Consider the following 134,429-nt stretch of genomic DNA (forward strand, 5'->3'; position numbering starts at 1 on the left):
GGAGATGCTCAAGGGTAGAACACCTACAGTATGGCAAGTGTTACTGGCATACCTCTTGGCTCCTCCTGCATCTGGCGAAACAATGGTACAGTTTTTCCATTCAGGGATGTTCTCTTTGATCCATTTCAGCACAGCTGGCTCTGCATATAAATTATCCACAGGAATATCAAAGAACCCCTGGAAAGAGAGACATATGGACCGGGGTTACAGGAGCTGAACATGTACAACATAAGGCTCCTATCTCTCATTATACTCTGTTGACAATATAAACCAGGCTACTGAAGTCACGTTTCTAATGCAGGTACACATATCACCCAAAGGACAGATTAATGGCAGGATACTGAATAGGGTGCACTTCTGTTTAGGTCTGCTTTTGTGCTACTCACCTGTATCTGTGAGGCGTGCAAGTCCATGGTAATAATATGGTCGGCGCCCGATACTGACAGCATGTTGGCCACCAACTTGGCAGAGATGGGAGCGCGGCTCTGCAATGAAAATAGATCTCTTCAGTCACATGGAATAAGTGAACTGGCAAGCATGGCTTGTTTCTAAAAATAACACTCAACTGAGAGCTTAGCCATTCAGTAAAATGATGGCAGTTCAATATTACAATCTTTTAGATGCTAGACCTCAAATTAGTTATCGATACTCTCAATGCATAAAATATCACCGGTATGTACAGCTAAACACAGGAAGTATTCTGTTCAGGCAAATAAGTTATAAATAAATGTTTGGCCCAACTGCATTATGGCTTTTAATAAAGGAAAAACACTAACTGCAATATAACAAACTCATGAAAATCCTGGATGATTTTTGGTCTTGCATGACAAGAGTAAATAAACATTGTGATTTGGTAGTTAAAAACATTCCATTCATGCAATATCATTAAAATGTTGGCATGAGATTAAATAACAGGCAAACAGCAACAAGCCAAGAACATAAGAAATGGGAAGTGCAGTTGATTCAGCAAAGCACACAGAACAAGAACAAGGAAAAACAAAAAAGGAAAAGCAAAACTGCCTTGTCAAGCGGTTACTGATGGGCATGGCTGCAGGCTTCTTGTCATGATGCTGGATGGCAAATGGCATGACAGAAGTAATTAGACAGATATCCCTCACCCCCACCTTGTCCTTCTTGTCTTGCCGGGCATACGGAAAGCAGGGGATCACGGCCGAGACCCTGGAGGCAGAGGCAATCTTGCAGGCGTTGATCATGATCAGCAGCTCCATCAAATTGTCATTGATCTCCCCACAGCCACTCTGCACGATGTAGACATCCTCCCCACGAACGCTCTCTCCTATCTCCACACTGCCAGAGGAGAGAGGCGACAAGACAAACGGCACTTAGAGCCATGGGGTGAACACACCGTGGCAGGAAAAGATGAGACAGAGCAAACAATGGCGTGTGATCTTAAACATGGGGTAGGGTTGGGGAAAAGAGCATCATGCTGAGCCTCAATATTATAATTGCAGTTCACTAAAATGGACTGAGGTGGCTTTCTTAGCATTCTGTGCAACAAAGCCACTTCAGTGGCCATGCGTGGACTACAAGTTCCTAACAACACTGCGCGGCAATTTCACCATGACACCACGTTTCTAATTAAATAACGTTACATATGGCTAGGCTACAGCATTTGCGCAGCGTTACCTCTAAATATAAGCGTCTATACAAGTAGCAACAACTGCATACAACTCACCATGTTTCTTGGTTGCTAAATTTCTTCGTAACGACCTTCCCTAGCTCGAGACCCAGGCGGTCTGCTATTTTCTGCGACAGGTCCGGATGTGAGCTACCGCTGAATATTTTGATATTCGGCATTTTGTTGCGTCGTTCAGTCCGAGCAGGCAGCGGGCAGCTGTCGAGTCAGAGGGAGCGACGGGTCCAAGACAAACAACTGGGAATTGGTAAACAGTGGATGAGCAACTCTTATCGAGCAGTAGACTGTTCCCTACCTATCCACCATTATGTCCCACACATCACGCGTGTGGCTCTTCCTCTCGGAGTGGCGCGCACGCTTTCCTTTTACGTTCTGCCGCGATGACGTCATTCCGGGCAGAGGAGCCAAGAACAGGGGCACGTGACCGTGCGAGCGAGATACATCCATGGATCCATAGTCTTCTTCACCTTTGTAAGCTTACCTAAACGTGCTAATGCAATTTATTAGCGCAAAGTGAGTTAACGCCAAAACATTGTTGTGCAGATAAACCAAGTTTTAACGGCCCCGTGTCCTGGAGTTGTACTTGTTATTGCCACAAATTGGTAGTATATTTTCTAAATTGTTTCATAACAAACACGGTTATTGGCGTTAAGGTAACGTGAGTGTTTGTAAACCGCGGAAGTGTCTTCTCTAAGCCTCAATAAAACTCACAGCAGACATTTTGACATGTTTATATTTAATGGCATTAACTATGGCAGCATCCCACTTCGGTCCTGGTATTGTGCATACTGGCTCACTAGAAATGCTTCCTAGGAAACTCAATGGAACTGAGCCATCGTTAATGTTATCAGTTTCACGTGTGCATTTCCTCCAAACTGTGAAAAATGTCTATAGATTGTGAATCTGTTGGAAATACGGACTTCTATATTCACCACCTTTACTGATACATGGAAGGCACTGCAGTGAATATGTAGACCAATGTGCCACATGTGTTGGATAGAGTTCTATTTAGTCTGTCTAGATTCAGAGGTAACACAACATTCCCCTTGTGTTGTCATTAAAGCTAAATCTAACTGTCATTTTGGCAGTGATCTCTGGCGTGTGCCTAGCTGGCACTTCCTTTTAAGACCTCAGCGACAACATGGGACTTCAACAAATGTGCTTCACCAAAATGCAGAAGTGGTAAGTAGGCCTACACACACTTTCACAGCATTCTGACCTTTTAAAGTAGGAAAATCACAGGTGGTTCTAATAACGTCAATGGCTGTGGTCAATTCAAATGTCCCAGTAGGCCTAATATGCCAAGGAAGTGTGACAGTGAGCCAGCCAAGACACCAAGACCTCTTACTGTGACATTTCACACTCACTACAGTTAATTAACTATTAGCAGTGGCATATTACTGTGTTTAGTTTTGACTGGTGTGTAAAGTGTGAGATCTCTAACATCCACAGACAGCTGTATATGTAGTGGATTATCTTTCTCGTTTCCAGTTTACTAAATATTAAAACTTTTTATTGCCATTTTATGGCAAAGGAGCGCAAGAGAGTCTGGTGGCTGGCTCAGCCTCAATCTGCTTTTCAAATGCTTAGGAATAACATGAATAATATTTTTTTTGTGTGAACCTATCTAAAATGTCAACGACGCAAAACCATTTTACTGTCAATGGTTGGTGTTGTTTCAAGGTTTGCACTGTTCAGTCAACATCAGTTTTTGCCAGAGGCAAATGAATGATACAGCGAAAGCAGCAAGAACCTGCTGGCAGCCACAATAGAGATGTTTTCGGTCTATTTATCTTTCACTGGACGTCATTTGCTCGAAGTCATTCTAATGGACACCTTGTCACTACTGAAAGTTTACTGCATGCAATGTCATTTCCAAATTCTATGAAAGAGTTTATATTATATACTTTATTGCTCGTAAAACATGAGTTAACTTTGTACACAGACAGAAGACCACAGTGACGACAAGATCATTGACAGTAAATAAAGACAGGAATGAATAGGTGCACATAAAGAAACAATGGATCAAGCCATGGCAGGCTCATTGTGTGAATGAAACACAGACAAATCCACATAATTTAGCAAAGCAACTGAACAATGACAACCACAGAAAATGTTTATCAGAATGTTAAAATATTCAAGAGCTGATGAGAGAACATTGTCTGATATTTTTGTTTATAAAAATAAACATGTCCCATGCTTTATACTCGATATATACTCATTAAAATATATGTTTTGCTATTAGTCTCTATGTTACATTACTACTATAAATAATTACCTTACAGACATGTTTTATCTTTTCCTTTTTTACAAAAGAGTGAATAGTTTGGATAAATCTTAATGGTACAGGTAATGTTTTAAAAGTGTCATATTCTCTCAAATATGTTATCTTATTATTTACATTTGTGTAGAATAATACATTTCCATACTGAATATCATTTGCAAAACACTAACATTTATTTTTTGCCTGTTTTTTCCACTTTAGAGATGGAAAATTATCCATACAAACAGTATCATCACCTTCAATGATCAAAGTATTTGCCCCTGAAAGTCTAATACGTAAATAAAAACATGCAGTACAGTGAAAGAGAAAACACTGCATATGCCTATGGAAAATGCTGCATCAACAGAAAAAGGACCAGCTGTTAAAAGAGAGTGCTTGTAAACAATACCAATGGGTTCTGAAACCAAGAAAAAAGTACAACAAAGCTGATATCCTGATTTCTGTCATACATTGAAGGTCAAACTCTCAGTGTAAAATGAAAAGTGTTACAGTATGGGGAACTATATTGATGAATAATCACATTATTCACAATAGTCACAGTCACATTTAAAAACAATCATCAAAGCTGAAAACAAAAGTTGTAAGTGGCTCAGATTTACAGCAGTAAAAAAGCCATAATTTGGCTAGAAATATTTGTTGCATTTAAATGACCCCACCCCCCATTGATTTATAGTTTTTGTTCAATATTGGACATTTGCAAGTTTGCACAGTGTGAAACTTAGCATCCTAAATTTGTTTCTTGCCACCAAACAGTTAAATACCTTTTCCCAGGCTGGATATTAACATCATAAATAGTGTTTTATAAATCTTTGCAGTTCATTGGACAACCACATTATATCCCAAAGGACTGACTAATACATTTTGTGCAAGAAACAGCAATATTGTGTTTCTTATCTTTAGTATTGTGACAGGCCAGTTGTCACGATTGATTTGGTTTAACAGTACTCTCTTTTAACAGTATGTCCAGTATACATGGTAGACCAGTACATATAATGTCTCTCTGACTAATTTCAAGGAATAACAAGAGGATGAGACACAAAGAAGATTTCAGACAGGAAACAGATGTGTTAGTTTTATTAAAATACATAGAAAACTACTTTGTGTGTTTCTTATATTTTTGCTAGATTGCACAATGTATAACAGCACATAGAAAGCAAATTAGTTTATACTTTATCTGAAAACCTGAATTAAAAACTAAGGATCCTTGAAAACGGGTAAACTGTAGCTTTGGGGTGATGAATTATGTAAAACTGGTAATGTGGACTCAAGTGAGGTTTTCAGCAGCAGTGGGAATAAAAAACACTTAATCAAACATTAAAAGATACATTTCAACTTCAGAGCTAATTTCAGAGGTTGTGCAAAATTCTAGTGATACGTTTACCCACTTGCAAGTGGATGGCTATATTTAAAACTATAATTCAGGACAAGTGAGTTGCAAGTGAGCCATGGATCAGTGATGGTGTAAAAGACACCGTGCGTTATTTAGTACAGTGTGGGTATCCCTTCTCGACAGCTGAGTGAGGTAACGACTCATTACTGTACAGTGGATAAGACTGTGACTTGGGTCTCTGCTACATTGTCTGCCCAGAGCGGGTGTGTTTCATACCTGCACTGTTATAGTGAGAGAATGGGCCTCTGTCAGTCAATATAGTTTAAAATGTCATTGTCGTCTTTCAGCAGTTTTCATTTTCCAACACTGTCACTTACATTTTGACTCATGTATCACTACGCCAGACATTGTCACCATAGCCAACAGAGATCTCCATTTTGCATTACAACAGTTAATATTTTCAAAAAACAAACACATCACCATCTAACCAGCCAACGCTTTGGACTACGCAATTTACAGATGTCGCTACTTGACGAGCTCTCTGAAGTATTTTTGTCCAGAGTATACATTTATTTGATGATTTATTATAATCTTTATAGTTCTCTTAACTCAATACATTTCAAATATATTCTTCACTTTTTTTCTTCACAAAACTTTATATTATTTGCTAAGTAGACACAACCCAAATATACATCACATATAAAATATTATACTTCAATGACTTATGTATATTGTGAATATTGATATAAGGTGATTAGCCCTGTATCACCCAGTCTGTTATAGGGTTCTTAATCCATTGTGCATTAGTTTGGTGTATCTTTATATTTCAAAACAAGATCCACGAGGCTACCTCAGGGCCTGTAAACATGAGATGGAACAGCTGCATTGCAATTTTGGAGGATGAGTCATTGCATGTCTTTTAAAAATTGTAAACAATAAACAAATAATGAATTTGGGTAGAGGAGCCACCCACACCCTGCCAGATGTATTCTTACTGGGCAGGCAGAGTTTTGATGGGTCGAGTGAGTGAGCTCATGTTATTGGTGTTGGAGGAAACTTGAGGGCTCACTGATTTTGTCGGCAAGCTGCTTGAGTGCCCCATTGATTCTTCTGCTGCACGCAGAAGCAAAGTGTAGTTGATAGCTACTTCCTCAACTTTTCTCAACAGCTGCAGCCTTTGGGTTTCTGTACGAACCCCCCTGACCAATTTGATGAAGGTCTGAGTTAGTTCACACAACACTTGAAAGCTGGCTGTGACAACAGCAAGCATACGTGTTGGGCTTTTTTCAACACTTGCCACTCGTCGACAAGATGCTCTGAATTCTTTGAAGCGCACCGCCAGCTCCTGTTTGTACTCTGCAATCTGTGAGGGCTGAAGGCGAGCCTCGCCCTCAGCTTGTGGACTGTTAGCACACTGACGCAGAATAGCTAGCAACTCATTAGCGTCCAACTGGGCATTTAGGAAACCATCAGGCAAGCTGAAACTTTTATCCTGTAGAGCCTGTACCCGTGCAAGACTCCCCTCCATTGTCCCACAGGCTCTCAGGTCAATCTCTTGTGTCTGTGGCTCCTCCTCCTCCTCTTCCTCCTCCTCTTCCTCCCCACTGCAATCCTCTGCATCAAGAACCTGGAGTGTTTTGCTCACTACAGGAAAGGTATGCGAGTCCAGCTCCATGCCTGGAAGGACTTGAAGGGGTATGGAGTATGAGAGCTCATCCTTTTCACTGCTTTCATCTGCAGCCTCACACTTCCTGTAGCAGAAACAGAATGAGCAGCATTTATCCTTGTCATCACTGTCTTCACTGGGCATGGTCAGCAGCACTTCGCTAGTTCCTTCTTTACTTTCACGCAATAGCTCTTCTCCCTGAATGAAAAATACACCCTTTTTACCCTTCCCCTCTGCTTGGTGAGACTGAGTGTGGACCGGCTCTACTGGGGTGGGGAGCCTCAGCCCTGTGGCCCTCACTCTCTCCATCTCCTTCTCTAGACTCTTGGCTTTGGGTCTCACCTCAGCATACACAGGTGTGCTAGTGCTGTTATCCAGCTCTCCAATGCTGTATCGCCTCTGGAGCTTCTTATATTGTGGACCTCCCATGCAATCGGTTTGAGAAGTACAGGTGGGCAAGCAGGAACCCTGCTCTCCCCTAGGCTCTCTTGACTCAAGACTGGTAGAGCGTATTCGTGTGGTCTTGATCTCCAAGGTCTGAGGTCTCCTTGAAGCACCTTGGATGTGAGGTGCTTTGGAGACTGCTGGAGGGGTTTTAGAGATGGGTCTCTCTCTGCCTCTGTGTTGTGTCTCTGTTGTGGATCCAACCGGTGTGTCAGGTAGTCGCATGCCCCTACACATTCGCTTACAGTCACAGCTGCGTCGCTGCTCTCTGGATATACCTGGAGCTTTTAGGACAGGGCTGGTGCGGAGCTGGCAGGCACAAGGAGTGCCTGAGGGCACAGGTGACGATCCCTGGGGCAAAAATTCTCCCTGGGATGACTTGGGTTTCAGCAGCTCCTCTAAGAACTCTAGTTCATACTGGCGGACTTTCTGCAACTGAGCTCTTCGTTCATCTGTTTCTCGTCGCATTCGTGCCGGGAACGTAGCTGAAAGAAGGTTTTTAAAGCTCAAGAAAGGAGCACTGCGCTGGGACTTCCCCTTACCACTGCATTGCATCTTCGAGTCTCTGGCAGGGAGAGTGGATACCTTATCTACAGAGGGGCTAGGTGTTGTCAGATCATCTAAAATAGGTAATGATTTTATGGGGCATTTCTGTGACTCAGGGTGGGATTTACCTGGGGCACTCTCAGTCTTGTTTTCAGCTGCCTCTTTTCTCTCTGCTTTTACAGGTAAACAAGGAGAGTACTTGGTTTGTATTTGAGGGCTGGGTTTTGCCAAACTAGGATCTGCTCCTACTCTCACTGCATTTTCCTTGCTGTTAGCAAGCTGAAGGCCTTTGGCCCGAAGACGCTCGTCATCTGTGGGGGAGGAGGATTGAAATGCCACTATCTTCTGAACCTGTGGGTCTTTTAGTCTTAGTTGAGGCCCAGGCTCCTGTTGCATTGGGCATGTGCAGAAAAGGTCGTCAACTGGCAAAAGTTCTGTAGAGCGTGAAGGCTTCATGGTCTCACTAGAGGCAGTCTTGGCATCTTGGCACATATTAGTGGGAGAAATCTTGGCAGAAGCAATTCTGTCAACAGGTTGGAGGATAGGTAAGGCTGTGTTGCTTGGGTCTGTATTAAGAGGTGCTGTTGCCTTCCCCTTTATACCCTCCGAAAGATTTTGGCTCAGGGTCTCCCCAGAAGAATTTGATAACTTCTGATCTTTACTGACTTGAGCTGTCAGTGAAGAACCAGACACTTTAAATTTATCAGGCGATTTAGAAGGGCGATCAGGGGTGTTTGCTTTGGTGGACTCAGGGTTTGCTTTCATCTCTGCTTTCTGTTCCGTCTGAGTCTCTTGATTGCCCCCCGGCTCTGTCACAACACTGAGTACTGCAGAGTCTTGACTGGGACTGACTTTAAAGGGAACCGTCTTGCTGAGAATTACTTGCTTGGTTGGACAGCCAGCACGAATCTGCCCCACAGAGAAGGCCCCAGTCCCTATGGTCTTTGCAGTGCAGCCAGGGATAGCCAGGGGAAAGTCACGGCGGCAGAGTATACGTTCTTTGTTGATATGATGAGCCAGCAGGTAGGCCTGGTTCTGGTTCTGCTTCATAGCCGACACCATCTCCGAAACATCAGTCAATTCAGAAGAGTTGGTCTCATGGCCTGAGTCCAATGATGACTCGGGTGTAATGGCAGCTAAGACAATCAGCCCTGAGGATGAAGGCAAACAGCACACTGTTAGGATAATCAAGACACAACAAATATTAATAACGCAAAAATATTGGAAGTTTATATTTGTATTTACTCTAGTCAGTCAGGTATCAAAACATTTTCAGTTGAGTGGATTCATCTTGATTACAAGACAGCAAAAATAGTTTTGGAAAAGTTTGGATTTGTTCCCAAAATCAGTGCTTTGGGGTCAGATATATAACCCCCTTCCAGACAGATCTATGCACCAGTGGGCTTGCCTCACCCCACCTGAAAGAACATCTGTTTTTTCATGCAGATGCACATGATAAATGTGCCAAGACTAGCAAATGTTGTTACTCTATATTCATGAAATTTATCAGCAATTTTTAATTTCTAAAAAGTTTTATTTTTGATAATGGGGGCTTGTTTTTTAACATGTTTTTGCGACACACATTATGTGATTATCAGCTATTGTTGTTGTTGCTTCCATTGTATTTTCAGCTTGACTGTAATATAATTCTAGTTTGGGATATTGGTCAAGTTGTTCAGCAACCTCAGGTTGTCTTGAACCTTCTAACTTAATTTCAGTTTTTTCCAGTTATTGTACATGCTTTGCTACGACAAAAATTAAGAGATTACAGGATTGTCTTGCCATTTCACAAGATAATGAAAAGATGGTGTACTGCAAAGGTATTGTGTAATATTGCTTGATAAAAAAAGTAACACTTTGGAACACTATTAGATCAATACTACTGTTAATACTGTGTGTGAGATGTTGGCCGTGGCATGACTGAGGCTTTTGACCTGCAGTCTGTGTTGGCTGTTGAGGGTGATGGGGGTAGTCCTCAGAGGCTGCCAAAGCCTCTAGTGCCTGTAAGGTGGACACCAGAGCATCATCAAGCTCCTGGGCATGATCTCGGACTGTTCTCGTGGCCACGTTGTCAATTAGGGTCACAGGCACATCTTCCTTGGCTTGGGCCAGCTTCCCAGAGGTGACCGCAGGGCTGGCACTGGTTCGAGCCTTCCTCAGTCTCTTTGAGTCATCCTCATCTGAACTGTTGTCCCTGAAGCCAGGTGGTGGGGCAGCAATAGCAGGTAGTGGTGGTTGCAGTTTCTCTCCACCACCATCTGCCTCATCCTCCTCTTCATTCCCTGGGGGCGGTAGGGCTATGAGGTCAACAGCGCCTCCATCTCGGGAGGCACAAGCACTGGAGCAGTGTTTCCCAGAGCTCCCACTACTGTTCACTGCTGTTGTCAGACCCTCTGCCTTATGCCTGGCTTTGCAGGAGTCACAAAAGTATCGTGAGGTTTTCTGGGATTGACACATTGTTTGGGCTCGGATTCTGAATCCTGCATTCTCCACTGCTGGGCTCTCTAAAACCCCTGCTATTTCCTCTGTACTCTGCTGGGTCGGGTCTGACTTAGTGCGGGGTCGCCCAGGGGGCTCATGTGAAATAAAGTTTTCATTGATGTCGAGTTCAGCTTCAGCGTGTGTTTGGAGCTCTTGAAATTGTTGTTGTTCTCGAAGGTGGACATGACACAGGCCCAGATGCTGAGGCTCTGCCGGAACTAGGGCCCTTGAAGACCCTGACTCCCTGTGTGAGCTTTCCCTCTCGTCCCCTCGCCGCCCTCCACTTGGCAAGCTGGTTGCCCCAGAACGTGGGTGAGCATGGTGGGAGCTTCTGTAATCTGAGGATAGAATTGTCAGAGCAGTGGAAAGTTTGAGGTGGTAAAAACTAGGGGTATAGAGAAGATCCAGATGGGAAAGCAGAGGTGACAGCTGGTGGTCACATGGGGTTTATTTGTTATTTCAGAGATGGATGTTGATAGTTGAAGTTTGTTTGAGGTTGGAGGGTTAGATTCTGGTGGAATGTGATGGTATGATGATCCTTCTTTTATGTGGACTACAGCAGATGGCAGAAGATATGTTCATGTCTGATGAGTATATATTATATATATGTATATGAAACTAATTACTTGTAAAATTCCATAAGGTCAATCTTTCTTGGGAAAAGAAATATGGAGAATCCCATTCCAATGAGTCAAGATTGAGATGAGAGGAGAGACAGCAGAGGGCGCCATGGGATGGTAGTTCCAGGATAACCTGGTTACTACAGGTAATGATTTCAGCCAATGAAGAAGCAGATCAATGTCCATGTAGACTGAACATAAATGAAGATTACCAAATATTGCCAGACATGCAGTTTTCTAACATGATGCTGAAAGAAAGACAATTATACAACTCTAAATGGGTGACATGAATGTTTCATCATCAGCTTTTAAGTAAACAATAATGTTTTCGGTAATTTATTGATGTATATCGCTTATTCAGAACATGTGTTCAAAGTCACTACAAGTCAAAAAGTCTTCTAACATACCTGCCTTGGTCAGCTGAGACTGACCAGGGGTCCGGAAGTAGATGGTCCGTTTAGGGTCTACAAACAGCTTGTAGTAGCCAGAGATGAGGCATGCAAAGTTACTGGCATCAGGCCATTCCATGAGTAGGACAAGGGGCTGCAAGGGGTGGGAGGGAGGGGAATTAGGAGACTATTTAGGGGACAGGCAATGAGCATTGCCTGCTCATTTTGTAATGACCTGATGAAATAAAATGTATAAAACTGTTGAACAATTTTGAACCACAAAAGAGATAGCATGGAAAATAAATACTTTCCCTACTGCAACATGGTGTCTTGTCATTATCATATGTACTTATAGTGTGCATCTTTAGGGCTGTAATACCTTGGCCTCATGGATTGTCACCTCCACACGAGCCACTCCCTGGCTTTCTCGGTAGAGCTGGATCTTGACAACCCTACTGAACTCAGCCAGAACTGTTGTCAGGTTGTTTTTCAGGTCAATAACATGACTTATACCATGTCGAGGACCCACAAGCAGTGTTGTAGCTGATTGTTTCTCATCCTGTTGAAGAACACAAGAGGTTTAAAATTATTTGTCTATATTTAATACGGTATATTGGAACATCACATAATACCTTTTAAAAATCTGCTGTTTAGACAATTCCTTCAGATGTTGAACAAGTTTATTTATGCGACAACATGCACAGCTTCAAAGACACACAAGGAAATTGAATGGAGCAAAGAATTAAGCAAAAGAGGTGCATTTGTATTTCTGTAGACAAAGATTCAAACATGTATTACCAGTCCAACAGTGTGAAACAGTATGCCACCAAAAGGTGGGAGGTCGTTGAGTACGCGCATATACTGCAGCTTTCCTTGGAGAGGAGGGACCTGTCAATAGAATGATAAACAAGAAATGCTCATCTTTAAGAGAGGAAGCCTCCTCCAGCACATCCCACTGTCCTCCTGGGGGCACTGTTGAGCCACAGATGTGGATCATAAAGTCTTATGCAACAGTTACGTATATAGAGAAGAAGGACTTCCTAATAAAAAGGACTAGTTATGAAGCAAACATAGCCATATAATACAATTAATTAAAATCTCCCCTAAAGAAGCAGTGAAATGTTGAGATTTAAATGTTAATGGTAATCAATAGTATGGCAATATGGGCGAGAGGTCTGTATTTGCAATGCTTATAAATGTGGTATAATTTCAGTATATCCAAAGTAAGTAAAATTCTCCACAAAGAATTGCCTAGATATGTTTTAGATGGATGAACCTTGTTGCCTGACGGTGGTGGATGCTGATAGGTCTTCAGCAGCTGAGACAGGCTCTTGCACACATTCTTCTCCTTGACTGTTGGAAGCAAAGTGAGGGGAAGAAAAGGCTCTAGTCCCCACTCTTTTCTGTGATCAAGAGCAAAGAGAAAGATGGAAGAGTATACACAGAAGAGAAAAACAACAGTGGAGTGGTTAATCAGAGTCCAGGAAAGATGTCCCCACTGAGAACACAAAGGTTTTTCGTCCCACGGGAAGACACAGTGAGCCAAAAATACATCGCCTTTGACTACTAGCTCAACATGGCCACCCTAAGTCTATTACAGTGGATCTGTTCTGCTTCTGTGGTTGTGATGGCAAAAGCTAATTACTTGCTAGGTTGAGGTTTTGGAGAATAAATGAACAAATTGAGGGAGAGATGTAATTTCACAAAGCAATGGATTTCTTTGTCTCATAACGACCTAGGGAAAATGATCCTTGAGTAATTTCAGTTTTTAATACTATTGGGATTAATTATTAATCATTTAGACATTATTGAATGAACAAACTTCACTGTGGGATTCACTGATATGGTACACAGAATTATTAATGATGTAAAATGCAATACATCACTGTTAGTCTGTAATTTCTCATACGTTCATTTGAAGGCTAATTTAGTTTGTGGACTTACTCAACATGTTTCAGAGAGATCTTCTGATTAGGCCGCGCGGAGGACACAGTGATGTAGATATGGAGCGCAGCCAATCGTAATGTGATGTCAGATTTCCAGTCCATGCCAAAGCGTTCCTTGATGACATCATTGCGACTCTGTTAGGACATGTTAACATGTTGTTTTGTACAAAGATGACTGCAAACAACAATGTTAACTGGAATAATTCTGTAAGTCTTAGCATTAGTTTAATTGCCAGGGATAGCTTCCAAGTTCATAAAACTTGTTGGATATCTAAAGTTAACCTGAAGGCGTTTCTGGAGAGCCTGCAACAGACCCATTCTGCCCGCCTAACTCTGGCATATGCAACCTTTTTAACTGTAAAATCAGTCAAAGCCCTTGCTCTTCGAGGAGGCTGCTCTCCAACAATGTCATATGATTGAATGACATCCTTTTAAATCCTCCTTTAATCCAGTGCTTTACCTGTATATAGAGGTACTCAAAAGCAGCAGGGTCCCTTCTCAGCAGGTCTGCAGGGTCCTTGGGGAAGAAGCAGATGCGGAACAGACACTTCATCCCTTGGAAATAGGTTCTATGCACCACCTAAGGGAATACAACAATATCAGCTGAATAACCAAGTACATATTTGGCATTAGTCATACATAACAAAGTAGAATTTTTGGTTGGCGAACAGGGCACATCATTAGTACTGGCGGGACGCCTGTCATGCATTTCTGCGACAGCCAGACACTGCACAATGTATTGTAAATTTTTCAGCAGTTCTTGTGTCCACAATGCAGAGATAGAGTACATGCGCTAAACATGCATATTGTTGCTCTATATGAAGTGTACACCACACACTAAATTCATGTCAATCTCACACATGAGACTGACTTCCTTTTGCCGATAGGTGGCGTTTTGACCAGAGTCAATATTGGCATGCAGATGTCCTCTGGCCTGGACTGTTATGAAGATGAGAATTTTGGGGCAGATTAGACAATGTACAGTCAATTTGCAGCAACTTCCTGTTCCCAGTAGGTGGCGATATGACTGAGCCTATATTGGCATGTAAATTTCCTGAGGCCTGGACCCTTATCATGCCTAAGAAACGTGGGGCAGATTGGACAATGTACCTTCAATTTACAACAACTTCTTGGTGAATTGTGCAAAATGGCCGCCATGAAAGCATCATCAAGGTCTTAAGGCTTTTTATCCACATTTGAGCTGCTATATCAAAGTATATCAAAGGAGAGAATATCCTGTAGGTAAGAAGTAGAAAGTGCTACTTCCAAAGTATTCTGCACAGCCTACATTACATAACTTTTGACAATAATACCAATATCTGATGCCATTGTATTATCAGCGATGTCCGTCAAATTAAGTGTGTTAAGTTATATTTTGTTCAATTGCATTTTATAGTCAAATGCCTACTTTGATGTGTTTTGTCACACTTACATATTATTCAACATCTATTTATTCGTACAACCTACATCGACGATATATCATGTAGGAGGTAAGCGGATCAACACAAAAACATAATTGTGATTGGCCAAAAGTTAATAAAATACTTTTTTTTTGCCCTTGCTTGTATTGATTGATACATTGATTGTTTAATTAAGTGATTGCTCAATTAACAAATTATTGTGAGAGACTAATGTCTCTCAAAGTGAGGATTATATGGTGGTATCAATGTATGTCATGCATATAGTGTCATTATATGTTATAGCCACATGTCCCACCCACAAAACAAACACAGATCTCAAGGCTCCAAGGTCATTGAGACATTCCAGAATGTATCAACATGTTAGATAACATTTATTTGAGCCAATATGTCAACATAATAGGTCATATTTAGTTGATCCAAAAGGCGCATATAGCAGCATTCTTTCTATGCATATAAACTCTCCTTAAGTACATAGGTGGCGCTACGACCATGAGTCAATATTGGCCTGCAGATGTGTTTAAACGTGGACTCTTATCCAGCAAGTGAAATTTGGAGCAGATTGGACAATGTAGGCTCAAATTACAACAGCTTCCTGTTTCATGGCAAAATGTGTTTTTTTGCCGCCACACCATGGTTCTATGAAAACTGAGATTGTACTGACCAAATTTAAAATGGTGAATTTGGTGAAATCTGTAGGAGGAGTTTGTTAAACAGTGCCTTGTTACAGTGCCTGGAAATGGCAAAAACTGCCATAAATAGCACATTGATCTCAAAATGGCTGCCTTCATGTTGGGTTTACAGTTTACAACTTCCAGAGGTATTTTTGTATGTCCCAACATATTAAATACATTTTGTACATCTAGGTGAAACTTACTTCAGGGGCTGCTTAGTTAAAATATCGTAAGGGGCGCTATCAACCACACCCATGTGCGAGACCCATGCAATATCACATTTTTCACCACTTCAGATGTATGTGCTGACCAACAGAAGAGCAGTAGTGCCACACCATAGAAAATCCCTGTCCCATGAACATTTCATAATAGCTTAGGGTTGCTGTTAATGCTTTCATACTGTTGATCTTGCAAACACATCAACCAATTGAAACTGTTTTTTTACTCACAGTCTTACACACATTTTCCTGTTTTGGGTTTCTTACATGTGTCAGAGGCTGGTTCTCCTGCAACAGATGCAACCTCTGGTTCTGGTCCAGACCACCTGCCTCCAACACCAAGGCAAAGTGCTCAATGTAGCGCAGTGAGAGGCGGTCCTGCAGGGAGGAGATCACATCCTGGAAGAAGAGACATGGAAACCGATTAGAGATTTAAATATATTTCCACAGTAAGAATACATTCCATTACAAAAAAATATATATTTTTTATGTTTGAAGCCTATTTTCACCCTGAATTAACTCCATCTTTGTATAGGATAGTTTGTCAAATTGACATCCTTGTGGGTGTACAGGGCAAATGTCTGCTCCTTTGCAGATCAGTATCTGTGAATGATGTAAAGCTTTTCTCATCTCTTTTCAAAATATATAGAGAAATCTTTCTGAGCGGAAATTCCCGGTTTATCACAGTTTACCCTAGGCTATGCCTGAGGATAAGGTTTCCATGCCTCTTAATATATAGAGGCATGGACATTAAAAGGTAATCTATTGTAGTAATATGTTGCTGTAGTTTGTAAGTCTCAGTGTGGAGGCTCATTGAGAGCTGTAAAATATGAACACTAATGGTTTGCTCACCATAAACAGTTTAATTGTCATTCATTGTTGGTGTAATCTAAGCAATAGCTGTCTGAAAAATGGGAATAAGCAGTTTTAACAGTATTGACCTGTGCAGTTTGCATTAAATGAGGCCTGGGTAGGTCACAGAATGCTATAGATTGTAGCCTAAAACATTGCAGGAAAGCCTCTTTTAGTTGACAGACAGTCTAATGGGCATACAACTGTGCATCCTGTTGTGCCATTGATTTAATCTGTGGCATTGTTTTATTGATCTGGGTCTTCTTATTATGCTGAAATTCCATTTAATTAGGCTGACATGAGTAGCTTCCTCCATCTCCCCTTTTAAGTGCTGCAGTGTTTCTCCTTTTCTCCCTCGGTTTCCCTTCATGAGCAGAGGAGAGATTTGTGAAATCTAATAGTCTGTTTAATGAGTCTGCTCAGAGATGTCAGACTCATCTTAGAGGCTGAGAGATAAATGACCTCTGTCTGATTGGATTTATTTGTTGATTCATGGCTCTAATCACATCACTGAGATTATAAATTCCAAAAACTGCTATGGTGAAGTTTCACAAAATTAAACCGATTTTTCTATTTACTTTTTGAAAACAATTACTTATTAGATATAAACTTGAAAATGAGGACGCTTGACTTGATTTATGGTTTGTGTTCATTTATGTGTAACAGACTATGTGCCTGAGTTGTTGATTGATAATCAATCCACATGAAGCTCCAACACAATCATAATAATATGCTTTGATCAAAATTAATTGAAATTTCACATTTTGATCATGGAAAAGCCGTCAACAATGAACAATGGTATGCTCATGTTGGGTGTATTTCTAAAAGGCCAAATGTTAAACCTACGGTAGGACTAACTGATTTTTCTTTGCCAACTTGGGGCAGCCCATCAAGCTGTAAATATAACCACGGCATATTATCGCCTCATTAAGTTGTAACATTTCTTAATGACACTCATTAATTTGGGGTCACTCTCCGTTTAGCTTTGTTTTGGACTTTACCAGCGTCTGAGAAATTTTGCTCTTAAACTGCTAAATGTCCCGCTATGTTTACCAGCTAGTCGCTATCTCTGTCTGTCTAACTACAGTACCTGTCCAGCACCAAATCTTTTTTTTTTGGGTGGAAAAATGCAGGTACAGTGAACAAAAATAGGAAATTTCAAACTAAAATCCTCTAAAGAACTGACAGGAACTGCCAGAGTTGTCTGCTAATTGCCTGTGGGTTTGTCACAATGGGCGTTCATTACACATTAAACGTTATTTAGAACATTGTTAATATGAAAGTGGATTATAGCTGCTTTATGTAAAAATCACAATGTTGAAATTCAGTTGCCTTTCCCATGTGCACAGCTGTATTGAATACATACCCTAACAGTGGTACGGCTATCAAATGTAAAGGACTTAATCTGTCCATTCTCCAGGAACACCTTCAACACATTTGGTATGAGCAGCAAGGAGTCGTCCTTGAGCATTGTCTGAAAGAGATTGATGGAGAATACACCTTTGGGTTAGTAAAAAAACAAGGAATTAATTGTACAATACAACACAATCTGCTGTAATTGTAGTTCCCCGCTTTGCAAAACAAGTATTGAAAAATGAGGAGGTTCTTTAGGAGAAGTGTTAAGAAACAAATCTGCCTTATGGGAACAATGGAGAGATACTTGAAGGTGCACAACTCTGCCTTAGGATGCCCACCCCATGCATTGCATCAGGATCAAAGAAGGGCTTATTAAGTTTCTCCAGTCTACCTATTCAATATGTATGCCATGCAAAGTAAATTGGATGGTGGGATTGAAACCCTTCATGACAGAGTTTCGTGACGGGAGGCATAAGAGTGGCCCGATTCAAGGTTACTCAAAGTATTCGTTAGAAGAAAAGTTATGATATGCAGTTCAGTTCATTATTGCTAGGATGAGATGTGACGGGCATTCTCTCAATTTTTTTTTATCTAGCTGAGGGCCTTTTAAGAAAATGACTCAGTTCCCATTGTGTAGTTTCAAAGAACCACAGTTGTGATCAGAGGGAAGGGATGTATCTAAATGTGGTAAGATAGACCTAAGGGTTTTAATGTGACATTTAGGATACATAGCAATGATGCAGCCCAGATGAAATCCCCCCTAACTGACCCTTTGTGAAGTACCCTCGAAACACAGATCGGCCTACCGTAGCGTAGCATTGTCCAGCTCCGATTAGGGCGACTATCAGTCCCTGCTCCATAGACTCTCATGCAATTGTCTCAGATGCTTTGTGGATTTGGAGCTAGTCATGGTTAAATGTTGTGTAATAGTGATACTCATTACATTGAGAGTTTTGTTGGAAGGAGATATATGTTTCAGAAACGTAAAATTTTAGGTGAGTAAAACAAACTGTAAAGCTAATATTTGTTAGCACTTATATGCTACGCAAGCTATTGAAAGGTATACTTAATGTATACACATGCTACCTTTCCTTTTTAATGTCAGTGAATACCTACCCGGCTGTACAGCAACAGTGTTGTTCCTTTATTTATTCTTTATTGGTCTCAATCTCCAGGTGATGTGGTGGTTCTCTTTTATACTGTGATCTTTATCTTTTTAACCTGTTTTCACTGCTAAATCAGTTTGACATCCTGGATATATCCTTTACACGCATATTAAAGACCCTTCTGTCTGTTTCTCTCTGAAATCACTTTTTTTATTTTTCCGAAAACTAGATAATATCCATTCAGGGAGTGCAGTTAGTGATAGTGTGGGCTCCAAGGTAGCTCTGATAGTTTGACAAAGTAGTAGCAGGGGGAGGGGCTTAGGGAAGGGTCATTTCTGGACCAGAAATAAATCAAACTATCTGGCATGGAGGTCAAGTGTGTGGATGTGAAGGTGTGTGTTTCTATTTATGCCAGTTGACAAAAAGGTTGTGTGGCAGTGAGATAACAAAAAGGCGCATAACTTCTAAACTGATTCACGTACCATGGCCAAACTCATGAACCATTTGTTGTAGACTCTTTTGGGAGGCATTCAATGGTCTCAGTAGAGATTTCCTTTTTAATTTAGCCATGGGGGTCAAGTGTTTGTGAGGTTGTGTGTGAGATAATGCATTAGCACCTTGATGCATGTGAGTACGTGGATGCAGCCAAAGTGAAGTTGCGCTTGATTAACTGATGGTGGGATTTGTAAGAACAGTAGGCAGACATTACTCATGACACTAAATGGATTTGGATATACTGCAACAATATATCTCAGCATTTAGTTGAAATGTCTGCTGTGTCCACAACAGATGCCCTGCAGTCTGTTTTTGGAGAACTTAAATACTCAGAAGGCTCAACAAGCTGTTCTTTTGTGCACATTGGAAGCGACTAAAGCCTGCGTTATGAGTGAACAGCTCTTTCTTCATACTGCAGCATTAAAGCGACGGTGAACCAGTGAAAGTCTATCACTTCCCACAAAAGGTCTATCACTTCCCATTACAAGCCACTACCGTTGTTCTTGTTAGTGAGGGGGAGCTTTAGCCGTTTGTCGCATGTAGGGAAAGTGTTAGGAGAGGCAAATTATTGCTCAATGTCATAGCATCATCGCCTTCCCCCTTTCTTTTTCTCAACAAACAGCAGGCTGCCAACACTGATCGGGTCTTCAGATGATCAATAGCAGCCTGTGGCTCCTGATTAGAAATGTCTTGCCATGCATTGGGGGGTGGTGGCTGACCTTTGCCAATCATAACAGTTACCTCCTACAGTGTCTCTACATCAACAGTGCCCTATGCGTTCTTAAACTATGATCAATTGGATTTACAATTCTAAGAGAGTTCAGGGAGGTTGAGTAAGAGAAGAGGCCCAGCTCTCCTACAGTATTGCTCTAGCCATTAATGTAGCCGATGGCCTTTGCTGGTTTGTGGGAATACCTCTCACTTGAACTGAAGTCTTAATTTTTTGATGTCATAAAGTAAATCTCTGTGTTCCCATGACTAACGGGGTTGCCAGGCTAGAGTGGACGGTAAAATCAGCTGTAATTAAAAACAAGTTTGAGTTGTTGGCCTAACACTCTGCGTTGGCTTTACCCAAAGGTTATCAGAGACCATGTGGTCCAAGTGATGAGCAATCCTGTTTTCTATCTCCTCCATTTAGTTCAAGTAAATAGAAAATGGACTGATGGAATACCCTACCCTCCAACTTCTGATTCTTTATTGATTGTCCATTTCTTGTCATCTTCATGCTCCCACTTTATTTACAGTGTAACCTATTCTCCCCCCCATAGATGCTTGAAACCTTTGAGGTAACTATTTTATCTCTTACTAATATAATTCATAAAAACATATGAAAAAAAAAATGGGGTAAGAAAAGACAAGAGCATCCCTTTGTCAAAAATACAAATTACAAATGTACTACCTAGTAATTGATTTGTGTACAGTCTCTTATCTCATACATATGCCACAAAGCAGGTCTTAATTGAACAATATGAAATAGTTTAACCCCATCCACATAAAATATATCTGTTGCTTGTAGATTTGAATTAGTCGGGTAAGAAAATTGAAATATTATAAGCCCTGCCATGTGCAACCAGGACATTTACAGTCAAACAACCACAAACATTTCTAGGAGACGTTATAGCTGTTTTCAAAATGTGGGATTGCTTTTGAAAAGAGGTTCAGGTTGCACCTGTGACAATTCAAATCAGTCAGGAAAGCAATTTATTCAAGGCCAAACTGCTGGACCAATGGCGTAGAGAGAATACTTGAGGCCTTTGCAATTGCTAATCAAACAACTAAATGCACAGCCGGAGAGAAAGGGACAGTGTAACAGCATGTGTTTGCATGCACATGTGACAGAGCGACGCGACTTGTAGAACTTACTGAGTCTGGGTCGCTGATGGACACTTGCTCTGAAAAGCGCACTTTAGGCGGGTTGGTTCGCAGGCGGGCCTTTTTGGCTGCACTTATGAAGGCAGACTTAGGTGACTGAGGATAAGAAGAGAGAGAGAAACTCTTGAATCAGCTTGAATGAAGAGATGCAAATGTGTGTTGAAAGCTGGCTAATGCTGCTGCAATGCGACAACTGCAAACCTGCTTTCAATATAAAGCTCACCTGCTAAAAGTTGTAATATTTTTTTAGTTGTTGTGCTTAACACATTAAAGATGTTAGAACCAACACATATGCAAAATCCTGCAGAACTGCTACAAACCGCTACTCTAGGTTCCAAATAATTAAATAAAAAAAAAATCTGTTTTCATTTTCACATCAGTATTTCATCTTCTAAAAATATCCAGTTCAGTTAGTAGGCCAAATAAGTGCTATATTTCTATTTCTTTAATATGGATGGATGCACACACACATTTTATTTAATAAGATCTTGTGTATGTGCCTGCATGAAGCTGTTTTTAAAGGGATTTCCAGAAAAATAAGTTGCTCTAGTTGAAGGCATGGCCTTGAAGACTAATGTATGTGTGCACTGCATTAGTATGCACTGTTGGAACAGAATACGGTACAGTGTTTCTTTATGATTCAGAGAGACAGGAAAAGACTGAAGAGTAAGAGAAATCTGAAGGGAGAGGAAGATGAAAGAGAGTGAGTTTCCCATTATACTACCTGATGGGGCTGCAGCACAGTGAGAACTATAGTGTCTTTGCAGCGTCTATGGAAAGACAAAAGAGAGTGGAGTGGGATTAGATAACGTCACAGACAGCTTGGCATTTGGAGAGCTTCTCCGGTTTATATCTGCCATATCCTCACTGTCCTTCAGCTGCAAAAGGACTGTGTCATCCACAGGTTTGTGTTCATGTAACGCATCACCAGCAATAAGAAACAGTTTGCTCCTTTTTGATCCACCCTCTTCACCCATGTGCACTTTACTTCAACTTGCCCGTGTTGCTGGTTCCCTGGCCCGTACCCTCCTCCTCGCCCTCCCTCCCTCCCTCCTGGGACAGTAAAGGATGTTACCTTACAAGGTCTATGACTCTCTCTCGGGGCGCGTCGCTCACCGTCTCCTCGTTAATGGCCAAGATCTGGTCTCCAGGAAGAAGCTTGCCAAAGGAGGGGCCGTCTGCAGATGAGATTGGGCACAACTCATACAAAGTCATAAATATACAGTAAAAAGGAAAGTTTTAATTTGAGTCATCATACAATATTTTTTCTCACACACACACACACACACACACACACACACACACACACACACACACACACACACACACACACACACACACACTAACCAGCAGAGACGGAGCGTACAATGACAGGCCTCTGGCTGCCTGCAACGAAGCCGAAGCCTTGAGTCGGGTGGCGCTGGATGGTGACCTGTCGAGCTGAGGCAGCACTTAGGGTACCACTGTCCATACCATCTTGGCTCTCCTCTAACATTGCAAAGCTGCAGAGTACACACACACATTCATAAATAAAGAGAAATCAATATGGACATGCCTTTTTAATATGAGGAATAACATAAGATTAAAGATAAAACGTTATGTGAAAATTGCTGTGAATATTGTCTTTGTTCAGAGAAATAGTGTCAACGTCATGTGTAGCACAGTGTACCTGTCACATGCGTTCGTGTGTCCATCCTGGACCTTTGCCATCCCCTGAGAGGAGGGAGCAGCATGGGACAGGGTCGCACTGCAAAGGCCGCTATCTGTTTCGCAATCATTCACCTGCACAACAGACAGGAGGAGACAATCTCAGAAATAATATACCCTCTTTCTCCCCAGTATGTTACTCTTTTGAAGCATTTTCTGTATTGTCACCACAGCTTTCCTGACCACATCTTGGCAGCACAGAAAAATAAAATGATAGATGTGAAGGTGGAAAAAAATGTAACATTAAAGATTACAATCTTTGACATTGTCCAGTGTCAACAAGATGCATTTGGCTCCTCGCAAGGTCCTGCGTTGAAAATGCACAAGATGGAAGTAAATATGTATGTAATTGTGTTGCTAAAAGCATCTGACATTTGAGGCCTGCCTTTCTGAGAAACTGCAATTATCAAGGACCTATTGCATTCAGACATAGAGTATTTAAGACATTGAAGTCTCTGAAACTGCCAACCTCTCCTAGTGTGGACAAAGCTGCTTCTGTGAACCACACATGCTCTTTTACAGATGCCTGTGTGGGAGGCAGTGAGCGCAAGATTACTAAAAGACTGTGTGTTAGTGTGTATGTGACACGTGGGTTTCTGTTTGTTGCAGAAAAATGGATGGAAATGATTGTGTGATGGAAAGAGAGCCAGATAGTTGTGCTCACATCTGTGATCTAGGACTCTGATCATCGCTGACTAAAGATGAGCCACTGATTGTGATGTTAATGGTGCAGATGAGCTACAACAGAGACACGGATAAAGCCACGGCAGTAGTGTTGATTATTATGCAGGGATACACTGTGGAGAGCAAATATCTTTCTGAGTGCCACAGGCAGAGAACAAACTGCCAGTAACAGGAGGCTGAGTCACATTAGTCAATAGTTCAGATTCATATTCTTGTCACTTGCTGTTTCTGATAACAGTGGCTTATGGGGGAGCTCATTTACAATTCCAGCGATGCATTACTGATCTCTACCTTGTATCATGGTATCAGATGAGGGTTGATGCATCGCAGATAGGCTTCATATTGAGCTCAGTCCTTGACAAAAAATCTATTACATTATGTTTGCTTTGAATTTCAATTATGCTAATTGTTCAAAAAGATTCAATTTGAATACAGAATTCTGTATTAATTTTCAGCTGACTTACAAAAGATCATCTGTCTGTATCAAAGGTGCACAGCGCTGACAAACGACGCGTCACCAGCTGGTTTTGCCTCTAAAAAGGTTTAGATGTGTTTGATTGAGAATGATTATTTTCACCTTAAATTCTCCCAATGGTTCTGACAGTGCACACCCCTCCCCATTTGTTCTCCTTTTTTTCTGTCCCACTAATGTCTTTGTCTTTCCACCATCTGTCTCCCTCTCCAGTTACTGGAAGGACACCCATTCTGTTGGATCTTCAAGGAGGGGCCAGTGACTAGCGGTTCATCAGGTGTGTGTAATTATGAATGTCAGTAACTCCTCAGCATCTCTTCTCATGTGCAGAGTCGCCAAGATTTGACCTCATCAAGGAGACTTTATAAATGTCCTTGTTGTGAATAGACTGCACTTATACCGTGTCGGTTATTCATAGAGCCTTCGTGGTATTCTGAAAGTCATTGGATATTTTTGTACATATCAAGCTCAAATAGGGACACTGACATACAGCTGGAAATGATGAAGTACCACCATCATGATTGTTACACAAGCATACAAAACTGTTATTGAATCAGTAACAGAGGAATATGTCCTCTGTGTGTTTTTCTCCTGTGGCTTTGTGGAGGACGCACAAAATGTACAGCTTTTCTTCACTTCATTTGGAGATGAGTTTTGGCATCCAAAATAAGTGGTGAGGAAGAGCTGTACAGAAGGGACGGCGATGACGTTAGCCGGGGGGACACTGAGCTTACATGTCTGCAAAGATAAACAGCCATTCAGCAGAGGGGCAGACCTTTTACTGAGAGAGGACACCGAGGAATTCTGTCAAGAAATGATCCCCAAAGGCCTGCCCGTTGCTATAGTTACAGCTCTCGGTAGCTTGTTGAAGCTCGGTTGGACGGAGGGATGGTGGGTGGATGAGAATAGCGATGTGGCCGCTACTAGGGAGAGAGAGGACTAGACAGACGCTCTTCGATCACCCTGCAGCCACTGTGGCCAGATGCCAACATTTCCTTGGGAACCAGAGGTCAGGGCATCTGCTCCAGTGTCCCAGTCTGCAGCAGCAGCTCACCAGGCCTCAGGATCTGGGAAGAATAACCTTTTACTTATTATCCTCCCAGGCCTGCATTCTAACAGGGTTATCATTAGCTTGTATAGGGACACTGCATTTCATTCAGCAGCATTGCTGAATAGTTTCAGTTCCAGTGTGATCGGGTGTTCAGAAACAAGAGATGCAGGTTGATCCAGCGTTAAATTCGCTCAATCAACCAACCACTTAGTCAGTCTTTATACACTTATATAACTGGCTTCCAGTTTATTGGGTACATCTGCACTGCATACAATCCAATAAAATGTTTAAAAATATTAAGTTTATCATGTACTTAGAGAGCTGTTGATGCAACCCTTAGGTCATGCTGGAGGCTTTGGTTTGTGTTTATATAGAATTGCTAATATTTAAGAAACACAGAGAGATAATTATGATAAGCTTTATAAATACTTTTTATTCATTGGTTTTCACTGAATATAGCTAAAATGGTTTCCTGTATATAACTCCAATAAAGCAGTAAAAAGCAAGTTGTTGCTTTTTTAAGACAAAACCAGATTAGACAAGAATAAATTCCATAAATTATGGAATTAGTTAATAATTAGAAAACACCAGCTAAACAAATATCAAACTGAATTGCCCCATTCTTCTCTCTTTTTTCTCTTCTCTCTTCCTTCCCCTTTTTCTTTTTCTTTTGCTCTTTCTGTCTCTTACTTTTACTCTGTCTCTTTATTTCTCTCAACTTAACATTCATTATTTCCAGCTGACTTTTCCTAAGGCTTTGTCCATAGTGGCTGAAGTGGCTCTGCTACAGGCAGGAAACAGCTCCCAGATGACCTGGTACATATCAGACATGTACTTGGGATCAGAAGCATTTGTTTTATAAACCAATAAAAATATCTTCCAATTGATTCCAAGGAGGACGTTACAATAGAATAGGCAGACTGTCAAATTTAGTTAAGCCCATTCAAAAATATTTTCAATGTTTCTGGAATTGAATTGCATTTTTGTGAAGAGCGTAAACTGGATGGGCTCTGCAGGAAATTTGCGGTGAAAGACTCCAAATTAGTTTAGTCTGAGAGCAAAGATGAACAACCTCTTAGTCATTGTGAATACAAATAGTAAAGCCTGAGAGCTGCAGTCCTGTTCAGGAGAATTTGACATACCACTGAGAGCCCCTGAGGAGTGTAAATAAGTTGCCTCTCCTATAGCTGCCCTATGTTATACTACACTTACTGCCCCTGCTGCTACCCAACACATTCTGTAAACTGCACTTCAATTATTCTATGGGCTGCAAAATCAAAAGAGCGCCTTATTTCATTGTGTGTCTGTTGCAGATCATATCAACCACAGAAAATATTATCAATTAAAAATCATAGGAATCCTTTAATAAGAAAAGCCTCTAAAATACTTTTCCATGAGAGTTTTAAGATACATTTCCATAGAGGGTAGAGTTGGTTAACATTGTTAGTCCTTAATCATGGCTCATTTTTCACAATACTTAAACAACAACAAAAAAAGGTTTAACGTTAATGTCTTGCTTGGTGAATTAAGCTTTTGTAAATTGCTCCATCAGTTAGAGTAGATGGTAAAATAGCTATAAACGTTTCTTCTTCTTTCAGTCTCTCTTCATTGAGAAGAAAAGAGTATACTACTATTATTATTATTACTGTCATTTCTTTTTTTTTGGCATAATGTAGGATGTTGAGAAGAAAAGAGTGTAATAAACTGAGTAATGCAAGCAATTTGTTTCTCTTTTTTTAGTAAGTAAGTTAAGTTTAGACTATGAAGAGGGAAATGCACTTTTTTTCCCATTTAGGATCTTATGCTTGGTAATATAATGAGTTAAGCGAAGGGGAAGGGTCAAAGAAGGCTCACCTGATACAATTATCAGCCATGAATTTTTTTTTTTCTCAATGAAATGGTATCAGACTTTTAGTGACCGTAGTATCATGTTGTTACATGAAAAACAAAAAGCTACCCATGGGATGTGTTTTATTTTTTACTTTTTTTGTTTGTTTGAGGTTTGAGAATATAAAACTAAAATCAGAGAAAACAGCAATCACGTTAAAGAGGGCAAAACAGAAATTGGGATTATAGATGTTCGGAGAAAAGTACATTCCAAAGAATTTGACTACACATACTACTCAAATAATACATATTCAAGACTAGACTTTTTCTTTATGTATAAGTCAGAGTTAGAAAAGTAAAACAATGCTCTATTGGCAATAGATAGCAGATCATGCCATAATTTGAGGTGTGCCAAATATTAAATTTCAATAATAATTAATATTAATAAATATTTAGGGGTGACCTGTCAAGACCTAAGTAAATCAATACTAATACAATTTTCATTTTATAAATTAAATCAGATTTTTTTTTTAAATGGATAATGATCCTATCAGTAACAGGGAGAATTGAGATGAGATATTAAGTTGTTTTGATACTTGTCTTTTTCCCCCTTCTTTTTTTGGAACTACTGTAAGGGGTCACAATTCAATAAAAAAAGGGTATTCATTTTTTTAAATATATATACTGTATATATTTAATTAAATGCAATAATAGGGAATATTGCGTGAAAATATTAGGAATAGTGTAGCCTATTTAATGAACTTGTCAACAGACATATTTATATGGAGGACCTTGAGCTTTGATTCAACAACATTGATTTATGCATTTAGGATAAATGAATGTAACATTATTTATGCTCATGCAACATTATTCAGACTTAATTAGTTTAGCATATTCCCAATCGCAGGGGTTTGCGGCTTAGCCTTTTGGATGCTGCATCTTGAATGTAGATTCTTAATTATGGTTTAATAGGAATTAAAGAGTCCATTCCAGTGGCAATTAGCATAGCACTTCCACATGAATTATCTGGCTACTTACCCTGTTGATGCTTGAGGAATTTTCACTTATTTTACTGTTGCACTAATTGTAAAGCTCTCTGATTAACTGCGTCTGTTAAATGCCTGAATTATAAATTGTAATTTGAATCAGAGATGGAATCAACTGCAGAAACTTGGGAGTTGTGCAGAACTAATTGGAAATTGAAGAGTCATAAGTGACTGTATATTATTGGATCATTGCCATTGAGAAGCCAGACAATAGGTGAACGCTATCTCTGTGATTATTTATGACGCACAGACAGATGAACAGGCTGAGCTTATGTCCTCTAGCTGACTAAATAATTTATGAACATAAGAATGCATTACCAACAGCGCTGGCATTTTGTCAATTCAATCTAATATAGTTTTTTCCTTATGGGGATTTTGTGCTACCATAGTTGTTTACTGCTCTGTTGGTCAGTTCTGGTGGTGTTACCATAATACAAACTGCTCTGAGTGGACTTGTATTACTTTTGATCATGAAGCCATGTATGGCAGCAGTAATGTCAGTAATCTGTATAGGCTGGTTGTGGTCAACGGTACTCAGATAGCTTACAAAGTTTTATAGACATGTGGCTCTATCGATGGCAATGTCATTGTGTCGGTCAGTACACCGCAGAAATCTCTAGGTAGCTATTAGATGAACGTTTGACATTCATGGTCCCCAGACAATGAATCCTAATAGTGTTGGTGATCCCCTGACTTTACCTCTAGTATCATCATCTGTTCAAAATCAACCATTTTCCAATACTTTGATTTATGACCAAATGTCTGCAAAACTAATGGTGTTCCCATCAGCCACACACGCAACACACTCAACTATGATAGAAAACATACTTGCAAAGCGTCAGTGTGTTAGCATGCTAATGTTAGCATTTAGTTAAAACCACCTGCAGTGCCCCAGTACAGCTTCACAGAGCTGCTAGCATAGCTGTAGACTCTTTGACTTGTCTAAGGATATCTATATTTTTTTAAATGTGATTAGGAACTGCAATTAATGAGAGGAATGATATTTCCTCTGGTGCTTGAGCAGGGTCAATGCACTGACACCAGAATTGTCCAAATCAATTAATATTTTTCCCAATGTTCAAGCTACAAATATACTGTATGTATTTAGCTCCTGATTCAGACACATAAGAAGTCGATCACGCTAATAGGAGTGTTGAATAGCAGATGTGTATCAGTCAGTGACAAATTGACTTTCTTGCAGAGGAGGATGAGAGAAAACTGCAATACAAGCAACTTCTGAAAGCCTTAATCTTCCTGACAATACACATCTTAACCATAGCTGAAGATATTTTGGACCACAAACAGGAGAAAAGATAATGCAGCATAAAGATGGTAGATTTTTCAGTTTCAATTACTGCTATATCTAATTTTACATACATATGTATACAAAGTAATGTTGCAAAATGCACACTTATACTTCCCATTCATTCGCTGAGAAATCCTCTGTCAGTCTAGAGTACAGGCTGCCAACATTTTGTAGCAAATGTAGCAAATCCTTGAATCTGCAGAAATCCTTTTAGGATTATGAAAGAGGCGACACAATGATCTCCCCAGTGTACTGTGAAATGAGCCTTCCTGGACTAAGATACTCTGCCCGTCACATGTCTGGGCTCTAGGAAGCTGGAAACATTAAAGTCATTCTGGCAACATGGTCACCACTGTCTTCAATCTGTTTTCAATTGCTGTGATGAAACCTAAGGGAATTGTGACTTGTGGTGACAGACAGGCACTGAGAGAGCCAATCAAACAAAGCAATCGCCAATGAGTCCAATCCTTTCTGTCACTGCAGGCGGTCCCAGCCAATCCCACAGGAAAAATGCAGGACAACTAAACCAACTCATTCTGTGGGGAAAGTGAAGGTTGATATATGAAGGGCAGTCCTGAACTTCCTTGCCGATAAACGTCTCATTGTGTATTTTACAGAATCTACAGAATTGGATCAATCAATGTAGGCCTTTAGTCCTAAAATTGGAAGCATTTCACATTTTCGTCTTTTTGCAAATCCCTCCTCTTCTGTAGTTCACCATTATGCAGTTTTATTAAGTCTCTCAATCATCAAGTCACACACATGCATACACACAGACACGTTTTGTAATTCACATTGACAGTCACTCTTTCCTCAATGTATCTCACATCTAATCTTCTTTCCCCAATCTTTGTTTTCTCTCTTCCAGGTAGAATTCTCCAGCCAACCCCTCTTATCCCTGCTACCAGGTAAACAATAAAAACTCTCTCTCATCTCCGTAAGCCTCAATTGACATGCTGGCTGCCTGCTTGCTCCACACAATTGTCATTTCTGTCATATGAAATACAGATCCAGACAAAAAGATTTGTGCTGCTGCAGGACCCATTCCTCCGTCTGTCTCTGGCTGTGTTCAGCTGCTGGACTGCCTGCCAGCGTGGCTGCATCTTGTCCTCTCTTTACACAATTGACTTCCCTGCTAGAGCCAGATGGAATCCATTTAGCGAGCGCTTGTGACTTGTTTCTCACTTTAACTTTCTGAGCTTTGTTGCCCACCTATACTGTTTCTCTGTTAATCTCCCTGTTCCCCCCCTCTCTCTGTCACTGTCTGCCTATCCATCTGTCACCACCTGGTCTCTCTCCTCTAACAGCCAAAGCTGACTGCCTATTTGAAAATGGATTGTGGCTGTGGGTAAAAGCAACAGCTTGAGTGGTGATTGATATAGCAAAGAGAGGGAGAGCATCAGCTCTTCAGGGTGTAATTTATGTGGAAAATGTCCACTGAATTTTTCCAATTGACTGAGTTGTTGAGCTCTTTACCTGTCCTGTCTTGTCTTGTCAAACAATTAGCCACTTTCTTTATTTGCAATGTCCAATGCTGGGCCAGCAAGCTTAAAGGTTTGTAAAAGTTAATTAGGTTGTGAATTGGGGGGCGACTAGCTCACTAGGCTAAGAGGGTTGTTTGGGAACCAGAGGGGTACCGGAGGGTTGGCAGTTCAATCCTTGGCTGGGACATGTTCTGAGTCAAAGTGTCCTTGAGCAAGACACTGTCTCCCTAGCAGCTCCCCAGGCTGCCTGTCATGGGCAGCCCACTGCTCCCTGATACAGGGATGGTTCAAATGCAGAGAAAAATTTCCCCTCAATGGGATAAATATATAGTAATAAAAAAAAGAAATGAATTCATGGAGAAAGGTTGTTATGTTAGATGTGTGCTTTATGTTGTCTAGTCTCAGAAAAATAGGTGTTTACAGAATCATAGGTGTGTATGCATGGCCAAGCCTTCTTACAGTATGTGCTGTGTAGTTGCGCAATTGTGAGTATCTGAGTGTCTGAAAATTTTTATATTTGCTGCGATGCATGAATAGTTTTCATTTATAGTCAACATATTTAAATCAACATATTTGAACATGCCAGGTTGTGTTGCTAAAGGGGTATCTGAGCTCATCTGACAGGGCAGTGAATGTGACAAAACTGTTTGGGAGCCACTGTTCTATAGATCTGAAAAATAGGTTTGATTATATAAACTGGCAACAAGACACTGCTTCACCAGCACAATTTTCTTGGTTGGGTTCTTCAGAACTCCCACTCAACCATTGATTGTTCAAATGACCAAAGCGGACTATATTACCCATCCGGCCTGAAACCCCAGTCAAGACTGTCTGAGTCACTAAAAGAAAGCAATCAAAAGATGATGAACATCTTGTGAAAAGTTTATATACTAGCACTTTATTGTGTGTCTCTACAAGGTGTTATTGTCTTGGAGATGGTGAAAGGTTAAGAAGGATCTGAGAAAGTGAATACAATTTGAAGTCGATGTGTATTCTTTGCAATGGAGTTCACAACCTTGAGGAGGATACTGTCTCTCTCTCTCCTCTCTCTCTCCTCTCTCCTCTCTCCTCTCTCCTCTTTCTGAGTCACTCTGTTTTCATTAGCACCTCGACCAAGACAAATGAAGATGAATGATGGCGGACAGGCTTTATCATGCTATGTCCTACAGCGTTATCTGAACAGTATAGACAGTGTATCTACGAATGTTCCACATCAGTGATTTATTCACATGTACCAATAGAGAGTGCTTAAATATCTCTAGTCCTTTATTGTGACAAATGCCAGAGATCTTTAACTTTTGTCTTTATTTAGACTTGTTTTATTTTTACTTTTGATCTAAAGGGGTACGTATCTGCATGATTTCAGCTTCAGTTAGATCTACAAGCACGGAATGAACCCAAAAACTTTGTCGGACCAACTCTTGAGCTCACAAGTTTGTACCGTGTTATTCTCACTGCGGGGAAAAAAGTCTCCATCAGGCACATCTTGATATAAAAATATGTTGAAAATTGCAACATCTGCTTGGCCACATGTTTGAAATCTTCCTTGATTCCACTTGACCAAACTTGGCTGACCTGTTGGTCTTGAGCTTAGCTGCTCCTCTGACTCACTTCTACATTATTTATGTGATCATCTCACCACATGACCTTCACCACAACATGGAAATGAATAGGTCTTCAGACCAACTTAACCCCACAACCCCACAACCTCTCTGCTAAAGTGTAGCCATATGCTGGTGCCAGGTGCTCTGATGGGACCTAAGGTTACAGCTCCACCACCCTGCTGTTTGTCAGTTTGCTGTCTGAACCTCTTTTATTACTTTTCACCTGCTGTGTACCTACTCTTGTTTTAAAATAATTGTCATGTGATTCTGAAATGGCATACTTTGTTTTGTTGTGGGTCCTGTAGGGCTTAAAACAACTAGACTAGCTTATTCAACATGAGGTTTTGATGCTTTTCTTGTATGATAGTAAAGTGAATATATCTGTGCTTTTTTAGACGGATGTTTGGCTAAAACAAGTAAAAGGAAGTGTCACCTGAGCTCTTTGATACTCCATTCATGGTTTGCCATTTTGTAAACACTGTATCCAACAACATATTTGCAGATCATTTCTGTTTCATATTATTGTAAACTGAAAATTGTTGGGTTTTTGGACTGTTAGTGGGACAATAATAGGTCTCTTAGAGCTCTGGGAAATTGTGATGAGCAATTTTCACTATATTCATGACCAAACTGATGCAGATATACGTATCTGTCTCGTGGCCCGGACGGGGCCTAGAATGAGACCTCCTCCGGACCATGATGCAGATATGTCCCTTGGCCCGGACGGGGCCTCACTTTCATGAAATGGATAATTGATTGATTGTTTGTTTTGTTATTAATAGTGTAATTCGGTTTGTAATTGTTTAGCTTCTGTTTGTTATTAAATAACTTTTGATTTGATTTTAACTCGAAGCAGCTTATTTTTTGGCCCTGCTCTGCTGACAAAAGACGCAGCAGTAGGAGACATGCAGCCTCCCTTTGTCTGCGAGAGAGAGTTGAGACCCTTTAACAAAATGATTAATGCTATTCAAGAAAATAATTACAGATTAATAATAATCAAATAATTGCAGACTCCCACAGTATTAGTCCCTATAGATACACAATGGCAGTAAACCAGCTGTTGTTGATCTTAGGCACAGCCCCTAAGCCTAGTTATTGGGAGTGTTGAGTCCTGCCTCAAGTGATATGCTTTACATTCAGTCTACATTCAGAATCTAATTCAATTTGACCAAGCTGGTCCATTAACTTTGACAGTGGGGCCTCAAAATTCAGCATGGACCTTGTCGCAATGTGACAAAACTTTTTCTGACAGCGGGTTTCTCCTTCAGCCATAGTCAGTTAAAACACAGCTTTGCTGTAAAGACCTTGAGCCTGTTCCTGTTTGGTAGAGTTCAATAGCCCGGCTTTCTTTCTGGCATACAGACGAACAGACAGACAGATATGGAGAGAAGGGACAGCGAGGTTAGCCAAACAGATGTTCAGCTCTGACGGTAAATGCAGGTCACTGAGCAGACTCTTCGTTGATAAAAGGCGGATGAGGTTAAGTAATGCAGCTCATCCATGTAATAGCTTGTTACCACTTTCCCTCACTTCCTCCAGGCCATAAAGAAAATATCTATAGAGAGCAAAGGGCAGACTTTAATGCTGTCCAGAGACGGCGGCACCCCTGTAGAGAAAATTAATATTAAGGCAAACATGACAGTGCTGTCTGATGAAATCCAAAACGGTGTCTTGTTATTATTCCTCTGCATTGCCTTCATAATGACACAATATTCAGTCACCGTCACTGCTCCCAAATACGCCATTTACTTACTTTAATTTGACTGTGAAACGTTACATAATGCCGTAATCGCTGTCCACTATGAGCTGCATCTAAATTCCAGCAGGGAGAATAGGATTTTAAACTGAGGGAGGGGGAAGCAAGCCAATTGTAGAGCTAAACATCTCTATAGCATTGAGGTTGGGCGAATACCACAGAGGCAATCTTCTTAACTCTCCATTTGGGTCCACTTTACCCATCCATGAAACAGCACACCCGTTGGTCTGCTGCAGGTAAAATATACATACAGTATAAATGAGAACCATTTTCCAGTCACCCTGTGGGATATGCTGAGTCAGATGTTTACTTGTTTGCCCAATGATTATGGATTAAACTGAAATGAAAAGGAGTATGTATGTATATATTAACCTGTTATAGATCTTAACACCAACACTTCTCTTTGTGTGTGTGTGTGTGTGTGTGTGTGTGTGTGTGTGTGTGCGTATACGTGATTGTGTTTGCTTACTTTTGAAATACAGTGCAGTGGAGGTGAAAAATAGAGCAGCAATAGAGAACTAGTTTAAAACACATAACAACGAACACAAACCCATTTTTCCTTAAAGGAAAATTATAAGGGATAAAAAACAATCTAAATGGACCACATGGAACACATTTATGAAAGTGACCATGTCACCGTGGTTTCTTAAGGGTTAAGCCACAGGGCAGTAAAACAGAAATATGTAAAATGAAATATAGAGCAGAGGAATAAGCAATGAGGAATATTTCATAAGTGAAATGGCAGAACAGGAAAAAAAAAAATCAGCCGTCATAGTTGAATAATCCTCCTTAGATAGCAAGGAGATGCAGTTTCCCTGGCTGGTTATTTTGAATCTATGTTCAGGCTGGGGAGGTTCCACTTGACTACATTTGATTCATCAGTCAGGAGCTGAAAGGAGAAAGTCAGGACTGCGTAGCAATATTCTCTCCCCAAAGTCTCCCAACCAGCCTGTGCTCTGATGGGATTCTGCACTGTTCAGATTGTGTGCCTATATTCAACTTTCATTCCTGATCTATTTCTTTCTATTTACCTGACCTAACCTTTCAATTTGTATAGATACTGTAAATAAGACAGATGTTTTAAGTGTTGGCAGTGTGGCCGAAATACCACCAAAGGCTAATACAACTGACCTTTACTAAATTAATTCCAGCTTGCTCCATATTTTTTGTGCAAAAGGTTTTATAAATGAGACCATTAGCTAACAGTTGGTTATAGATTTCACTTACATAGTGAAAATGACATGATTAGCCACTCAGGTCCAGCAGCCGGTTACACCAGCCAGCTGCCCACAGCTGAAAACGGAGAGGCAGAGTGTCTGTGACAGCAGCAGTGTGGCTCTGTCTCTCTGCTGTCACCCTTCAGTGAAGCACACAGCTCTCAGCAGCTCGCCTGACAGCGGAACGACATAGAGTGACTCTCATTCTCTTCGAAATACAGCATGGCTGCCTCCCCCTCCTCCTCCTATTGCTGCCACCGAAGAGATATCACCCTAACGCCCCTCCCAACACCACCCTTGTGTGACTACCAACAAACCGCCCTCCCCACTTTCTATATTTGTGCTTCTGACTAACATTCAGCTCTGCATTTCACACATTGTAAACAAATATTCTGACTCGGGACACATTTCCACAAACTCTCTGTCTGTAATATTAATTCATGCACTGTGCTGAACTGCACAGCAAATGATGTCAATGTTCCTCCTTAGTATATTTAACAGCAACATAAGGAGCTGAAGAGGGAATATTAATAAGCTTCTCTGTAATAACAGTTAGTACCACAGCTCTGCCAATATCTTTTGTTCACATGTAATAATGAAGGACAGAAGGTGTTCAAACACTTCATCAACCATAATGTCCAGCCCGACCTCTCTGCTCTGCCCCACTATCACATTACTCACTGAGGTGCTCTTCTTTCTTTGTCAAAACTGCTTTTCCCCTTCAGCTTTCGGCAAGGAGAGTGCTTGTGTTTATTACATGATGAGGTGTTTCCTCTCATTGTGAAGCTTATACATCAAAGTAAACTGTAATATTTAGTCCTTTAGCATAGCGGGTTGGTTTTGTTTGTCAGAGCGGCTCAGGTTCAGACCAAGGCGAGCGGTTGATTTGTAACCCAGCCTCCCTGCTGTCTGGTTCAGGCTGGTCTGAGCTTCAGCTCCTATTCTTTCCCTCCGTCTCTCTCCTTTACCGCTGTATTGTACAGTGCTGCTATGTTTTAGTGGGTGTGCAGAGAATACCAAGTGGCAGTTTCATCAGGGTGTGTAATTATCTGGCCTGCTGGGCAGCCATGCCCCTGCTGCCTGCCTGCTTGGGTTCAGCCAGGCCACACTCTTCCCATGCCTCCGCTTGGACCAAAGTCCACCACTGTGCAGCAATTGTGTAGCATGTGTTCTCTTTGAGGTTTTCTGATGTGTTGCTACAGTCTGTCCAAAACCACATCTTTCTTAAACAAAGTCACAAACTCAAATGTCATATTTCATGCCTCCGTGCCGGCAAAAGCTCTAGCCTGCTGAGCCACCGGCTTGCTCTGCAGATGTTAATGATGACGACAATATCTCATTGGCGTCTGGTACATCAGCATCCCGTTGAAGTCCACCAGCGAGTTATGACCACTACAGCTGTGTATCAACCCCCCATCCCTAACTTCTAGGGAGTCAGTCAGGATCAGTGTTGTTGGGTCAATGTTCTATAACGGCTGGGCGTGTAGCCATCGGGCTCCTCCAACTGTACCCATAGAATCCAGTAGAGGGCACAGCCTGTGTAAGTTACAACGAAGGTTACGATGTAGTTATACTTTAATTCTATAAGAACAGGCAGAGCCTCCTGCTCCTATGCCACTCCCTCAAGAGGGTGTAGGATTGCAGACAGTGGTGTGAGCTGCTTCATATACTCTGGGTCTGAACGCATTTGATAGTCCTGATTGGCCAGCTACGCTTATGCAAATTTCCAGTGGGCGAAAGCGTACTAATGATTGTAGGAGGGTATTACCCATAGAAACCTGTATTGTCATTACAGAGTCTCAGTTTTGCAAATTATATGTGATCAATTGTGCATATTTACTCATTTGACATACTGTGTACACAATTTAAGCCTACTCTTTGTTTCTAACTTATGCTCAACTTTAAATCATGCCATGGAACCAAAAGCTGACCAGAGAAACATAATCTTTTTGTTTTTAACACAGTTTATTGGCCACTATATTGGAATACATTGTTACTCATATCTTTTCTCACATAGTAGTGTAGTAACTCCTGCTTATGTTGGGCAAAAAGCACACAAACAGTGCTGTATAAAAGCTGCTTAATGAAGAAGATTGTATCTACTCTAAAGATTTTAATCTTCCATCTTTGATCTGGCGAGATGGTCCAGGGACTTTGTGACACTCCATAATATGCTGTCTGCTGCTCTCACTCTGTGTGGAGGAAATGAACATATGCTTGGCTGCTCTTAGTGCTTTAATCCATTTAATGCACCCTGGGCAAAGGAGAGGAGAGAGGAATATGTAGCCGGCTGTGGTGCACATATCTAAAAGAGCTTGACTACTGCATAGAAGCAGAACCGCTGACTGCATACAATTTGTGTCATTGTCATTTATAATTCGTTTTCCAGCATTAGTCAGACTGTTATATTTGAAAGAAACGGTTACTTGATATCTTACAAAGAGTAAATAAGTATGCTTCAATCAATGACACTGTCCCTTTGAGCCATGATAAATTGACCATTTCACCACCAAATGTTTGTTGTTGGCGATTCAACATGGCACAGTACCAAATCCAGTGAGATTTACACTATTGTTTTTCTATAGGTGTCCAACCTGCACAATTAATGGAGAGAGTATACATATTGTTTACAAGATAGCATCTCATATATTTTCCTCATTTACTTTTTTGTTTTGTTTCTGACAAAAAAAGTATACCCTCTGTCATACTTGAGCTCTGTTTTATAGAAGGCACATGATGTACATTCTACCTGTGGATGAATTTTTATTCCAGTTGAAAGTGCAGGTCACCCTCTGAGTGATGGCTCCGCCATGAGTTGTGATGAATCAGGCTGCAACTCTGCACTCTTATCACTGTTAATGGGCTGCGATCAATAACGTAGCTCCACATCAGCAACCACAGAGTGGTAACTGAGTATGAAGGGGTAGGGAACCACATGATAATCGATGTGAATGTGGAGATAATCAGCAAGATTGCAGGTAATGCTCTCGGTGGTCTGTCATATCGAACCTTTTGCAGGACCCTTCGAAGGGTTGAATCAGGAAAATCTTCTGTATAAAAAGTGGTGCACTGGGGAACATTTGTGTCATGATGATGAAGGCGAGAATATGATAATTCTAACATTCTAATAAGTCTAACTGAGTCACAGATAATACGCATAGGTCTCTTTCAGTTCTGTTCTTTTACTCAGGAATATTATTTTCCCTTTTCTACCTCTCTGACACACTAAAATGTATCCATCTTTTCATAATTATGCAATGGCTGTCATAAAATAATGGAAGATGCGGCTAATGACTCATCTAATATTTGATATTAAATTTCACATCTTTGGCATGGTAAAGGACCTACAGAGGACTTGTGAATGCCCCTAAGGGGCTGAGTGGCTTAGAGGTTTTCTCTGGCTGCTCCTTGCCTCTCTCCTTGAGGCTGTGGCCCTGTCACAGCTCGTCTTCTACCCTCTTATGTACTGTTTGTGATAGCGTGTGCTCAGCCATGTGTGTGCAGTTTCAGAAAGTAAAATGTTGATTGTGAAGTGGTGGAGTCCTGACAGGGGCACTGAGAGGTTATACAGCATTATGTGTTTGGATGTGGGGGAAAAGGAAGGAAGGATCTTGTACAATATATGGTCTGTCTGAGGGAAACACAGGAAGTTATGCATGGAATACAGTTTGAAATTGATCAAATTAGATACCGTGGTTGGTGTAAAGCTGTGTTCACACCAAACGTCAAGAAAATGTTTGCCTTGCGTTACTCGCGCAAGATTGACCGCGGGAGCATTTCTGTTTATTCACGTCACTCGTTCTACATGTACTGGAGAGGAGGGCGACTTACCTAAATGTAGATACCAACAACGGTTCTTTAACCATGGCCCAAAACCACTATAGCTGCTTTGTACATCTTACACAAGTCCCAGATACCAAAAGCTGTTGTGTCTGGGTTCACAACATCAGACAGAGGGGCTTGATGAATTTCACCAAGCTGTATTTACTAGACAAACTATCTTTTTCCTCCATTTCTGATCCAACAACGTCAGGACGTCGGAGAATTTCAAAGCTGATAGGCTTTTGCAACACAGCGTCAAGTGTGGAATTGTGCCTCGTGAAACGTTTGCTTCGTGTTTTGTGTGAACACACCATTAGTGAGAGCATTGGTAGCAATGTGTGGAGCCAGAGATGTGCAGGCATGAAAGCATATGCTCAGGCCTTTTACTCTGAACCAAGGACAAACAAAAGTCTGATTGCATTAAGATAACTAACAGCTGGGCATGATGATACAGTGTGTGAAATTACATGTATAGCCGTGTCACTGCTCCTCCACTGAGCTGCAGATACAAAACAAACGGAACACAAACAGTGGCTAGAAAGACAGATTATGTGCTATAAAACCATTCAAGATGATAGGACAGGTGCTACAGAAAAGACACAAGATATCTTTTTGCCAATAAAAGGAGCTACATGTATTGGGAACACATGATCAGAGTTGGCAGAGCCATTACAGCACAGGTAAAACAAGCTGAAGGGCCTCTAACTGTACTCACAGAAGCTAACCTGTCAGCAAAATAACGGTTGCTTTTTGTTACACAGTGACAAATGTGCTGAGGCTTGTAGAGTCCAGACAAAATTGTTTGTTTTTTAGGCTAAGGGCCGCTTCATCTTCAAAGCCACAACTTCACTCTCACCATTCCTCAGGATTGATCCCATGTCAAAGTCAGAACAACAAATTAGATTTCAACTAAAACTTATTTGATGTGTTTAATTTTCACGGCACGCAGGGAGAAAATGCATCAATTGGCAAAACCAAGCCTTAAGTCTGCACACTACATTTTATTTCGTCTATATTTTGGGGATTTTTGCTGTGACAATGAGAGGAGACTCCACATGCAACCTGCTTGTGAAGTCAGTCAGTCAAGAGGCAGGCGGGCAGGCAGGAAGGCAGGTGCTGAACACCGATATGTTTCTTATCGTGGAGCTGCCTCCTCTCGGCTCATCACAGTCCAGACACTCATATACACAAACGCACACACACACACACACACACACACACACACACACACACACACACACACACACACACACACACACACACACACACACAAACGTCACTTTCAACATGATCACCCATCCTTGGATGTGATATAGAGGCAGAAGGAGTAGAGGGAGGGGGAGAGAAAAGAGAAGCTATCTACCTGTTTGGAAAAGACTCTCTTGAGAAAATGTTCTACGTTTTTACAGATACACTGCATGAGCTTTTTTTCCGTTCACACATCATGAACAAAGTTGCATTCTTGAGTTTATCTTTGGGATTACAAAATAATGACCGACCCGCTGTAGCTACAGAGCCCTTCACCCAGAGTATCTTATTAAGAGTATGGCCAAGTGCTGCATTACTCGGACTGCGCCAGCATTTTACTTAAGAGCCATAACCAAGAGGAAGGGCTGGAACGGTAGCCAGAAGCTCCGAGGTGACATTTACGATTTTACGATGAGGGTTGCGTGTACTTAATTAAGAAATAGCAAGGGACAGCAACCCCTGTCGTCTTCACTGTTCTCTTGGAAAGCTTATTTCATGCTCCAGAAAGCCTTTACATCACACACGTGCACAAGCATGAGTGGGTGTGTGTCTGCGTGTGTGAGAAGCACACAGTCAAACATAACAACGAGTCTTTATGTATGTAGCTGTATGGAAGCACAAAGTGTGTTTCTGTGCTATATGTGAAAAGTAGTGTGTGCAGAGACATTAAGCCCCATTATGCTATTGGGCATGCTCAGAATATTGCATTAAAATAAAATAACACGTGTGATTTAGGACGTAATTCTAAAGCAGCCTTTATACTGTCTTAATATCTCTTTAGCACACTAGCAATCAAAGATTATTTTCTTTATCCATAAATCTGCAGGTAGTTTAACTTATTAATTGGATTGTTTTCTAAAATGTTGAAAAATAGTGTGCCCAAGTTTGCATTTTCACATTTTGTATCCAACCAACAATCCAATCCATCACAGATTACTATCATACATCACTATACAAATAGCAAATGTTCACATTTGAAAAATTGCAAACACTGTTCTTTTTGCTTTACAAAATGACAATCACTCACCAAAAATGTTTGCCAATATAGTTCCTGTTAATCAATTAATTGGCTAAACATTTAAACTCTACCAATGATGTAAAAAAGCGGCACAAGCTATCAGAGACACAGTGGTTACACTCTCAAGACCAGGTATTTCATTACATTACATTACAGTCATTTAGCAGACGCTTTTATCCAAAGCGACTTACAATAAGTGCATTCAACATTGGTATTCAAGAGAACTACTAGTCACCAGAAGTCATAAGTACATTTCCTTTTCCAAACAAGCATCTAAGAGCATGAAGCAGAGCATAACTCCAATCCGTTATTATTTTACGAAACCTAATAAAATACCTGTGGGCTCAGTAAGTTATGATTTGCATATTCCTCAGGTCAATGATCACCATAGCAACATGGAGCAAAGAGCAATATATCATCTCTAAAATGTAGCAGCTGTAAGCCTAAGGGCTGAGGAGTGAAGAGAGGTTATGAGTAAGACGATACACTTTACAAACCCCAGAGATTACATCTACATGGAGCTCTACACCAACATCATCCTTTTACTCTGTCTCTCTGTCTCTCCTCTTTCATATCTTTTTCCAAAAATGAACAGTATCAAGATATGTCACTCTAACGGCACATACCTGAAGGCGTACATCAGTTAGTTTAACGTATGCCATTGAATGAATTGTTCAACAAAGACTAACATTTATTGTAATGATTTTGTATCTAAAGTTTAGGTTATTTATTCAGCTGTTCTCGGTCAGCACAAAATTACTGATGTATGAATAGTGATGTAAATATAGCATGATGCAGATGGCGTGTGTAAGGCTGTTACTGCGCTACTTGATTTATCATCAATAATCTGATTGATTTAGAAGAAAGGAGATATCAATATGTGTTTGTGTCTCAGACGGTTTGGGATCCCTTCTGATCTCTACCCCTAATTTTTATCTTTTGTATTTGACAAATGGTCTGTCTGGGATTTATTTTGTGTTTGTTTCTCCACCTCTCTCTCTCTTTATCTCTTTCTCTCTCTCTCTTTCTCTTTCTCTCTTTCTTTCTCTCTCTCTTGCCGTCTCGGTGTAAATGTGCACGTACATGCATTTGAATGTGTGTATGTTTGTGTGGACGTCCCTGCCAGCTGTCAAGCGGCTCATTTGAGGAGAGCTCAATAAAATGTAGCCACAAATAGCATTTGGCCGGTCCGAGCGCCGTGGGAACAGTGGATAAACTCAGCACTGTAGTGTTTTATATTGACTGAGAGTTGTTGCATTTTGATTCTACAAAACTGCATAAGATATTGAATTAAGAAAAATATTACAGAGCAATGAGTTTTTGATTAGCAAAGTGGCATTTACATTGAACAATTCTGGAAATTTGGTGTGCTGAGGGAGGATTACAACATGTTGCCTGAGTTGTGTCAAGTTTTTTGAAGGTTGAACTTTGTTTCCATAAGTTCAGCCTCATTTTGTTTTGCAGCTAAACGATTAGGAGTGCCAACAATCTTATAATAACTTTAAGTCTTGAGTTTCCAAATAGGCTGCGTGCCAAATGAAGAGATTATTGGATCAACAGTCTTAGAGAAGTTTGTAAAAACAGGACTGCATTTCAGTCTATAGTGTTCATGCTGTACTCCTGTACTCCTGTACTCAGAGCATCTTGTGTTCATTATTCTTTTGGACCATCTTAAGAAGTGCCTGCATTGATTTTTCTAGAAACACCATATGGAAAATAAACAAACAAACAAAAAAAATCTCTGACTATTATTGCACCATAGAGGTCATTTGTATATACTGTATATACTGGTTTTCAGTTGGGAATACAGTATATTTCTCCATTTTGTTTATACAGATGTTTCTAAAGTTCATCATCTTAATTTCAGTACTACTGTATGAAATGTATTCAGTTTCTAATATAATATATCATCAAATTATATGTAATCCCCCCTTTAGGGATCAGTAAAGTCCTGTCCAATCTCTAATTAAATCAGTGTTAAGACGACCGTTTAGGAGCTAGAAGACTTTTTCTGTTCTACTGCAAACAATTCTAAAACGTTTAAACTTAATTCAACATTATTTTCTAACTGTAGAACTTCATGAGTTGCTAATGTGAGCAGACTAGTTGAAGCTACTAACTATCTGATGTGGATCTTGCATCAGCAGCCTGAGGAGCAAAGAAAGAAAAAAGTTAGATACAAATCCAACTCTGACTGTGACAGTTTTCTCAACTCCAGGACTTTGTTCTTGGATCCATTATAATAAAAGGCAAGGACATCTCAATTGATATTTTATGAGTGAGACCAAAATGAACAACACTGGTAGCAAAAAGAGTGAAATTAAACACTTGCAGAGATGGAGCATTACTTTATTTCACTTGTCAAACTCCATTTTTGCTAATCCATTACTGCTATGCCTTTAAGCCTTTTAAATGTATTTCTGTATCAGTCATTTCTTTAGTGGGAAAAGTGGTTGTCAAAATGAAACTCTCAGAATACATAATGACTTCATTAGTGGTCCTTCTCTGTGATTAATTGGAGTGCTGTGTCACCCAGTGTGACAGAGCCGCTCATTGCCAGACAGTGTTGTGACAGGAGACGAGCACCATGTTGATGAGTCTGGAGATGATCACACACGCTGATGTACACTTGTAAGACACACACACACACACACACACACACACACACACACACACACACACACACACACATACACACATTAGTAAGCAGCATCACCAAGCATGGAGAGCCCACTGTGATCGAGAGAAGGATTTCAGAATTAAACCGGCTCTTAATTCAGTCAGCTTTTCAAAGAAGGGACAATCTACCTGTGATTGACTGATTGCAATATTACAGTTTTGCCAGTGGTGATTAGCAACAGCAATCTCTGCCTCAATATTTACCACAGTTCTGGATATCAACATGTTGGCACAAGCTCAGCTGTGTTAGCTCCCCCAAAGAAGCTGGCATCTCTCTATCAGAACAGGCGATGAAAGACCTCAGAGCCTCTCGGCTCAAGGGGCCAGAGATAAGAAAATCCACCGTGTTTGATGGCTGCTGTAAGCTCACCATCACAGAACATTTAACTCCAAGGAGCAAGAGAAAGAAAACAAGTTGTTTGAGGGAGTGAGAAGTAGAGGTGGAGTAGTTGAAGAAAGCGTGAGTAAATGTCGAGTGTGGAAGATGCACAGAGAGGTCAGGGATGAAGCGAGACCAGGGTCACAGTGTCTAGATGAGAGGAATCTACCAGAGGTTGAGGATCAATCTGCTGGTTTTTAACTGGAACATTTTTCCCCACTAGAATATACAGCCTGGCCTTTGATGGGTTTGTTTGACTGATAGCTTTGAACAAGGTGTCTGTAGTCAGTACAACTGGGAAATGCATCATGGTCCTGAAGCACAGCTCAGATCGTTGAATAGACAGACCTCCCCAGTATAAAGTGGAACGGCAGACTGTTTTAATCAATTTGATCAATACAACTATTGAATCGGGTCAGCTCCCATATCAGTAACGGAGCAAACGTGAGAATGAAACCTTTTAACCGGAAGGGATTGCTGATTTAGCTGGTGATTCAATGTTAAACGGCAGTGTCACATATATCTTTGATGAGAACCTTTGGGAAATGTACAGCATCTTAACAGGTCTCGAACCTGCCTGTGGGTGGTTCAACGGGGGGCCTGGTTTGTGTCTTTTAGCTGCTCCTGCTGTCTTTTTTGCGGATAAATCCCACATTAATGGAAAGGTATTCACAAAAGCACACACAACCAGAGGATAAATACTAAGTGCTGGACAGAAAAGCATGTAAGACATTCGTGGGAGCATTATCGAGTGTGTGGACTCGATTGCCTTCCGTCAAATCCAACATTTATCCCAGAACCACTATCAGCTTATGCATTATTTAGGAAGAATTAAGAAAGTGTATGGAAAGATGATGTCACAGTGGGTTATCTGTACCTCAGACTTAACCATGATCTGATCTCAGTCAGTCTGAGCTATGTGTTCACATACATTCAGAGATCATTAAAGGCCACGCAACAGATCACATGGGAATTTTTCAGCAAAAGCATCATACGCATACCACACACATAAAGCAGCAGGTGAAAAACAAACTCCACTGCTCTCCCTGCCTGAGAAAGCAACATCTTCCATATGCTTGAGGAGCTGTTTATAGTCCCCCTGGCAGATCAGAGGTTTATTTTATTTGTTTTGCTGCATGTATGTTGTCTATCCCCGGCACACCAGGTCCTCTGTGGCCTCCTCCACTCAGCAGAGTTTGCTCAAATCTTTGTGAAACGGTGAAGAGCGCTACCCCTGAGATATTTAGGAGTGGTACTTTCCTTGTGGGATGCAACAATGTGCAGCTGTGAAACTAGAGGGGAAAAAAGTCTATTGCGTTTGATTCTCATTTCAATTTAACTTTATTAGCTGCAGGGTCAGTTGCTCAGTCTGTCAGTCCACAACTTTGGTCCAGACTGAAATGTCTCAACAACAGTTGGATGGATCCAATACTTTGGTTCATGATCAAAAACTAAAAACTAGTTCCCATCAGCCTCAGCTGTACTTTATGTTTTGTGTTAATTCACAAATTAAACTTACATGATGAACATGGTAAACATTGTTAGCATTGTAATGTGAGCATGTCAGCATGCCCAACTATGCTGACGTACAGCCTTATTGAGCTGCATATGCTGTAGACTCTAAGGGCCCTATTTAAACGATCTGTAGTATATGGTCTAAAGTGCATCGTGCAAGTGCATTTAGGGCGTGTCCAACTCCATTTTTGCCAATTAAACGGAACATTATCTGTGCGCAAAATGGCAAAGGGGTAGTTTTATTCTGTTAATAAATAATTGGTGTATTTTGTGGATGTCATAAACTATTCCCTACATCTGGTGCCTTGTCGTGGATTTGGCGAATTGGAGAAGTGAGCTGTTTTCTAGAGTGAACATGTTGTTTTTGAAAGGCTTAACACCAGCAAATATGGATTGAAGAAGAACATTTTGTTGAAAAATAACATGTAGAGAATTTTGGAAATGATAACATCCATAATTTTTTCAATAATTATTATAATATTATATATATATATATATATATATATATATATATATATATATATATATATATATATATATATGATTTTGCACTTTACAATGCTCTGTAGTTATTGGCAATGTTTGGATCACAGTCAGGAACAATCATTCGCAGTCAACACTGGAATATAATTTTACAATAAAAATATTACTAATAATATTTTTGTATCGAATGTATTGAACAGAATATATAGCTCCATAGCATCTAAATGTTGATTTAGAATTCTAATGTTAATGTTATGAATTACAATTTCCAACAATTTGGTACAGCCATTTTGTCTTATATTTATGAATCTCATATGCTGTTTATTGATTAACTTTGGGTGCTGAATCAAAAGGCTGCATTACTTATAAAGGCTTGGAGCTGGGCACTGAGCGTGGAAATGACAACTGTGTCGGTCTGAACCAGCTACCGAGTGTAAGATCGGGCCCTTAGTCCTGTTGTGAGATAATTGCAAACGTTTTCTTGCTCGGCTAGCTTCACATGATATATTGAGCCTGCTTAATAACTACAGTCTATGTGTGACGTATAGACAAAATGACATTTCTAAACATGTATCCAGCCGTGTTACACTGGGAGTGTGAATGTTTTTTTTGACAGATCCTGATGATGGGTTTACAATCTCCAAAAAATGTTGTAGCTCAGCATGCTACCCACTCTCAGCTGAAATTGAAGACACACAGCAGGGTTTTCCATGTTTTCTCTGATGCTGACCCATATTAATTAGTTGAAAAGCAAGGTGATGAAATACAGGACAGTGATTCAGCATTGATGGGGTCCTAACAAGCACAAGTGGCCTCCTCTGAGTTGATTAATAATCCTGAAGCTCTGCGATGACAGACATGTTTTTCATGTTTGTGAACATTGTCTTTCATATGCAAATGAACGAAAGCTTCCAATTGTTGAGGCATATCTCTTTTTCACAAAATACAGTGTTTAGTACACTGTGATGCATTATAAAGAAGAAACAATGCTTGGAAATATCTATTTCTAAAAGTGAAGAACCTGTAATAATTCTACCAGCATATTAATTGCATACACATTACATTTTCACAGAATTGCTTATGACTGCAGCGAATTTGATTACTGAATTGACTGCAGTCATTTACTCTGCTGCATTAAACTCCCTCACACACATCCTGCAATGGCAATAGCCATTGGCTGACGTACCTGGCTATAACAGAGAACCCACCACTCTGCATCAGCTTCTGCTCACTGGCATAGAATCAATGCAGAATTGCAGATGTGAGCAAAAGCTGCAGAGGACACACACACACACACACACACACACACACACACACACACACACACACACACACACACACACACACACACACACACACACACACCGCTGCTGTGTGGTATGATCACACCTTCACTGCAATATCATAACAACACAGGCTTCCCACCAAGACAGAGTAGCCTCGAATAGGATATAACTTATGTTTCTTGAGAATGACAGAGAGACCAAGAAGGTTAGGGGGAATAATTAAGCATGACTTATTTTAAATGGTCTATTAAAGAAAAATGATCAGCCAGCGAGAAAGAAAATAGTTTATACGTTTAAGCACAATTTAACTCTATATTTTTTTTGCCCATGGCTCACATTGATAAAGGATTTAGCCTATAATCCATGTAAGATTAGGTTTTATATCCTTTTGTTAGATCCAAGAGAAAAGGAAGAGTTTGAAATCGTTCTCTGTCTAAAATGATAATTTTAAAGAGGGGACAGCTTTGGCCCATAAAAACCTGTGAGAAAACGGAAAGTTAAATGTGTACTTACGATCTTTGAATGCTGACTGGTGGACAGGAGGTTTTTTTTAAAGCAGTGGTCTCCCACAAACACTCACTAACACACACAAGCGTCTGGTCGGTGGTGTGTGTCCCTGTTGAGAGACACAAAAGCACAAAAGACTTGAATGCTTGTCACAGTGAAGATGCTGAATAACCCACTGATGCTCAGCCTCAGTGTTGGTTCATAACATAGCTCTGTGTGATGGTAAATTATAATGTTATATATGTATAATATAATGTGATAAGTAATAACATAAGCCATATTTAAATACAATAAAGAATAGAATTGTGTGTGGGTGAGGGAAAGTAGCACACAGGTGTTATCTGGCTGATATGGAACAGAAATCTCTAATACAATCAATCTTAAACTCACATCTACATAAACCAGCTGTTTTGCTGAAATTCAAATCCACAGGTTGAAGTTTGTGCTGCTTATGCTCATATATATATATATATATATATATATATATATATATATATATATATTTATGCATTATGAACAGTCAAATCTGTAGATTTCAAGAGTCTTACTGCTGAATTTTCTATTTGGTGCTGTAGTCTGCTGTAATGATGGCTCTACCCTCTCTGCTAATGACGTGATGCTTTTTAACATACAAGATTGCCCTAATTAAAAATGAGTTCAAAGTAGTTTTTTCAAACACTCTTTTATGTTATTACAGGACATCACCTGTAATAACACCATCGTGCTTGACCCCTTAAATGTTCACAAAGATTTTTACACTCCAGGCACAGATTGGTGTCAAGACATGAATACATAACATTATTGATTCTGCATTTGTTGTGTTGAGTCTCTGACTACGATCATTTTTAATGCAACTCAAACAGCATTCATTAACCTCTTCTACCTAAGCATACCACCTTTATTTCATTTGTATTATATTTAATATTATTTTTATTATATTTTCCCTGTAGCACAGATGACTGTGACTCAGCAGAATATACCCAGTCAACTGAATTAACAACCTCAATAACTACGCAAGGCTGCCTATTAAAAGCCACCACTGGACCAACTTGACACCTGCTGTCAAACTTTGAGCGTTATGTGTGTTATTGTGTGTTATTGCACACATTTGTTGCAATAACACTTGATTATTTTATTGTCCTGGTGTACAAACGTTTCCACATATAAGTAAAGCACATCAACAATGGGTTATGGAATGTGCTGTAAAAGGTAGCAAAAACGCTATAGATTAATTTACAATTATTTGGATAACCTTAAAAGTGCCCTGATACGTTTCCTTGTAAACTGTTCACATTCAGCGTTACTCACCAAAATGCATTGTGCATTTCCTTAACACATATGTGGAATACAATACATTTCCTTTCCTCATAAAACATTTGCAAAGCAGGTTTTGTCAGTATTTTGAACCCTGCCTTGTTTACATCCGTGTTTACTAACTTGCAGTCTTCTTCTTCTCTGCCTTTCTTGGCACGTTAATGCCACCTGTAGACAAGTGAGTGACTCATTCTCTTCATATAGTAATGTTTAACTCCGGTGTTATCACTATTTTACAGGTTCAGGTTCTTGCCAATGCAATTTTAGTTTTGTTATCCTGTTTTCTTGGTCTGTGTGACCTTGCTCATTCATGTCTGTTGGTGTGAGTAGGAGTTAGCTAATCAGTTAGTCTGCGCTGTGTGGGTCTTCTTCCTATTTTGTTTCAGGTGCTGCAGCTTGGCAGCAACAGTGTCCTTTGAGGTTGAAACTTGTTGTTTCTTTATGCCCGAGGTGATAGCTGGTGTCCATAATTACTGCTATGACAGTAATGATGGAGACTGATAAATATCTGTCCAGATCCTCTTGCAGGAATCTCTCTCTATGATGCCTTTAATTATCTTATATATGTTTCTTGTTCTGGGCATACAAGTAAACTCAATATGAACAGATATAAATTGTAGGTCTCAAAATATGATATTGAGCTAAGTAATGACACTCTAATCACTGAAACATGCCCCAATTGACTACTTCTTGAATGTAGAATCCAAGATAATTATCTGATCTGACATAAAAGTAGGAGGATATTAATTAGTACCAACAAGGCCCAGTGGTGCTTCCTGTAATGGTATGGGTAAGTATTTCATTAGCTTGCACGTAGCAGGGACAGCGTCTCATATCAAAGTACTAAATTAGATTGTGTAACCGCTACGGACACCAAAGCGGATGTTTGTCCAGAGACATTGAGGTTTTTATTTTTAGTTGCGAGTGTCAAAAGAGCACTTGCACAACACAGAGCTAGACAAAAGAGTGGAAAGAATATGTGGAAATGCTGTACACATTGTTAAAAAGGTCTAAAATTCTGATACACAGAACACTTCTTATGAAGTATAACTTTCAAAGCTGCAACTCTAAGCTGGAATGTATGAATCTTGATTGCATCATATGGAAATAGGGACATATTTTGGGTTTCAGCATTATTGACATGCTCACAACTTAGCAAATGGCAACAGGGATTCTTTTAGGAATTACTTGTCAATAAAAGCCATTAAATTACATTACAGTCATTTAGCAGACGCTTTTTTTCCCAAAGCGACTTACAATTCTGCTCCTATCACATTTCTGCACCGTAGGCACAGCTACGGGAGCAAGTTTGGGGTTAAGTGTCTTGCTCAAGGACACATCGACATGAGACTAGTGGAGCCAGGGATCGAACCACCGATCGAAAGACGGCCCTGCTCTCCACTTACCCACAGTCACCCTTAAATGTAGTTAAATGTTGTTTTGTATGTATAACCTCTGGCAAATACAATTTTATACACTTTTCTTGACAACACCAGTGATGCTATTATTAACATGTTTGCATACTCCACACAATCTCCAAAGCCACAGATGTTTTAACTTCATTGTTTAGTCCTTTACTTCAGTGGCCTTGACAGATCTCTTGGTTGGTGTGAGGTTTTTTCTCTGAGAGGGCATTTGCTTTAGTCTATTGGTTTCAGGTTCATCCAACTGAGCATTGGATGCTTTGCTGGGCTAGCTGGTGCTTTTCTCTGTTGGATTCTGGAAGTGTCAGATAGTCCTTTCACTACCTGCTTCCATTAACTAATCAATACCCTTTTGTTCACTCAAGTAAATTATGCTTATTTCCTTCCTTTTCTCAACTCACTCATCTCCGCTTACTTTAAACCTCATCTTCTTCTGCCATCCATCCACCATCTGACTTGTATTTTCTGTAAACAGAGCCTGATCCTTTGTCCAGTTCATCCAGACTATTCACTTGCAGAACCGTCTCTGTATCACACTGTAACATTTCATATTTGTCCAGTGCAAACAATGTCTGTCGGCGGTTTCTTTTCTCTGCCTTCTTCTCCTTCCCACCTCTCCACTGAGATTATTTATGTGGCCAGGACAATCACAGCCTGTACTCTGTGCTCTCTTAGAAGTCTGATCATATCATACACACCCGATGCATAAAAATACTCTGCTGCCTACCTTTACACCCAAACAAGGTCAACTAGGGTTTGGGCAAAATGGAAAAGCCCCAAGCCATACTACTATACTGTTATCTTTGAACCTTTGCAGATTTGTCATATTTAATTAATTGGTAGCATATTGTATACAACATCCATATATCAACAGTACACCCACAAGGCTGGCACCTGCTCTGTTACTATGCCAACATAATGAGATGTCTCATGGCAGAGTTAACCATCATCAGTAATTAGAGCTCATTAGCTCATGGGCCTGAAATTCTATTTTTCTCAAAAAGAAGAAAATAAATAATCCTTCTGATGAATGAGTGTTAAGATGGATTGTTAGGACCAGACCAGGATGTTTAGTCATGGGATGCAATTAGACAAACAAAGTGGACAAAACAGAGGCACATGTAAAACAAAACCCAACACGTCACTGACAGAGGTGGCAGCCGCAACAAAGGCAGTAAGAAGCTGGACATTGCAGTCGGCAGTCCCTAGTTTGTAATTTCAGCATTTTGGATCCTTGAGATGTTTCAGCACCACGGACAGTGGACTATATGGTGTAGATGTTTCAGCACCATGGACAGCAAACTGTCTGGTGTAGATGTTTCAGCACCACGGACAGCAAACTGTCTGATGTAGATGTTTCAGCACCACGGACAGCAAACTGTCTGGTGTAGATGTTTCAGCACCATGGACAGCAAACCGCCTGATAGAGATGTTTCAGCACCACGGACAGCAATCTGCCTGGTAGAGATGTTTCAGCACCACGGACAGCAATCTGTCTGGTAGAGATGTTTCAGCACCACGGACAGCAAACTGGTAGAGATGTTTCAGCACCATGGACAGCAAACTGTCTGGTAGATATGTTTTAGCACCATGGGCAGCTACCCGTCTGATGGGCATATCTTAACCATGTCTGCATCTTGTAACTGAGTTTATTTTCAATGGAAGCCATCCAGAGAGTTGTACTAGACTTTTATTTCCAGCACATCCCACATGGGTGGGCACCATGCTACAGGAAAAAGCCCTCTATATGCATGCTTCAAAGCATAGGAAGGTTTTAGATTTGTTGGTATTTCAGTGTAGACTAGTCCTTGATCATCTAGTCATCAATCAATGAATAACCAAAACTATAATCTTTATTAGTGATATTTTATTTTCACACAGTCAGACTGGAAAGAATCCACTTTATTTCTAGTAATTGTCATACTGTATACTTGAAACAATTTCAAACCACCATCCTCCCTGCTTTCCTCCAGAAGTTAGTGCATTACATATTCCTCCTCCTCTGCATCGCCCAATGTCCTTTCTTCAATTGTCATTCACTACATCCACTCACTAATGGAAGCTTTAAAAGGACTATCAAGGAGGAAAATTACGGTTAAACAATTCAGATATATTTAACAAACCTCTTAGCCATTTCATTTTCTACATTAGAAAATGTGTCAGTGCTCATCAGTGCTGATTCAATGGCGAAGGCTAAGGTAAGGTGTCAGCTAAAAGCTCATAATGAAGCGGACTGTTTGTCAGGCAGAAAGATAAGGCCTGTAATTGCCCAGGGGCTTGTACTGTCAATATTCATCCTAATGCTTTCAAAGGCTCTGTGGTTATACGTGCAGGTGCTTTGGCTTTTTACTTAGATAACACATGGCTCTGGCCGATGGAACTGTTGGATGCTTGTGAGCGTAAAAATCATGAAAGCTATTTGAATTTGGATACCCATAATAAACCTGCTGAAGTGTCCAGACACAGTGATATCTCAGTGGTCCAGCTGTTTTTCAAGCGTAAATGATTTCAATTTAATACAAGCCTGTGAGTTTTTACTGTGCGCACACACTTTTGTACAGTATGTGTGCTCATACATGTACAGTACACATTGATTTGTGTGTTATGTCTTTGATCACCCTGCTGTTAGATGTGCTTGCTAGCTCCTAACCTCCTAAAGCTTTTAATGGAAAGCTGCGGGTTGGCCTTTTCTCACTGTGCCCTCTGCTGCGGCATGCTTCACTTTGGAAAAAGGAATACCTGCTAATTAAGATAGTGAGTCCGCAGGGGTTCTTCTCTGCAGCCAGTTTCTGCTCACTGTTGCAATGGGAGGTTGACAGGTCTGCAGGCACTACAAGTGTCTATGGAAATTGAAGGATGAGAGAGAGAGAGTGGACTTCTTCTGTGAATATGCATGCAGTAGAAGAGCCCTCTATGGAGGAGCCAGTGGAAACTACTGCTGTAAAATAATGGAGGCGTAATGAAGTGAACATAAAGCTGGAATTTATTTAAACGTGACAGTTTAGTAAATACTCCTGACAAAATACAGCACTCTATTATCAGAGTCACGACTTCCTAAATATGTCATTCTGATTTGAACTGCAATGCATGAAAAAGATTTGTAGATCCCTGTTTCAAATGTATATTTTTATTTTTCTTCATCTTTATATCAGTAACATGCAATGCAGTTTACATTTGCTAATTACACCAAGCACATTTTAACAAATACATTGTCATACATACAAAAAAAATCCAAACAAATTAAAAAGCATTCAAGGAGTGCATATTTATATCCTACAACCGTCTACAGTTGTTATTTTAAGAATACATACTATTTTGAAAGGTTTAATCTGCATCTTGATTCATATTCTCATCATATTAGGCCCTGTGATAGACAAATATGTTGATTGGCAAATGTTGGGCATGGGTTCTGTAAGAATATCAAAGTATATGTATTTAAAAAATTGTATATAAAACTGCTGCACTTAACCAATATTTATATATTAGCAACAGGTCAAATGATTATGTGTAATGTGGAAGTTGTTGACAGTCATGTACACAGAGAATTATTACGCAACTCTGCATCCCTCTCAGTTTACAGAGCATATTAGCATCTTTAAGCTCATTGTTTTGGTTTTATGTCTCCCAACTGAATGGTTTGAATTTTGTTCACTCACCCTCTTGTCAAATCATTTCCAGCAGTCACTTTTTTCACCGCACACACTCTGATAAGCCCACTCTACACTACCACAAAGTCACAGACTAGCTGATGAAAACAATGAAGCTCTGACTGACTACAAAATGAATGTTGCTCTGTATCTGATGAATGTGCAAGCAAATGTTTGCTAACAATGGCAACATCAACATTATGAGGTAATAATTACATTTTGTGTTTACAGCCCTCATGTGGCAAAAGAAAAACAAATAAAATGATGCAGCTTTGAAGCAGAATTCATGCATGCCACATCTGCGAGGGTCGCAAATGGCAAAAAAAAATGGAAAACTTTGAGGAGCTTTGAGAATGTTAAGGGGAAAACCTGAATAAAAGTATAAAAGATCCAAACGTTTCCTTGTTACAATTCCACATCAGCTCATGTCAGTGTGACCGTCGTTGTGGAAAGTATAACTGAGGCTCAACAAGACTCATGACTCATGAGTGTTCATGGCAATTCTGGGAAGATTGGCCTTAACACTGCACTTTTACAAAAAACTATATTAATATCTTTGGAAATATTGAGAGGTTTGTCTTAAAGCAAAGAATCAAGGATTCCTCAAAGTTAGGAGTTATGAGCCAAAAATAAAGAAGTTTATAAATGGACAAATGATGGCGCCTTTGCTATACTTATCCACCTGTTCCTTCATTGAAATCTGGTAAAGTAGATTTAGCTGTTCAAACTAACAGACGACCAAGATAAGATCAAAAACATGATGTCCTTGCTGCTTCCTCCCTCCATGTGATGCTTATGTTATTCCTTGGGGACCACCAGTTCTCTACACAAGCCTCACAATGTCAAAAATAGTTTAAGTCACACCCACCTTCTCTGTATGCAAATCACATTTATTGTTGAAACGGAAATGCCAAAAATCCCCTCAGCAGCCAAAGTTGGTATGACAGTAGTTTTTATACTTTTTTCTCCACCAGCACGAATCAGACGATTCTCACAGCAGCCTCTTATATATATAATACGTTGATAATTACAACAACTTTTATCTCCTCATACCATGTGCTCCATTAGTCTAAATACCTTGTACTTAGGAATAACTTTAAAGAATGCTCATCGGTAACCTACAGAAGCTTTGCGGATTATTTTCCCCTGAGGGCCAGTTGTTGCACAGACTTACTGGGCTCATTATGATGATTTACTTTGCAGCTTGATGTTTACTCCTCAGGCCAATCATACATGATTTCCTAATGAATACAAAGGGGAGAGAGGGCCTAAAGCAGAACAATGAATAGGAAGGTGGGCAACTAATTAATGTGGTCTTGTCTCAGAATAAGGATCCAGTCTTGTGTGTGTCAGAGAGTCTGTGGTGGTGCTGATGGGGGTTTTGGATGATTTCCCATTTCTAATTCCTTGCACACCTCAGAGATAAGGTAAAATTGGCTGCAGTCTTGGGACACCTGATATTTGCTTGTCTTTGGAATCATCCAAATTACCTAGATGATTTGAGCTCGGGCTAAGCCATAATAACATTATGAAGAGAGTTGTTGACAAGCCAACATCACGTGGATCCAAATAAACCATTTTACACCGACAAATGACATGTTATAAATCTGCTTGTTGTTCTACTGGCTAATCAGCAGGATGTTCTTTGTCCACATAAAATCAACCAGCCAACAGCAGCTTGTTTATTTGATTTTAAGAAATACAAGTAGGGCTTGAGTCAAGATGTGAGGGTGAATTAATAATTTATTTGGTGATTCCCCCAGCAGGCCTTCGGATTTATAACTTGTCTGGGGCTTGTTTGTATCTACACAACATAACACAACACAGCAAAAAAGCTCAATGTTTAAGCTCTCGCTATTCACATTGTAGATCAGGAAGATCATATCAGATCCCACTTCTTTGAATATCCAGAGAGACATCTAAAATTTTAATCAAAACAATCTTGTGAGACTTGTGAGTCGTCTTCATCCATTAACCTCCTTGCATTTAAATTCAAAACATTTCTGGGATGACACTTTGTAACGCTGCTTCAAATAACTTTTGATCCAAGGAACAAACATTACAGTACATTTACTCAAGTACTGTACTTAAGTACACATTTTATACTGCAGTACTTTGAGTATTTCCATTGATTTGACAGCTACAGTTACTTGCTACTTTACTTTATAAGGTACATTGTTATAGATAATAGTAAAATGTGGCTTACACGCGGATGCATCAGTAATAACAATCCACTGATGTGTAGCTGTATAACAGTTACTTAAGTAAAGGGTCTGAATACTTCCTCCACCACTGCATACAGTACACAGGCACACAATCCAGTTTTATTTATGTATTTGTGCCATGTAATGACTTTATTTGTAATATAAGAAACGCAATTAATTTATTTCTATCACCGTAAATGATCACAAACTATTTCCATCACCATTGTATCATCCTCATCATCCTCATTGCACACATCTCATCGAAAGCCTGATCACACTCATGACACAATGGGAAGGTGTAAGAAGGCCAGTGCATTACAGAGACACTGTTTTTACTTTGTTCAGTTTATGCATCATGAGGAGTATTACTCAGTCTGTAGTTGTGTAATGCCTTTTGTGGCTCTGGAGGCGCTTTCTACAGTCTGAAAACATTTTGAAATTAAAATGTTTAACTGAAAGCCTGAGTTACAAACTGGAGGGACGGGGTTTTAAAGAAGTGAGTATTTAGCAGGCAGGCAGGGTCTTTTGAAAGACACTCTTGTCTTGTAGGATCCAATGTATTTGGAGCCTGACCCATACTAGGCACTAAAAGTCAGGATTTGTCGGCCTCTTCGATTTTGACCATTCTTTTTTGAATGTCTATTGTGTGTCATTCAACTCTTTTGAAGTGATAAACCAAAATGCTTGAGTACCCCTTTAAATCTTGAGAGAGAGAGAGACACACTAAGGTCCATGCATTTATTTAATGAGGAAGCCAAGCGTTTGGTCCTTTAACCTTCATCAAGGAAAATACTTGCTAAAATGGGAACCTCAAAGCTTAAAACGGCGTAAAATATAGTAAAATTGCACATCTAATAGGATATTGCCATTTTACAAGATGATCCATCAAACCAGACACATTATTAAACCACTACAATGCTCCCCACTCCCACCCTGAAAAAACAACTGTGAACCAATGAATCTCTTTCTAAAACATTATAGCTTAAATAGCATTAATACACACTGTGTGCTGTATTGTTTCTCATTACTTCTTCACAGTGAGAGAATGTTAGCTTATTGTTCAGTGCACTTAGGAAAGCCATTGTTATCAAACAAGTTTATTTTTAGAGTAGTGTATTATCAATCATGATGCAATAAAAACAACTGTAAGGGTATTGCTTTTATTGATTTTTAGAAACAAGAGACTCTGGCTTTGCTTTGGTCTTAAAAGTATTTTTGTCCAGCTGGCAGAGTTCTGTTACATTAATCTGTAACAATGTATTATACGGAGGACACACTTCAATGGTAAAAAGGAGGGACAATGTCATTCTCCATGTTTATGAACACTTTTTATGAAATACTCAATTGAAACATAACTGGTAATGTAAGTGCGTACATCATAGTATCTTTTACAGCCCACTCATCTCAGCTCTGGAATCTGTCCTTTATTACATGAATGTACCCTGTGACCCGCATAAGGAGTTTACGTCAGCAGCCAGAACACCTGTGACTAATCATGTCTTTCACTGCACTCTCCCCTTTTCTCTTATAATGTCAAACAGTGCCCAAAGTACACCCCCGCACCACCAACACATAGATACTCTGTGTTGAGAAAATGACTATTATTCATGCGGTACTCTGCTATGGCTTACAGCAAAGCACCGCAGTATAGAAGACGGCAACATCCGGCTGCTGGTGATTTGCAATTATAATTTGGAGCCATCAGAGAACTCTTGTGATTACAAATAATCGGCTTAGCCTTTGCCTGATTTAAAAAACAAAACAGTTACTCATTTGCTTACATTAAGTGTTGCCAACAATAAAGTTGGGTTTAGACTGATATTGAGCTGCAGACTATTTTACACAGTCCACATATCAGTTATCATACAAAACAAAAACATCCTTAGTATTTCTTCTGCTCCTCTTTATCGTCATGCCCTCCTCTCTTATTGGTAAATAGATTTAACAAAAGATATATTTTATAATGTGTTTTCCTTAAATTTACCTCATAAGTACATTTCAGGAAAAGATAAATATTTTCTTGTAAATAATCCAGCAGCCCTTGAAATAATGTGTCTGCAGTACAACAGGTAATCCATGTAAAACGTAGTGGAAACATGATGAGTCTTTCATCCACAACAGGTTGGCTGAATAAGCAAGAGCTCGTCATTATTTTGGTTCACTTTTCGCCCACACATATACAAGTAAGTATGCCAAAGATTTAATGTCCTGATGCCACAGGGGTGCCAAAAACTACATAGCAACAGGCCAGCAACAAAAAACTAGAGTGAGAGCTTATATACCCTGTAGTCTGTCTTATCGTATGCATTTATTCCTCTCTGTCATGAATCTAGAGCCTGTTCATTGTCCTTCTGAACCCTCCTTTGATGGTTAATCAACCCATGTAAGTCCATCCATCTACCGTAACTGAATACATTCCCATATATTTATAAATTATGTATTTGGAATCTAGAAACCTTAAGGTGAACCTCAGAACATGAGTCCACTGGCATACTGTACGACACTACAGTGTAAACTTGAGAAGTTCTGTAACATGAACTAGAAATTAATACTTTATACTTCAAAGGGCACTGTCGTGAACTCTTTAAAAGTCAAGTCTCAAGGGAAAGTGGTAAAAGCATTGCATCATAACAGGTTTGGCCCACTGAAGAGCTTGAGGCCATCTAGCCTACTAGTCATCCAGAGAAAGCCATTACACAGACAGGGTCACAGAAACACAGTCTGATGACCTTTTTAAATGTTGCGTGCACTGAATATCTACAGAAAGAAAGGAATTCTGGTTGAATAGGGTTTATAAATCAAGAAGCAGGTCCTAAACTGGAACCTGTTCTGAGTTTGTAAGAACAGGGTGTCATTAAGAAACTGCCTTATTATTGAGCCTAACACTGTATGTGTGATGCTATAGTGTTTACAGGGGAACAGTCTACATTTATCTTTAAGTTCAACAAGTGCTCATGCAAAACTAAATCTCTGCACAAACATAGGCTTGTCTAACGGGATTTACTGAGACACTGTGTAAGATTGTTTCATTCATTGTCATAAGGGATGATTTTGGGCGGAGAGGAGGGTGATAACACTGTATATTATCTTTGTGCTAAATGGAGGTTAGCAGGGGGTGTCTATTATTTTTTTCCTCACCACAGAGATTAATTGTTGTGTTGGCTTTAATGACTTTATTTTTTACAGCGAGTCATAAAGTTGTGCTTTGCCATATGCTGTGTATATTTGAAATATGAACTGCAGCCAGGCTCTTAACACCAATAAACTTGGTACAGTCGTTAATTTCCTTAGAATCAGCTAAAACTTTGTTTTTTTATTTACTTTTCAATCAAAACTAATCACACAATATATTTATTCATCAAAAATGACCTCTTCAAGGTAGCCTAAATCTGCTGATAATAAAGACAGTTTTGCTTACATATTTTTATTTCCTAATGCGGATATGTCACATAACAGATTTATGATAACAGAGTTTAACAGAGTAAAAAGAAACATCCCAATAAAAAGGTAAAATGGCAGTCACTGTCTCTCTAGAACATTGACAAATCCCTGGTTAACTTTATTTTGAGGCAAATAAAATAAAAAAGTACAGAAAATCGATGTAGAGAGAGTTATGTAAATGAGGTATGAAACGAGGACCGTCACAACACTGTAATGAGAATGAGAGGCCTTCGCTTTCCATTTCAGGAAATTGTTCTCAGTGCAATGAGATGATGTATTCTCACTGATAACTCTGAAGAGATCTTCAAGCTTTGACGCACTAAGAGGACTAAATGACTCAAAGGGTGCTGCTCTCAATCTGATGGTTTGTACTGAGAGAGCCTAACAATTAGTGTGAGTAAAGGCAGAGTCATGTTGCTAAAGCTACAGGATCATCTTTAATCCTCGCTTTGCTGTGGCTGTCTTTGTCTGCAGCGGTGGCGTATAGAGTCAGGCAATGTTTAATATGTTTAATATGAAGATTAGCTCTGTCCATTTGTGTTTAATGGCGCATTCATTAATGTCTGTATGCAACGCACCTTGCTTTTAACTAAGTCCAATGTAAACCCATGTCATTATTACACGATTAGCAACTGACATAGTATAAGAGATAGTTTACATAAGGTACAGGTGGGAGAGGTGGTGGATTAGTCAAACAAACGGCACTTAACAGAGACAACTGTTTGTGTCCCGAGTGGAACTAAAAGTCAATGTTGACATTTTGGCTCGTGAGTCGTAATTCAGTCAAGTTAACGTCAACCAAGCTCTTTTCATAATCCTAACTAAGTGTTTTTTTTTGCCTAAAGCTTAATTCCTGTGAAGACTGAGGTTTATTTTGAAAAGACAGCATGTAACAAGTTGATATTGACATGATGTCCCTGCCATGCCCAAAACTATCTCTAGAGATGTACCTACTGCATCAGAGCTTTGGGTCACTGACCAAGCATTTGACGAGTTGGGGTGAGAATGTGTTGAAACATCAAGTTGGAAAGCTGGATTTAATATTCATACTGTAAGGGCACCAGGTGTCACAACATGGACAATAGTATATTTTGCTTAGGTTTTGTAAGAAAGAACCCAAAATGTAATCCGTAATAATATGTGACATTTAAATTCTAAATCCATGTACCCTTCTCTCTTTTAGTTTCCGGATAAAATGCCTATCTTCTCATGTTCTCTCTTGTTTTTACCTGTGTAGTTCATCCAGTTACAAACCATTGAACAAATTTATGTTCTATAGTGCTGTCCCCGTGGGTTGATGGGTAATATGCAAAACAGCGCAGCCTGCATTCAGCGGAAACCATAAATTTGCAGTGAGGAACTTGGAGGAGCTCATGAGGGTTGTGGCTAGGGGAGAAGGTGACTGTGCACCATATCCTTTTGCCTCCTCAGCATTTTTGTCACGCATCGCTAACGTCATGCTTTAAGTAGCACCATAAAACCAAGATTGTTAAAGAGCCCCTGCATTGGACCACTAAAGCTCACCTCTCATTTCAACAGAACAGAGTACAGTCACAAATTTTAAATCTTGACATACAGAGCATGAGTGGAAAAGCAGTCAAATTGCATTGGCACACAAGGGATTCCTCTGCAGAATATGTTGAAGGTTGAGGTGAACATTGATTAGTGACAGCCGAGCAGGTCAGGCCCCTGCTCTGCATCAATACGTCAAAGTTGCCCTTTTTCTCTGTACAGTCGTGACTGCAAATTTCTGGCTGTCAACGCTGTATGATTTCCTGACGTTATATGGGACCACTGGCTAAAATATAGACACCATGAAATCTCCTGCAGTACATTTCATTCATGTATGGGAAATAAATATTGTGTGATGTGTCACATCATTATGTGATATCACATCATCACATGTGAGGTATTAGTACATACCAATGAGTCCTGTTTGTTTGACCCACCCATCCACTCCAAAGTCCTCCCTGCACAGACTTTGCCGCTCTTTATACTACGTCACCTGACTTCCACCTTTGCTCCCTCTATAATTACTATTGCCCCACAATAATCCTTAATGTGGGTCGCTAAAAGCTGCTTGTACAAATGACTAATGGGGTCGCTTTTTGGGGGGAAGTATGTTCTAGTCAGAAAAAACTAAAATCAGAGCCCTGGCGCTTTTAAAAATGTTGACCAGCATTACTGAGGTTTTCCCCCCACAATGAGATTTTATTTTCTCACTGCATCTTCATCACAGTTTCGCCTTCCGGCCTCCTCTGAGAGCCAAATCCTTGGGCCTTTAGTCACATTAAGGCCACCGCCTCCATTCATCACCGTGTGCATGGCAGCCGACTTGCCAGCTGGAGCCTTGCACAAATGTTGAAGCCCTCACCTTTTCCCCCTCAAGTTATCAGAAAAGGAGCTCTCCCTCCTTGAAGCTGTCAGTCAATGAACATTGTGTGTGTGTGTGTGTGTGTGTGTGTGTGTGTGTGTGTGTGTGTGCGTGTGTCTACTCTTTTGAAAAATGGTGTCACTTCAGTTCGATTTTAGGACAACTGGGCTTTGTCTTTTTTGTGGGACGTAGTCACATCCTTGCCCTTGCCTTTGGTAATCACCTGCTCAGGTCCTCCTCTCCCAGCTGCTGGGGATGATTTTCGGTGAGAAGATGGCTCTGAAGTTTCTGCTTTTCAAAAACAGCCTTTACTCTGCCAGCTGCCATACCCCCCACTGTCTTATCTCAGTGGGCTTTGAAAGTCACAGTAAAAACAAGCCATAAGTTGGTTAGGCGGCTCAGATTTTTCTCTCTCACCAACTTCAAACAGCCACTGTGGCAGTTATAAAAATAGAAATTGTCATAAATGCATTAATCATTTATCTCTGTGTGACTCCAATCAGCTGGGTCCCAACTGTACGGTGCACAAAGTATTCCCCAGGTTCGGGCTGTAGAGGGAGCATAATCACAGGAGACGGCTTTGTTCTCACAGCCGTGTTCTATGCTGAGATCAATATCTGAAGAGGAACATCTGTCTGTCTGAAGCTGTAAGCTTTTGTCATACCAGGCCCCTGCATCCGGCTCAGAAAGCACTCAACACACACACACACACACACACACACACACACACACACACACACACACACACACACACACATCAGCATTGGCACACGCTGATAAGAAACACACATCAGAATCCAGCACTAGCAGAAACACATGGAATGTATGTCAGTTTCTCCCTGATGCTCTGACAAAAGACTACCAGAGGAGCGGCATTCAAAGTAATCACGCAGCCTTTTCAAAAGCGTTCCCTCTGGATGGAAGGTGTGCTTGTTATCTGCTCCTGCATCATAAATGATCAAAATGACGTTTTGGAAGAAAAAAAGAATTGTGTGTTTGAGAATACACCTAAGTCTTCATCCACGTACTTGTGTTCACAAGGCAAGCAAATCTCCGACAGAGGGGCAAGCCTGCAGGAAGGTTTAAAGTGCTGTCTGTGACGTGCAGCTCAGCTCCAGGGCTCCTGCAGGGGCTCGGGCTGATTTACTGTCTGCCAGACTGATGAGCCTGAGAGGCAGGCAGTTATTGGCATTGGCCACACTAGCCAGGTGTGAGAGAGATTACAGCCTTTAGCTGGGAGCAGCACCTTTGCCCAGTGAGACGTTTGGCAAGAGAGAGGGAGACTGGTCACATGTTCTGTTGGAGCCTCAAATTGCCAGAAAGATATATGAAGTCATCAACTGCCGCCAACCAGTCTGGATGGAGAGGCAAGTTATTATATCCATGTGAATACATGTAATGAATGGTGGAAATGCAGCATAATAGCTCGCATTTGGCAGATTGCAGGCAAAAACTGCCAACATTATGAAAATAACAAGATATGCCAAATCCACATTGTGGACCAGAAATTAATATATTCTGTCACGCTCCATTATCAGCTTGTTTCACATGTTCACTTGTTTCATTACCGCTTCTGAACTGAGACATGAAATGTGTCTGTTTAGATCCTAGCCATTTTGAATAACTGTCCGTGATATCACTACAGCAGATGAGCAATCAGAGCTATATTTAGCCAGTGGCTATTTACAGCGAGGCCATCTCACCATTACACCAAGTTTTGAGGGAATTTTCTGCTTTTTTCTTGAAATCAGAGATTAATGTTCCAAATCTCCCCTAACACCACTGGCAAAACCAATGTATCATCTTCAACTTTAACCTGTTTGTTCTCAAGAGGAAATGTGTCATGTAGACAAAAGAAATACGGCACATACACAGACTTGAAGATAAGATATGATAACCAATATGTAAAACATATGCTAAAACCCACCACACACGCTCACATAAAACAATCAGTTACAGCCGAACTCTGAGTATACGTCCAGTCATCATCATACAGCCCAGTCATCAATGGTTAAAACATCATCACCATTATCACCACTGACTTCATGTGTACCTGACTCATCCACACAGTTTGGTGGCATGAGAGACATGAGGGAACTGTGATAGTTATTCTAAATGTTCAACAAAGGCTAATGCACATTTATTCATACTATGGTGAGGCAGACAGATGGAATTGGTATAGCTCACATGTACAGTCACTGTGTTAGAGGGATTTAGCACTTTAAGTAGAAAGCAAACCACCAATGGTGAATATTTCTCTAAATCACGAGAGCTTCCCTTGTGGTCAATGATAATTTATGGTCAGTTGACAATCTGACAACAAGCTGGACAATAAGCTTTCAATCACACTATATCACATGGTCTTCATCAGCAGAATTTTCCCAGTTGTCATTGAACTGTTCAAATTGTACTGAAATGAACCGAAAGCTCCAGAACAGCTACGATATTACAACATGTGCTGAGGTTGCTGCTGTTTTCAAGTATAAGAATTCATTTTAAACTTCACCTTTTATGCCAACATGGACAAGACGTGCTTAAAATTGTCAGAAAGAAAAGGAAAATCTACAATTCCATGACAACTAGGCAAACTCATTTGTTATGATTGAAAGACCCAGAGCCACTACTAAATGGAGCTTGTGGTGATATTGAGAGGCATTGTAAAGTTAATGACAAAGCCTGTTTTTTACATAATTAATCATCAATATCTGATCAGCTGATCCTTTGGAGAAGAGTCATCTGTTCACAAAAATCCAGCCAAATATTACTGGTTATCAGCAGAGCCTGCAAACAGACACAGAAACACTTACAGACGAACTGGGGTGAACTCAACATATTTTCCCTCCAAGTTAGCTGTAAATGTAAAAATATATATATTTTAATCAGATGTTGATTAAAGTACAGACTGACACAAAGATTACAAAAAAAAGCTAAGCTAACACTTTATATGTCGGAAGCTTTACTTTATCAGACGGCAGAATGTTCAGCGAAGAGAAGTTTACAAAGTTAGAGTCACAAACGCCATGCAGGACAACGGCATTTTTCACCTTCAGTTTCCCGGATTGAAGGTATATTCATTAATAATTTCCATTTGTAATCCATAAAAAGGCTCTATAACAACAGAGTATGCTATGCTACAGACACTCGCATAGACTTTTTTTGGCTTCATTTTCTGGCAAAATTCATAATTAATTCCATTGTGTTTCCTGGAAAACAGTCAAAAACCTGCAGGTCAGCAGCTGTGATTGTACACCTCTGCTGGATGAAAGTGCTTTAGCCAAAATTAGACGACGCATCCTTCTGGGCTCCTGCAGCAAACTCTGAAAACTGATTACAGTTTACTCATTCAAATCAAGGCTTGATATTGTACATATCCCAACAGGCTTTTGCATAAATATTGTCTAATTTTGACTTCTCCCTTTCATTAGTAAGTGCATTATTCATGTTCTATATTTGTTGTACTGTGTGTTGTCAGCATATTTGTCTCTGAAATGTATTTTACAGAGCCAGTGTTTACTGTATTCCCAAGAGGAATGACAGGCCATTAACAAAGGATTTGTCGGAATCCAGATTTTTCACTTCTGAGACAGTCGCTGAATGAGAATATGCTGGGCAAAGCACAATTTATCACTGTTGCTCCTCACAGAAAGATACTTCATCATCAACACCGAGATTATAAGCAAACATGGCTTTTGCTGCATTTCTGCTGTTTCTTCTGTTTGCACTCCGTTTGAATGCAAATTCAGACCTGTAGGTTTACAGCAGCACAACGTCTGAGTAGCACATCTGTGACGCATTCCTCTTTAGTCAGATGAAAATCTTAGTGACTTTTAATCATGGCGCCGCTCTCCTGGCAGGTGGTCTAAGTGCCCTTCATTACAGGCCGATCCTTCTCCAGGGGATGTACTCCACTGCTGCTGGAGACCGGGTCGCCCACATTACCTGCAGACCATTAATTAACCAGACAAGAGCTTCGTCTTGGCAGTGGCCCTCGGCCGTGCAAACCACTATCAGTCAGAGGCCGTAAAAGTTCTGGACAAGATTAATGGCAATCCTGTTTTTATATATCAACCTAAAAGACATCCAGCTAGACAGTCACCATCAGCTAATGTCAGGAGGGAAACGATATCAAAGGAGGATGACCCTAATTCCTGCTTGACTCAGTCTGTCTCTCAGTGCATGTGTGTGTGTGTGTGTGTGTGTGTGTGTGTGTGTGTGTGTGTGTGTGTGTGTGTGTTGCAGGTCCATTTACTGTACAGTATGTGAGAACAAATGTCGTAATTGTAAGATCACAAAAAAAATCTACAAAGTAAGGATAGTTTTGTTGAATGCCTTCACTTATTTTTGTGTCATTTCTGGGCTTGCAGGTTCTGTCTGGGGGCTGGAATCACAGATAGGGTTTATACTACACATTACCAAAAATGATGTCTGTATTGACATTAGACATTTGATTGAAGGTCGTTTGAACATCAGTAATGCTATGGAGCACTACAGAACACTGCTAGAAGATGGATTTAAAGGTTAGGTTTCAAATATTTCAAGTCTGTATTAAAACACAAGCCACACATTAAGAGATTCCTTCCTGATGTGCTTCCAAGTGATGAGGGGGAAAATCCGCAGACCTCACTCATATTCTAAAGTTTAAGTTTATCTGTTGAAGTGAATCTTTACTGTTGTAAGACTTGACAAATTATGAACTAGTACTTTTACAGTGCGTGTCAAAATATTAAAAAAGGGAAATGAGAGGAAACTCCCAAAATTTGGAGTAAATGTTTCATTCGTAATGAATATAGCTTAAGAAATGAGGCAGCTTTAAAGTTTAGTTACATACACAGAAACCACCCTCGTGAAATTTGATTTTGGGGACCTGCCTTGTTTGATCATTAATGCGGTATGTTTACATATTGTAGATGCTTTTTTACACCCATTAGATATTACATTTCCAAATAAACATCACCAAAACAGTGATGTTCATTGTTAATTGATTCGTCCATAGACACAGTAAATCCCTGTGACTTTATATAGATAATACTTTTGACATTAAGCTTCTCCTGCAAGTTTATCTCATTAATCATTTAATTTCATCGCATTAATGTTGCATTGCACACACAAATGTGTGGTTTATATTTGTCCTGCTGGTTATGATTCATATTGATTTTTTTTTTTGACAACTTCCTACTGCGACTTAATAATCCCTATAATCACACAAATAAGTGAGCAGTGCTTGATTTGTTTATTGGAATCTAAACTGTCAAATTGTTTGTTTTTTTACGTACCTGAGGAAGCCTACAGAGATCAATAATGTATCCCATTACAATAAGTAGCAATTTTATGTCATCAAACCAAAGTCTTTTCTGCAAGCATCAAATGAGTATTATTATTTTATAGATACCTAAAATATCCTGGCATGAGTCTGATACTAAATATGATGCCGTGCTCAAAGTTTCAAGAGAAGAAATGAAGAGAACACTGGGGTTTCAAACTAAATCAGTCATTTATGCATGGCAGAGTGCTATTTACGTGAGGACATGTTCTGCATAATACCACATTTAGCGTGTCCAATTACATTAAATGTTCATATTGGGCCGCATCCTCTCCCTCGAGACTGGTGGGTCGGGTGGAGGGTTACAAGCATTCAGTGAAGCCACTTCTCTATTTTCCTCAAAGAGTGTGAATCCATTAAAACATTTAAATTAGGCTTCTCTGATGAGAGTGAACATACCCCCACTCAATCAATGTGTGTGAAACGCTGCGTGTGTGTACGTGTATGCGCATGAGGGGGGGGGGATGGGAAGGATCTGTCTTACAGTAATAACTCCTCTCTGGCTGCTCTCACTGTGCGTACTCATGCATAACACTCACACACGCTCACACACAGCATCTAGTGTATGCATGCTAACAGACCTGTGGGCTGAAAGCTACAATTCCCCAAAACAGTCTGCGGATAAACATGAACCATGTCTGTGTGGTTTTCCAAACAATTCAGTTACACAAGCAATTAGTCTGATTCAAACAGAATGTGAGTAGTTGCATTCAGCTACAAATCTGAGCTTTTTGTCGAAGTCTTAGCTCGTGTTTGTACACAGATACGTGATGTTGACAGCAGAATTTAGCTGGGCTTTATGAAAGAAAGCATCTTTATCGGCGGGGAATCACAACATCTGTCTTCACTAAGTAAGCCGCATATTTAATGCACACATCTGCTCTGCACCTTAATGATAACCTACTATTGTATATGAATGAACAGCGGATACATGTGGCAAAGTAGTTGGATAATGATATTTGGAAGCTTCTGGTATTTTGTATTTATTTAACAGCTGACAGACACAAATTAAAAAATATGGAAAGAGGGGGAATGACATGCTAAAAATACCTGAGGTGAATGGGAGACTTTGCAATAACATGTTGTATCTTTAGACTGCTGAGCTCACAGCAGACACTATCATCTGTTAAATGACTGTACATGCTGTGGATTACTTGTCAATTACAAGCATATTCACAATGACAGGGCTTTTAACCACCCTCAGTATCTCAGTTTGTCTCCAGCTCTACTTTTCTTCCTCAGTTTGAAGAGGAACTCCGTCTAAATTAAGAATTCCGAAATGTTCTTCCATGGCCTAGAAGGGTTCAATCAGTATTTGTGAACATGAGCCGCTCTCTCTCAAAGCCAGAAACCAGAGAAGTAAGTCTTAAACTTAAGATACGATAAGAAAAGATAGTCCTTTATTAGTCCCACAGCGGGGATATTTGCAACTTGTGATCTCATACATATACTCATACATTCCCCTGGGTGCTCTCAGTGCCATCTATAACATATTTCCCATTTCATTGTCTCTGAAGCAGTTCCACATCACATATTTGAGTTTGAGCGCTCTAGTTTTTAGTTTTGAGAAAGAGTTGTTCATGTTTTCTAATGTTATGCACATTTGGAAAAAGGGGCGTAGTTCCCTTTTAACATAGATTGAACAATATTTATCTTGAAACACATTTAATTGATATATTCATATAATGCAAAACACAACACATACACAACTGTATTTCTGTGTATATTAAGCATAATTGGGATTAATTTATACAGGGCTATTAATTGTATTATAATGAATTCTTTAAAACTCTAAATGAGCAGTATTAGTGGAAATGGGGTACATCTGCACATAGTTATCTATACACTTTTTTAGCCCTTATGTCCATTTGCTTTGTGGTGCTTTAATAGTTTTACGACCAGAACTTTGCCACTGCTCTGCTGCAGTGTTTAAAACTGACATGTTTGAAGCTTTAACCCAATCGGTGCCCTTTTTTTTTTGCAGTTTTAGTGCTGTTTGCACCGTTAGCTGTGAGTCGCCAGCTCGTTGTCGACATGTTGAGAGATGTTAGGAATGCTTCCAATCTCGGATCTTGCACCTTTAAGTGCCTATTTTTTTTAAACTATGTTAAAGGCAAAGTCAATTTATACTCACTTTGGGCAATGATGTTACAAACATCCACACCTGTAAGCACTGACAATCTGTCAAAGTGTTTCATTCTTCTCACACCTTTTGAAGTGAAGCCCTGCATTAGAACATCAGATCCTTTCCCAAATCTCCACAGAAAGAAAACAGCAAACGATTGGGATGAATCCTCAGACTTATTCACTCCAACAAATCACCAAGAGAGTTTTCTCTCTCCTAAGCTGTGTTCTGTAGAGATAACAATGTTCTCTGTCATTAGCAGACAGAATAATGCCCTGTTTGCTATGATAATTTAGTTTTTTTATTCAAGCTTAGAATTCATATTTAGTCAATAATGGACAAAAAATGATAGTTGTAAGGCACTTACTTGTTTGTCAGATGACACAAATGTAGACAGAACACAATACATAGAGCCAGGTATTGAAAAATAATTGATATTTGAATCATCACTTACAGTGAAGGGACAGTCAAGTGAAACATTTCAGTATGTAGTGTATGTCTTTGCAACCAACACAGATCTCAGTCTGTTATTTCTACTACATCGCCTACCTGTTGTTTAATCCAGGCTCATGTATGTTACATCTATTAATGCACCCCCATAATGCTGTTTAGTTAATCTCTGTACAAAGAATAGACAGAGAAGAAAGCCAGTCTTCTTTATATAATTACAGCACACTGGTGTCGTTGGGATCAGACATAGCGAATGATTTTCAGTGTAAAACAATTCCTCTAAAAAACATACACAATTGGAAACTATAGACCATTTTGCGATGGGATCACACCAGCCGCAATGCCAATTTGTGTGGGGAAGGGGCCTTTCCCAACTTCCTACCCTGCTACTGCTACCGGCACCCTTGCTCGTACCACACCCACCTTCTAACTCTGCCTTCATTTTGATCTCAACTACACTCCTGTTAAGTTTCATGACTGCATCTTGCAATGTCGTGACACTGTCGTGGTGACAAAATCTGTCCACAGAGAGAGAGACATACCTGGCAAAGAACTCAAAACCACCTAGTTCTTGCTACAGTAGGTGTCTTAAAGCATGCAATGTGAATTTCTGGCTCCAGTGCTGTTGAAAAATACTTTTATGCAGTAATGCAGTACACTAAAGCTCCCATTAATCAAATGTGTTTATTCCAGTTAATGCAAAATCATGTCCTAGCTTCCTTTCAAGCTATTTAGAAAATGTATTTGCCCCTTTAATTCATTAATGTTTCTTCTCCCCTGTGGGCAGCCCACCTGAATACGGAACGTATGACTGGCATGTTTTGTTTCTATATTCTTGAATTGACTGATTGCCACGGTATGGTAATCATGGTGGGAAATATGAATCACTGTGTTGAATATATGGCTTTAATCTCTGTTCACAGGTCTATGTAGTCACTGTACCCTCCATTTTGTGACACCACAGTTCTAATAAGTTTGGAGAATAGCAAAGGCTTGATACCTTGCTCAATTGTTCTACACTAAAATCAATGAATTGTTGTCATAGGATGAAACATTTTGTGAAAAATAAGATTGAGCTGTTGTTCTGCTTGTACACAATCTCAGGTCTTTCTGTAGATAAATGATCAAATGTAGTGTGATACGCATTGGGTTGTATTGTAACATTTAGAAAACCTGTCTGATGATGATCCTCTTCTCATCATCCTGCCGGTTGCTGTTTACATAACACTGTATCTGTTTGATCTTCTCAGCACATATCTCTATCTTATGAACCACTCAAAGATTTGCGGTCTTGATCAACAAAACCAGACAGAGAATCATTTGTTTTATTCCAGACTTTATAAAAATGTATGAAAAGTGATGACTCGTGAGTCAAGCAGGCTGTGATGTAGAGAAAGCTGGAAGAGCTGCACTCTCTGCTGATGTGGTGGTTCCACTTTACAGAGCTATATCTGGTTTAAGAGCGAAGCAATTCCGTTTCTGACAGCTTGTTAGCAAATGCCCCACATTCACTGCTGGTGATCATTATTAGTGATTGTGTTCTCAGATTTGACACTTGATGATTCAAATATTCAGAAGAGACTTCTTCACTCTCGAGCCACGTGAGGCAAAGGTTGTTGTTGTGTGTGTATTATGCACGACAGCTATTCATGCATTCATATTATTTTTGAAAACCTCATCTCAAAATACCTGAAATATTGCTGTCAAAATCTACTTTCCAACACTCCTATGAGGTTGTTTTCTCCTCTGTAGATGGAAAAAAATAGATATCATCACTCATCTTCAACTCCACATCCTTATGTGCGTCTCTTTCCTTTTCTCTGTCTGCATCTCTGTCCGCTATCAGACTCGAGGAATAGATTTCTTTTTTATCTTGATCATACTAGTTTTCTGCATATTATTTGAGGACAGATGGTTTGGTTCTCGGTCCAAACTGTTACTGGATGTGTAATGGACATTGGATAATGGAGAAGATGTTGTTGAGAAGACAGAAGTGGGAATAGATTACAGTTGTTGTTGTTGTTGTTGTTAATTATTAAGGCTTAGATGAGATATTGGTTGTGCTGTTGTTTTTTGGGGTAAAAACCTTGTTTGGAAAATGTATTTTTTACATGAACAAAGGAGGATTTATAAATGTTGTCAGTGGATTGTATGGGGTAGCCGGGACATTATTCTCAATTGAACAAAAAAATCCCCAACATGACAACAGTGATAAAAAACAAACAAATGTTCGACGCTCATATTAAAAGCCCAAGACTAGCTCCATTTAATAAAAGATTATAACAGTGTAACATTTTAGGCTGCTAAGATTAATATTGCTGTGCCATGCCCATGAGATATATATATATATATTTCAACATTGGTATATACGTCAACCAGATTTCAAGAAGACGACAGAGAGGAAGAAACAACACAGAGGAGGAGGGAGGTGGGGGATTGGGGTGATGGAGAGTGTGAGAGAGAGAGAGTAAGAGAAATCCATTAAATTCTTTTGAAATATTAAGTAAATATATCTATCTGTTTTCAAATACGTTTGCCATTCCTTTTTGTGAAAAACCTACTGTACTGAAAGATTTACTTCATTCTGAATTTCCACACATGTGGCCTACGAGAGACACTCCTGATGGCTCCTCAGTTTAGTCTACCTCACTGATCTCCTGTAGCGCCATCTCTGCCCACCACTTCTCCCTCCGTGTACAGCTGCCCCTTGGCTATTTTTCTAAGACTGTCCTCACCTGCAAAATGGAGTTTTGTTACAGCACACAAATCTATAGCACATTTAAATTCCTTCTGTTTTTTTGTTGTTGACAAATGAAGGGTGCTGAAAAGCAAACCTAATGGGTTAATATTATCAGAAGAAAGAGAGTTAAGGTGCTGGCTGTACCTGCAGAAAGCACTGCAGTCATCTGTTTCCTACCAGGCTGCAGAAAGACTTGTACAGACACACACTATAAGGTCGACTAGATGGGAGTTTTGTGATACCCAACCATGCAATGCTTTATTTGAAACAGCCTTTGGAGCATCACTGTGGCAGAAAAGGGAACATGGAACCACAGTTAATAATGTAATTAGCTTTGTGGCCCATGGCTGTTTGTACCCTGTGAAACAAGAAAAAAAGTCATCAACATGATCTTAGCAGTAATGATTGTGCTTTTACTTTAAGCATGTGTGTGTTTGTGTGTAAAGCGTACATATTTCTGTATGCAACATTATAATTGTGTGTGTGTGCGCGTGTGTTAAGAGAGAATGCAAATATTTTCCCCAAAGACTGCACACATCTCCCAAATGTTGCATGACCCCAAGCATTTTCGACTATGGCTGTTGCTAGACTAGGGACATGAAGTCTCCATTTTTGGCTTGAGTGCTTTTAAAGTTGAAGAGAGATTTTGTGTTCTATGACTGTTTATGTTAATTCTTTCAAGCATTTCCCTCTCCATGAGTTAATTCCGAATGCTACAATATGTAAAGCTCAAAATGAACACATCAGGAAAAAGAACAAGATTTAGGCAATGTTCAGTTCAACTTTTGGCCTTTTGTGAAACCCCCTTATTCAATAATTTATATTCAGACATATGTTTTCTCAACAAAAACAAACAGTGATAATGATCTGTTGAGGTCTGGTAGTAGTATGAGCCACAGCTACACATTTCACTCCCAACTTGTCAAATACCTCCGCTTGGTTATTGCCACATGGCATCAGAGATCAACGCACTTCACCTCTAGCGCTAGTTTTCATTGTGTCGGGAAGGCGTGTCAATATACGCTTGTTACATGCATAGTGTCATTTAAAAATAAACGTTCGTCTTCACAGGAAGTTAGTTTTAAGCTGTGTGGCTGCTCTAACCTGTTATCATGGGCACCAGAATGAAACCGGTATACTGCCTCCACCTAAACGTAGACTCCTCTGTGGGCTTCTCTCTGAAATCGCTTTTTTGAAAATTAAATAGGCTAATATTTATGCAGGGAGTGCAGTTAGTGACAGTGTGGGCTCTATGGTAGCTCTGAGTGTTTTATGGAGAAACAGCAGGGGGCGGGGTTTAGCAAAGTGCCAATTTGCACTAAAGACAAAGTACAGTGTTCCCTCTCTCTCATTTAGGGCAGAAAAGCTGGTCCGAGCTCGCACATATCTTACAATCCAGTCTTCAAAGTGTGGTCATATTTTTGCATTTGCTGCAAGTGTTTTGTTTCCCCCAGTTGATAGTTTGGGATCCTGGCCAAGTAAAGTAATGATTTCACACTGCATTGCTCATCTGCGGGCACTAGCGTGATTCTCAGATTTGTGCTGACACAAAAGACCAATTAATATGCATGTTGTTACTCAGATATTTATCGCCCCAGTAACACTGGCAGTTTATTACTGTGGTTGTATTTTTTATTTTTTGTTTTGTTTCTCATGTGCATCTGATGCCATGCATCCAGCTTGGGCAGATTGGTCCTATGATACAGCAGCAGGAACAGCTGGTTGTCAGGGGTGACCACAAGAGAGAGCGTGCAAGCTCTAGTTAGAGAGAGAGAGAGAGAGAGAGAGAGAGAGAGAGAGAGAGAGATTTGTCAAATAGTTTTCTGAGTGGCTAATCTTTTTGCTCATGATATGTGCAGTCATCTCTGTGAACAGTATTCAATAATCTATCTAAGAAGTAAATTCTACTAACCAAGCATCATCTGTGTAGCCACAGCCTGTAGCTGCATGCCACTGAACTCCATCCAAAACAGATGAAAGATACCATTGCATTTACACATTCAAGTTATATCAATTTGCCTATATGCTCATTGCAATTACAGTAAACACGTGTCACCCAAATGCTACAATAGAAATCAATGGGGAAGATGCATTAGCTACACGAGACTGTTGCAGCACAGACAGCTCTCGTTTCAGAATCAATTCACTGGTGGTTTTAGTCTTTCCATGAGATTTGTTTATAATAACAAAAACATAAAATGTGAAAAAAAACTACTCTCCACATCAAGTGTTTTAGATCTTGCAGAGCTTTTACAGATGGACAGAAATCATTTAGCCAAACAAGTCTGAAGATGGGAGCAGTGCTTCGATTTCAAATCAACTCTAGCAGGGGAAGCAGTTGGTATGAGTGTGTGCATTCATGCGTGTCTCAGAGAGGGTTTACATGTCTAGCAACACAGCTATCCACTCATGCTTATCTACCAGTGCAAATTGTTTGCGAGACTGAAATAATGCGTGATGTTTCCCCTCATTTAAATGCCCTTCACTGTAATTGGTGTGATCTGTAGGTTTTGTCGAGTGCCATGTCTGTTTTTATAATGTGCTTTTACGTGCCTCTGCAGCGCTGCCAGCTTGTGCAAAGTCCTCTCCTTACATGTGCATCAGACTACTTTGATACCGATTGGATTCTGAAAGTATGTCCAGACTTTATATTTATATCAGGATGTCTCTATGAGCCATATTTTGGTGTCTGTTTGTGCACTTGGGCAAAGGCTGCACCACAAGTTATATCAATTTGTTCTACCCTACTACCCTTGGGATGTTCTGCTCTCTCTAATGACTAAGGGGTAGTTTACAAAGAGGATGAAATAGCAGCTGCGTGTGAAAGTACAATTTATAGCAAGATCACAGAAATTACTTCAGGACTGTAATGTGCTTTTGATTACATTTTGTACATTTGGACGTTTTCTCTATAGCCCAATGATGCCTCTGTCTATATTTACTGCTATAAAAACTGCCACTATCAACCAACACATGCATTTTCTGCAAAAGAACACCCAATCAACCTCAGACATCCACTCCATCAACTGCCAGCCTAACCAGTGTTAGCGTCTAGATGGATGTTGCAGAATGGCTTTTAAAATCAACTTCTAAATCAGCCACCATCCACTCTGAAACACACCGTATAATGGAAAATATTGATATTTTTTTTGGCATATGCTGAATGTAGTGTCTCTAGAATTAATCATGGCATTGAGGAGAGTGCTCTCTGACTGTCGGCCTGCCTCGGCGCTTCACCTGTCTCATTCCTTCCATTTGCCCCTGTCCAGTGTCTCTATAACTTGCCCAGTTACATGATGAGATCAGAGAAGCCTGGTCATCGGAGTAATGGCTTTCCTTCTGTTGATTCCTCCTGGGTCCCTGGCCCTGCTGCATCCAGTGATGTATGCTTCATGCAACACCACTGGACACATCATCTCTCTTAGCCACACAGGCACCTCTGAATAAGCACATCCACCCTGGGTCAACCTCTGGAAATGCACTTCCACAGAAGTAGAAAAGCACCATAACCATTTTAGAGTCATGTAATTGGGCTTGAGTGTATTAATGGAGGGTTGAGGGGAGAAATCTTCTGTTGGCAGAGGTTGTAAACAGACCTTTTCCCTTTTCTGCAGGGGCAGCCACGGGAGAGTCTCAAGGTTGCAACAGAAATGTTACATCTTTAGTAATATGATTGTCAGTGTTAATATTTGTGTGTTTTCTCAGCTTGCAACTCTATCTAATCCTTTATTAGTCCCGCAATGGGGAAATTTACAGGATTATGCAGCAAATCAGAGCTTCCTTCTCTGTCCCAAGGCTTCTACCCCAACTTCCACCCTGCTGGGTGTAACGCCATAATCACACTCATGGGGTCTACGTGCTCTCTGGCTACAGTGAGCACCTTTTTTTCCAAAATCATCTATGGCATTTCTTCAACATTAGCCCCCTCAGCTACACTGATCCTCAAGACTTTCATTCAAAAACTTGCCAAATGTGGAGTGCGAGTTAAATATATACGAATCACAAACGAAACACTGAGGAAAAGCAAAGCCAAATGGTCACCCCCCAAAACCAGCAGAAGCCCACAGGATATGGCACTCACATAAATCATATTCAAATGCCATGGACTTTCACCCTCTGGCTCTGTCTGACTCTATTTTCTCTTTTCCTCCCTGTTTTACCCTTTTCTTTCCAGCTGACATTCCCCAGACGTCTGATGGATATCGGACCATGTCCTCCAGGAGACATATTCTATTATCCTGCTGCCACAGCGCTCATTCACAGACCCATCTCCCTTCTAATCAATGACCATGCAGCACAGCAGCACAACAGGCATTAACAAACAAGACACACACGGCAGAACCTTCGTAAATTATCAAGCCAATGGATCAACACAGATGAGAATCAAAGGAGCGAAGTAATCTATATTTCAGACGACACATAGCTGATCCCTTCACATCTGCGCGGATCAATACAGATGGAAATCCAGCAGAAAAGCCCCAGCTGTGCTGCCTCTTACCTGCGTGTCTCTGTGGTGGTCCTCCTCTCTGTGGCTGTGCTTGATGAAGACCCTCGTTCTACACAGCCATGCCCTCCTATATGGGCATGCATCTGTGGGGCAGATCAGAGGTCTGCCTTGTATATGTCAGCCTGGAGAAGAGGCGGGATCAAGGATCAGAGAGTCCTCCCGGCTGGCAGCCCCGTCTAGCGCATCTCCATGTGTCTCCTGTTCTCCTGGGTCATTCCAGCCAGCCCCTCAGCAACCGCAGAGCCAGGGAGCGAGCGTTTGAGTGTGTGTGTGTGTGTGTGTGTGTGTGTGTGTGTGTGGGGGGGGGGGGGGGGGGGGGGGGGGGGGGATGGGAGGTGCTTAGAGGACTGAAGCAAACATGGAACGGAGAGCAGAGCACCTCCTCCTCCTACATGTCTGACTGCAGCCAGTGGACATGCTACTGCTGGAGCCTCGGTCCACCTCCCGTTTTCTGGTGGTGCATGTGTGTGAGTGAGTGAGTGAGTGAGTGAGTGAGTGAGTGAGTGCGTTTTTGTGTGTTTGCGCGTCAGCGCTGGCTCCAGTCTGTGTGCGGCGTGTGAAAACAGAGTCTCTTCCCTTACTGTTAATGCTGCCGGTGGCTCTGAGATGCTGAGGCAGTGTGAGAGAGGAAGAGAGGGACAGCGAGAGAGAGAGAAAGAGAGGTGTGTGTGTGTGTGTTTGTGGGAGCGGGGGAGGAAGAATGGCAAGGGAAAGAATAGGAAAGGTTGTTTTCCCTCCTCCATCTATCCTTATAAATTCAATCAGGGATGCATGGCCATGGCTGAGTTAATGAGTCATACCTAGACGCATGTTGCTGTGTGTGACAGACAATGAAAGAGAGGCAAACGTGTACTGTACATAAGCAGAGTCTTCATTTAATTTGTGCATTGCATAGCTTGCACGTGTACTGTGTACAAATGCATACTTGTAAATAATTTGAATGCAAATGTACACGCATCATGTTCACAGCTTAAATGCACCCACAGCCAAACATACATAGAAGAGAGGAACACCTCAGATCCCCTCAGGCTATGAGTATATCAACAACCCTGAGAACCTACCGCCTGAACAGGCTACCTGGCTCCCTCAACACCCAGGGGAATGATATGTCACACCTCAACACTGCAGAGGATCCTCAGGAGAGGAGAGGAGAGGAAGAATAAATATGAAAGCCCCTGTGGTGAGACACCTCTCCTAAACGAACCTCAAAGGCAGGTGGGCCATTTGATTAGAGGGAGAAACAAGAAATGGGAAGGAAAGAAAATGAGAAAGACAAGAGGTGAAATGTGGAGGCTCAGTTTCACTGACAGTGCGCTCTGTTTTGTTCTCTGAGCATGCTGTCTGTTCTGCTTTGACTGCCTCAAGAATTAAAGAGACAGGGTAGAAAGAAACAGATTGTAGAAGATTTAAGATCTGCAGATAGGAAGAAAGGCTTTTGAAATTGACAGAGAAAGAAATACAGAGTAGGAAAGAGAGAGAGAGAGAAATGCATGCACTAAGACATTTTCAAATCTGATAAAAAAGCAGAGACATTTAAAATGCACATGGAGCATACTAAACAACCTCTTCATCTTTTCTTTCTTCCTTCCTTTCTTTCTCAGATACGTCTGTCCTTCTTTTTGCATTCTCTTTAGTTATGTATTTATCTTCAGAAGAATCCACTCTTACCTCTCTATGTAATGGGCTTCGATCAAACCAAGTCCTCTGGTCAGCTTGAAACTAAGATTCCTGTTAAAACAGCAGTGAATAACATTGGTCACCCCTGTCAACCTGACAGAAAAGTCTATGGACAATCTCCAGCATCTCTGCAAACTGAAAATTTCTCGTCAGACAGACGTACTTGTTTGAAGCAGCGGAAAGACTTGCAGGATGTTTGGGCCTGCGACAGCCATGCTTGCAGTTTTATGTGGCTTGTCTAAAGAGATTGTAACTCTGCTGCAGCACTCCACACCAACTTTCATTTCTTGCTAATCAACAGCCTTCTGCGTAACAGAAACTGATTCTCCCAGATATGAGTGCATGAACAATCCTAACCAAAAAGAGTGAATTTTGTACCTGCTATAGCAAATTAAAATTATGGAAAGGACTTACAACATGAAGAGGAAGACATGGATTTGGAGGAACTGATTAACAACAGTTTAAAATTGCGTCACAATGTGCCATGTAATTCATCCCAAAGCAGAGCTCGGAGTAGCCTTACTAAATCCAGAACTGATCCTTCATGGGAAACAGTTCTGCGCTGACCTGGGGTCTGCTTTTGAAACAATTCCTGACGGTTGGCTGTGTTAATCTGCTGCTAAATCAGGCTTTAGGAGTGAGCCGAGGCAGCGACTGAGGCAATCTCGTGGAGAAGAATCAGCCTTGTGGAGTGTGTGTGGGGGTAATTATGCATGAGGAAGACGGTTAGTACTGCGTTGGATGTTGGCAGAGGACTAACAGATGGTAATTCCCTCTGGCTCCTGCACTTCTGGCAGACCTCTGGATTACAAATGCACTGGTACCTATTCACAAACACATATCATATGCTCTCATACAGATGTGCTGCAGCAGTCACAGAGGTCCAGTTGTTGTGTTTGCGCTAACGCTACAGTGCTGTTGCAGCTGGAAGAAAAAAGGAAAATCCAGAAACATAAGCAGGCTGTATTAATGGTTAATAATTTACTAATACTTTGAACATTAGTTATTATCAATTAATAAGGTTGGGAGAAATCTCCTTGGATTCTCGCTTTTTAAAAGTCATCAAGTTTGCAGTTAAAAATGTAATTCATGTATATAATGGTAATGTCTTTCACTTTCTTATAAGAAATCAGTTCAGCAGTTACAAATACAAAAATGAAGTAAATGATAAAAGCTCAGGGGTTTCAAGTCACAAGCAAAAGTGGATTTGTCATCTGCACGCATTTCCTAATTTTTAAGTTTAAAATGAAGTCAATAATGAAGGGTTCGTTGCATAATCCAAATTTGCACTTTTGAAGTTTGTAATTAATTGTGATTAATAGGATTTACGTGCAGCCAACACACCATATGCATGATTTCAGACAGAACCCTTCCATGGAAAGCAAATACAAAATACAGACACTAAGCAACAAAACTAGGAAAAAAAAGTTCTGAAATGACGCACAGCTGACTGGTGCAAAGGTACTTCCATTTGTTCTCCAAGAATATTGGTAGCTAAACAGAAAAGTTTAACTACCAATAGACATGTGAGAGTGAGTACAGATATTTAAATATTTTGGTACTTGATGGAAGCAAATCATACTTTATTGGGAACATGTGTTATATTTGTTATGTATTAATAATTAATATGTATGTGTGTATATAAACAAGTAACAACAAAAATAATTAGTTTTATAGCTCTGCACATTATCAATTGACATTTCCCTTTGAGCAATGACCGAAAAATACTTTGGAATGAAAGACACCTGTGTTACAGGTCTGACAAAGCTCCACCCCTCACCGGACTCACCTGAGAACAACCAGGAGTTATTTATTTTTCAACACACACAGACCAAAAAAAATTAAAATTCACCTCCACACCAAACTCTCAACATCCTCAGAGTGACGCTGCTACTTCGACCTGCTGACACACTGAATGTGAGTGGAAAAATAAAACTGGACTCAAAGTAAAAGTACATTGGAGTGAAATTGAAAACACTAACTGTCCACGGTGTTTCAGCTTCACACAGCGAGAAAATGGCTTCACTGTCAAGAATCTCTGTTCTTCTGTCATGTAGCCACAGCCTCTTTAAGGACTGTTAAGCGGTTGGAGGGAGAAATAAAAACACGAGTGTCCACTCTATAAGAGAAGACTTTCAAAGGAACAACCACTTTTAAACGTGGCATTAAAGAATCTCTGTGACTCCTACAGGACAGCGATGAGAAAGCTTCAGAGGTTCTCTGCAGTCTGCACTCTGAGAAACTTAAACTCTTCTGTCTGGACCATCAGCGTGTGTCAAATCTACAGAGATTCAAAAACACACAACAACCACAGATTCAGACCCTCTGCTCCAGTGATCCCTGAAGCTCTTATAGGACAAAAGTGTGATTGAGGTTCGACCAAAGAGCAGAACACAATCGTGTCCAGACCACGGCAGATTAATGAACAGTTTACGAAGTTTCACCACTTTCTAAAAGAGGAAGAGGAGGCCAGTATGGCTGCTCTGAGGGAGGAAGGGGAGCAGAACAGCCAGATGGTGAAGCAGAAGAGTGAGACTCGAGAGATAGAAGCTCTTTCAGACACAGTCAGAGCCACGGAGTAGAAGCTCAGAGCTGAAGACATCCTTGTACAACTGCAAGGCTGCTGTGGAAAGAGTCCAGCAGTGCGCCCTGCAGGAGAATCCAGAGCCACTCTCAGGACCTCTGACAGATGTGGCCAAACACGTGGACAACCTGACCTTCAGCATCTGGAACAAGATAAATGAGACGACGTCCTACTCTCCTGTGATTCTGTGCCGGTCTACACCTCATCATGTCAGAACATCTAAACAGTGTGAGATGTGGTGAGAGGCTGCTTCTTCCTGAAAGCCCAGAGAGGATTAAAGATTATTTCTGTCTTGGGGTCCACGGGCTTTCACTCTGGGATTAGGGAGCATATGGTTTTAAAAAGGTGAATGCTCAACATGGTCACTACCAGCTCGAATCACTGCTCTCCCTGTGAAGGAAAAGCTCGAGACAATCAGTCAATCTGGACTAGAAGAGAGGAAAGCTGTCATTTTCTGATCCTGGCTGGATCAGGTTCTCTCCATTCATTAACATTAAAGATACTGTCAGTGAAGGTCTCTGTAACAGTGGAACAAAGCAGATAGATAATATCAGCAGTCTGAGTGAAGGTCCAGACTTATTTTGTCTGGACGGGATGTGTGGACAGATAGTTTGAGTTCAGAGTATAAATCTGTATACATTTGGTAAAAGGGTGTCCTCCGATCTTGTTGCATTAAACAAAAAAAGTAAAAACAGTACAGTTCTTATTAGGAGAATGTTCACACACTGTCTTTCTGCAGGTGTGACATAACCTGTAATGGAATACATTCTGTCGTCCATCTCTGCGACAACGGGTCGATTTGACCGCCACCCATTTTAGTCATGGACCACTCTGCTTCAGGAAGACGTTTTTTGTTGCTTTTTTTGTCAAACATATCCTTTATTTCTGTCACAGTACGGCTTTGTGAGCAAGACTGTGTTGACAGCTTTGGCAATATTTTCAGGCCCACTAATACCACTACTGATTCTGCTAAATGTGTTCACTCATCTGCTGATTTTTAAACAGCCGGACAAGGTTCCCACTGTGAAGTTATTCTTTTAATTTCTGTGTTTTCTTCACTGTTGTCCGTGAAACTTGCTCACAAATGGAGCACAACAGGCGTTCTTATAAAGCAATTTAAGGGTTGTTGATCATGCTAATAATCAAATCTCACAAACCTGCACATGCACAGGGGGGGTATTCATCAAGTTGGAACAAACAAACCTGATGGAAAAAATAGTGAGAGAGATTGAGGAGAAGGATGATATGTTGTGTGACAGCCTACAAATTACAGCATCATAAATACATCTCTATGTGACATAAACATTCAGGTACAATGGAAGAAGACAAGAGTTTAAAGGAAAAGGGGATAAAACTTGGTGTATAAGATGCATATTTAAATAAATTACACTGAAGGCTAATCACAGGGTAATTTTACTAGGTAATATAACAATAACATAACAATGTAACAATATTCATATTGTAATAACATGTATCTTAAAATGATGATATTAAAATGACTGTGGTAGATTACAGTGTAAAACATTTTAATTATAGTATTAAATATTGATAAAGTGTACATGTGTGTTGTTGTTGCAGGGAAACAAACACTAGACCACGCCTGGGAGAAGGTCGCACCTTTATAGCTATGAAATGATATGGTTTTTAAATTCTAATGATATACTTGGGAACAGTAATGTAGTTGTGTGGTGAAAGAAGTAACGTTGATGTCAGAGAAGAACCGAGAGGAGCTCTTATGTCCTGTGTATTCATTAGATCAAAAGCAATTAAAGACGCTGAGACATACTTTCACTCACAAACCTTTTTTGAGCTTTATTTTTTTTTAAAGCATACAGTACAAAAAAAAGGTGTGGTGGTAGCAGGATCTACCACAGAGGAGGTTTTAAGTACTTTAACAGATGTTTACATTTCTGTCTGTGTACAGATTTTGTGATCACATTGCAAGATGGTCTCTAGTGTTCTACGTTTTTCCCAACTTTTTTTTGCATGAGTGATTCCGGCTGAGGTAACGAATGTTCACTTAATCAGTGAAATGACAAAATAAGTATTAAATGCTCATCTCTCATCTCTCATCTCATCTCATCTTCAACCGCTTATCCGGGATTGGATCGCGGGGGCAACAGCTCCAGCAGGGGACCCCAAACTTCCTTTTCCCGGGCCACATCCAGTATTAAATGCTAACTGTAATATATTGTAAAGTATTACTTTTTCCAAAAATAATTAGACAGCACAGTCTATGTCCACACAAATACTGTTATGCAGAAAACAGAATATATCTATATCAATATTTAATACAGATACAAGTTTAAACAGTAAGTTAATAAAGTTTGAATAAAGCTTTACCTGAAAAATATCACAATGGAATTTGGATGACATTGGCATTATTGAGGAACAGCTAATAAAGTAGCTAATAAAGTTTTACTACTTCTAGGTGCATGTACAATAAAAGTCAATATATCATATTTTAAGGTAATAAAGTAGTTTTTTTTAAAGTGTCCCACTTAGTTTAGCTGTTTTTCATAATAAAACTATTGTGAAAAGACATACAGGCTGTGCCTGGTGCCCATGTGGTATTTAATATGAACCCTTAAAAAAGTACTTGAAGTGTAATTTATTCTAGATCCTTCATAAACGTGTTACCTGCTTATTTACTGTATTTATTCGCATTACCTAATATGTACAAACTATTTACACTGTAATCTATTGTCTGTAAACTAAAGCATTATTGTGCCTTAGTACAAAGCAGCAGCACATAAGCAAGCATGCAAATGATAAACGCAGACATTTTGGATGTTTCATTTTCATCCAATAAATCAATTGGATCAATCAAAAAAATGTAAACAAGGCTTCACCATGACAACTGAGGATTCATTGCAACAGGTCCACACATGATAAGCACAAGAAATCCTAAACAATCCAGAGTTCTGTCAGCGGTGACCTTGCCAGAGAGGATCCAGCAGCAGCTTGCATGGAGAAGGTGCTGATTGTGATCGTAAGACTTGCAAGTGTTTGATCTCTGCATCATGGAGGCTTAACAGTCGATTAACTCTTTGATCTCTTCTGATCCCTGCGGTTTACAGTGCATCGCCCCATACATACAGTACACGTTGAACACACAGACGCCCCACTCAAAGATAATGGCTCCATCTTCTCCTTCATTGGTCAAATTTGCGCTGCAGATTTATGTACTCACATGTCAATCTTCCTCATCCTCATCATTTTCAGGGGTCAGGTGTTGTTACACAGTCTGGCATCGGCAGTTCAGTGTGTTATGGATTTGACGAGTGGCTGAACGATGAAACCATAGTTAAGAAATAAGTTAATACCCACAATGACCCCTGGCTGAACTGACATGACACCCAGCTGTACTGCCTAATGACATATTGACTGACTTATGATTATGTGAAGACTAAGTCTGAAGCAAAAACACACGGCTCAATAAAAGGAAAGACAAATAAAAAGAAAACAACACAGTCATCTTTTTTCCACTCTATAGGTAAAAGAGGGCGTCTGCCAAAGAAATACTCAGCATGAAGGACTTGCTGATTTTCATCTCTTTTCATATAATGTAATTCCGTGCTTCAAAAAGCAGATTTATTTTCCTCTCATTTCCGAAGTAAATTTTGCACTTACATTATTAAATGGCAGAATGGAGCTCTCAGACTCCAGGTCTTTTTTGTGCTAAACGTTGGGCCATGCCATTAGGAGTTGTTAGTACCTGTAAGAAACGCCCAGTTCATCATTCATTATTTTGATGTTGGCATTTTCACTGGAAAAGGTGTGATTTCATTTTAGATTAATGCTAAAAAAATGACAACAACTTAATAACCAGGTGGTCAAGATGTCAACATATCCATATATTTGAGGCATGTATGAGAGTTATATATGGATGTCTGACTGACATGAAAGCACATTATTTCTCTCTATGTTTATAGTTTTCTTCACAATGACCATTGTCACGTCTTTCTTATTATTTTTTCTGACAATAGCGCTGTCTCATTTGTTGTCATCTCCCAAGTGCAGCTGTGTTCTAATCAGTTCGGAATTTGATTAAGGAAATCAAGTGAAATTAGTTACGTTCAAATCACTTCTGTTCTGTTGAATTCAAATTAGCTCATTATTCTGAGTAAAATTTGGACCGTGAAGAGAATTCACAACAGCACACATAAAAGCAATTTAAAACATGTAACACTTGAGCACAACAAACAGTCTGCACTCCAGACAGAACTTATTTGGGCCGTCCAAACCAACAACTGGAGGGGACAAGCTGAACTTCAGTGACCTTTCTCGCCACATGCAGGACATTTCAACTGCCACACCTGTAATGAGTATTTCTATCAGGATCCCCAGGCAGCTTTTGTTGTTTATTGGGCTGAAGCACATGTTTCCTGCTAGGTTTTGTCTGCGCCTTTCTTTGTTCTCCACAAAATCTTACAAGTCAGAAAGAACAATCATGCAGTCTTGTGTGTGTGTGTATGTGTGTGTGTGTGTGTGTGTGTGTGTGTGTGTGTGTGTGTGTGTGTGTGTGTGTGTGTGTGTGTGTTTGTGTTTTACGTTAAACCAATTGGTATATTGCATATGGCTGAAGGCTCTACTCTTTGAGAAAAAAAAGAGTCAACCCATGCTGTCCACATTTACAGACAATACTAAATATATCTTCCCATAAGCCTTTGCCCAGACATATCAAGGACTTTGATATCATTATCATGGGAACGAGTCTAAAAATAGCCGTTGGGACTGCAGCCAGTCAAAGGGCAGCACATTAGACAGACAGACACAGAGCAGGCCTGTTAGTACACGACCGTGGGCTCCTGGGATCCTGTGTCCCCGATCAATTTAAGGGTCTTTTTGAACCTACACAAAGCAATCTTGCACCCCCTCCCTTTTGTGAGAACAACAGGAAGTCTGGTTATTACTGATTATAATTGGCATGTCTTGCAAAACTGAATTCACACTCTGCACACTGAAGCCTGACCAATGCTGGCTAAACTTCCAGTCTGAAAAAACCCCTACAGAAGGCCTGTGTAACAGCACAGTTTGAGAGACAGGTTGATGATGCGCTATACCTTCTAACATTTGTTGATGTCTCTTTGAGTTTAAAGCAGCCATGGTTATATTTGGTTGCTCATGGTTTTATTATTTTTTTATTCAATGTATTGTCATCAAAATTTGATGTTGGTAATCAAGATTTATTGTGAAACTCTATGTTCTTGTTATCATAATTCAGGTATCTCATTACAGAGAGACAATACATTTTCTCCAAACAAATTGTAAAAAGTTGGTCATTAAACACGCGGTTGACTGATGGTCGAGTTTTTCAGCCAAATATCTGTGACCTCAGCAGTCCTGTGTGCAGCCATCGTTCCACTTGCTTTTTAACTCCTCTAATCTCATGATCCTGACTTAATTATGTTGTTATCTCAAGGTAGAATATTAATGGTTTTTCAAGGTCATAACTTCAATCTAATTGCCGTTACCTTCATGAAAGGCAGTTGCAGTCGTCCTGATAGTGGAGTCACACTGTAGACAGATTAAAGTGGAAGTCAGACAGAGAGATCTCGACTGATCGCCACATTAGATTTTACATTAATTAACATCTGACGCTGAGATCGCAACCACAATTAGTTACCAATTGAGACATGATCTTAAGAAAGTCTTTTTGTTACATTAAGGTAACATGATTATTAAATTGTGACTACAAGAACACACATCTTGATCTCTGACAATAATTAAAGATCACTTGTGTAGGTTTGACCACTTCTGTCGCTGTAGAGCAATGTTTTGCTTCATAAGCACTGAAGTGAAGTGATGCAATTTCTAAATGACTGCAGAGTAGAGTAATGCATATATACAGTATATATACTTTTAATGGCAATATTGTGCTTATAATGTGACATCAGAAGATGAGAATAACTCATGCTGAGGAAAACAATGCACATTTCCAAACATTTCAAATAACGACTTGAGTTAGAAAATCTATTCATCAGCTTTGTTGGTTCTCAAGGATACACACCAGCAGTTTGAATTGTAAGAAACAAATGGAAACCCCCTCAGGGTACCTTAAGTTGTGATGTCAAGATAACAGGAGTAAAATAAACTGACAGCTTTTTGCGTCCTTAGTTCCTACTTTGCTATCTAAATTAATATTAAAAGAGGTGAATAAGAGACTCCAAGCTCTGAGTTTTTAGGTTTGTTAAATCATTGTTTTGACTGTGGGTGATACTTTTCGTAGTGCACAGCTTGCCTTATGTTAAAAGACAGCAATTTTCTGAAACTACCAGTGGTATTAGGCATGCTACTGTAAACAATGATCTTATCAATGCACATTTCTTTCTGTTGTAACTAATAATCTGATCAGCGTTTATCTATTGTGTATGTAGCTATTATTTCAAACAAAAATCAAACACAGATCTCAATCACCTGAATGATGAAATTTTAATACAATGTGTGGATCATTTCTGTGAATCTTGTTAGATTTGTATTGAACCTGCAAGTTTTTGAGATATAAATAATAAATCAGCAAGTAATCAGCACATGACAGAGATGATGGTTTATCGGTCAACTAGCAGTGCGTCAAGAACTGTTTCATTTTATCCAACACTGCTGCCGAAAACGTTTATGTTTTGCACATGTTGTTGTGTTCTCTGAGAGATTTCGCCTCTGCCATAATGTCCACTGTTATGTCTGGCACTTTTATTGTTCCAATTAACGCAGTTTAAACTGATGACTGAAGTCCATACGTTCATGTTTGTCAGTTTGAATAACTACCTAAACTGTTGTGGTACAAAACCAACAGGCAGACCCGCTGCCCTGTTGCAGCCGTCTGTCAGCCTCCAGCAACCTCTGTTGGTCTAAACTTCTGACTTGAGCCATCTGTCCGGTGCAGCTACTGGGACCATCACTGTTTACCTCAGGGCTCTGCTCTTTGTTCCCCTCACGTCAAGAGAGTGATGTCACCCGACCTTTACCACTCTGTTTCAATCCTTCAATTAGTTAGTACTCGTCTGGAATTTCCCCGCGGACCAATGTTGCTCTGACTATGCCAACATACATCTGAGGCCAATGAACTGTCCCAGAGCTACCAACCTAGTCATCTATGAATAAATTGCTGCGACAAGACAGAGGGCAGCCTGTCACAACAATAGTTAGAAATAAATGAGTGTTAAGTGCACGGAAGTGCTGTGAAATGACTGAGAAGTGTGGAGTTTTCCTATTAATGTTCCTGACTGTTTTTTCAAGTGGTAGATTTTATGAGAACAGAATTTTGATTTATCTCCTATATTTCTAACCACCTAAAGAAAATGTCAAAATCAGTAGAAAAGACCAATTTATTCACCCAATGAGCATGCATCGGCTTGCATTAGCTGCTACCATATTTGGGAGCTTCCATCCCTCCTAATCAATTTGTCTGTCAGTAGATGGTGAAAGCTAAGAAGCTAAATTATTCATATATTTACAGAGAGGATCTTGTTGAGGAAACATTTAATTGTATACGTCTCTGCCCCTTTACAGCAATCTAGAAAGAATCTGTTAGTCTCCTAATTTGTTTTGGTTGTCAGAAGGTATAATGTTGAGTTAGCGCTTAAATGAGAATATACTGTATTTGTTTTGGCAAGATAAAGAGCATGTGGCCTCTTGTCTTATTTTATAACAGGATGTTTGTGTCATGTAAATTGGATATTATTTTATTTTATTTTTTATAATGATTGCTTTTAGAAGTTTAGACGAGTTTGTTGTCGTCTGAGGTCTTGTAAGCCCATGTGGTAAAATAACAAAAAAAACAATCAACTTTATTTGCAGTGTTTAATTTGCTTTTACAGTTTTATATTTTCAAAATTAGCAGAAAAGAAAAAGCAGAAAATGCTTGTTACTTATTTTTATTTAAGTTTTGAGGCATATCTGCTTTACAGGCCTTTTTCACAGCGGACATTTCGACTTGTCATAGTAGGAAAAGTAGCCTGGAGGTGTCATTGGTGCTTCCAATAGGCAGTGAACATGGCATTCAGCTTGTACAACGAATAAGGGAATAGTGAGGTCATGTTTGTTGTTCTGTTTCTAAAAAGCTGGGCACAATCCTGGATTTCAACATTGGTTTTGCCCCAGGCAAAGATGTTCTGCTTAACTGAACAAGGCAACAACAGATTGTGTGATTATTGCTTTGCTCATCATATAAGTCAATAGCTGATGTATGGTGCGTGATTGACTGGTGTGAATGTAGCAAGTGTCTCCTTTATGTTCCCATGCAGCTGATTTATTTTTACTGATCATATCCTGAAGTGAAACATATAAGTGCTTAGTAGTGGAGCTTTGTCTTTCTGTAATGCAGCCTTAATGTTACCATATTGATTTTGTTTGCAGTTAACTAGACCTCACAGTATGGTAGTATAATACATTTAATGGATATAATTCCATGATATATGTATTTTTAAAAAGTAATAGCTGCCATGGTATACACAGTATGTGAAAGTATTTAATGTAGACCTCACAACAGGTGGACAGGAGAGGCATCAGCCCGTAAAGAGGTTTCAACAAGTGATTGAGTTGAAAATGATCTACAAATTAAAAGGATTTATGTTATAATAACAGAAATGTGTTTAAATATAATTTTACATTTATATAACTGAATGTACAATATTTTACACTTGAATAAATAATAATCAAATGCAGAGACAGTTATTTAACAATATGTTAGGGAGTAGTTACAGTTATACAGTCTTACAGTTACAACCGGCCCTTTGAGGGTAACCTGATGCTGATGTGGCCCAGAGTGAAAATGAGTTTGACACCCCTGCTCTAAACTATCCATTTGGTTAGGAAGTTCAGTTGATTTGTAAAATATCACTGTAGCACAACTGATGGATGAACAATTATGTCTAAACAAAAAAAAAAAAAAAAAAATATATATATATATATATATATATATATATATATATATATATATATATACATATACATATATATATATATATATATATATATATATATACATATATATATATATATATATATATATATATATATATATATATATACATATATATATATATATATATATATATATATATATATATATATACATATATATATATATATATATATATATATACAACCTTCATATACATTCAGGTACATACATGAGATTTGACTTCTGAATTTAACCTATCCTAAGCATTTAGGAGCAGCGGGCTTAAATCGCCCTGGGAGTAACTTGAGGAGTGTTCCAGTCAAGGTGACTTCGACATGCTGACAGTAGGAGCCAGGGATCGAACCGGCAACCCTGTGGTTAAAGGTCGACCCTCTATACCCACTGAGTCTGAAATGTGTATTCGATTTGATGCAATACAGACAAATTTGGAGGGGAGCACAAATGGCAAATGACCCCTGCTGTAAATCTGTTCTCTTGAGAGCCGTGGAAGGGATTGTTGACGCCGCGGAGGTCTTGGCTTATAAAGCAATGCGGTTTGCAATGGATCCCTTCGCCCTTGAGTGGGTGGGTGTCTGTATAAGTCAGTGCATGTTTGAGAGCGTGTTTGTTTGTGTGTGAGTGTCCTTGATATTCTCCCATCATCATCATCATCATCATCATCATCATCATCATCATCAGCAGCAGCAGCAGCAGCAGCTCTCTGCAGAATAATGTAAGTCACTCTCAGGGAAGGGTGAGACAAATGTACATGTAGACTGCTGTGCCATCACGTTGAGATATGTTTTTGGGAGCGGTGAGGAGAAGGGAGGTAGTGTATTGTCTTCTGGTCCAATCCAACAACCGTTACCCTCTTTTTACTTTCCCTGCCTTTTTTTCTCAGTTATCCTCTGTCTCCTCACATCCTGTTCCCACTTCTCCTCTCATTAGCTGAGGAGACAGCCTTAGTTTAGGATAACAAGTTGACCGTTTTTTCTGTACATGCTTATATGTGTGTGTGTGTGTGTGTGTGTGTGTGTGTGTATGTGTGTGTGTGTGTATGCCTGTTTACATCTTTGTGTTAGTCCCTCGAGCTTCAGCCTGTTGGCCAGTTCCAGGGCTGTGTCTTTAAAAGCAGCTCATTAGTGTTTCCACTTGGACTACAGACAGCTCTTTCTTCTTCTACAGCTGGTTCTGGGCACATTAGGCCAATGATGCTCTCTCCCTCTAATGGAGCAGAACGAGAGTGCCAGCACTGAGCTGCTCCTGTTTGCTCTCCTATTAATTATCCTTCCCCAACCAACTTAAACTCCTACAGTTTGCACACATGCGGATGCTTTGTAAGGCTCTCTTCAACATCCACATGTGTCACAAAGCACCCCTCTGATCATGAGAATACGCTGACTGCTGGACTTTTTATTATGATGTGCGCTTTTTAACTAGTGCTCTCTGTTGTCAATATGTGGTGCTTTCTTCCTCAGTCTACCATGTGGGGGCCCTCAATGTGTACAACATGGCTGTAGACTGTTGAATGTGACAGGGACTCATGGGACGCATGTTTGATTTCCTGCTGATGGCAAATTGAAGGGCTAGTTGTTTGCATGTTTTCTAATTTCTGAATGGGAAGAGGAAATGTGAACACATCCATCCATCTATTGATCAAACATCTTCCGCTTATCCAAAACTGCACGCTACCCTCAACATGTTGCTATAATTCACTCTGTATGTTTTCAGTGGCAGTGAAAACATTATGCATTTGAAATTCTGATACATGATTGTAATGTTTACTGATTCACCTAATAGCAATATTATATCCTGCTTTGTACAAATTACGTTTTTCTTATAACACTCATTTCCTTCGGAGCCAACTCCCTGTTGTGATGAAACAGTTTTTTTAGGTTTTCTAGACATTACATTACGTTACATTACAGTCATTTAGCAGACGCTTTTATCCAAAACGACTTACAATTCAGATTCTATCACATTTCTACACTGAAGGCACAGCTACGGGAGCAATTTTTGGGGTTAAGTGTCTTGCTCAAGGGCACATTGACATGCAACTAGCGGAGCCGGAGCCGGGGATCGAAACAAGACATGAATGTAGTTTGTGTTGAGTTCTCCCACGTAATGTTTTTTTCATAATTCGTCATGTCTGCTTGTTTTGAGTGGGGGCAACAGCTCAGGTTGCTTCTTCAACTGCTTTATATTTCATGGCATCCTCGTCCATCGAGGCTCTCACTCTTCCTTTCTTTCTTGCCTCTGGTGACAAGGTGTTTTTATGTTGTTCCCGTGATAACCTTAAAGATGGAAATTACATTGACTACAAGGCTTTTTTCATTATTTTGTGTATTTCATTTTGTTATTATTTTGTTATTTTGCTTACCCTCGCCTTTAATTTAATGACTGACCTCCTAACTAAACTATACTCAATTTTATATAAGACTGGTTAAAAGAGATAACATTTTGATTAAGAATTAGAAGTACAAACTAATAAGGAATATTTTCTCCTTCTGATTTAAGAGAGCTATTGTGAGATCGGAGGAAAATACACAGAACAAACTTCAACTGTGACTTTTTTTTCTCAACAATATTTCCGTGGGAACTTCTCCAGGTTGTTATTGATGAATCTTTACAGGAGCAACTGGGATTAGGCTCTGAGAAACATTACAAACGTGAGAATGCTTTTCATCTTTTTATATAAATCTCCAAAGTGGAACGCTTGACACTATAAACAATGCCTGTGTATATATCGGTAGCAGGATCGTGCAACATGCTACGACATTGATTGGACCTTCTACACCTTGCCTCATTAGAATATATAAATATTGTTTTGATGAAAACATTTGAGGTTAGCCTAAACCGTACTTTAATGACTGGCGAAAAAATTAAGGAAGACAGTACTTTTAAAGGTTGGATGTAATGTGCATGTCCTTTAATCACACAACAGACCTGCACTCAGTGTTATTCTTAGAGAGGGCGAAAGAGACAGACATTCATTTTTCATGGAGATATTTGATTTGCATGTTTGGCTTTCAAGGATCCTCAGTGGCATGTGAAAATCCAGAGTATATTTCAGCAACTGAAAGCTCTGCATGAATAAATCAAAAGTGTCAAAGTGTTGTATTTATTCATTTATGAATCTCTCCTCACTGATGCTCCTCAGCAGCATCCATCGGTAGCACTGCAACAATGCTTTTGTCTGAGTGCATGCAAATGATAAAGCATGCATTGTTCAATAAATACGTAAAAATGTTTTTGGATTCCATATTATATAATCTTTCTAAATTTGTCTACTTCTAAGCAGGCATCCTGCTAACCTTATCACTCTCCTTTTCTTACTTTAGACTAACATTTGCCAGAAAAGTGAGTCATTTTATATAATTACTCACTGCTTTAGCATTGAATAAGTGAAACCGATGGGCTCTAATCAAACAAAATAGGAGTCTAATTGTGCTGGATAACTAACTGTTGTTTGATTTTGTTTGTTTTTTTGGCTGGTGTTTCACTCCTTAATATTTCACCAACTGTTGTTAATCCAATTCTTCTGTTGGAAAGACTCATATTCTCACTGCCGCCCGAGCAGTTTGGCTCTCGGGAAGTAAAAAATGCTTATAATAGGAAATAACTTGCATGTTGAATGGGGATAAGGGGTATTAGACTATTCCGGGCATGTGTGGCGGCAATATACTTTAGTTTGCAAAGTCAGCACTGTTGCAAAGCAATGCACTTGATTTAGACAAAGAATTATAATCCAACAAATACCTTTACTTGTCCTTGGCAGCCTGTAGTGATGCCAGCAGACAGCTCATTTATGTCAATGGAGCAGAGAAAATACTAAATGGCAGTTAAGTCAGTGGCTCATCTGTGAAAATAGTAATTTGCCTATCCTTGTTTAAATGGCTTCTGTCAAGTTAGAGAAACAGTTTCTGTCTGGCAAGAAGCATTTTAGAGTTTATCACTTTTTAAACAAGCAAATCTGCCAATTTCCTGCCCACCTGTAATATGACTACAAACCATCTGGCTATCAGAGTCGATTTCCTTCCTTCTCAGAGATAAGTTTGGTGCCCGTTGCCCAAAGAACCCGTTGAATGGCTGTGGTTTTGAAATAAACACACTCAATTCTTGTTAGTACCTTCGGTATGCCTGAACATTATTGACATCATCAAATGACATTACAGTAAGTGTTATGTCTAAGTGCCTTCCTCAACCCTTGAGCTGTAGGAGAAATGATGTTCAGACCACTTGTGCACATAAAAAGCAGAACAATTCAGCCATTTTAACAGATTCACACTCACACTTCCTCAACATTTTTATTCTCTTAAAAACCTGAAACCCTACTATATAGAATCTATTTGTCCACTCCAAATGATCAACCCAATATTGGATCAATTCATGTCCTACTGAAATGATATTTGGAAATCAATAGAGCTGTAACGATTAGTTGATTAATCAGCTAATTCTTTCTGTCATTTAAGCAAACATTGCCAAACCTTCTCTGGTTATAGCTTCTTCAGTCTGAAGATTTGCTAGTGTTCTTTGTCCTATGAGAGCAAACTGAATAAATCTTGGGTCCAATTTAAAAGCTGATAATGATGTTGGCACACCTTCAAGCAAACTCTGTTAATGTAATGTAATGTAATTGCATGCAACTCTGACTTAAACCTCAGTTTGTCACTTTTTAATATTAGTATTGAATTAAATATTGTCAGTTATGTGTAAGGTTTGCTCGTACCTCTAATCCCGCTGAGATTTTCGTCTCATTGCGTTGGTTCAACTGTTCATATGACATCTCAGCAGTTCATATGACTGTCGCTCCTGCTCCCAGGGCAGCTCTCTCTGGCACACTAGCTTACTCGCAAAGCTCATTATAAAGAAAGTGGTACAGTAGGTCACTGAATTGCTGTAGGTGCTCATCAGAGCACATCTTCTCTTCTGCTAACACACAGTAACACATAGATGCAGCCTTGATTCACATTTCTAAATGTTCTGCAAATGAACACTGGTTGATTTATAAATGAGAGAATCAACACAAAAGCAATGATGCAGACTCCGATCTGATGCCTACATGCTTCATTTAGTTTGTTGTGTTGTATGCCACAGTGCCATTCCCTTATTTTCCCCACATAATTCCTCTATTATCATAAACTCCTGAAAACGGAGAATTTAATTGCACATGACCGATGCGTACAAAATGTATTTTGCTTCGAGATTCGTCAGTGTGCACATATAGCGAACCAAGGGCCAGATTCAACACTGTAGCGATACATTAGAGCTGCTAATTTGGAACCAAGCAAACAAACAGCAGGTGTCAAAACTCTCTAAGATTCAATACAAGAGTAAATAAGATACAGATTTTTGTAGTGTGGCAGTGTTTCCATGCTGCAGTGTTTGCCTGTGTGTGTTTGTGTTAGACAGAGAGAGGCTTTGTGAGTGCTGTTTTCTTCCTGCAAACATAGCTGTTTACATTGCTGCACCGATAATTGGATCACACTTTGCTCATTACCAGCATATTGCAAATACCTGAGAAATCCAACAAATTTCAGCTTGATATATAAACACACTATAGCTTATGTTGTGTTACCATACCAAGCAGCGTCTGGGATCCAAATAGCTGCCATATAATGAGGTGAGGGTAGAAATACTTCTATGCATTCCTGAGACATTGAATAGGGAGTAAAAAAAGACATTGAGAAGCCTTAACACTTGAGAGACTTATCGTCGTATCTCTGTTCTGCACTCCCTGCAGGCAGTACCCAATAGCTTTGCTTTCAGCATCTTGGCAGCTTAATCAAAGATAGAAAGTCCATAGTGGTTTTGGAAATGTGCAGGCGTGCACAGACAGTGTAGACTTCTCCTTACGTGTTGTGTCTGACTTGAAGAATACAAAATAACAGAACTTTATGACTCAAATAAAAAAATAATCTATTTAGATATTTACTCAACCATCAAGGACTTGGGCCACATCAGAAAGAAAACAACAGCATAGGTACATTTTTTTAATGCATGTTTACCTGACGACACATGATCTCATGTGGTGGTGATAAATGAATGACTAGCTTTTACACGTTACAGGGTGAGTACAGTTGACAGTCTGGCCACTCTGCTAGTCCAGGTGGTCATTATAAACTTTAAACTAACTTTAAATCAATCAAGTGCTTTTGGTTAAACCGTGTGTGCAACTGGTGATTATAAGATCAGCCGCCTGGTGTTCATTGATGTGAAACAATCATTTGATGCGATTGTTCTGGCAGATCATCTCATTTCGTTAACAGTTTGCTCATTAAACATGTGGGCCAATAATATGTAACACCACTGCTTATTTTTCTAAAAATGTCAGTATTTGGGTGCTCTTTATTTCAGGCGAGGCGCCTCAGCTATAAAATGCTCCAGGAAAGCCTGGTTGGTGACCAAGTCCTTTTAAAAGCTATAAAGCATCAGCTAACACATCTCTCTATAGTTTTTGGCTGCAGTGCCAGGACTCTAAAGCCTCTTACATTCTTTTTGAAATTGCCTTTTTTATTTACCATCTTTTTTATTTATAAAATAGATGAAAAGATTTTACTCATTAAAGGTTGAGTCCTTTATTTCAAGTGAAGCCAGATGCTACATGGCAGTGATTACAGGTGTTTGTCTCAATTAACCCACAGCTCTGCTGTAAGAAACATGGGAATACTGCTCAACACCGTTCAAATTAAATCTAATGCGCTGGCTAATTACAGAGTTTATTTTCCATTCCTCCACACTCACCTTCAACTTAATCACAGGTTTCTCTTTTATTCTCCACTTGGGATTGAGAGAGTTTCTGGGAAATTCAATTATCTAAGTGAAAGATTTCGTTCTTTAACTACACGTGTGCCTGGCCCAGATTCAATTTATTTCTCCCCCCTCTGCACTGAGGCACTTCCCACTGTCTGTGTTTGACAGTTAAATCCTAATATTGTACTATATAAATATAATTTTACTATTTCATGATATAATATTTATCATAGTCTTGTAAATGGGAGTTAAAAAGACACAGTCTTTTGGGGATGGAACAGGATCCCGCGTTCGGCTGTTTGAAAGAGGCTTTTGTCCAGGCCCATGTTGGACGAGGGAGAGAGGACGCTCTAGAGAAAACCATCGAGAGACAAACAGACAAAGACAGAGATTAAAAGAGTCTTCACTGCCACAGGCCTTTAATCACAAAACTCATAAAGAGCAGGAAACAGCAAAGTCCCATGGTTCTCCACCATTCCATTAGGATCCAAAGCACACACACAAATACAAATACAGACACATGTTGATGGCACAACACATCATGCCCCCACACACACACACACACACACACACACACACACCCACACACACACACACAGGATTAGAGGCGTGTGCACAGATGCACAGTGAAACCTGCAAACCAAACCTGACATCACATCTCTAAGAGAATCCCTGAGGTTTTTCCTCTTTTTCATTACAAGACCCTGTTTGTCTTTGCTGGTAAGGTAAGAAGTAAAATCACACAGGGAACTTTCTGCAGAGAAAAAAAATCTGTCCATATGCTGCTACTGGTAAGCCCTACCAATTCTCGAATTCAAAAGTCTATAATGAACTAGTATATTTTTATCTATCTATTCCACAATATGCCAAATGTAGGCCAAATCATATATACGTATATATATATATATATATATATATATATACAGTCAAAAAATAAGAAGATATTCAATTTACTATCATATGACATAAAGCAGAAAATGTACACTACTGAAAAGCTGTAATTAGAGCATGTTTGCTTTTTGGTTGTTTTTAAAATAGCTTTCTTTCAATTGAGTAATCAACTATTGACTCAGTTCTACAGCTGCTTTTGTGAATTACCAAGACTAGTATATAAGATACTTAGTATGCAATTCACACCTCTTAAGCCATTATTCTTCCTCCCTGGCTGAGATACGTTCTTGTGACACAACACAAGCTTCATCAATGGCAAATGAAAGCTGCCAAGAGGCATGATGACATAATAAAGTTTCCTCCCAACACATCCCCTTGCTGCTTTGACCTTTGATGTTTTTGACCTTCCTCATAACTCAGATACCGGCGTTTGATTGAATAGCACTGGCAATGTGTAGGTAGGTGTTTGTGCGTGCGTGTACGTACACTGGGGAGTGTGATGTAAAAAAGTAAGTTACAGAGTTTGACACCCACTCCATCAGCTCTGTGAGTTGTGGAAATGCATCGATCGTTGCGACAACGTTATTGTGTCTTGCCGGGCCCAGCTGGGGAGGAAGATAACAGAGATAACACAGCTCGTTTCTCATGAGAGTATGCTTCTGTCTGCATCCTGGCCTCTGCCCTGGGCTGTGCATCTGAACAGCTGTGTGTGTGTGTGTATGGATGTGCTTTGTTTATGTTGGTTGGATGTACGGTAATAGGCAGTGTCTCAGAGGTGAAAATGCTAAAGATATCACTGTTTCAGCTGGTGTGTGTGTGAGAGATTTCCTCCGTTAAATGTTTTGTTCCTCCCGCCGATAGCAGAATGAGGCATTACAGTCAGGTATAAAATGTGTGGTTATTACACACGTAAACATTCACGCACACGCCACGTCCTACAGTATCATTGGTCTTTTGTTGTGCTGCAGTGTGAGGATGTAATGGTGCACTATGTTAACCAGAGACAGCTCCAAGGTTAGACGTTTGCATTCCTGTGTGCTCTGCCCATCACAGTTATGCTGATGAGGTGAGAAGATTGTCAACACTACTGGCCTTTCTTCTGTGTGGTCCTTCAGATGCTGATAAAGTAGCATTGAACATATGCAAGCTGTAGGGGAATGAGAGATTAGAGGAGGTCTAGTTTATGTGAACTAACAGACTGCAGACGATACGTTTTGAGCATGATGCACAAAAGAGGCGATATAAACTTTTGCACTTTGCTGAAGATAAATGAGAGAAGTAGAGAATGAATGAGCACAAACAAATATTGATCCCCCAGCATGACTAGAAATATTTAAACCTGTCCTGCCTTTCCCTTCTTATACACCTATTTTCCTCTAAATTGTATTTCTCAAGTTGCTTCTATTTTCCTCACCCTTCTTTTCAAACCCAAACACTTCTCTGTCAGTTCTCCTTTTTTCCTGCTCTCCCTTCTGCTCTACCCCACTCCGCTTTCATCTTTTGTCCAATGTGTGTCTCTCTCCCTCATCTTGTCTCTCTGCTACTCTCCATCTTCACTCTTCCCTCCTGAGCTCAGAATGAGTCTCATTTCTGTGCCGGCTCATTGTCAGAGAAGAAAAATGTGAACTTGAGACAGCGAGGGGCACAAAGCAGGCTTTTGACAGTAATGGGATTATGAGGTGGGCGTCTGGGGGATTGAATATTGAAATAATGGACGGGAAATGCGAAATGTCAAATGGACATCTGAACAGAAGGCAAGCAACACTTAATCAGAGCTTGAAGTCTTGCCTGCACTGTGCAGGCAAGACTGTGGATGCATAAGAGGTGACAGGGAAAACAATAAAGGTGCTCTAAGTCTGTTAAGTATTCCATTATGTGCCATCATGTGCTGCCTGAAAAGGGAGAAGGTGGTGAGACAGAAGACCAGAGAAAGACATCAAGGCCGTGGCTCTCTGGATCATCCAAGGACAGCTGGCTAATAGAGCTGTTTACATGCAAACAGCAACTCCCTCGCTCCTTCTTTCTTTCTTTCTTTCTTTCTTTCTTTCTTTCTTTCTCTCACATACACACACAGGTCTACAGCATACATGTATACCATTTGCATGCTTCTCTGTCTTCACTGATTGTCACCAATGCAACCTCCCCATATGCAGAAATGAATCAGAATCAAGCTTTCTGCATGAACATGTACATAAACAGTATGCTATGTTGTCGTGTCAGCCGTTTGTGCCATGTGGGGGTCTGTGTGTGTGTGAGTCTGTGTGTTTAGTCAGCAAAGCTTCATCTGGGACAAGCAGGCCTGTTAGTTTAACCTTGTGCCCTGCGTGCATGCCCAGCAGATAATGGGCAACGTTGGCAGGAGCCAGTTAGTTTCCTCTGACTTCGCATCTGCCATGTGGTCTGGCCAAGCGTGATGCCAATTTCTGAAGAGGCAGGCTGATGAGCCTTCAGACAGATTTAAATCACTCTTCCACATCTCTATTTGAACACATTGCAAGTCGACATGCATGTGTCTGTTGATGCTGTCTGGATTTTGGTTGCTTTACCTTAGTTCAGTTTTCACAGAATCACACTTTACCTTTCACAGCAGAAGCAGGGAGGCAGCAAGAGCAGCCAGAGACTGTTGTTTAATCAAAGGGCCCAGGCTCAAGCTGCTGCAGGGTCCTTGAGTGAGACACTGAATCCCTAATCCCTGAGAGGAATGTCTCTGACTGACTTTGTGGTTTCTCTGGCTGACTGGTTTGAAAATTAGATCCCTGTTGACAAAAACTCTATTTGAAATTACAATTCATGTTCTTGTTAGCTGTGGGTTACTTAAAGGGCAGGAACATCTGTCTTGAGAGTGAATTGTCTGCAAAAAGGTCTTGTCTAGGGAGGCACAGTAGAGATATGGGGGGGGGGATTTATGTAACATAACAATATCATAAGACTCACCCATTACTCAATTTAAGACCAAATGTCCTCTTACTTATTTTTTTCTTTGAAGAGATAATATAGAGAAAATATAAGAGAAATTTATAAGAAAATGTAATGTAACAGATTAAGAACTATATATATAGTATATATATACGTATATATATATATATATATATATATATATATATATATATATATATATATATACATATAAATAATAAAAATATCTGGTTCCATGATAAAAAGTCAAGGGAACAATCCTGTGAACATAAACACCTTGAGGAAGAAGTTAACTACAACACCCATATTGCATTTCAGCAAAACAAATTCAATTGCTGAGCTTAATGCACCACTAACACTGGGGAAAGCTAAGCATTACAGTGCTGACTGACAACACAGTCTCCGACTTAAATCAATTTGGTTTTGGATTCTGGGCCAGTTTTGGAGTAATTCAACAACATGGCACAGTGTTTTGTTCACACATTCAACAACAAAACGTTGTGAATATGCTACTGCTGCTTGGGTGGTATCCTTAGACGAAGCGCTCCCTCAGCTCTGCTGTCCCCGATGTGCTGTCCTCTGTCTGCAAAGTTAGATCTGCTATGGCACACAGCCAGCTCCAAAAGTTTTATTTTGGTAGATTAGTACTGTGATCAAGAGTAAATAAACGCACACCTCGAGGATCTAAGGCTTCCAGCTGGCTCATACGGGGTCAACATTTCTGCCATATAGCTTGGGGCCAGACCCAGACGCGCTTTAGAAGTGATCAGCAAAATCTTAAAATCAGTTCTAAAACATAAAGGGAGCCGATGGAGAGAAGCCAGGATTAGGGTTATGATGCGATGTTGTCTGTTAAATTCCCTTCTACAGTATGTGATCTCTACATTAAGAGTCCTACGTTTTTGTGTGAAATAACACTGAGTATAATGTTCAAAGAAACATTTTAAATGAAAATACAGAATGGGGAAAAAAACGTAGCTCTCCCAATTTGCAACTCTCAATTTTTATGGTTTTACAAAATTCAGCTGTCCAAGTTAAGCATTTTAAGCAGATTTATTGAATTCAACTGTGGAACAAAGTTTATTGCATCAAACCTCGTTCTGATGACCAAACTGGCCATTCCTATGATACAATACCTCCATGGAATCAACGGAAATGTGAGCCGACTGCTCTGGTAAACATAGCTTATAGGAAAATATCAGAAAGACTGAGAGCACTCCGTGTCTGTTTCCCCAGTGAATCCCCTGGACAGACTGCTGCCTGTTGAGGTTTAATGTAAGGCAGAGAGCTATCAGCTTTCAGGTCCATGTTTACTACAACGTATTGGCCTGTTGAGTGTGTTTTGTATACCTGAGTGAGACAGAGGTGGCACAGGCAATAAATGGAGTGAATGAGCTGCCACACAAATCGTCCACTTAGTGAAAAAAGGCAAAGTTAAAGTTCACGGTAAGCTTAAACCAGTGTTTTTGTTACAAGGCTGATGTAAAATCATTCTTGACCGGTATCGATCTCTCATACAAAACTATGTTTAGACTGTGATGTGCAGTTGTAGTAGCACAAATACAAATGTGCATTTACTATGACAGTGTCTTTGATATTTCACAGAAATGATTTTGTATTAAGACTCATAAACATACACATACATACACACACAAACACACACTCACTTCAGTTAGACTTTGCCAGAGGCTTACTTCAGGGCTCTGTGGTGCAAAATAATAAAAATACATTTTCAGTGATTAATACGCTACCCTTCCAGCCTTTGGAAAACTGATGCCCATACTCAATCATGTCCTGAATCTATTAGAAGTTATTGATTTTGTAGGAAAGACAGAGTAAGAAAGAGAAAGGCAGAGAGAGAGAGAGATAGAGAGAGAGAGAGACTGCAGAGATGGAGACAGATGAAAAGAAGAAGGGAGAGAAACAGACTGCACCAATTAAGTTGTCGCCTCTCATCGTTAATTGGAAAATTTGACACAAAGAAACCCGCCAGACGGTTTCCATAACCATGCTTAAACGCACAGACAAGTTTGGGCAGAAGTTTGAGGAATGCAGTGTATTTCATGAAGTGAGTCTTGGCCTCGGGAGCGCAACGTCTCTGATATGACCCGTTATCTTTGATGATGGCCGTGTCCTGTCTGCTCCGGTAGTGACGGATGTGGGAAGACAAGAGTGGAGTGGAGAGTGTCGCTTTCAAGGCAAAGCTATTCAGTGAACTCAACAACCGCAGAATGGGTCAGAGTGCTCAAAGATTGACGGGTCTTCTCTTGAATCATATAAATCGAAGTCGGACCATAAAGTCAGAATCCACTTTAAATCCAAAAATATACTGCAAGAGTAGTAGGTAGAGATGTGTGTGTCTGTGTGTGCATGATGTATTATGACATCAACACCGGTCTGTGTTTGTGTGTGTGTGTGTGTGTGTGTGCTTGGGATCCAAACAGAATGGTGGAGCACCATAGGATTTTGCCATTTAGATTTGGTTTGTGGGTCAATGTTTGATTTTAATTCCTACAGACAAGTATGACATTTCATGGCGAGCTGATGCTGTCTGAGCCTGACGCAGTTATTCAACGGCATTACTCTGATGTTCCCAGTGTTCTGTTTTGGTCATTTGACTGTCACCTCACCGACTCACATTTTCAGATTCATTAGTCAGTAGTGTGTGATAAGTGAGTGTAATCTACAAAAAGATACTGTAAAGGCCCTCTGGAGGTCTGACTCTCTGAGCTAGAGACTCAGGGTTTGCAAGTTGCACCGAAGGACATGAAGCCAGCAATACAGAGATGATGAAATCCAAAGCAAAGAGAGCACAAGCTCAGTTTTTTGTCAAATTTAGGGCAAATACCAGGCACCACGGATAAATCCCGCAATCTACTTGTGGAGATATTTTATATCTCCTGTATATGCATGTTAGGATTGAAAACATTGTATGTAATAGTTCAGCTATTTATTAGTATATATTTCCTCTTTATAAAGAATTCTGCAAAAATTGATCTTCGACTCCAACCTCATCTGTGACCAGTCTTATCAAAGAAAATCAGCCACCACATACTCCTTGCAATTAACTCTCCTCTTGTTCTACTGTCTGCCACTCCCACCTGCCTACTTCTTCACGCCATCTCCCAGAAGACTTTTTAAATTGTTTGGTGGATCTAATTTCATCAACTATGCCAAAGAGGTTATGCTTTTACCCCTATTAAAATATAAAGGGATTTTAATGAAATGTTGTAGACAGGTAGGCCTTGAGCCAAGGAACAATTGATTCATATTTAGTGGTGATCTGGATTTCAATTTTCTACATAACATGATACCACATATTGATTTAAAGCCGTAACTATTAAATGTACAGATAAAGAGATTTGATTCCATAGCGAAGGGATATATTTGCAAGGCAAATAAATTACTTGAATGACAGTATGAAGACTGTAGTCTTACTGTAAATTGCAATGTCCAACGCAGACAAGTTTGCTGATGAGATTTTTCGCTTGTATGACCTGACATCACCCACAGGAGAGAGCAAGATAGAGAGACAAAAACAGGAAGTCTGTTGTAGTTTGGCCCACCGATTTGGCCCACTGACCAGTATGGTCAGCAGTTAAAGTAGAGGCTGTGACACACAGCTCATGGTGTCAAATAAGGTACTTGTTTACCAGTTAGTGCCCAATTGCTGCAATTTGTAGTAATAGTACTCCTTCTTGGAGTCATAACTCAATCATCTTTGAACACACAGACATGATACACATATTCATATATTCAGACTAAGTGTGACTTACACTCCAAGGTTACCATTCCAATGTAAACATCCATAAAGCTGCTTTAAAATCATAGAAAAACGACTTGTTTTAACTTAAGAACATACCTGAGAATCCCCACGTTTTAATGCAGGGATATATCCTCCATGGGTATATTGCATGAAACTGCTAATTGCTTATTCTGCATACTTTCAAGGGTGCCAAATGATGCGTTACGGTGGAGGGTGTTCGTATTGTATTGACTACATTAATACAATGTAGTTAAGTGCTGATATTTATTATTCAATCAAGGACAGCCAAGTGGCAGATGGTTGGAGACTTCCCAACATGAATGTTAAGAATTCTCCTAAATAATAATGAAAGTATGAAAACAATGAAACATCTTAACGAGTCATTATTAACTTTCAGCTGTTCACCATGAGAGCAACTAGTGGCGAAAAAAGGGTGTGTATTGGATTCCCACTTTTCTCTATCTTAGATTAGGTTCACTCTCAGTGTGGCTATTATGAGTTCCTAACTCAAGGCATTAACACCTTTGATTAAGAGAAGATAGTCATTAGCACAGCTGCCAAACTCCATCGGCTCTATTGTTAGTTGAATGTCACCTCCTTTAATTAGCCCCCAGGTTGGGAGTCAGCCATCTATTTTGTGGCCAGACTTGCCTTCTATCTTGCTGTTCCGGAGGGAGACCAGATGTTATTCACAGAATGATTAACTTATGAGACTTGACTGGTTTGTGTGACTACAGATGGAGTGCCCTTTAAGTTTTTATTGTTATATTTTCTTTAGAAGAAGATATTTTGTTGTACTATAACTTAATAGAGGCATATAAAAGTACTGCACACCGGCCCCATTGATGGCATCTTCCACATTCAAGTTGGCAGAACAATGGGTGATGCCAAGTCATTTTATTATACTAACAGTATAATTGGTTGTCAGCCAGTCACACTGGGTGACCATTGATCAACCAATCACACTGATTGTCCTTTGAGGCAGCAGGCTATCACTGTGGTTACAAAGGACCTAATTGACTTGCAAATATGGATTCTCCTTAATCCTCTCTTCATGTGTTCTATACAGAAGTAGCTACGGATGAAATTCTAGACTGTTGTATCTCTCATCATAATCATTTAACTCGGCTTAAACGTTAATCCTTAGTTACCCAGTGCAGTTTTTGACCACTATTAACTCTGTGGACCAATGCTTTTCTGAGTGGCTTTCCATTTTGTTTGTATTGTGCATGGAGATGTACATGTGAGTGATGCGATACACATTAATGACGCTGCCAAAAGCAGCACTACTTCAACGAAGGCAGTGAAGAAGAAGGCTGTTTGGCAGCAAAGATGGACTTTAATTAACAATGCACAGTTTAAAGAATTTGAAAAATTGGCTTTGTAAATATTTTATGGGGAAGGAAATTGATTCAACACGTTTGTTGGACCTAAAGAATAGTGCACTTAGGTAAAAACACTCAATGTTAACTTAACATTTGTTTGTATTATACTATACTTATCATTTGACATTTTGAATGTAAAGTTATGGTTAATATGGTCCCATGCTTTATTCCCTCAAGGACAAAACACACATACAGTCAGATATAGCGTGTACAGTAAATACTGTACATGCATGTTATCCCCAAACAGGAAAGGACACAGTCACACAGACACACAGTCACACAGACAGAACCCCCCCCAATACCCCCCCCCCCCCCCCAAACACACACATAAACACACTGACATTTATTCATTGACATTTAAATAAATTTGGCCTCAGGGTCTCTGGGAATTTTTGGAACTGCAAATGGCAGCTGTCATTTACTTACAAAAGTAAAGTTGTCAAACAACTGTGACAACATAAAGGAGATCCATGTTGCTTTTAATTCTGCCATGGTCTACAAAATATAATAAACAGTAACAGATGTCCAGTAATTGACATACCATCTGCGTCAAAGGAAATCTTATTCATAGGGAGATGAGCTCGACATTGACATGACAACTTTATGAGTGCAATGAGAAGCACTGCGGTTCATGTTGTTGATCTGTTTAGAGCAGATAGCAAGACTTCTTAGTCTTTGAGGTCTATATTTCCCAATGGCCCTGTGGTCTGTTAGTGGGATTTCACAAGTGTCAGAGCCAGATGGTGTGTGTGCGGTGTGTGGTTGTATGTTTTATAAGCAGAAAAGAACAGGTGTGCCACTCCATACCCTCTGCAATATTCAATAATTACAAATTAACATTCACATGAAAGCCCAATTTAGAAGCAGAATAGTGCTCTGAAATGCTCTTGTTACTTAACCCACCCTCCCCTTCCTCTGTCTTTGTTAACAGCTCTACTGGTGTGTAAATACCAGCCTGGTGATTAATGTTAGGATGTAAGTCCTGTTGTGTCTCTGTCATATCATCTATCATACAGCCCAGGTTGACTAGTAGCAATGACAAGATTAATGGGCCTGATAAACTGGGTTTGCTGGTCCGTTACTGAGCTAGCTAGCACTGTTCGCCTTTTTGTTATCTTTACACCTCTCCAGCTGGACACTGATTACTTTAGCTAACAATCTACATGCCAGAAAAGGTTTCTGTTTTGTTGGCCCTGACTCCACTTCTTGTCACTGTAGCTGAAAATATAAATTAGTTGTGCTATTCATAATGTATTTAGTCATGTATTCTAAGAACAAAGAAAGAGATGAGCCAAGGTTAACTTCTACCTACATGTTGAATCCTAGCCCTAGCCCTCAGAAAAAACAAATCTGTAATTCCCAAAATGAATAAGGAATTGTACAGTGTGATTGAACTGCTGCAGATGTGACCCATGTAAACACGTCCTCAGGGCATTACAAGGAAGAGCAGTTAATTCCATATACCTCAGGGGCATGGCCAGGCCCTTTCTAAAAGGCCGTGCTCTGCTTTTTTACACAGCTGGGCACTTGGCTCTCACCTTCACAGGCCCAGACTGGTTGTCACCCAGAATCTTTTACCCCCTGGTCTCCAGGGGTGAGCTGACCGTCTTGGCTAGTCGAAAGAGCAGAGTCACACCCTTTCTTTGATTGTAGGCTGAAAAGTCAGAGGTAATGCACCAACATGTTCACCTCTGCTAGCTAGCTGATCTCCTGTCTCACGAGCAATAAATACCGCGAACCTTACCGTAGTAACAATGGTTATCTTCTTAGAAGCGGCCTGTATGTTATATAATGTGTGGAAGATTTCACTGTTCTGAGGTGCATAACGTCATCCCACTGCTTAAAGAAATGCCTTCATGTAGCCTTTTTCACTAGGCCAGAATTACCTGGAGGCCCTACATGATTTGTCATAATTGGTGATCTTAACCTCGCATGAACCTGCTGAATTTACAAACTGCAAAGTAAAAAATCCATTGCAAACACTGAATATATTTTACCCAACACAGACGTCATCAAAAATGTGATGGTTACGGTGAAAGTTGTTAATAAAAGCATTGATATCATTTTAGCTACAGACTCAGCATTCATATGACGTCCCTGTGTAATTGTTGTCCAGTGTAAACAAGGCCATAGTCCAGCTATGTTCCCAGGGGTCATCTGCACAGAGTTGGCTGAGCTGGCGGATCCTGGCTGCTATGCTTGACCTCCTGCTAGTCTAAAGTAATTGGCAGTTGGAAATCTCACCTCTCTTATGAAAGGATGGGTTTGGCTCAGCATAAAAATAACATCTCCGCCGTTTACACGTCAGAACACCAGCTCTTCACGTTATTGAGCTTCGATGGGAGAGAAAGAAAGATCGAAGGGTAGAGGTTCACTGTCATTCATTTTTCTTTACTTATGAGGATCGATTGTGCTAATCATACTGATCGTTTTCATGGCCCTCACCTCTGGAGATTCAACTCACTGCTGTGCTAGTTGACTTGCAGTGTCCCATGGGTACAAAAGTTTAGTCATCATTTTTCACATCATAAATATTTTAGTACTTTATCACTAGTTAACTTACATTTTGTATCCTTTATTGAATGACAATATCTTTCCTTTCCATTCCTAACAGTCCTGTATCTTCCAACTCTTAGCATGTTTACATGATGACCATAGCATATTAGCATACAGCATTAATCTTAATGTGCAGCTGAGGTTGACAGGAATTGGCCATCAACTTCAGAGATAACCCGACATGAGCTTCAGTGCCTGACGAGGGAAATATTCTTAGGTGAAAAGTCAGGCGATCAAAACGTCCTTAGGATTCATCCACCGTGTTTATTGAATGTCCGTACCAAATTGAATGGTGATCTATCCTACAGTTGAGATATTTCCCTCTGGATACCTCAAAACCTGTCAACTACATCTGATACATATTATATCACAAATATAAGCTTTGACATTCAGCAATTACTTTGTTTGAAAAATACATTAAAAAGTGAGAAACCACATTAACGGGAATAGAATCACTAATGGCTTACGAGCAATAGGTTCCTGATTTTTGCCCCCGACAGCCTGCATGCACAGCCACAGTACATGCTATGACGATAGGCAGCCTGTCGACATATGACTGAACAGCACAGCTCTCTTTGCTGTTTATTTATTCAGTTAAGTCATGTCCCTTTTAGAGAATGACCTTGTTACTTTCACATCTGCCTCATTTCATAATGATCGCACCTTCCACATTTGCACACAAAAAGGATCTCTTCACTCGCCACTTTTTCCTACCCCTGATACATACACACACACACACAATGACAGAGTGAGAGAGAGCAAGATAGGGCGAGAAAATAGATCCTCATTCCCATTGACACATAATAGCTTGCAGTATGCATGACCAACCTTATCTCAATGCAGAAATAATTTGAGTGTCAGAAGTTTCGTCAGGGAGCAGAAATGATTCACCTTGTCATAGACTGTGGAGCTCAGACAGGTGTTGCAATGTCAGTGTTAAATTAGGTCCCTGTATGAAAATTACAGTAGTGATGGGGAAGATCTGAGTGGGAAAATGAGGCCTGTGACTTATGGTTGTACAGATAAGCTTTTTAAAATGTGATGCGTTATTCCAGTTTTAAGATTGTTACAGCAAAGTCCTATTATCTCTGCTAATGACCTCATCATTCAAAGTGAACAAGCTTTATTCACTCCCTTCCAGATTCACAGAACAAAAGGCTATAATGGGGGGGGCTTAGGTTTTTTTTGCAACAAGCCCACAGGAAATCATTGACCACTCACTGCTACTTCTCAAGTGCTATTGAGTGGGAAGTTGAAGAAGTTCACTGCACAGTTATAAATTCTGTTTCTTTTATATTTGCCTCAGCTGGAATGATAGAGTAGAAAAGATATTTAAGAAAATTTAAGAAAATTACCACTTTGGGAAAAACTCCCTACAGAAAAGAATGTCTTGACTTGAAACATCAAACTGGGAAATTATGGTTTATAAATGGCATCCATTGTGCAGGCCTCAATTTCTGGCGAATTACTTCCTGACTGAATGCATACAATTCCCTGAATAGCTTGCAGGATGGACGACTCTTTTGAGGCTATTGGTTTCCTTGATCCAATGGCTCAATCAATCACATGATATAGTGGATTCTAACCTTAGTTTTGCTATCCAGGGAACTGTGAAATGATGGGAAATATAAAAAAGGACCTCTCTAGACACAGGTTAAAAGCTGATGAATTTCAACAGAGTAAACTAGACAGCTTGACTTTCACTCGAGCACACCTACAGGTTTTGTGATTGGCAAGTGCATTAAACTCTCAGCAATCAAACAACAGGCTCCATCAGCTGTTGGCTCAGCGTGATGGAGAACAAAAAGGCTGCGATATCTGATTAGGCTGAATGACACCACAACACAGGTTAGCCGACACACAAGGGATAGCCTGTTTACAAAGCTCCGGCCGCAGCAGTGTAACCTGACTATAGCAACATTACAGTCAGCCAAAACAACGGTCTGAGACAGCACTGAGGGCATCAATATTTAACCAAGCAGTCGGGCAGACAAAGGAGCGTGTCCTGGTTTATCTCTCCTTAGGGGTTTCAGGCACTCCAGCAGACTAACTGCATTGCATTAATATGCAGAAATGTAATTTACACCATAGTCCTTTGACAGCACTCATGGAGGAAATAGCGCATGTGCCCAGACGTGAATCATCAGGGACAACAAAGTGAACTCTCTGCTTACTGTAGCTCAGGACAAACTCCCAGTTGTGCACAATATTTTAAAAACTGTTGAAGCACTGTGGATTAATACTGTACAGCTGGTGATGGTTAAAGAAGAACTGTAAAGCATTTATTGGTATTATTGTTTTTACAGTGTTAAAAGACCTTGAAATCAAGAGACCGACATATTGTAACATGCACGAATTGCTTCTGTAATATTTAATGATCAATAACCTCAGGGTGTCTTGTCTAAATGAAATATTTACATTACAAATGGAATTTGAAATGCAAAATAATTCACTATGCAAACATGCTGACTCGTGGTGTTTTGTACGGCTAGATAAACGGCCTAAAAGTGGATCTCTTGTAAATGTCAGCGAGGAAGCTTTACAGAATATGGACGCCGTCGCAGTAGTGAGTGTTTTCCGTTTGCAGCATAGATAGCTTATCACAGTGCACTGAGTATATGATACTGTGTGATATGTGTGCTTCTCCATGGTTGGATTTCCTTTGATGCTTATATTGGACAATTATGTATAAATGTATGTGAGGCATGTTCAGTGTTCGGAAGCACCTTAGCAGTGTCAAGTGTGCCGATGGATTTAAAGTCCTGCTTAATTGGATGGAGATAATTGATGGTCTTCTCGTTCAGTCAGTGAGTGGGCAGTATTAAACAGCCTACCTCTCTCTCTCTCTCTCTCTCTCTCTCTCTCTCTCTCTCTCTCTCTCTCTGTCTCTCTCTGACATTTAATGCTGTTCATTTTCATTCCAAATGTTGTAAATTTCTTCCAAAATCTTTAATAGTGCACTTCCACCTGCCCTCTGTCTTTCAGAGGTAGGAAGAAAATGCCACAGACCACTTTCTGCATGTCAGGTTACAATAAAAGAATTCTGTGGGTGGGTAAACATTTTACATATTTTGTTCTCAGCGGTCGTCTTTGAAGAAGACAGTTTCTGTATCCATCATGAAAATTGCCTTTGTTCTTCAGGTTATTTTTTTGCATATGAGTCTACACATATGCCTTTTAAATGGAGCTTATTTAAGCCGTTTCCTCCAGTGATACAGAATGTAGAGGAAAAATGAGCAGACTGACACTAAGTGCAGAGTACCAGTAATAAGACCGATTTAACAGAAAATCACATGAAATACAATGTTTTATTACGGCTCTGGTTGGCAGAGTTTCAGAGAGAAAGAGGAGAAGGAGTTAGACAGACGACACAGACTCACAGAGAAAGAGACGATAAATCAACCAGACAAACTGTGACCAAAAACCATGCTGTCTGTGTTCCACCTTAATCTGAATGCAGACATGAATTCAAGCCAGCTGTATGTATGGAGGGGCAGAGAGGAAACAGATTCACATTGTGCAGAACCAATCTCAGATAGATGTAAACAGGGCAAGTGGGGCCACAGAGCTGTACCTGCTTGAGCTGATCGAGTCAGGAACACACCGAGGTACGTGGGCCTCTCACACACCCAGGACCTTAATAGTCTGGCCATGATTTATGCAATGGGGTATCGTGATTGACATCCCTGCAGCCGTGATATCAGGGCCACAGTATTTAATTGAACATCAGCCGAATGTACGATCCACACCGATGAACGGGGCCCCAGAGGAATTATCCTTATTATTGGTCATGAAGGACTGAAGGATGGAAAAACTGATAGACTTGATTGATAGAGAAAAGAGGAAACCAGAAGCTTTCCACTTCTTTGCCACAGACTACAAATGCACTATTCACTATGGGTTCCACATATTGGCTCAGAATTTGTTATGATCAAATCAATAATTTAGAGATTATGCTGAGGACAGGCAGGTCAGGCTGTCAAGACACATAGAAGCATGAAAGCATGTAGGACACTGTTCTAACAATAATGATGATAAATTCACACTACTCCAAAGTCTTACCTGGCTGTGACTTCAGTTCATTTACCTTTGGGCTGTGCTCAGACTGAAAATTGCATTGTGTTGAAATAAAATGCAATGGGCCGTGTTGGTGTTGGCGTGTTGCTACAGGTAGCAGTAAGACAATGAAATCCATCCATAAGTTTACAGGCTTATCAGGTGTTAAAACACTGCACACCAGTTTATACTGTGAGACAGGATTGCATATCTCAATGCAAAGTAGCAACTGTTTCATGTAATTCTAATAGAAGTAGATAATTTAATTACCTGATAATCAGACTGAATAGCCATTTTGTTTCACTTTATTCATTCAGCCTTACATTGGGTCCCCATTTGCAGGTTTATTGTGTAGAGAAGAGGGTTAGTTTGATTTCGTTTTGCTCTGACTTTGAGCTAACATGTAAACCGCAATAGCAGTTACAGTTCATTTAAATCTGCGAAAAGTGTTTTTCTTTTGGCCATTTGAGGGCAGAAACAATTTGTGAACACAACATTGACATATCGTCTTACTTATTGTTATAAGCAAACAGTTGCTTATTTAAACATCCAGCAGTTATGGAGCAACATTTTCAGTCATTTGGACTCGCTCTTAGTTGCTAATACTCCACTATGTGCACCAGCTAGTGATGTCCAGTAGATTTTTGGAGCTTTTACACTGAAAACAACTGCCTGCTGTTGCAAAATGGCACTAAAAGAGCGATTAGAGTGAACCAAAACAGTTAACTTGCGGGCCAGACGGCTAAACAATGAGCTGAAACTTTTAAAAAACTCAATAAAGCTCCATAAAGCTGACGGGGATCAACTGATTCAGGTGATAATTCTTATAGGTTTATCACTACAAACAACCACTTTTTTCACATTGTCATTCGATTCATTGTTATTATAAAACAAAATATTATAACCAATTTAATGTTTCTCACATAAATCAAAGAAATATATTGATTGAAGAGTTGTTATTTTTGTAAGTTGACTGATAACAACTTGCACAGCTGCGTCAATCTCACCCATGCTGCTATGTTGCTAGCTAGCTATGAAGCAAGATGACGCCCCATTTTTTAAAACCACCTACTATGCTCACTATGGTCACATCAACAGACCTGTTTGAATCACAGAATAAACTAAAAATGTGGTTCGTCTACTCTAGAACCAGTCCAATAATATACTAGAAATTAAAGATTGGGCTTGTATTTGATTTAGATTTTATATATTCTGATTCATTTTTTGTATTAGATTTGAAAGTGCAGAGTTGGGTCAAGTTGAGACAATAGTAAAAGTTGCACTTGGATCAACTCAACTTTTAATCCCTTGCTGTGCCAATGCAGTGGCTTAATTGGAACAAATGAGGATTTTTTTTTGACACAGAGCTGTTGCCAGTCTGAACATGTATTTAAGCTGTGTGTGCTTTGTGTTAAACCGGCCAGCTGATCAGAGGAAGTCAAACTTCATTACCATATAAGTGGAGTGCCATTTAAAAATCCACACAAGAGAACTGCACTTATACCCGCACTTCTGTCACACTTCTGTCTGGTGTCTTTAGTTGTGCAAAGTTTTTCCAGACAGCTCCAACACAGGGACCAAGTCTCCCACACGGAGAGTGACTCAGTGAAAGAAAAAAAAAGTCGTTCAAACATATTCTTATTTCAACATTGGAGACACTCAGAGAATCTTCACTCCCAAACTCTCAGCATCTGTCATCGTTTTGCCCGAAGCCCAGAGCTTTTCCTGCCTTTCTTGGAAAAGAGGGTGCAATATGTACACACAAACACACACACACACATTACCTCGAACTGTAGTTTTCAACTTTAATACTGCAACTAAATCCAGTCACAAGTGGCCTAAAAAAAAAAGTGTTTTCAGTAGGTGCAAAAACAAAAAATTATAGAGGATGTTATTCAACCTTGCAGCCATGTTTGTTGTTTATCTGGTATCAGAGCAGCAGCAGAACAGCGGCTGTTAAACAGATTGTTGGTGCAGTGAAAAGTCCTCATACACCTTCTTCTTATTCTTTACAAGGGTTGACACAATGGCAAGTAGACCTTACAGTATACTCCAGTAGAGCAACAGCCTCCAAAATGATTATATTGTCATTGTTTAACAGCTCTCTGACACGGTCTCAACCAAAATGAAATACAATTTTTTATGAAAGAATGTAATTTTTTTTGCAGTAATGTAATGAAACTTGATGGAGAGAGCTCAGCCAGCATGCTCCTGCACTGTTTTCCCCTCAGCTTCTAATTCAGCCCTAACACAGCCTGCCAGGAGGACATAACATAGAGTGTTTGTACAGCAGTTTAAGAGAAAGGTCACAAAGAGGAGGGATTTTCTATCATTTGTTAAAGCACTTGACACTTGTCCCATTGAGATAGTTGCCAACATGAATGGTCACCTCAGGCTCCTCACCTGTGGTAAGCTGTGCTTTGGAAAGATTCTTCTCAACTGTCAGTTGTAAACTATCATCAGCCAAAGACACAGAAGCTGAGCACTAATACTAATCCATTGGATTTAAAAAAAAATGATATCAGTATTTTGTTACCATCAAAGGAAGGCTAGCTTCCTCTTTATCCCCGTATTGCTCATTTTTGGTTATTGGGCACGTTTTTAATGGAGACTTAATGGGTGCAATTGGATTTTAGGAAGCTATTTGTGCGACCCTGAAAGGATAGGCGGGTACAAATGGAACAAATATACGATTCTGCCAGATGTGTGTGTGATTATTTTGCCGCTGTGCCAGGCTGTTGTGTCTTGTTGGCTCATTGATTTTGTTTGAACTGCTTGTCCTTTTGGTTATTGTCTATCTTTAAATATGATTTAACACTGTTGCTATTGTATTGCATTTTCCCTTAAATAGATAAATAAAAGGACAAAAATCCTCAGCATCTCATTTGATTATCAAAATTGTTGATGGTCAATTTCTGTTGATCAACTAATTGATCAATTGACTAATCATTCAAGCACAAGTTTTGAATAGGCTCATTTACTGTAAACCCACCCAACGACTTTTGTCTTTTGGCTGCGCTGTGGCTCTCACAACAACATGGTGTTTGATAAACTGTTGGGATAATTTACTTACGGACCTGAGGCGAAAGTACGCTCTTTGATTGTCCTGATTTGTGTAATATCATTTCCAATTTATCAGATTCAGGTGAAGCAGAACATATGCTTAACGCCCGCAGCATATATCATTATTCAGAACCTTACTTTTTAAAGTAAACTTTCTAAAAAGTTGCTTTTGCCTCTAACTGCAACCATAAATCAGTGAAAAAGCTTTTTAGTTTCATTATGGCATGGAGGCATTATCCGTCTTTTCACTGAGTTCAAGTTTGTTGTCTGGTCTCTGCACACTTAAAAGAGGAATATTTAGATGTTGAGGTAGTCTTTTAATAAAACTAGTAATGTTGAAAGTGCTTTCGCTCTTCAAAACATGTTAAGAAGGGCTAATGAAAATATTGAACTTTTAAATCATTCCTTCGGGTTTGGTCAAAATGTTTTCTCAAGTTCAAAGATTTATTTCAGTTTTGTATGGAGTTTATTTAAGTTCATCCTGCCTTTCTATGAGCAAACAAGCTGCTACAGTCACTTAGAAAGAAAAGAAGACGGTAATTGCTTCTCCCTCTCTGTACATAATAGTATAGATCACTGTGCTATTGCTTCAAACCAGAGTAACAGACATCCCACTGTGGGGATGTCAGATCTTCAGGTTTTAGCTTCATTCACTAATTGCTTCCTTTCGCCCAAATATGACATCATACCTATAAAACATCTCAAAGAAAATGTTAGTTCATAATAAGAGCTTGAACTTTGCTGGAGGTTTTAATGGTACCCTCTGACTCTTTGCCAGAGTTTTAATTTTACTTTGATCTTTATCTCCCCAGGTACAAAACAGTGTTCAGAATCCAGTTCTTCCACAGAGAGTTTCCTGTGAAGGTACTTCTTTTCTCAGATATCAAAGGCAGCGGAACACACCAACAATCATTTGCTTAAACCCTTAATCATCCAAGCCCATGAACCCATTAAGGCTAAAATTACTCCTCAACTTCACTGATATTGTAGATCTCACAATCCCTTACAGCATGCTTAAATTCTGCGATACAGTTTAGTGAAATGAAGCAAACAATCACTATCGGGTTTTAATTTGACACAAAACGGTATCAAGTTTTTGGGAGAAAAAGCTATTATAAATTGTATTAATCACTTTTTGGGCTAAAGGTTTTATTTTTTTTATTTTTTTTACCATTTTGTAATTAGCTCTCTCAGCACAAATACACTATTCTGCTGGAAAGCTAAAAGCTCAATTAACTATATTTGCAAGGGCAAAAACAATGTCCTTTAATCATTTCGCAATGTGCAGTAACCATTTAAAGGTCCTGCTGTTATGTTTGTTATATAGATATAAAGTTTTTTGTAAGGTTGCAGCTTTTCTTCGTCTGGTTTGGTAAAAATGGTGCAGTTGTATCAGCGTAGGTTGGTTGTAATTCATTATTTGCCACGAAGAGCCAATTTGAGATGTTGTAGCAAGTAGACTAGCGGTCATTGACTAAAATACCACACAGAGTGATAAGCAACACATTCCATACTGTTCTGTCTCAAACCATATGAATGAGTAATGATGCTCCCTTAAATAGAGGTGAAAGAGTCAGACACTGGACACCTTTATCAGGGACACCAGTCTCTTTATGTGCCCAACTAAAACGAGCACAGAAGAGTGACAGGGTGCCGAGAGAAGATAAGGTGCATTCTTACCATCTCTCCAATTTGCAGGCCTTGAGAATCAAACGGAGGCTGTGACTCTTATATCAAAGGTTTAAAAATGGAGTGGCGTTTTTATTTCTTTTCCCAAGACCTCATTTTGTCTGCTCTGATCCCGACGGTGCAATTGCTTTCAAGTACAAAAGTGTCTCTGGCCTCACTCCACTGCCTTGCTTTTGTCAGATTATGTGTGTGTGTGCATGCCTCTACTGTATGCATCTTCACTCTCTGTTGTGTGTGTGTGTGTGTGTGTGTGTGTGTGTGTGTGTGTGTTGCGTTTGCACGTGCATAATAAGAGCATATATGTTACTAAGCTGTTTGTTTAAAGGGCACAATAGTCCTTCCTCTGACTTGATAGAGCAGTCATTACTGTAAGAATACAGGGTCAACTGGGAGACTTTCTTCGACGAAGGCACTGAAGTGTAAAGAGTAGAAGACGGATAAGAACATTGCTTTGAAGACACTAATACCTTCAGGGGAAAGAAAGTTAGAGAGTGTGAGAGAGAGCGGGTGTCATAAATACGCCTGGTTGTCGAGACACGCTGTCTTCAGGGTTAGTATGAGACACCATGCCTCTGGTGATAGGTGACATTTTATTGATCTGCAGCCAAGTTGGAGCTAAGTATGCCATAAGTGAGGTAGCATTACGTGATTGGACTCTTAAATTGTGACAGTGATAGACTTTTTCCCACTGGGTCTATATGTCCTCCTCTATGTATCTGTCGGCCTTTCTCTTTTCTGTCTTACTCTTCCAAAATGATTTCAAGAAATGTTTTTAAAGAGCAAATCTCAAAAAAGAATGTGAAAAGACAAAAGTGAGCTGGGGTACCATTGTGCGGTTTAATGGAGACCTTCGATAGGCTTCGATACGCTGCATCCCTCATGTGCCCAAGGGTCTAGTCAGTACATGTCGTATTGCCTCACATGCTCACGCAGGTTCACACAAACAAAAAAAAAAGATGTCCTCCTCTCCCTTAGAGGCAGGGACCTTGAGACAGCTGCTCTGAATGGCAGAAAAACAATGAAGCACTTTTCATCCTCCAGTGAAGAGGCGTTGCCAGGCAGCAGGAGCATGACGTTGTTACTCACCAGTAGTAGCTGGGAGGGGCGGACTGGAGGGAGAAGGTGTGATAGAAAATAGCTCTTTTGTTTTTTGTCAGAGGACTGAGGGACCTAATGCAGGACCTCGAAACACACACATACAGTATAAGCCCTTGTCTGTGTGTGAGTGGGTGACTTTTTTCTAAATGTTGAGGTTTAAACGGCGGATCTCTCTGCAAACCTGCCTCAGAGTCTGACATCATTGCTTTTAATGAGCACTTCAATCCCCCCTCCATTCCATTTCTAGAAATGGATATTGATTTCAGGGTGGACAGACAAAGTGAGAGAGTAGCGGAGTGACACAGCAAGTAATGTACTACTCTTATTTAAGGACATATTGAATATCAGGTAGGCATTATTCTGAAATATAGGGCTTTTTCATTGAGCTGTAGTGAATCATATATGTTCGTAGCTTGGGAAGTATAGCTCCTATTAAGGACACTGAGGTCGTGTCATCTGTGGGTTTTTTTTAGGAATTTGGGAATTTCTGAAATGCATGGAAGTGGTAGAATTGAAATTGACCGTGTTTTTTACAACATATCCAAATATATATAAAATGATATATTCTTATTATCCTTGGCAATCTGCAGACAGCTATGACATTAGTATTCATCAGTATTGAAACCAACGTGTAGAAAAACAACATTTTGAGTACATAATTTCACAGTTTTCACATTATAAATAAAATCCAATATATCTTTTTATATATTTTTGTGACTTGACCGGACCTTTTTTATGTATATTTATTACTTTTCGTATACTTTTTAAGTATTTGTTTTTATTATTTTAGATATCTTTATTTTATTATTTATCAGTATTTATATTTACCCTCAGTATCTTCAGGCTACTGGGCTGTCCGTAGCAGCAACTGTCAAGTCCCTAAAACTGGCATTGGTCAGATTTGTGATCTTATTTACTCATACTTTGATCTTGTAAGTTCTTGGTTTCTATTTTGCCAGTTTAAAAAAAGTTATTTTTCAACTCCGTATGTGCTTGTGCATTAAAACAAGATGAGTCTGCACCATTCTTGCGGCTTTGTAAGGCCAGCAACATGGCTCGGTGCTTTGAACACCATATTGTTTATCATATTCACCCTCTTAGTTTAGCCTGTTGACATCCAATCATTTTTCTAATTATCCTTAAACAAAAAGTAAAGTTGAGACTGATGGGAATGTTATTAGTGTCAGTGTACAAATTGAAATGTTGAACTGATGATGGCACTAGAGAAAAAGCTAAGGAGTCACCAGAATTCATACTGACAGGGACATGAACGCCTGTACCAAATTCCATGGCAATTTTTTTCCCTCAAATCCACAACTGTCAACCTCACGGTGGTGCTAGAGGACGAGGCAGGGGATCATCAAAAGCAGCAGGAGTCATCCTCTAGGGACCATGACATTTTGTACCATATGCCATTCCTGTTCTCCTGACAGTTGTTAGATATTTCAATCCGGACCAAAGTGGTGGAGCGACCAACTGACCGACCGACATGAACATCCCAAGAGCAGAGCACACAAGCCTGGCTTGCTGTTGTATTGGTATTATGTTAGCATTAGTATTGAAAATATCACCCAGCCCTCATAAATATATAAACATATTGTTGGATACACACGATCTCTGTCTTTTCATCCTTAATCCAATCTTGTTTCAGGTATTCAGTATTCATCAGTACAGTTTATTAATATATTGGGACTGTCAGTTACTCAATAAGTGCCTGTGACTCACCTCAAAGCAACAGCCTCAGTCACTCTTCTATAATCCTCCAACTCCTCGTTGTATTCTTTTCTCTTGTGTGTATCTATATTGCGTACAGTTTTTTTTATCTCTCAGATCATTAATGCCATATATCTGTTATCGGCCTGTGCAGCAAAACTAATTCAGCGGATTTGAAATTGTTGCCCTTTTAGCTATAGTTCACTGGGGAAGCAAAGACTCCCAAAGACACTGGAATGGAGTGATAAGGAGACCGAATGAGGAACCAGAGATGCCCAAACTGACAGACATCATGAAAAATTTAAGAAAGGAAAGGATTATGTTAATATGTGCAAATTTTGTGTTAATTCTCATTCTGAAGACTGTAGTTCTCCAGTGTCACAGCATCAACTCAGAGCTGATTTGTGCAGCTATGTCCCTCTGTTGTATCCCCTCACCACTCTCCCACCTTGTCTGACTCCTTCCAAAAGTCCCCCTCTTTCATCTGTGTCTCCACTCACCTGTCAGTCACATCCTCTGGTAATATATATTACCTTCCACTCAGAATCTATGTTTTTCTGAAATGTTGTTATGATGCAATTAAGGCAACAATTGTAAACACTGCAGTCTGATGATATCAGTGTAATTAAACTCACAAACAAAGTCTGCAAAGTCACAGTGACATATGTGAAATACTAATTTGACTTTCATTAAATTAACACATAGTTTCCTACTATTTTTTTTCATCAAAGGTTGTTGAGTTTTATCAAAATTTGTTTGGTTCCCATGAGGACCAGGGACATGTATAAAGGAACCACTCCATATCGTGATTTATGTTCCACAATTGGCCGTTTGTATGATTAGTTGTCACTGCTGCTGGCCCGACCTCACTTACTCACCTCACTTGACAGAAACAATTGCTACTCTTCTGGAGACAAGCCATATCTAGCAGTGTGTGATGGTTGTAAAATGCCCAATATCCCAAGAGGAAAACTTCATTTTTAGCAAAGAGTATAGAATTACCCAGATGCATATATCTAAAGTAATCTTCTCTGTCATTAAGCCCCCAAACTGGCTTAATTAATAACATCAAACCAGCCGTAAACACAGCATGTTTACGGCTGGTTTAATGTGAAGTGCAACAGTTAGTCAGGCTTTATGATCCGTGCTTTGCTGATCGATACAAAGTTAAGTGTTTGTTTGACTACTTAAGTTGCAGTAAGCAATTTGGTGAAGGCTTGTATTTCAGGTTTGATAGAGGTGATAGACTGATGGTTTTAGATAATAATAGTAATACAAATAGTAATTAGCTTTTAGCTGTTGCTGGTACATGTATTGTACATTGTCCCTGCTTGATATACAAACTTTATCCAAAGTAGTAAAAAGCACACAATGTCTTTTGCTAAAGTGGTATACAGTGAGGGAGGTGTTTTTGATTAATAATATTTCCTATCCCTTCGGACTTTTGAAACATTTCCAAAATATGATATGATTACATTCTGAGGTCATTGAGGTGTGACAAACTGAGCTGAGTTTCACTCTGTGATTGGATTTCTGGAAGAAGGGTTAGAAGAAGAACACACACATACTGTATACACACACACACACACACACACACACACACACACACACACACACACACACAAAATGCTGCAATATTACAGTCTGTCAGCAAGAATGTTCACACAGCGCAGTTAAAAAACGTAACTGACTCACCAACAGTCCAAGGTGTCACTTAAAGTGTGATAAGTACAGTTTGTTCAGAGTGTAACTGCCAGTTTCTGTTAAAGATGTATCACACCGTTTTATTTGTTTCATTTAAAGGAGTTCAAGGGCGATTGGTGTTTGATGGGGACAAAAACGGTGCTTGACACCATTATTATTTACAGAAATTCCTCTGAAGCTTTCATATGTTTAATTACAAGTTTGTACCCTGTTTGACAGACTGATATCGTTTGTGTGTCCCCCCCATAGACATATGTTCTATGTCTATGGTGTCCCCTCTAAAACCTTTTGGTGGAAATGTAAAATAGTATGCTGACTATCTGTTTCCAAGTCAAAAGATATTTCAGTTTCTACTAAGTCATATGGGAAAATAAGTTCAAATTCAGTTTCCCACATCCGATTTGGAAGATGACTCATCACATAATACTGAGATTTGCAGTTGTTGAGGGGCATCCCTAACCAGACAGCCCCATTTATAAATCATCTCTCACTGGATGAAATAAAAGAATTATAATTTCTGATATCTTTCTCCAGCGGCAGAGGATCATCTCATTATGTCCAACTTTGCAGACTCTTGCCAACATTCTGAAACAGTAGTACAGAAAATCACCCTCTCACTTTTAGTTTGTGCTGCTGACTGCCATGATCTATTAGAAGCTCTCCACAAGGTTGAAGGAATTTGCTCCAAAGACTTTGTATTTTTCTTCCCCTGGGTGAGATGTATGACAATGGTAGGCTTAACCTGTACTCGTGGTTAGGGGCAATTTCGTCTCAGACCTCCTGGTGAAGGCTTTCAGAAACCAGCGATTTCTTCAATTCTACACAATCACTAGGTCCTTGTGAAAAAAAAAAAAAAAAGAAGAAACTTAGGAGTTTTTCGCTAGAACCACCCTGGAAGGGAAAGCCCAGGCTAAAGAAGACAACACTGGCAATGAATCCACTAAATTCCATCGAGACAGGTTAAGCTAGTGGTGAGACCTGCTGAAAATAATTTATTAGGGATGACAAGGCAAAATACTTACAATACAGTATGTTGTGGTCCCTGCTGCACAAACTAGATCATGCGTCACAGGAAGCACATATATGATTAAAAGTTGCCTGGCCGTCTTCTAAATCTGAAAAGCTCTTTGAAGCTTGACTGAGATCAGTTTTGTTGATCTTAGACTTTAACGATGCATTTTTCAGAGATTCTAAATTGCATAAGGGAACATGTTTTTTTAAGAACGCTACTGGGGCTTTTAAGTCTTACTGCTCCACTGATGAAAAAATTAAGGGAAGCAGAAATATCTGCCATGCTATATTAACAACATGAAAGAGCAACGCGTCAAATGGCAAAAAGCAACAGATAGGGTAGCAATATCAAATACATTAGACAACTTGTAGTGTAAAAGTCTTTCCTGATTAGCCAGTATTAAAGGTAAACTTTAATATAAATGTAATGTATCATTTGGTATTTCATGTCAACACCAGTGACACAAGTCCTGACAGAAAACAAATGTACTCGCTCCATAGAAACAATCAAATTTTAATCTCAATTTTAAGTGCCTGACCATTCAGCACTCGACTGTAGCAGTGTGCTCGTAGTGCACAACCACAAGCTGTCTGGGACACTTTTTGAATCAGAAAAACCTTTTAGACAGGCTGGTGTTGTGTTCCTCCCCCTGTGACTCTGAGAAACCTTGACTCAAAGCTGTTCCTCTCTGCTGCACATCACCGACTCCCTCTGGACGCTGCCACCACTCTGCTGTCACCACATGCTCTATTTCCCCTCCAAATGTGAATACTCTCAATCCCTCTGTCTTCTGTACCGCTTAGTGACAAGTGTTTGCGTGTGCCTATGTGTGCATGTACATTACAGTATGTGTATTCTTGTGTATGTGTTCTGCTCCTGGCTGCATGAATGAATGGTGTGTGTGTGTGTGTGTGTGTGTGTGTGTGTGTGTGGTCACTGTTTTCTCTATTTTCCTCTGCAATTAGATAGACTCCCACAGAATTCCATTAGTATCCATTTCAGTGGAGGGTTTCACTGTTTCTGACATCTCTCCAAGTACTTGTTGGTGTGTGTGTGTCTGTCTATCTGTCTGTGTGTGTGTGTGTGTGTGTGTGTGTGTGTGTGTGTGTGTGTGTGTGTGTGTGTGTGTGTGTCTGTGTGTCTGTGTGTGTCTGTGCTAAGTGAGACTGCAGGCTCTCTCATGAGGAGCAGAGGGAACAGTGGGACTGAATGGCGGACATTTTGGAGAGCTTCCAATCCGATACCTTTGCTTCTTCTCCCTCAGGCTTGGTTGACATTTAATTTCTCCATCCTGGTGACCAATGCATAAAAGAAAAGGTCCTGCTGCAATTACAGCCAAGGTCAGTGTAGTGTGCCATAATGTTAAGATGTTGAACGGAGGCTTTTATGGCATCCCTATTCTGTCATGCACACACACACACTGGTATGCACACAAAAGGGAAAGGCAATCTTCATTTCATTCAAACAAAGACATTATTTCTATGCCATATAAATACATTGCAGCAGCCAAAACCTTCTGTGAAATTACAAATGTAATGCAACATGTTTTTATGTCAGTCAGGATGTTTCCATACTTAATTGAATCCATTTATAGCTATTTCAGTTAACTGGCATAGAAGCCATGCATGTCATGAATTCAGCCTCCTGCTAATTGTTTTATTATAAGGCTTCAACTTTACTCTGCTAGCATGATAAACATATAGGATTCCATGGTCATTAATAACCATCAGTCAAGCAGAAGCGGCACCGCAGCAACCTCAGGCCATTGTTCATTGGTCCATCCATCTTTAGTAGGGCTGCACCCTCTTAGGTGATTAGTCTACTAATTGGGCATTTTGGTTGTAGTCGACTAAGATTTATTTAGTTGATAAGTCGTTTTTTATGCTTTCTCATGCTAATTAACTTATTTCCAAGAAACTTATGAACACATCTCTGGTAAACACAAGATTAAAAGTGGTGTTTTTGTTTGTTTCTTAGTGGAGAAAATCAGTTTTACAGATCTTTGATCCTTGATAAGTTGACATAATTGCATTAGTGTTGGTCAACTAAGAGTTTCTTTGGTCAAAGACAGACATAATCTCTAGCATGGTCATTAGTGGGCCTCTCGTTGTGCAGATGCTTTTTCACTCTCTAATCCTTCTGCCAAAGCGTTACATACCAGCCTTGCTTAACATCTAGCCAACTGAGGCAACAGAGCAACACCTTGTTATAACTTCTTTTTTTTGTAGCCCATTTACTGCAGCTCTTTATCCTGCCAACTTTGTTTCTCTCTCTTTCTCTTTTTTTTCCTCTCCTCTCCAGGTCTTCTTATCCTCTACTCCACTCCTCTCTCATTTTCTTCCTTACCGGATGCTCATTAAGAGCTTACCCTGGACTCATGCCTGGCCAGAGAACCTGCCAGTCAAACTGGAGGTAATCAAACCTGTGAGATGTAGTGGTCACAATCTACCACTGGAGGCCGGTAATGTGGCACAAAGTACTTATCTTTCCAAACCTACGAAGTGTTATTTCAAAGCTCAAAATGCCCAGAAAATAAGGTGAACCCTCATGTTTCAGCAGCAGATGGATTGACTGAATTAATAAGTTCGGAACTCCTGCACCAAACTGAAATGAAACTGTACTTGAGGTCACATGGGAGCGAGGAAGTTGGAAGGATGGAGCAGATGGCAGACAGATGGAGACGGGAGGGCAGAGAGGAGCAACTAAGAGAGAGGAGAGAAAGGGCAAGATCCAGGGTGAATCCATCAGCGTCTTCCTGTGAGGCGTGACAGAGCGCTGGACAGCTAGATGGATGCCTGTAGGTGTGCCCACTGAGGGGCAGAGCAGCTGGCTATTCACTCCTCCGTCTTTTGCTGGATTCACCTGGATGCCTCATTGACACATATGCTGACACAGCACTGGTACCACACACTCACGCATCCACCCACAGCCAGTCAAGCACGCACAAACATGCTTAAAAATTCACAGTAAGTCCTGCAAATAGAAAAAAAGGCCAAAGCACGGTGGGGCAGACAGCCTCAGTATTGTTTACAATAAGATTAATGTCAATATAATTCCAGTCATTTCAGGGTCTCACATGATCAGCTATCTCAAATGGAAGTTTACGCATCTGTAGCTTTTTCAGAACGCTCAAAGCAAAGCTCACTTGTGAAACTTGGGCGAAAAGACAATGCTTATAATGCTGTGGTCGCTCAGTGGACTGGATGTAGAGACAGACGGAGATAAGTTGGTTAAGAAGTCGAATGCTGAGCAGCTCCTGCCTAAGGGCTGTGAGCCAATATCCGTCACCGTGGCATTAATTATATTCTCTATTCGTTAGAGCACACCCTGGGGGACGCAGTTATTAGACACAGCCCAATTAGGCCTGCGGTGAGTTAACGATGCTGGGCCTGGGCGAGGGGCAGTGGGACGGATAAGAAAACCTAGAGGGTTGCAGCAGTGCCTCCATCAGCCCATTTTCTGGGAGTTGGAGGACTCGGAGTAGATGAGAAAGGATGATGTAAAAGGAAATGTAATCTTACAAGCCATATCCTCAAAGAAATCTAGTTTTGCTGTTATTCTCTTTGAATATATGAGGCAAAAAATGTGTAGGGTTTATCTTCTATGGTGTATTCATATGAAAGAAGGACCATGTCAAAGGATAAATACATTACAGAAAACCCATTTCCTACACTCACACTGAAATCTGCTCCAAAAAAATCCTCTTTAGACACAATTAGCTCAGTGGCTTATTTTGAAAGTCTGATGTTGATATGATGGACATATATGATGGACATGTATACTTGTGTATGGGGACCAATTTCATCCATACACAAGTAGTTAGATTGTTTCATCTCATCCTGTAAGCCCTCATGTATCCTCATACTTCTATTGCTCAAAGAAAACTGCTTGGGAAAAGTTACTGTCCCATGAAAGACAATGACATCTTCTATTTCTCATTTTTAAGGTCCCACAAGGACGCAGTGGAAATAAGACAGAGCCCTAGTATTGAGGAGATAATAACTGATCTCTATGATTTGGTGAACAGCTTCGAAATCTAGACGGGCATTAGAAGATGAGGGGAGATTTACCTTCAGCGTTGCTGGTTGTGATACTTTGTAATTTCACATTTCATATTCAGGACGAAGCTGGTATTTGAAATTAGGAACCCTCAGATTGAACAGGAAGTCTAGATCAATTCTATGTTGCCCTGATGTTAGAGCCATATTGATCTTTTAGCAGCACACATCCTCCATTTCCTGCTAAATACCTCCTCTTTCAGGTTATCTTTCTCTCTCTCCGTCATGACGACCGTATGTGTGCTCCTGGCTGCCCTGGATCAGGCAAATCAGATAGGCTGTTATGGCTGGAGGTGAAGTTAATCAATGTATCAGCACTTCTTTGATGCAGAGCCTGTTTCCCTATATCTTGTCTTTGGTTGATTAAACACATCGACTGCTCTGTCAGCGGGCTGGAGGGATGGCCCACTGCAGCACTCCATGGCAGCGCTTCTCCACCACCTCTGAATTTAAGCTAGAAGCTTAAAGGTAAAGGCAACACTGGATGTAATGTGATGTCAGCGCAATACATTTGACACAAGAAAGCTTGTCTTCATCTCCTCTGTTTTCCCTCTCCTTGCCTTTGTACACTTCTACTGACAGGAACCTTTTTTATTTGTTCCTCCTCTTCCCCTGCTTTACATCCTGCAGTCTTCTCCAAGCTCCAAGACTAAACAATCTCGCTATACATGGCAATAGTGCTCCAATTCCAATGCTAAATAGACAGCCATATTCTGTAATTGCTTCGGCCTGCTCGCTGTCCATTATTGAAATAATAATTTCTCTCTTTCTCTCTCATATCCCCCCTGTCTCTAACCGTCTCTCCCTCTGTCTCTCAAACTATCTCTGTCTTTCTGAGGGTGAGCTGATGCAATAATATCAATGGCTCCCTGACTACAGTGCATCCATGGGCTGATTATGCACTTTTCCCTCCAATCTAATCAAGCTAATGATCCTGGGATTTCATATTTATTAGGCAGCACACCATCATTTATCATTTCCCAGTGCCCCACATAAATAGTCATATTGGCTTTGAGTAAATGAAAAGCAGGCACAGGCAGACACTTACTGTCTAAAGTCTGTCTGGATAATGCCCTCATATACTATCACAGACCCAAAGCAGTAATTTATCTCACAGAATAATTATCTAATTTTCCCTGTCAACCCAATAAGACCAACAGTAAATATAATAAATTGCTGTTTTTTACCTTACCTTGAACACATGACTGACTGAAAGGTGTCACATCAACACATCTGGTCTCTTTGGACAGGTAAAGTGCAGGCAGACCTTAAAACCTTTTAAAAACAAGGCCTATTTGCAGGCCTCAGCTCGAATAAGAAATACCTAATTAAGTGTATAATTAAATTTAAAAAAAATAAATATATATATATATATATATATATATATATATATTTTTTTTTTTTTTAATATATTTTTGAGATGTGAAAAGTCATGGAAATATCAGTATACATGTTACAGGTTAACATAAGATAAGGATGGAACACAGCACAACTTGGACAATTCTAAAACTCGCCCTGGAAAAACAGCAATTTCAGGATATTGGTTTTTGGAAATTATGGAAATCCAAGATTTAAAATATTCCCAGCTCTTATAACAACTGATAAAGGCTCTCTATACACAGTTATACATAGATGCAGTGAAACATTTATAAAATATAGAGCATATAAAATTAAAAAACTGATTAAATATTCCAATTTTGAATAAAAAAGTATTTTTTTAATTCAAAAACACTCTATATCACTTATATGTATCACTCCTGATGTTCAATGAATCAAAAGACAGAAGATTGGACCTTTTTTGAGTGTTTTAAGCTCTTTCGAAGCCCTTTTTAGTTGTTTAGTTTATGGTCACATACTGCTTCAGATTCAGCCCACTCTCTCTGTTTAGGGCTGTATCTCAGCCCCCCTTTCTCCGATTTTCACCATTGAGACCTCCTTCGAACCGTAGGAGCCAATAGAATTGCCTGGAATTGAAAGCTAGATTGATTGACAGCACTATTAGCCAATAAAGCTAAAAAACGTCCCATCTCTGAAATCTAATTTGCTGAGCTTCCAACCCTCCCAAGAAGCCGAGGAGTGTCGGAGAGACACGAATCGAACGGATTCACACGGAGCACATGCAGCTGGACATACCAAGCAGTGGAAGTACGGAGATATTTAATTTTTTCGCTGAGATTCGACCAACAGTGAGTACAATATTCGATGAAAGCTGTGTGACTTTTTGTGTTCGAAGCTGAATATCTCTGCGATGGTTTACCGGAGAGAGAAATGGAAGATATGTCCGTAATCTCCGTCAAGCGGACATGCTTTTTCATGCTGCATGTTCGTAGGTAGCATGTTGCTAACGGAGTGTAGCAGCTGTTTTTTCCGGTCTTTTCCAGTCATATCGAGTATGATTTATGATATTTTGTTATTTGTTTGCTTGGCTGATGGGAGATGTGTTTGTCTCATGTAGAAGTGACCGAGTTCATGTTGTTCCCAGGACGCTGAGGTTTCTGCAGAACTATAACATCATTATATTCGTTCTTCGTGGGTTCTCTGCCAGTTACTTTTAACACAAAACTCTCTAAGTTTTTATGTACTCTGCGTCCAAATGGGTGACTCTCGGGCTTAAAAGGTTTTAAGGTTTCATTCAAAGTGGCACTCCACAGTGGCACTTTACGAAGACAAAGTTAATTTAATGGGCACGGGGAGGACTGCTCAGCCTGTGAAAACCACTGTGATTGGTCAGTTTTGGCTGCTTGTGTTGTCTCCTAGTTAAGACAACATTAATTAAGTTGAGACGAAGGCCAACATGTTACACTTCCAACTCGTCAAATACCATAGCTGGGTCAGTGGCCCTACGCTTCAAACTATGTGTTGGCCTTCTAGCGTCAGTTTTGGACTTGTCAGGGACTCATATAGGCTCCGCCCTTTATTGGCCTCAATGGGTAATACTCTCCTCCAATCACAAGCACACATTCTCCCACTGAAAATTTGCATACACGTAAACGTCCAATTGGGACATACAAACCCGAATACGTGCAAACCCAACAGTATATTAGGCAGCACACACCACTGTTCAACATCCTTTTTTCTTCAACAACTTTGGATTTGCCCACTGACTGCTCATCTCCACTGATGGAGTCACCGCTTCTAGAACGTCAGTGCTCGTCATGTCCTGGCCTCATCGCTGGGACGAATCTTCACGACCTATGCTTCAAGTGCTCGACCATACAGAGAGCAGCATTCAGTGGCAAGTCTGCTCCCCAGCCACCAATGCCTCACCGCTGCTTAAGGTCACCCCCACTTCGTTTGCAGATAATGGTGATGAAAATATCTCATCTATGTCTGGTACATCAGCATTCCATGGAAGCCCACTGTCGGTGTCTCTCTGTCGGGACTTCACGCTACTGATGACGACACAGTGCAGAGCGGCGGCCATTAGCTAGCTAGTTAGGCTCGCTTACATGCACTAATATGCACTAAAAGGCATGCAAAGAATGCTTTCTATGTAAAGAAAGCAAAGAGAATCTCATATTACAGCACACACAGTGGAACTGCGACTTCATTCTCTGCTCAAGTAGACATTACTCCACTATAGCTTTACATAGCAAAGATAGTTGTTTAATGCTACATTCATTTTCTGAATCCTGTATAGAGAGCCGTTAAATATTTGCCCTTTCTGTCTTTCTTTCTTTCTTTCTTTCTTCAGCTGGTCTTCTGCCAGCAAGGGGAAATTACTTCTAATCTTTTTTCACTTTTTCTTTTACTAGATATTGTGTGCTAATCTTGGAATTATTCACATGCACCTGTGCAAAAATGCACATATACACACACACTGAAGAAACACAGTGGATTACAAATGGATTTGATATAGTGTTTGCTTTCAGTCGGGCCCTATGTTAATTGATCTCATTGATTATGTCAGGCTGATCCAGAGCCGGCAGGCTCCCCCCACCCCGTTCAGCTCACAGACTTCATATTCTTTTAGCCAACGCACATATACACACAACATTTCACCAATGCAATGTGCGGCATACAAATACATATTTCACAGGCCATGGACTTCCTATTTATTTTACTCCTGCCCATAATGGCCACACACTGTTCTGAAATGATTGTAATGGGAATTTCTGTTGTCTCAGCAAGTATGTGCTCCTCTATACATTCATTCATATGGTTGAGCAATTGTAATGCAATAAGGGGCTGGCCAGGAAATATGACATGTAAAATATAGTAACCACTGCTGGACTTAGTAGCTCTGCAGATGCAGCAGAGCAGAGTTATGAGTGTGATTATTGTCATGGCCAGTGTGAAGTCTGCAGGTGAGGATCAATACTTGGCTCGGTTGTTCATGAGGTCACAAGTTGGTCCAGTGATCAGCACATGAATGACACTGATTTACTGTCCCATGGTTGATTATCACCTGGTGTTAGGTTTCTCTGTGTCCAGGATGAACTTTACAGATGATGTATGTAGTAAAGGCTAGCATGCATACATGTATGAATGCACACAATTGTGTGAGGATGTAAGATTTTGTGAATACGCTACAAATATTGTAATTGATCCGTATTTTGCATCCATTCCAGTAAAAGGTAGTGATGAAAGGGGTAAAATTTACCCAGTGGTGGTTCAATTTTATGTTGCCAAGAGTCTATTTTTGTTTGATTCTTTGCTCAGAAATCTTTCCAGGTACTTTGATGCTTTGCATGTTCAATGCAACCCTTTCCTTTCTCTCTCAATTCGACTCTCCAGCTCTAAACTGGCACACAGATTAGGAAGCAGGGGGATGTTGGAAATGAAATCTTTCGGATGCAGCCTGGTGTGATATTGCAAGCTTCTCACGCATTGCAAGCTCCTCACGCTTATAAACACCCAGTTACCTGTACAATATTCATTCTCTACACACAAACACACACAGGACAGATTCATTTGTTGATGGATGTTTATGTGACTCGGGGCCCCCTTCCTCTTCCTCCGCAAGTCAGTGTGATAGGCAGAGCAGGTCTAGCTCAGCTCAATTTCTAATTTAAATGAAAAAGATCCAGACAGAATTTCACTCTAGCTCTCCCACTGCACTGTGATTGTGATTCACAGTTTAAGTAGCAGAAGAACACAGTGCTGCTCCGTCATGGTGTCCCCTGATATAATTTCTACAGCAGATAAATAGGGGTCATAAGAGGTATAGGCCAGATTTGCTAAGTGTTTGGCTCTCGTCTCTTTGTCATGCTAAAGAAATAAAGGAGAAAAGATAGAAGGGAAGGACAGAGGGAAGGACCTTCCAAGCATGCAAGAAAGGACAGAAAGACTGAGGAAAAATAAATTAAGGACATATATATAATTTAAGATTGAGATCAAGATTACACACGGAGATAATTATGGACCTGACTGGGCTACTGATTTAAGTGGACTAGATTTATTCTCCAACAATATAATCCAGACAGTAAACCGGGACTTTGATGTATTGTGTCATGGCCGGGCAGGGAAGAGCCATGTTCAGAGATTTTCCCTAATGAGCTCACCCATGTAGAAGTGCAAAGCAGGGTGATATCAATTCTTAATGGGGGCATTAAAAGTTTAGTTAGTGAAGAATAGGAAGCATTTGTGATTAACTGGCCAAATTAATAGCAAGTGGCACATTAAAACTTTGCTGGACTCAGTCTGCCCTCCTTCCTGTAACAGAGGGTTTTTCAGATGCAATCAGAAGGGCCTCTGAATGTTGAACTAGAAATTCACACATAGAAAAGAAAAGCATAAGTCGAAGGTTGAATGATAAAGCCAACAGTATTCTTTCTTTGTTATTGTCAACAAATCGCATAAGAAATGAAAGCAGTTCCAAAAAAAAAACCACAGCTGGGCCCTGTAGTTTTCATCATGCGTTACTTAGACAAAAGGAAATTGTCCTATTTTTAGCTGGGGATTAATCCACAGTAGCAGGATAGTGTATGTGCAATTGATTCAAAACAAAAGCCCTGCATGTGTGATTGACTCAAAACAAACTGAAATCTCTGTGTTAACATTATGGAACATAATTCACCCATTCACCCATTCATACAGTGATGGCAGTGCATGAATGGGTGTGAATGCAAGGTGCCACTATCCATCAGGACTAAGTAAGCATTCACACCCATTCACACACCGCTGGAACAGCCCTCGTGAGCAATTCGGGATTAAGTACAGTCCATCGACCTTCACTAGTGGAGCCGGGGATCGACCCGCCGATCCTCTGAGTGAAGGACAACCCGCTCTCACACTAAGTCACAGCCGGCCCAGTGTGAATGTTCACCTTGTGACCTATTATAGCCTCTGTCACCAGTGTACGAATGTGTGTGTGAAAGGGTGAATGCTGACTTGTGTTGTAAAGCACTTTGAGTAGTCGCTTAGACTAGAAAAGCACTATATAATAAGACCATCTACCCCTATAGGTTTGGTTCTCCAAAAGTCTAACAGCACGACAACAACATATAACAACAACAACAATATATGATATAATATAACAATTAAAACAACAATACTCATTCAGTACAATTTACAACTGCTATGAATAGTCACAATTTCCCCTGTGGGGATAAATGTGTGAAAAGTGAACGAAAACATTTGCCACAGTTAGAGAGGCAGCAACGGGGTCCA

At 40.0% G+C, this 134,429-nt stretch overlaps 3 protein-coding genes across 5 annotated transcripts in view; 1 reads left to right on the forward strand and 2 right to left on the reverse strand.

Moving 5' to 3' along the window:
• Positions 1 to 2,020, reverse strand: part of prps1b (phosphoribosyl pyrophosphate synthetase 1B) — a 3,763-nt gene extending 1,743 nt beyond the window's left edge. Inside the window, exons 1-4 of one of the 2 annotated variants that reach the window (XM_068714555.1) lie at positions 1,697 to 2,020; positions 1,125 to 1,308; positions 387 to 485; positions 53 to 177 (exon numbers count right to left, since the gene is read on the reverse strand). In XM_068714555.1, the coding sequence (XP_068570656.1) occupies positions 53 to 177; positions 387 to 485; positions 1,125 to 1,308; positions 1,697 to 1,818 (530 nt within the window). In that variant the 5' untranslated portion in view covers positions 1,819 to 2,020. Of the gene's footprint in view, positions 1 to 52; positions 178 to 386; positions 486 to 1,118; positions 1,309 to 1,696 lie in introns of both variants that reach the window. The other variant, XM_068714554.1, reaches the window with a different exon arrangement.
• A 1,560-nt stretch (positions 2,021 to 3,580) lies between these two features.
• frmpd3 (FERM and PDZ domain containing 3) lies at positions 3,581 to 78,213 on the reverse strand. 2 transcript variants are annotated; one of them, XM_068714556.1, is made up of 17 exons: positions 77,983 to 78,213; positions 48,452 to 48,554; positions 23,024 to 23,136; positions 22,702 to 22,856; positions 22,430 to 22,532; positions 22,079 to 22,124; positions 21,346 to 21,450; positions 17,892 to 17,999; positions 15,941 to 16,072; positions 13,824 to 13,943; positions 13,362 to 13,498; positions 12,694 to 12,820; positions 12,216 to 12,305; positions 11,797 to 11,976; positions 11,436 to 11,571; positions 9,862 to 10,746; positions 3,581 to 9,078 (listed from the first exon to the last, which is right to left on the reverse strand). In XM_068714556.1, exons 3-17 carry the CDS (start codon positions 23,062 to 23,064, stop codon positions 6,263 to 6,265), a joined length of 5,181 nt encoding a protein of 1,726 aa, XP_068570657.1. In that variant the 5' UTR covers positions 23,065 to 23,136; positions 48,452 to 48,554; positions 77,983 to 78,213; the 3' UTR covers positions 3,581 to 6,262. The 2 variants fall into 2 exon arrangements, with proteins under 2 accessions (XP_068570657.1, XP_068570658.1); XM_068714557.1 differs by lacking the exons at positions 23,024 to 23,136; positions 48,452 to 48,554; positions 77,983 to 78,213 and having other exon boundaries at positions 22,471 to 22,532; positions 22,702 to 22,786.
• A 51,741-nt stretch (positions 78,214 to 129,954) lies between these two features.
• Positions 129,955 to 134,429, forward strand: part of si:ch211-153b23.7 (TNFAIP3-interacting protein 1) — a 14,639-nt gene continuing 10,164 nt past the window's right edge. The window contains exon 1 of the mRNA XM_068715397.1: positions 129,955 to 130,003. The gene's annotated coding sequence lies outside the window, so the exon portion shown is untranslated. The remainder of the gene's footprint in view (positions 130,004 to 134,429) is intronic.

The sequence above is a fragment of the Cebidichthys violaceus genome, unplaced genomic scaffold (assembly GCF_023349555.1).
Source record: "Cebidichthys violaceus isolate CVI_PGR_0920_01 unplaced genomic scaffold, fCebVio1.0.p SCAF_2, whole genome shotgun sequence".
In the NCBI taxonomy this organism is placed as follows: Eukaryota; Metazoa; Chordata; class Actinopteri; order Perciformes; family Stichaeidae; genus Cebidichthys; species Cebidichthys violaceus.

What these genes read in the sequence shown, in the direction of transcription:
- frmpd3 (XM_068714556.1), bottom strand. Translation starts at nt 23,064, where the DNA reads ATGGCAAAGGTCCAGGATGGACACACGAACGCATGTGACAG. An exon ending in AGAGTCATAGACCTTGTAAG is followed by an intron (nt 22,125 to 22,429) that starts GTAACATCCTTT and finishes GTCTTTCCATAG; the next exon opens with ACGCTGCAAAGACACTATAG. An exon ending in TTGAGTACCTCTATATACAG is followed by an intron (nt 13,499 to 13,823) that starts GTAAAGCACTGG and finishes ATGTCCTAACAG; the next exon opens with AGTCGCAATGATGTCATCAA.